This window comes from Cibotium barometz, chromosome 22 (assembly GCF_041138505.1).
Source record: "Cibotium barometz isolate CiBa-2024 chromosome 22, ASM4113850v1, whole genome shotgun sequence".
Classification (NCBI taxonomy): Eukaryota; Viridiplantae; Streptophyta; class Polypodiopsida; order Cyatheales; family Cibotiaceae; genus Cibotium; species Cibotium barometz.
Window position 1 is genome coordinate 40628428 of NC_141067.1, and position 144179 is coordinate 40772606.

At 40.6% G+C, this 144179-nt stretch overlaps 1 protein-coding gene, 1 long non-coding RNA gene and 1 pseudogene across 2 annotated transcripts; 2 read left to right on the forward strand and 1 right to left on the reverse strand.

The window, feature by feature from the left end:
* Positions 1-43243: 43243 nt before the first annotated feature.
* LOC147626609 (uncharacterized) lies at positions 43244-57477 on the forward strand. Its single transcript, XR_015268621.1, has 2 exons — positions 43244-43576; positions 57190-57477. It is a non-coding gene; the product is annotated as an uncharacterized LOC147626609 (long non-coding RNA).
* LOC147626610 (uncharacterized) lies at positions 49018-49625 on the reverse strand (annotated as a pseudogene).
* Positions 57478-84263: 26786 nt separating the features above from the next.
* LOC147626611 (uncharacterized) lies at positions 84264-96641 on the forward strand. Its single transcript, XM_086816835.1, has 6 exons — positions 84264-84504; positions 84606-85240; positions 85325-85404; positions 85508-85737; positions 86783-87030; positions 96441-96641. Exons 1-6 carry the CDS (start codon positions 84279-84281, stop codon positions 96639-96641), a joined length of 1620 nt encoding a protein of 539 aa, XP_086672961.1. The 5' UTR covers positions 84264-84278.
* The last annotated feature ends 47538 nt before the right edge of the window (positions 96642-144179 follow it).

Below are 144179 nucleotides of genomic sequence, written 5' to 3' on the forward strand. Positions count from 1 at the left end.
TATAGATGTGAAGTACCACTTCATTAGGGATGTGCTTGAGGACAAGCTTATGGAGCTTGTGAAAGTGCACATAGATGATAACCATGTAGATCTTCTTACCAAAGGTCTAGCTTCTGAGTGGTTTGCACACTGTCGGGCACTTATGGGTGTGTGTTAGATAGGTTTTCTAACATGATTGTACATACTTGTATATTTTACACCCCATACTTAAAGGCACATTGGCCTTTAAGTGGGAGGTTGTTGGGGTGGTAAAGCCCAATGTGCTAGCCCTAAGTAAGTGGGCGGTCGGACACTAACACTGACCATTTATACTATACAAAACAATAAGGACTCAAACCCTAGCTCACTATTGTGAGTGAGTCCACTACATCTGTGTCTCACCTTCTTCTCCACTTCACCTCCACCGCACCACACGCTTGCATGCTCCTGCATCGCACCTTCAAAAAATGCAAGTTCATGGTTTACCAAGGCAAGATAATAGGCCATATCATTTCTACGAAAGGAATTTCCACAAGTTTAGACAAGATCCAAGTGATGGGGCAATTACCTAGACCTATCACTGACTAAGGAGTTTAGATTTTCATGGGTCATTGTAACTACTACAGACGTTTCATTTACATGTATGCTGAAATTGTGAGGCCAATGTATGCTTTACTCATTGTATTTGAGTGGACTCCCAGATGTGAGGATGCTTTTGAAAAGCTCAAAAAGGCAGTGATAACCACACCTACTTTATGAGCCCCAGATTGGGACAAAGTGTTTCATGTCCACATTGACGCATTGGGGTTTGCCATATTGGATGTATATTAGCCTAGCTAGGGGAGAACCATATGGATTTTCCTATCTCATATGCCTGTAGATAGCTAAATCTAGCTGAGAAGAACTACACAACCATAGAACAAGAAGGCTTATCAATGGTCTATGTAATGAAAAAGTTTCATCACTACTTGTTGGCAAATCAATTTGTTTTCTTTGTAGACCATCAAGCTCTCTTATACCTAGTCAATAAACCATGCCCAATAGGGAGGATAGTGAGGTGGTTCATTATCCTATTAGAGTTTGATTTCATAGTAGCTATTACAAAAGGATCGACCCATCAAAGAGCATACCATTTAAGTTGGATTACCTCATGAGAAGTGCCAATGGGAGTCGAGGATGATCTCCCCGATGCTACTCTTTTTGAACTTGAATGGGCTCCCAAATGGAGTGAAACCATAATCCAGTTTTTGACCACTACCATAATTCCCCCTGAAATACAAGCCAGAAATAATGGAGCACAATTTTTGGATGCTTGTTGTGACTTTATGCTTGTCTCTCAAGAAGGTTATATTACCAAGGCACGTACAATATAATGAGGATCGTAGTGTCCCCTGACAAATACCAGGCTATATTAAAAAGATTGCACACTGATTGGTCTAAACGACACTATAATCGAGTCGAGTTGTGGTTAGAAGAGTCCTCTGGGAAGAACTATGAAGGCCAACCTTGCATGAGACCGCTGCCAAATTTGTCCTTGACTATGCAACATGCAAATCTTTAAGTGAGGGTAAAACACACTTTCTTATAATGCCTTATCCTTGTTGGAGCAAGCAAACAGTTCACTACCTTGCTAAGGGGCGAATAGATGAGAAATTACCAAAACACTAACAGAAAGCTATCATGGTTGAAGTTCAATCGTACACTATCATGGGCAGAAGGCTCTATAAAAGAGGGAAAGAGCAAGCTTTATGGCCGCAAGTCATTTTCCAGCAAGAACTACTAGCAATAACATACTTTGGTGAGGAATCTGGTGGCCCACTCTCTACCATGATGCTGAATAATATGTTGAATGCGTGCCATCGATACAAAGTCCCCATTGCATTCAATGAGATGCCATTAAGACCCATTATGAGCATGGGAGCTTTTGTTCAATGAGGGATCAACTTTGTAAGATCAATTAAACCTCCAGCTAGGGGAACACATTTGGAATACATCCTCGTAGCCAAACAGACTAGCTAACTTAATGGGTAGAAGCCAAGGCAGCTGTTGCTCGTACGATTACAAAATTTCTGCATGAGCTAATTTTCACATGCTACAACTTACCTATTGAGTTAGTAAGTGATCAAGAAAAGCATTTTTTGAATGAGGTTATTGAGAACACTTACCAAGTGAGAATATAGCCATTCACCACCCACAAATCTACACCATACCATCCACAAGCCAATGGGCGAGTAGAAAGCACTAACAAAGTACTATGCACTACTCTAACCAAGGTAGTGCAAGGGTCACGTAGTGATTGGGAGAATAAATTGCATAACGTACTTTGGGTGTACCGTGTAGGATACAAAACATTTGTAGGAAGGATGCCTTTTAACTTAATGTATGGACTCGATGTAATCCTACCTATAGAGTTTCTAATACCTACGCTACGGGTAGATGTTGAATTATTGGTAAGACTAAATGAACTTGAATGTTTATATGAAACCCGATTATTCACACTACAATGAATGTTCGTAGAGAAAAGGAGACAAAAGTGATGGCACGACGCAAACTTTTTGCTCAAAAGAATTTCAAAAAGGAGACTTAGTTCTCGTATACACTTGAAAATGAACAAACAAAAGCTAAAATTGTGAGGACCTAGTCCATTCGTGATTAATGATCTTACTTCAGGCAGAGCCATGTCATTAATGGTAGTTGTTTGAAAAGACTTTATGAACCTCTAACCCAATAAATGCTTGAGCGTATAGATGCAACTAAAAGCAGAAAAACAGCTTGTTTCTCTGCTCCAGCCAGGGCTAGACCTTTGGATTTGAATCTGTCTTTTAGGGTTTCTACCATGTTGAAGTCTCCCATTATCAGCAGTGGTGCTCTAAGACTTAGCAAGGATTTCCAGGTCCTGATTCTCAGCTTCTGAGGGCCGTGGGCATAAACACCGACAATGGAGAAGTTGTTCATGTGGAGTACTACCCACTGATTGTTAATGTCTATTTGAAAGTCTTTAAGATCTTCCATGCTATCATAATGAATGCCTACTGCCAGTCCCCCGGCTCCATGAGTATGAAGTGAGTGGACCCAAAAGTGATCGGAGGAGATGGTGTAAAGCCTTCTTTTCAGTTCCTCCCCTGACGTCTTGATCTCCACAAGGGAGATGAAGTCCAGATGTCCTTTTGATTTGATCCATTGTTTTACTAGCTGTGCCTTCTTAGAGTCAGTAAGCCCTTTGACGTTGAAGCTTGCAGCTTTCATTATCTTTTATTTGGGGGTTTGTGGGTACCTCCTTTCGCGGTTGACTGAGGGGTGGCTCCCAGTTGTGCCCTGCCTCTCTTTAGTTCCTTGCTTATATCCATGTCATTGGGGTTACCAGATGGTGGGATGAGACCCTTTTCAGCGGCTGTTGTGCCTGTTGTGTCCATGTCAACCACATCCAGATTGTCGATTTCTTTGTCTAATCTCAGCTTGTTGATGGGGGTATTTTCAACAGTGTCATTTTCTTCTTCAGCTTCCCCTGGATCCGGAACAGCTGCAAGAACAGAGTATCTATTTGGTTTGACAATAGGGTGAGAGGGCTTGGGCTTGGTGGCTGGTTTCCTTCTAATGGCTTGAGCAAATTCAGGATCTTTTGAGGCTCCGGAAGGCTGGGGGGGGCCGAGAGAAGGGTTGGAATGACTAGGGTTGAGGGGGGGGTCTTTTTCAGCTGCTTGGGGAAGGATGAACTAAGGGTTTTTTAAGGGGCAGTTTCTGATGAGATGACCCTGCTTACCACAGTGAAAGCATGAATTAGGCAAGTGCTTGTAGAGGATAGCCTGCGAATGAGAGAACTCACCACATCCTATTTCTATCTTGTCAGGGAGGGGGAGGGCTAGGTCAAGTTCGACTAGGACTTGGGGGTGCCACGCTGGGTTGTAATCCGAGAAGGCTTTGGTTCCTAAAATTTGACCTAAGGGGGCTAAAATAGCTTTGATCCAGGGGTTTAAGTGGATGGGGAGATTAGGGAGCTCAACCCAAACTGGATATACTGACGACTTGGGACCGTCTGGGTTGAAGTCCTTAGACCACCTCATGAAGCAAAAGGGTATATGTCTAAACATCCATTGGCCCGAGCTGATGACTTTCATAGCCATGCTTGCATCTTTGAATAAAAAGAGGTAGTAACCTTTGGGAAGGGCTTGTGTAAGAGTCACCTCTATTCCAAGAGGGGACCAACTTTCTCTTATCCAGGCTCTCATGGATTCCTTGGATGGTCTGGGTCCAAAGAGGAGGCCCACCAGGCATCTTTCTGTATAATCTTCTACTCTGCTCCTTACCTGGTCTATTGGCAGGTTAACGTGGACAGTGGTGGCTGCGTTGCGTCCTTGGTCAGTGGAGTTGGCTGTCTCTTTCGGCGGGACTGAGTCTGCTCCTGCCGGTTCTTTTGCTGTCGGTCTGGAAACCTCTTTGTACTGGTCCTTGTTCTTCATGTTTAAGAGCTGAGCTTTGGCATCTTTTAGTTCCTGCATCAGTCTTGAGTTTTCGTCCATTACTGCTTCCATGATATTCTCTCCACTCCACGTCTTTTCAGGGATGGGGTTCCACGGGTTGGGTGGGGGGGCTAACTGAGAGGTTGAAGGAGATGCTAAGTTAAAGTGGCTACTGAGCATTGGACTTATTTTTGCAGGTGAAGCTGATACGTTCTGGGGTCTAATCAAGGACGGGCTCCTCCTCTCAGTGCCCATGCACTTGGGAGGGCATCCGCCCGCAGAGAAAGAAAGCCTGCGCTGCAGATTGAAAGGGCGGGAAACAGGGGAAGAAACAGAGGTTCAACAGCTCTTGTCTCCTGGATGGTGTTGCCCTCAATCTGCACAGGAAAGGACTGGCTACTTGGTCAGATATTTTTAACCCCATCACCGGTACTTGGCTCACAAGAGCAGAGCTGGTAGGCAAATACGACTGCAGAACCCCTGAACTAGATCTAGTACAAAGCAGAACTTCCCAATGGGATACCCAGGAAATCTGGAGAATCAGTAGTCCCCCCAGCTTCAACTTCCTGGCCTTTCGCTGGATAAAAAATAAACCCATTCTACCCATTCCCTATCTTGAAAAGTCTCCCCCTATCCAGGTTACTCTGAACCGCAGATGGAACATAGCCTGGGACAGGAAAAGATGGTACAGTTGCCTCAAAGAGCTATGGAGTCAACACATAGAACCTAAGAAATCTTGTCTCGCATGGCTGATTGCTTACAGAGCCATCTGGACCCAGTGTAAGGCAGCCAAGTTCAACATTGCCTCTGAACAATGTTCTAGATGTGGCCAGCCCGAGGACGATCTACACATATTCATTCACTGCAAGCACATCTCAGAATCCTACAAAGAGTTGCAGGCAGTTATTCTAAGCTGGGGGAAAGAAGTAAACTGGAAGAATACAATTCTTGGAGAAAATATAGGGTGTTCTACAGTTCTGTGGAATGTAATAAGGTGCGAATACATATGGCATGCATGGCTGCAGAGGTTAGCTGCCACTTTTGATAATCCTGAAATTAAGGGCCCTCCCCTAGCAGAATGCTTAATCACATCATGCAACAGATACTGGAACATCCAAACACAAGCCCTATTCAAGCTAGAGAAGATGCTGTTGATTAAATTCCAAAAGAGGCAATCAGATTTCACAATGAATCAACTCGAAAAAACCAGAGACAAGATCCTCTTACTCCTCTCAAAAGACAGAGCATTAATAGAAACTATCAGAAGGATGCAGTAAACATTCCTAGCCCTCCCCTCACAGGAGAAGAGGGAAACAACAGACATGCAGTCACTAATCAACCAAGAGAAGTCAAAAAGGCTACTAAGGAAAAGTGACCTATCGACTAGAAGGAGCCACCGCTGGCCTGTCCACCAGGAATTCTGGAGAGGCTACCGCATCTCGGCAAAATCAGGTAAGCCCACAACCTCATGATCCCGATGTGCCAGATGCATCCTTTATGTACCTGCAAAGAAGGAAAGAGGCAGAGCCATCTTATCCTCCATCAAGAGAGGAAGGCGGCCTGGTGTGTCAAGAGTACTTCCAAGGACCCCGGTAGTCCCCCTTCCGCCGCCAGGAGAGCCTACCACCTGGACTCAAGATCAAAAAAGAGAAGCAACTCAGAAGAGCCAGGAGACTTCGCATGAAGGTCTCTTGGTGGTCCCTGATATGCCAGAGTCTTCGACAGCAGATGCCCAAATCAACAAGAGGTCGGATCCATCCGCATCTACCTCTTCTGTCTACCTGCAAAGAAAGGAAATGAGTCAGAATAGATTACTCCCTATATATCAAACCTGCCGTAAATTAAAAATCAAGGGACCCAAAAGAAACCAATCCGCCTTGAAGGGCGAGGAAGCCTCAGGCCCCCAGAGATAGCCCCCTGCTGCTGACAGAAGATCCCGGAATCAAGGTCAAGAAAGAAAGAAGCTGAACAGAAGGGCTTTCGTCCAAAGGCTGTCGAGGGAGCCAGAACCGTTTGTGCTTAAGAGGCATACGAGGAAGAGCAATCAAGCGAGACGAAGATCCCTCGCAAGCCCCATCCGGCGACCAGAGGGAAAGAAGGAGTCGGCGGCTAGCCAGAGCAATAGAGAGCTCGATCCTCAGGAGGACGAAGGAGGAGAGGCGAGAGGAAATCATCATCAGCTCGGTTGGAGCTCGAGCAGGAACCAGTCTGGAAGAAGTGACATGCTCTAATCCGTTCCTCCCAGACCACGTGGAGCACATGCTAACAAGCGTGTGACACTTGGCCGGAGCGACATAGAACCAGACAAGTGGCTTTTGTTGCCTCGGATCCTTTTTTTTTCTTTTTTTTCCTCATGCAAGATCTCGTGCTGTGGCCACGCCAGCCATTAGGTAGCTATGCATGATCGACACGTGGATGTCGTCCTTGTAATTTCGCCCCTTCCTTAATCATAATTCATCAGCCTTTTTTTTGAAAAAAAGTAAAAGCAGAAAAACAGCTTTACAACAACTAAAAGACAATGCCCAAGCCAAAGCACGGCCAAGGGAAACCAAGGCCAAAGCACCATGGATGGGAATTAATGCCATCCAAATCACCAATATCAAAGAAGATAAAGAATACATCACCCTATTAATGATCTCTATTGGGTTGATTGATCCAACATAAACTTAAACAACACGTTTGGATACTGGAGCAAATGTCAATGTGCTTTCTTTTGAAGCCTACTGGTGCCTCCATGATCAAAAGCTATTCCCATTGTCAGCAGTATTCATCACCAGCTTTACCAATAGTGAGACCGACTACTTAGGGATCCTTACCCCACTGACCTATTTTTTTTACAAGGAAACCAAGAAACTTGCACATTTTATGTCTCAGCAATAGTGAGCTACTCACATGAGGCTATATTGGGAAGGAATTGGATGAGCAAACATAGATGTTCTATTGACTGGCAAAAACACATTGTTCATCTATCGTTTGATACAAAGAAGATGGCGGTCATGCTAAAACACGTATTGCCTATGGTGGACACAAAGATCAACCAATAGACGGAGGTTCACAATTGCAGTAGGCATTAGTAAATCTACTCAAAGAGCCTCTCAGGCATTTTCAACAAAGACAAAAGAGCATGGAGGGTAGATATCCAACCAAACCAATTACTCAACACCGTTGGCAGTGAGTACCAAAGAAACTATTAAAAGCCCAAGGATACTACACTAGTCAAATTGGGTACCTAAACAATGTCAAATTCACTCAAAGTTTCTACCCATGCACACACAAGTGGAAAAAGAAAAGCAAGGCATATCAACCATGACAGATGTCTCAACCCACAAAAAAGATAAAGGAGCAACAAGAGTTTCAGCTGCACTAACAATATAAAAAGAGCCACTTCAAACAAGCGTAAAACAAAATTTCATCCATAACAAAGAGAGTTTGGTTATTCCATCTGCAGCCCCTGAAGCTTCCAAAGAAACACAAGCGTTAACCATAGTTCTATGGATGAAACAAGGTGATAAGCTACAAAGAGAGCAAACCAAGAAGCGTCCGCAACATACAAAGCTAAAGCTAGTCCCCAAGAACTATTTTGAAGTAGCTACGGATCATCAAGAGCAAATTATCTCAACAAGGACCACATCATGAAAAACACCATGGTCCACAATAAGCAGCTAGATAGCAAGTGGTTATATTGCCAACTTAATCACTCATTGGCACAAGACTCTAGGGTCGGGCATTACAAGCCAAAACGTGCTTGGATTTTGAGCCCATTTTGCTTTACAATAGCTGTGAATAAGTTTGCATGTGCATAAGACTCAACATGTCTCTGTTTTGCTTTATTTTTGCATGATTACCACTAGTGCTTGAGAGCAAGGCTAAGTAAGTGTGTCGAATATGTTGTGGGGTAAGCAAAAGAGTCTAAGTCTATATATTTAAGGAGATTGATGAGTGCACACCACACACTTTAGAACTAGGAATCCTCATCCAACAAATGCCATTTTACTATATTGATGGCAACCCATAGGTCAATTACATGGTCTGTGTGTTACATGGACACCTCAAGAACCCTCCTTGTTAACTGCTTGCACCCCATTCACATTGCATTAAGCATTTAGGGCATTCAATCAGGATGCATGCATTTGACACATTTGTTTTGAATCACCTAGGCACAAAGCTCAATGCACAAAAATAGGTACATCAACAAATTCAACCCCAACCATGTCATAAAGTCACCTTACCATAATTAGCCAAGGATACAAACACCTCGGCTAGTCACCTGCTCATTCAGGAGTGGTAACATTTTAGACTAGGGGAAACTGGCCAACACTTGACAAATTCATAGCAAAAAGTCCATTGCACTATAAGAAGCATGCAACATCAATTCAAAAGGCAATCAACACCTAAGTTAAAGTGACAGCACAAGTTTCATTGACAGTCAAAAAAGGACAAAAGGCACAAAATCTCTCATTCTAGGAGAAAAACAAGCAAACCAACTTCACCATAGCAGTACACAACCCATCTGACATCATTGTCTACAAGAATCAATTCTATATTTACTCCATCAATGGAGTGAAATAACTTGAGCTCTAGGCAGCATCAAAAAGTTAATGTGAGCATAGGGACATGATCTACAGGCTCAGGACTACCTCTGATACCAATTTCATCAGCCAATTTCAAGCTGTCAATGGAATGTGTTGATGGAGTGATGGATTGCATAATTTAAGCCTATTTTAGGTTTTTGACCCCACATACTTCATTTGTATGCTATTGATGTGAGATGAGCCTTGTTACTTGCCTACCACCACCCCCTCTACCATGCACTTTGAGCATCAACTACGACATCACTCACCCACAACACCAGGTATTTTACATAGCATCAGGTTCTTGGCTGTTGTCAGCTTGTTTTGACCCATCAAGGTCTAGGTTTTGTGAGCACACAAGGTGTGTGTCATGATTGGACTCGGTACGAGGTGCGGTCCTCCCTAGTAGGCTCACTGTCACTTATAACGGTGAAGCCCTGCAAAAATTTCTGCAAAAATCCATCACTTAGGGTTTTTTGGCACATAGTGGTCACAATGCCAAAGCGCAAGGAAAGAGAAGAGCAAGAGCACCTCAGGGCTTTTCCAACAAGTTTGCCAGACCCTGTGAGTGCTTCACATGATGAAGAGTAGGAATCAAAAGTGGAGGATATGCCCGCTAGGCCCGCGAGCGATGGCACCAAGGGTGCGACGGCCTACACATTTGTGCTTGATCATTATTCAACCAATTGTTTTGTAGATGCTAATGTCATGTACGAGCACAATGCTTGTGTGATGTGTGAAATTTTTTGGATACAGATGGCAATGAAATCTGCATAGATGTGACCACAGAAAGTTTCTTCCAGTTTCATCAACTTGATCCCCAAGCTCCATTTATCTAGGAAAGCCTATTGTTGGAAGAGTATTTTGCATTAGAATCCTGGGGTCCTAATCTGTAAAAAAATTATGGGAGATGTACAACACCCTGAATGCCTACCTCCAATTCACAGTAAACAGGTTTTCAAGGGCAACCACAGACCTTTAGGCTAACAAGGCAATTAGTGAGCGAAGTGCTCCATCTGCTAGTAGCCAATGATGTCCACTTCAATGAGAAGCAACAAAAGGTTGAGCACCCCTCAACTTTACATGCAATAATAACCATTAGAGGAAGGTTAAGGTCTATAGGGGCCCTTTAATATGCCATTGCTAATCAAAGTGATTAGAAAACTTGGCCAATAGTGTGATGTCATTTATACAAAAATGTTATGTGTTTAAGAGAGTGTAAAAGATTCTCTAAAAGGTACATTTTGTACTTTTTCTCCCTAAAAAGAAGAGGGGAAGTTTTTCAAAAACTTGGACATCCATGACTTCTACATACAAGCTCTAAATTGTTCAGAGAACCTAGATCTAGAATCTACTCATCAAGATTTTTCCAATGATATGTTACATGATATGATTATCCCAAACCAGTTTTAAATTCATTTTGGTGGGAAAATTCAAAATTTGATTTTATAGCTGTTTGAAGTAAAAGGAGGCATCTAAGTCAAAGGAAGTAAGCAAGCTTACCAAAAGTGATTAAAATTTTAACATGAGAGCTTGAAGGGTCCCTATAGACCTCAATCTTTCCCTAATGAGACTTCTACTTGAAAATTGTACAAAGATGATTCCATATTCCAGAAGAAGAAGAAAGATAAAATACATCAAGCATTAGTGAATTAGAAAGGGTAGATAAGATCATCGAGCAGCTTTGTTATGATGAGTCCAATATGAATAATCATCTTGCCATTGTTAAAAAATATGACCAGTAGTAATAAGAGAGTTGCTACTATCTACATCAATAGGTTGAGGGAGACAAACATCCTATTGAGACTGACAAACATGATTCCCAAAAATAGTTTCAAAAAGATTATTTGGTTCCAATATCAACATTATCTTTGCCTTCCATCCTGGGAAACCTTGTCCTTGAAACAATGGAATTGATCGTTGACCTTATGGAAAACCAACAACAACAATAAAAGAAGCCATTTTTTATTATTCAAAAATATTGATGGCATTTTACAAGACGAGGAATTTTAAAATTTGTGACTAATAGAAGCCATGTATAAAAAAGCACTAGTCAAAAGAAGTCTAACATTTTTGGATCATCATGAAAAGTGTTGCTATACTTGAAAACAAACCATATGATAAAAGTGAGCGGCGACAGAAAAAGCACCATGTATTGATGTAACAAATGATGATGAAATGATGTAACAATGACGATGTGATGATGAAAATGGAACAATGATAATGTAATCATAAGAGAATCTACTCAAGATGATGTAACCATGATGATGGAACCATATAACGACGATGACAATGTGTTGATGACGATAGAACAATGACGATGTAATCATAAGAGAATCTACTCAAGATTATGTAACCATGATAATGGAACCATGTAGCAATGACGATGTGACAATGACAATGGAATGATAAAATCAATGTATGATCATTCAAATCACATATCCCAATGATAGATCATGTCAACAAGTAACATAGTGATAAGTATTTTTAATGACCACAATGTTATTACACATCTTTGACTAATAATTTTAACTATGACAATGTGACCATGATAATAGAACAATGATGATGTAATCATAAGAGAATATGCTCAAGACGATATAACTATGATGATGAGACCATGTAACAATGAAGATGTGATGATGTGTACGTAAATAAATTAAGGTGTGTGTGTGTGTGTGTGTCAAATTTATTCAAATTTAGGTGCTTCAGTGCGATACTTCACATGTTGGTGGTACGTGTCCAAGGGTTAAACATTTTGGGGTGAAACTTTGCATTTTGGGGTGAAACATTTTGGGGTTGAAGTGTTCCATTGTGATGTTGATCGGTGGAGATATTCAAAGCATGGCTGGTTGCAAAAGGCTACACTCAAAACTTTGATGAGGACTACACCAACAAATACTCATCGGTCTTGGGTATGACATCCTTTCATAATATGGTTGCTTTAGTAGCACATTTTAATCTCCCCTTGCATCATATTGATATTAAAATAACATCCTTGCATGGATATTAAGATGAGAATATTTATATTTATGGATCTTAATCTCTAAGTATATAAGCTACATAAACCAATATATGACCTCAAATACTATCCCCGCCAACAGTCTAAAAATTTACACTCCTTTCTCATCAAATGGGGATGGACTCAATGCATTACAATACAAACCTAAACTATCATACTCTCTTTTATGGGTGGGCCATTATAGGCATTTATGGGGATGACATCCTTATTCTAGCAAGTGATGATGTGTACATTATTTAAGTCATTAAGATGTTTGAGGAAGAGTTCCCTTTATATAATAATAGCCCTATCACTTATTTAAACGGAGTTAAAGTCACAATGGACCCCGAGGGTAAGTTCATAAAGCTATTTCAAAAGAAATACATTGAAGAGATATTGGAGTATGGGCTTTGGTCATGCAATTATCATATAGCTACTCCTATTATAATTAAGCATAACTTGCTTCCTAGTAAGCCCTCTTCTAAAGATAATACCTATACTATGGCTAGCTTCCCCTATTGACATATAGTGAGTCAACAAAGGTACCTCATTTCATCCACTCGATTCAAGATCTTAGTCTGATAGGTCATATTTTATCCTGCAATATGAAAGACACACATAGAATGCATGCAATAAAAGTCAATATGTCTCTCAGAATGCATGCAATAGAAGTCAATATGTCTCTCAGATATCCTGCAATAGAAGTCAATATGCCTCTCAGATATCTTAAAACCACCAAAACTCATTCTGCATACTACTATCATGGCAAGCATACTTCCATAATATAGGTACATGTCTATGTGGATGCAGATTGGAGGGGCCAAGATCCCTGTATTCATAGCATTTATGGCCAAACTTCTTGCTGAGTTACCTCTACCCCCTAACATCAAACCCATTATCCTTAACTAGGATAATAAATTTGCAATAGCAATGACACAAAGCCCTACACTGTAAGAATGCACAAACACATCAATAAGAATAGGGTACTAGAGTGCTTATATTAGCATAATGTAGTGTATTTGGAAATTTATAAAAATTTATAAATGCTGAAATACGGATTGAAACAGTTGACTTTAGAAATTTAGCATTTCTTAAAAAGTCGTAATGCTACTAATTCCATCATGAAAAGCACTCAAAGTTTCGATGTTTAAAAACTGCCAAAAAATATATTGTTTCTGGAAATGTTGGAGTTTCTAGCATTCCTCAACAAGGCCATTGTTTTTAGGGGTTCAAAAATCTTAGACTCGCGTTACAATTTAGAGCAGTGACCAAATCTAGCAAGCATTGGTATTTGTAGCATTTGCATTGTTGCTATTTATAGCACTTAGACAACTACAATTTTTAACGCTTCATTAAGGGAAGGTTGAGATCTATAGGGGCACTTTAGGATGCCATGAGCTTAAGGAGGCTATTAAGAAATAGGCCAATAGGGTGATGCCATGTATACAAAAATGTTGGGTTCTTAAAAGAGGTGAAAAGATTCTCTAAAAGATACTTTTGGTACTTTTTCTCCCCCAAAAGGAGGGGGGAAGTTTTCAAATATTCGGATCTCCATAACTTCTTTATACAAGCTCCAATTTTGTCGAAATATATAGATCTAGAATCTACTCATTGAGATATTTTGAATGATATATTACATGATATGGTTTTTCCAACCCAATTTTAAATTCATTTTGGTAGGAAATTTTAAATTCATTTTGGCAAGAAATTTTAAATTTTGGAATTTGAATGGATTCTAGTTGTTTGAAGCAGAAAAGAGTATCTAAAGTCAAAGAACATTAGTGAGCTAACCAAAAGTGATTAAAATTTTAATATGGCAGCTTAAAGGGCCCCTATAGATCTCAACCTTCCTCTAATAACACACCTAAAATTCGTAGCGATTATGCAAAGCTAAAAATACTAGCACTTTGCAAAATTCTAGAGAGTATAAAAAACATGGTATATGGTATGTGTGTACTATAAAACACAACCAATTTAACTTCATAAATGATACATATACTTGTTTTCAATATAGAGGACATTTGAAATGGCTAAATGACAACATTTGATGAAAAAGCAAAGTCATCACAGGATGTTCAATATATTTAAATCATAAAAAAGACTTGGGGGGAGGGGGTCACTTACAGAAAATGTGCCTATCACGAGAGTTCATCAACAGAAGGGAATTTTAAATATTTAAAATTTTTAAAGAGGGGATTTATTTAATTAATTTTGAAAAAAAATTACAGATTTGAATAGAAAAGTATACATGGTATTCATTCAAAAATTCACATATAAGGGATTTTCAAAATAGGCCTTGAATGGAGGCAATATAGTAAGTTTTCATAGAGTGAACCCCCGAGGAAAAAGATAGAGGACTTTGAAATGACAAAAAGATAACTATATTGAAATAAATGTTTTTAATACATTGTTTGCAAAGCAACATGTGGACATGTGCTAGACAAAAGGCCAAAAAGTTTTCCAAAAATGATTTATAAACATTCATATGAGCAGAAACACCATAGTAAAAAAGTTTCAAGACCTAGACCATAAGCATTATAAACTATAAACTATCTATTTCATGCAAGATCGTCGTCTGATACTCAATGGCAGATCCATGTCATGTAGCCATACTTGACCATCATCACCCTGGCTATTTAGTTCCTCCTCCTCTGCCTCAACATCTTATGATAGGGCATGGCTTTCATTGCCATTTCTCTCCATCTCTCCATTTGGGCCGGCTGCATATTTAAGGTTGGTTGATCTCTATGAAATCCATAGGAAGTTTATTGAGTCAATACTCCTATCAAATTTTTAAAAAAAATTATAGCACTTGTAAGTTATAATAAATAGTTTTTTTCTTATGAACTAGAACCTGATAAATGCCCAAATCTCCCACTAGTACCTGATGCTACAACGTACTCTACCTCAATGTGGTGGAAGTAGACGTACAATCTTGGAGACATGATCTCCAAGAAATGGCTCCTCCCGCAAAGATTAAAGCATAGCCAAAAGTTGACTTCCTGTTGTCTGGACAACCGCATAATCCGCATCCATGTAACCCACAATGGGCGCATCACTATTTTTGAAGCGTAAACACTTGCTAGTCATACCTTTAAGGTACTTTGAGGATATGCTTCACTGCTTCCCAATGCTAGAGTTGGCCATATACTGGCTCACCATTCCCACTGCAAATGCAATGTCTGGTCTCGTAGCTACCATAGCATACATGAGACTACCCATAGCTAAAGAATATGGCAACTTGTCCATCTGAGCTTTCTCAGCATCTGACTTGGTAGAATCGTTCTTGCTAAGTTTCAAATATGTCTACATCGGGGTACTCAATGCCTTCCCTTCGGCATATTGAAACGTTGCAAAACTTTTTGGATATATGCTTCTTGAGACAGTTCAAGAATACCATCTTTTCTATCCCTCTTGATATGCATACCAAGAAAATGTTTTGCTTCTCCCAAACCCTTCATGAATGTCTAGTTCATAAGCATCACCAAGCTTCACAGTGCCATGAGTCTGTGTATACGTAGAGAACCATTCTCTATGGCATGTGACATGGAAACTGGCACCAGAATCAATGACCTAATTCTGTGCATAGCTGGCATCCTCATCAACAAGAATCTCTGCACTAAGATTTGCTGTGAAACCTAATACATCAGAGGAGGGTGGTGTCTCAACCTCTATAAGAGTCTCAACCATAGGAGCATTAGGAGACTCAATCACATTGAGTCTCCTAATGCTCCTATGGTTGAGACAAGTGTGATTGAGTCTCCTAATGCTCCTATGGTTGAGACAAGAATCTCTCCATGAAGATTTGCTGTGAAATCTAATACATCAGAGGGGGGGGTGTCTCAACCTCTTTAAGAGTCTCAACCATAGGAGCATTAGGAGACTCAATCACATTGATTTCCTCTAACTTTGCTTTGCCCTTGTTGTCACTGTGAGACTTCTCATTTGACTATTTTTTACTCTTTTGCCATGCATGACAGTCCTTTTTCATATGGCCTTTTTTTGGAAATGATAGCACTCAATGTTACTCATAGATTCCCTGTATTACTACAAGATTTTCCATGATCTTTGCTTTTGGCACGATTTGTGAGTACGCCCTCTTTGTTTATTGGAACTATTATAGCAACATATGCATCACCATCCTTAGTAGTATCAAGAGACTATCTACGTATCTCTCTCATGAGTAGACTACCAACAACAACATTGTACACTAGACCTATACTAGGTGCAGAGTAATGTATCATAGTACAAAAGGTGTACCATGATGAGGGTAAAACTACATAGCAAGAAAATACATCTAACCTCTTTTTCAAAGTTCAAACCTTGTATAGTCAACTGTGTAAAGAGAATATTGAACTCATTGAGATGGTTAGATACAGTGCTACCTTCCTTTATGGGTAGGCTAAATAGTTTCTTCATAAGAAACATCTTGTTTGTAGCACTCTTGTTCTTGAAATTTACACATAACTTCAGCCTTACATCTCTTGCAGATTTCTCATTCATGACTATAAAATAGAGTGACTCTGCCAAATGCAAACGAATAGTGGACCTAGCTTTGTGATCAAGCTTTTTCCACTCTACATCTATATACTCATTTTTTGGCCTTTCCTCTATGGGATCCAGTTGACCTTTCTGAATAAAGTCACTAACCATAGAACTATGTAGGCATTTATTTTCTATGTAAAACTAAAAAATATAACTAAAATTAGTAAAATTAGAGAAAGTTTTATTTCCTTCTCACACAAAAGTGAGAAGGATTCTTCCCAAGTTGAACAAGTTCTAGGTTGAACTGAACCAGTCTTTTCCAAACCCTGGTGGGTCAGCTTATAGGCCTCATGACAAATATTTATGATATGTGTTTGGGGAATAAGCACTAGTTAACTAAAAAGGATATTTTTACAAAATAAGTGCATAAAAACGATTGGAGAAGAGGATTGGCAATGCACGTGCTGAGGAGAGGAAAGGAGGCGTATCAAAGGGGAACGTATCAAAGTGTGATTGATACAGGAGGGAGGAGTTGATGCTTTTTTGCCCTTTGCTAAATTTTGACTCTCATGAGAAAGTGTGTGCGCCCAGCTCTTAGACGCAATAGAGAAGGGATGTGTGCGTCCAGCTCTATGGCACAACAGGGAGATGTTGAGAGGAGAGAAGTGTTGAACCTCTGAATTCTGAAGAATCAGGCCTACATCTTTGTGTAAAGGTGAACCATGTCCAGCCATAATTTAAGAGAGAGAGAATAGCATCTGTAACCAGCTAAAAGAGAGAAAGAATGCCATGGATAGAGTTAATGGAGCTGCCAAAAACAAGGAGAAGAAGTGAGTGAAAGAAGTCGCTGACCTGCCTGCATATACAAAGGACTGATTTGTCATCTTACATACATGAGAAAGTGATAGGCTTTGTGTTGGGAAGAAAGCTTTAAAATCGTCATTTTCTTTTTCTTCAATGCTTTGTGTGAACAACTAAATTTTTCATAAGAGGTGGATTTCAAAGAAAGGGGAATGGCACTCTGTAGATGCTTTTTGGTGAAAGTTCAAATATCAAATGTTAGTGAACGCTAAAGCTTAGTCATTTTCAAGGCTCTTAAAGCCCATTCATACAAGTTAGTGAAAGCATGAATTTCCTTTTTGGGCTTCAATACAGGGTAATGTATTGTAGATAATGAGGAGTTCCTACGAGTCTATTGTTTCTATACTATGCACAGGAAACAGAGATGAAGCTTTGTAGAGTGTTCCATGTGATCATGCGTGCAGAAAGAGATAGTGAGAGTGAGATGAATTGTGAGTATGTGTGTAAAAATTAACTTTTGTGAGTGTGTGTAAGCTTTGTAGTCAATTGAGAGGAAGAGAGATTAGTCGAACCTACTTGTTGGCACATAAGATAAGAAAATAAATGTGTATGAGTTATATCAGTCCAACAAGTGTCTTGGATTATTGTTGACAGTAATTTCACATAGCTATTTAATGGGATGTTCCTGAAGAGAATTGGTAAGCTTCTTTTATGAGATGAACTGTATCAGAGTTTGTTGATTAAGATGATCAATCATAATGCGAGAGAGGCTATTCCTTGCTAGTCTCGGATTAGAGAGATTTGAAAAATAAAATATTGAATTTACATATCAACACAAGCCTTGAGAGCATCCACTGCTAGTTGTATCACACGTTGAAAGCATAACATCAAAGAAGTAAATTATGGGTTGCATTATGGGCATTTCGGACATCATACAAAGTCACCATAGGCATAACACCCTTTAGGTTAACTTAGGGATTTGAGAAGTCACCATAGGCATAACACCCTTTAGGTTAACTTAGGGATCTGAGGTTGTGGTGCCAATGGAGTTCACGATGCTACCAAGCTTGAGAATGACCCATGGAGGAATCCCAGAGAGAAAGGATAAATTAATTATTGACCCTAGAAGAAGACATGCAAAATAGTATACTAGTGGTAGAAACAATACAAAAAAGGAGAAAGGTGTGGGCTGACCGCCATGGGAAGCAAAAGGTGTTCTACAAGGGGGATCATGTGTTAGTATTCAACTCTAGGATGGGGAAGCACCCGGGTAAGCTGAGGGTGGGACCATGCATCATCGAAAAGGAAGTGGCCCCCTGGAGACTTTGCATTGAAACACTTGGACGGAACATTGCATATGTCAAATGTGAATGGCTATAGGCTAAAGCTCTATTTTGGGCTTGACTCCACCATGAGGAGCCCAGACACCCCACAAATTCTAAACATCCAATGCTTACCGAGTCCCGACTCCAGAAGAGTTGCTGGAGTAAAGCCAAAAAAACACGCACTCGGTGGGACCACCCCAAAAAGAATAAATATGAGGGAACATAAAATAAATTCAAAAAATGGAACAAACTAAGATGGAAAACTGTGCCAAACAATGTTCGAAAAAAACTATTTTCCCAAAAAGTAAAAAACCTTCATCTAAAAATTGTGAAATTATTTATAAAGAAAATTTTCAAATTTTGAAGGTTTTTGTTCTACAACCCCTCAAAATCTGCGGGTTTTTATACCCTTAAGTTTCAAATTTGAAGGTAATTTTAAAAATCTGCAGGTGCAAATTACACTATACTCGGGTTTTTTTCGAACACTGGTGCCAAAGTAAAGAGAGGCGGCCACTAAGCAATAATCAGAATCAAGAGATTCTCAATCATGGTCATGACATGTCATTTAACAACCTTGAAGAATGTGAACACGGGAAAGAAGGAAAAAATGGCAAAATAATAGAAAGGAGGCATTTCGATCAAACCACAGAAAGAGTAGAACCCTCCTTGCCCACAAACTCTATTATAGCCTCTCAAACCATGCCAAAAATCTCAAAGACAACCAAAACCAAGACGCTGCTGCCACTATCCATGCCTGTAATCCCAAATTTAGGCAGGGATGACAAACAGCAGTGGGCTGAGGTAGTGGGATTCAAGAAACTACTGGATCAGGATTGGAGGATGTTGGTAGCACCCAAAGGAGCCACAGAGATGCTAAAAAAGTTCATAGATACAGATATAGTGGTCACTCCTTGCATGTTACCTGTGTAAGTAACCACCAAAGTAATAAACCAAGTGTTGGGCTTGCATGATGAAGGATTGATAGAGTCCACAAAAATGTACAGATTGGAATCTGAGATACCCCCATGAGGGGCGACCCATCAAACAAAGGATGTGACAGACCCAGACAGGAGAGTGCAGTTTCAATTCTACTTGCACAATATGGCACATATGGAAAAGAATGAGGACATGCTGGGAGAAATTACAATAGACAAAGGGCAACAAAAGAAGGGAAAGAAATACATTGGGCCGCCATCTACCTCGAATGAATTAGGAAAAGGGTAGCAATTGCTTTATAAAAGGGGGGATCAACTATGATACATGCTCACCTAAGAGCACTGGCATTTGTTCCTGGAGGCCAAGAGGGCCAAAACTACGCAGAAGAAATCACAAGCAGAAGCAACAAGGGCCATTGGTAAAATTGAGAACAATCCACAGCTCGGAAGCCCCCACCATTACATTCCAAGAGATGGGGGACACGGTAAATCCTTTTGATGGTCTCAGTGGATTAATAAATAAAAAGGAGAAAGAAAATGGGCAAAACAAAAGAAGGTAGTTCTGAGTAGCAAACCACCACAACAGAAACACAAGAGAAGAAGCCACCTCTAGAGAATGAGAAAAAGGGGAAGCAAACATTGTGAACCCAAATTGAGACCCAAAAGGCGCAATCTATGAAACCAACTGACCCAGTAGGGTACTAGAGAAGAGGATAATGTTGTCATTGATATGACATTATCCTCGAAAAAACCAATAAAGCCAACACCAACACTGATAAAGCTAGAGAAATGCCTAGAAGAGGCCTTGGTGCAAATGGAGAAAATTGGGCAGTTAAAAAAAGAGGGATATTTTCCATAAAAACATAGATAGATGCAACAAGGAGGCCTGGGACTTGATGGAGTCTACCAGAAGACTAATTATAGATTGCATCACAAGATTGTTGGAGCCTGTATAGGAGAAACTCCAAGATGCAGGGAAAAATGAGATCAATTCATTCAAAAAGTAGCTAACAGAGAAAAAGGAATGGTAGGAAAGCATTACGGTAGAAGTCAAGGATGATGCTAGGTGTAAAGTTGAAAAATTAGTCAATGAGCTAAAACAATAGCTAGTAAAACAAAAAGGAGCAAACAGACATTCATAAAGAAGAAGAGAGACATAGCAAGGAGGAAAACACACAAGTACAAAGAACCTAATGAAGCCAGGGCCAAAGCTGAAGCCTTAAAGGAGGAAGTAAAAAATGCAAAGATGCTCAGAAAAGAGCTGAAAGACAGTAAGGCTGAGTAAAAGAAATGATTTAAGCATTGGAAGCCATAACAAAAACCTACAACAAGGAGATGAAGGACATCAAACCGGGCACCATCTAGATAATAATACAAGAAGAGTTAATGAGGAAAGAAAATGCGTTGCTAAAACAACAAGAGGGGGAGGATGAGGAAGTGCTGATGCTAGCCCCTGATGCCAAGGAGACATTGATGCAGATGCTCATGGGAAGCCTAAGGAAGAATTGAGACAGGGAATTAGGGGAAATGTGGGCTCTTAATGAGAGTGTCACACAAGCCACAACGAATAAAAACTCCCAGGCAATCACAGATAATGAAAGTGAAATGAAAAAATATAAGGAGGAGGCACACAAATGGAAAACATCATATGAGCAATCAGGAGCAAAGGTTCCCCTGAGAGACTTAACAAAGGAATTAAAATACTGAAGGAAGAAGCTCAAGGGAAAATCAAAGGCCTTGGAAGAAACCAACAAGGATAGCATTCCATCTCAACAAGAGGATTGAATTGTGAAACAAATGTATCATTCAAAATCTGTGCTAAGCTTGGTGTGGTGGAGTAAGTCCGAGATGGTGATTATTGCTTTGGTATTGAGGAGGTGTGTGTTGTTGAGCTCAGTGTGAATAGAAAACTTGTACATGGAAGTAAGTCAAGAAGATTAAAATTGTATGATCTTTCTTCCTGCTCTCCCAAACATGAAGCTGTGGGTATACGATTGTGAAAAGAAGAACTACATCATGTACCTATCTCTTGTACTAGAACCTTGGGCACAAGGTATGGCTTTCTGATGGACGTGGTTGGCTCATTCAGGATAGAGTTCAAATGGTTTGTATTGATCATGCTTCTTTCATGGATGGAAAATGTTACCATTCCCTTAGAGATACCTACAAGGATCATAGATGCAAAGTTGTACAATGATGATGAAGTAGATTGAAACATATATCCATCTTGATATATTGTATATAAATAAACACTTGCTAGTTCATGTACTCACAATATCTTTTGCAGTTTTAATATACCTTCTTAAAAACTATTACTTTAGTTATTTTTTCCCTATACATGTCTAAAATCTATTGTCTCCAGAGGGTGGAAGTGATAAAACATTGATTACATATATCTTGTGACTAGGTGTTGTGGTATTGCCACTATCCCATGGTGTTGGTTGTGTTTGCTATAGAGGCCTCTAGTTTTGTTTTGCTCAATGTAACAATGGCTATTCTCCCCGTGTGTTATGTTAGGCCTGTGAGTCCATTTCTGATTGCATTGCCTTTTCCCACTTGCGCTTGTCATCTAACAACATAGCTTCTTTATAGCAAGAGGGCTCTCTGCAATCCGTCAACATAACATAGTCTAGAGATGGAACGTATCTATCTGGACCCCGAGGTATCCTGGTAGATCTTCTCAGAAGGACTGGTTGAGCCTCAATAGCTTGTTGTTCCACTCTATTGCCATTAACTATGGCTTGATCTTGCATTGGAGCAAGAGGTGCTTGTTGTCCATTCAGTGCATGACCTGCCTCATGCACATGTCCATCTTCTTGAAAGATAACTCGTCTGATCTCTGTAATAGGCACAGGCTTTTTATGCAACTTCTCTTCATTGAAGTAGATATCATTGCTACGCATAATTGCTACGCATAATCCGTTTGCCCTCTGGCTCCCATAACCAGTATCCCATCTCACCAGAATCACCATAGCCGAGAAATATACATTTCTTTGACTTGGGAGCTAACTTATCCCTAAACTCCTTGGGAATATGGTAGTATGCTTTGCAACCAAAGACCCTTATATGCTTGTATGAAGGCTACTTTCCTGACCACATCATTTCAGACAGCTTCTCATCTATTGCCTTATTTGGAGATCGATTGATTAAATGGACAGCTGTAGCCACTGCTTCTGCCCAAAATCCATTTGGCAAGCTAGCATTAGACAACATGCTTCATACTCTATCCTCAATAGTATGGTTCATCCTCTTAGCAATGCCATTTTGTGGAGGGTTGTATGTGTTGAAAAAGCGGTAGAGGGAGAGGAGACACACACACAGGAGAAAACCCTAATGTATATTGCAAACCCTAACCATAGAGGGAAGCCATCTCCCTTCTCACACAATGCATAAAGCCATAATCCATAATACACACAACACACTATGAGTTGTGTCCACACACATCTAACCCTAGCTATTGTCCACACACTATGACCAGCTGGACACGGTCATTTATGAGTTGTGTCCACACACATCTAACCCTAGCTATTGTCCACACACTATGACCAGCTGGACGCGATCATTTATGTCTCACACATGTTCCTACCTAACATGCCACAACATAGCATAGCTGGCTCACACTGACATCGAGCTTGAATCTCAACAGCCCCTCTCAAGCTCATGATGTACTGCCATAGATGAAGATGTAGATGAGCTTGGGATATCAAGGCTCTCAACACTCCCCCTCAAGCTCATCCCATGTACTCCCAACATAGTACGAAAGTACTCAAACTTCTCCCTGCTAAGTGGCTTTGTAAAGATGTCTGCCACCTCCTGCTCATCAGTCTTCACATACTGTAGATCAACTGTACCATCCAGCACCTTCTCTCTGACAAAGTGATAATGGACCTCTATGTGTTTGGTCCTCGCATGAAATACTGGATTCTTGGCCAATTGTATACTGCTCATGTTGTCACAATGAATGACAACTTTGCCATCAATAGGCTCACCCAAATCTGCCAAGAGACTTTTTAACCATACTGCCTCACAAGTAGCAATGGCTGCACCTCTGTATTCAGCCTCTGTACTGGATAAAGCAACTGTAGATTGCTTCTTGCTACTCCAACTCACCACGGCACTTCCAAGTGTAAAAGCATAACCACTAGTAGACCTCCTGTCATATGAGCTACCTGTCCAATCAGCATTTGTGTAGCCATGTATATCCAAGCTTTTACCATTCTCATAAAGTAGACCATAATGTGCAGTGGTCTTAACATATCGCATGATGCGTCTCACTGCATCCAAATGAGGTTTCCTGGGGCTCTGCATAAACTAACTTACTAGCCCCACAGCATAACTCAAATCCGAGCGTGTGATAGTCATGTAAATGAGACTAAAAACCATCTTTCTGTACATAGATGGATCATCCAACTCCTCACCATAATCAGCCCGCAATTTCACATTTTGCTCCAAAGGTGTACTCAAAGGCTTACACCCTGTCATGCCATATTTTGCCAACATATCCAATGCATATTGGCGTTGTACTAACCATGTACCTGCATGATCTTTGATCACTTCAATTCCAAGAAAGTATCTCAACTCACCAAGGTCTTTCATGTCAAATTGCCCACTCAATTCTTTCTTGACATGCATCACATCTATACCATGATCACCTGTGATAATCAAGTCATCCACATAGATGACAAGTAAAACAATCCCATGTTCCGTCTTCTTCACATAGAGTGAAGAATCTGCTGTAGAAATCTGAAATCCAAGTGAGATAAGATATCTGCTCATCTTATCACTCCAAGCACGAGGTGCTTGCTTCAAACCATATAATGCCTTTTTCAATCTGCATACATGAGTGGGATATCTTGGGTGTACATAACCTTCTGGCTGTGTCATATACACTTCCTCTTGTAGATCACCATTTAGAAATGCATTTTTGACATCCATTTGATGCATTTCCCAACCATTAGCTGCAGCCATAGCAATGACTGCTCTTACTGTTCCCATCTTAGCCACTGGACTAAACGTTTCATCATAGTCCAAACCTTGGGTTTGCGCGTAACCCTTTGCTACCAATCTTGCTTTATGTCTTTCAATGGAACCATCAGACTTGCACTTCACTTTGTAAACCCATTTACAACCAATGACATTTTTATCCTGTGGTAGTGCAACCAAGTCCCATGTATCATTATGAACCAATGCGTCCATCTCAACATCCATTGCTTTCTCCCATACATGCTTTCCAACAGCTTCTGTATAGCATGTAGGTTCCACATGCTTCACCATAGATGTCATATATGCATAATGCATAGCAAAATCTTGATATGTCAACCTGTCAACGGGATATCTGACCCTCTGGGATCTCCGCAATGCATGCGGATCACTCTATACACCTGCCACTCTAGCATGTGGTGGCACATATCTATCCTGCCTAGCACCAGGTGTGCGTAAAACAGGTATGCCAAGCTCCTCATCCAAACTCTCTGAACTCGATGACTCATAACCTGTAATTCCAATGCCTTCAACCTTCTTCTTTCCATTATCCACAGCACTACTCCCAGTGCTCACACTCTCATGCCTCAAACGTCCTGACCATGGACGTACAATACTACTCTTAGCTTCTGCTGGCCCAGACATAGTAGTAGAACTAGAACTTGCTTGTGGCAAGTTCACAGGCACATCTGCTTCAAGTGACTCAATGACACCCTCATCCTTTGCTTTGTACCAACTAGCAAGCTCATCAAACACCACATCTCATGAGATGACCACTTGTCTAGTTTGTGGATTGTAACATTTGTATGCCTTTCGATCCTGTTCATATCCAACAAATACACATTTTTCTGCCTTAGGATCCAACTTCCTCCTTCTCTCGTCAGGCACATGTACATAAGCTATGCATCCAAATACTTTGAGGTGTCCAATGTCTGGCCTATAACCTGTAAGCCGCATCTCTGGCGTGCTTCCATGAATGGTTGTTGTAGGTGTTTTATTTAGTATATACACTACAGTAGCACATGCTTCTGCCCAATAATAATCTGACATGCTCTTTTCATTGAGCATCGCCCTGGCCACTTCACATACGACTCTATTCTTTCTCTCAACCACACCATTTCGCTGAGGTGTATACCTGCAAGTCAATTGTCTTCTTATACCATGCTTCCTCAAGAAATGCTCAAAAGCTTTTGAGGTGTATTCACCACCTCCATCTGTCCTCAAACATTTAATCCAACAGCCATATTGCTTTTCTGCAAAAGCTTTGAAATCCATGAACTTTTCCAACACTTCACTCTTCTCTCTGAGAAAGTATATCCATGTCATCCTGCTAAAGTCATCAATGAATGTCACATAATATAGACTGCCTTTGATAGAAGGGTTTTGTGCAGGACCCCATACATCACTATGTACTATCTCAAGTGGCCTGCTACTCATGTTTCCTTCTCTAGGAAACCGCAACCTTGCCTGCTTTCCAAACTGACAGGCTTCACAAACATGCATATTCCCATCGTATTTGAATCTAGGCAGCCCACCAACAATGCCTCTTGCCTGCATGTTCTTTAACCTTTGTATATTGACATGTCCAATCCTCTTATGCCACATATCAATGTCCTGTACCACATTTCTTCTTTTAGAGAACATGGCTGATTTTAACTCAGGAATTCCAGCATCCAGCTTAAACAACCTGCCTTCTTTCTTGCCTTTGGCAATGACTCTACATCCATGTTTAAAATCCTCAACGAAGCAACCATGCTTGTTGAAGCGAACCTGTAATCCCTGTTCCACCATTTGACTAACTGCTGAGGCCAAGCTTTTTGTGATCGAAGGCACATACAACAGATCTGACATAGACTTTGTTTGACCATTGTGCATGACCAATGGTACACTTCCAACATGTGTAATGGCATGCTGAGTATCATCTCCTGTTTCCACATAGCCTTTCACATCCATAGGCTTCATATGCTCAAACCATTCACCATGACAGGTCATATGGTTTGATGCTCCAGAGTCCATATACCATGTGTCATCATTTTCAGCATTTGTCATCATCGATCCAACAACATGCTTGATGGCAAACAAGTGATTTGCAGTGCCATCATTGCTGCTTGATGCATAGTTTCCACCATGTTGTGCATAATTTCCACCATAATGACCACCACGTTGTGCTCTACCCCCTCTCAAATCATTCTGTTTGCAGAAACAATCTCTCGCCATATGACCAAACTTCCCACAGTAATGGCATTCCACATCTTGCATAGATGTTTACATAGATGTTTGTTGGCCTTGCCAACGTCCTCTACCACGAGGATTACCTCTACCTCTCTGAGGTGTATATCCATGACCACCTCTAGCACCATATGAAGGCTGAAAATTCTGTTGTGGTGACCTGTCCTGCCATCCACGACCATTACCACCACGTCCACGTGATGCGAATCTCCCCCTGCCTCTAAAACCTCTCTGTGAATAGAAAGCCTGATTTCTGCCATTATCATCATGGCTAGTAGATGCATCCAGAAATGAATCACTGAGTTTGATTTCCTCAACAAGCAAGAGTGAAACCAACTCATCAAAGTCTGGTAAACCTGTACTCCGAACCGAGATAGATATATCAAAAGATTTATATTCCTTTCCAAGACCACGCAAGGTAATATCCACCAAATCATCATCAGGCATGGGGGCATTTATTGTTGCCAATGCATCTGCAAACTTCTTTATTTCTTGCACATAATCATGGATGCTCCTTTTATTCCATTTCACATTATGTATCTGCTGTCGCAACTGAGACTTGCGAGCACTCGTGTCTGTATCAAACATCTTTACCAATGTATCCCATGCATCTTTGGGATTCTCAGCATCCTGTATGTGTATGAGCATAGCATCCGAAATACATATAGACAGATAATGCAACACTTTGAATGCTCTTTCTGACCATTGCTTATGAGTAATAACCTGCTGCTGTGTAGGTTGTCGGGGTAGTTCACAAGCTCTGGCTCAGCACCTGTAATGAGATTCCAAAAACCTTTTCCCTTCAAGAAACTTTTGATCCTGTACTTCCATGCCTGGAAGTTCTTCCTATCCAGCTTTTCACCAACAATCTGTACTGGATTATCCGACATGTTGCTCAATGCAAAAACACCTTGCGTACACTTCCAAATCTGTAACCGAGCCTTCCTCAGCTCAACCACACTCCAATGAGTGTTCCAGATACTCCAAAGTAACCACCAATCTTCAAATTTGATGTAGAAAATCAACCTGTACGCATCCAAAATGAACTGGCTCACGCAATCCGAGATACCCTGTTTTGATGTGCCTTCCAAGGATCCAAATCACAATGTAGTGGTTTAATCAAGTATGGACAACTTGTATTGACACCTAAACAACCTCAATGTTGAGTATCAACACCATCTATCATGTGTACATATCAATTTTTGAAAACCCCTTTCTCTGTTTTGGGAAAAACCAGAAAAACCAGTAGTAATTTTGCTCTAAATTATTCAATATTTGTCCAAATTGAGCAACCAGGCATTCATTAGCTTAGCAATAGTGTCCACTAACTCCATTATCTTAGCAATAGTGTCCACTAACTCCATGTAAGAGGAATTTGTCCAATTGTTTAAGACCAAAGATTAATTGCTCAATTAAAATCACTCTGTTTTTCTGCAACCAGTGGACAAGCTTTTTTAATCAGCTCATTCCCAGATCAATTAAGCATAATTGATCAAACCAACCATGTAGCCCTCTTCTCAAGTATGTGTAGCAACCAATTGCTAAAGCAATTGTGGAAGTAATCAAGCAACCAAGTGATAATCGATCTCCTCGCTTCAAAAATATCAAAAATCTGCTCTGTTTTTCTGTCCAGAATGCGCCGCCTGCATTTGAGGGATTTGGGAGTGATTTAAGTGTTAATTGGTGAGGTATACAAGTGCCCAACACACTTGGGTATGTGTGCAACCAATCAATGGTTTGATTTTAGCCAAAAACATGCTCCAAATGCATCAAATCTTGAGTTGCTTTTCTCTGTTTTGTGAGAGCTCAAAAACCAAAATTTTTCACACATTCAAATGCTTCCAACTTGCTCCAAAATCACAGTAGAGCTTGCATATGAGTTGCCAATACATTCCTCCTTGTCAGATACATATGTCTTTTGCCAGATTTACATGTATTTCCACCATACATCAATGCTTCCAAGCTTTAATGGAAAGCTTTCAAAAACCAGAATTTTTCTTTGCTTTGATTTGCTCTAGTTTGCTTTGTTTTTGCCTGAATCACCTGCAATCCACTCAAGGATGTTTAGAAGACCTTACCCGATAGGCCAAGCTCTCAGATCTAATAGTAATCGGTGTGCTCCAAGCTTCACAGCTTCAATGGCAAGCTTCACAGCTTCTCTTCATAGCTTCTTCTCCCTCTTCTCTCACTCACTCATAAACCCTAATAGACAGCACAAGGCTCTGATACCATGTTGAAAAAGCGGTAGAGGGAGAGGAGACACACACACAGGAGCAAACCCTAATGTATATTGCAAACCCTAACCATAGAGGGAAGCCATCTCCCTTCTCACACAATGCATAAAGCCATAATCCATAATACACACAACACACTATGAGTTGTGTCCACACACATCTAACCCTAGCTATTGTCCACACACTATGACCAACTGGACGCGGTCATTTATGTCTCACACATGTTCCTACCTAACATGCCAGCACATAGCATAGCTGGCTCACACTGACATCGAGCTTGAATCTCAACAGCCCCTCTCAAGCTCATGATGTACTGCCATAGATGAAGATGTAGATGAGCTTGGGATATCAAGGCTCTCAACAAATAGTATGGTTCATCCTCTTAGCAATGCCATTTTGTGGAGGGTTGTATGGAGCAGTCAATTCTTGTTTTATGCCTTTAGAATCACAAAATTCTTGGCAGGCTCTAGAGACATACTCTCCACCATTGTCTGAACGTAAGCACTTGACCTTCTTGCCAGACTGATTCTCCACTAGTGTCACAAACTTTTGAAACACAGAAAGGACGTCATCCTTTCTCCTAAGAGGATACACCCACACTTTTTGTGAGTAGTCATATATGAACGTGACAAAGTAGCTAGCACCACCCAAAGACATTGTAGGCAAAGGCCCACACACACCACTATGTACAAGTGAAAGAGGCTCACTTTTATGAGTACTACCTTGTTTGTGTGGTGATTGTGTTTGTTTACCATATAAACAATGTTCACACACATCAAAATCTGAAAAACTGAAAGCAGGAACATAACCAAGATGAGACAGTTTTTCCATTCCCTTTTTGGACATCTGTCCTAACCGGCGATGCCACAAAGAAACGTTTGGCTACTCGGTTACACAAATTACATTGTCTTTGACATTGGACACATACAACATGTAAAGAGTACTACTCTTCACACTATGGGCTATCACCAAGGAACCTTTGCAGATCTTCCAGGAGCGGTCTCCAAACACGCTAGTATAGCCAGCATCATCCAACTATCCAGTACTGATCAAGCTCTTGGTCAATGTAGGAACATGTCTCACATTCTTGAGAAGAAACGAAGAACCATTCTAGAACCACGGCTGCACATCTCCAATGCCCACAATCTCACAAGACTGATTGTTGCCAAGTAGCACAAAACCCTTGCGAGAATCATCATAGGTAGAAAACCACTCCCGATGGGGAGTCACATGGAAAGATTCAAATGAGTCAATGATCCAATCACTGACATCATTCCCATCTGAAGCAATCAGAAGTGATGGGTCCAGAGCTGAAGTAAAGAGGATATCCCCATCCTCATCAATGCATGCTACATTAATTTCTTCTATCTTCACATTAGAGCCTTTGGAACTTTGGCCCTCTTCCTTGTCCTTGCCTTTTTCAGCTTCACACTTGGGACAATCTTTCTTCATATGTCCCTTCTTATTATGACACCAATAGCACTCAATTTCCTTTTTCCTAGGACCACGTGATTTGCTACAAGACTTGGATCTCTCACTAGATTTCCCTTTAGCATTAGATCTGCCTCTAACAACTAAAGCAGTGCTACCCTTTGTTGGCTCTGAATTCTTTCTGTTCACTTCTTCAGTTAACAAGCTACCCTCCACATTGGCACTTGTGAGACCAGCAGCAGGTGCAGAATTACTAAGAGCTATGCGAAACGTTTCCCAGCTCTCAAGCAATGTAACTAGCAAAAACATGGCCTTGACAGAGTCCTCAAACTTGATACCCTGTGTTGACAATTGCCTGAAAATCGTGTTGAACTCATTGAGATGATTAGACATAGGCACTCTTTCATCTTCAAATCAACTAGCTTCTTCAACCAATAGACTTGAGAAGTTGCACTCTGCTTCTCATAAAGGCTACATAACTTCTGCCACACACCATAGCTTGTGGTCTCCTCAGCAACATTGAAGTAAACACTTTCTGCAAGAGTTAGCATAATGGTCGAACATGCTAACTCATCAAGTTCCACCCACACATCTTGTGGCATATCCTCTGGTTTGACGCCTTTTAACTTGATGGGCTTTGTCTGCTTCTTTTGCACCAAAACGTGCCAGATCTGTTGCTTCCAAAATGGGAAGTTAGAGCCATCCATCTTCTTGATGTTGTACAGGGCTATCTTGGAACTAGACGCCTCATAGGTAGCACACATGATAGCCTCAAGCATTATGCATGTGGTGAATCTTTATACATCGTGACATCTCTATAAGAGATCTATTTTTCCTCTTAGCTACACCATAGGGGTATAAGGCACTATAAATTGGTGTTTTATCCCACATTCATCAAGAAACAAATTAAATTCTTTAGACATATACCCCCCACCCCCCCTTTATCAGAATGGAGGGTGCCCACTTAAAATCTAGATACATTCTTAGCCACCATACAAACAAATTTCTTGAAGCACAAGAACACTTTGGACTTATATTTTAAGGTATATACCCATACATGCCTGCAATAATCATCAATAAAAATTCATGAAGCATCGATTATTTCCAAAAGATGGTTTCTTCATCATACCACATATATCATTGTGCACAAGCTGCAATTTGTGATCAACTCTCAGTGAAACATACTTAGGAAAAGAAGAACATTGCATTTTACTAAGAATACAACCTTCACATACATGTTTTGAGGGAACTTGAGGCAATGAAGACACCATATCAGATTCCTAGAATCATAGCAAGCTAGCAAAATTCAGAGATGAACAAAATGTGCATGCAAAACTTTTGCATCTAAATCTACATACAAATCTCAAATTGCACAGCTTATATACCTCATGATATAATGAACCTGATGCCACAATTATATTACCACAAGAGCGAGATCATGAACTATACAGTTGTCAACCATAAACTTTATAACTGGTCAACAACCCATAGTAAGCATAGAAATTGATAGAAAGTTCTTTTTTATCCCATGAACATACAAGGCATATTTAAGTATGAAAATACTGCCATTTATGGTTGCCAACTCAATTTTACCAACTCCTTCTACTAGGGAAGAGGCGTTGTTGGCACATGTGACAATATCCCATGTAGGAGAATATTCAAGAGAAGTGAACATATCGCACTACAAAGTAATATGCTTCATGGCACCACTATCAAAGTACCTCACACAAGAACTCACAATAGACATACATACTTCATGTAATGATGGGTTATATCTAAATTGTACACTGAAAGCTCATTCTGATGGGTCAAAACTTCATTGTACACTGAAAAAGAATGGTCAAGTGTTAGCAATGCAAGATGACAGAGGCAGAAAATAGTCTCGAGATAAGAACCAAGATCGTGGCAAATCATGCAGCAAGTCAAGGTCCAAGAAAGACATCGAATGTTATTGCTATGGCAAACATGGACATGTAAAGAAAGACTGTTTCAAGTGGAAGTATATGTAGAAAAAGAAAGAAGGAAAGGGGGGAGATAAGAAAGATGATAAAGGGAAAGAGAAGGTTGAAGAGGTGAATGTAGTGACTTACAAAGATGACGGCGGTGAAGTGCTCTTCACTTCAAGTCTTCTTACAAGTGTGTTGGTGGCAGCAGATCAGAATTGTGGTCAGGAGTGGATTCTTGATTCTGGTACCTCGTTTCATGTTACTCCTCATAGGAGTTGGTTCTCTACTTATGACAGCAGGCGTGGATCTATTCACGTTGGTAATGACTATGTTTGTGACATAGTTGGTTCACGAGATGTGCAGTTTACCTTTTAAAATGGTTCCTGTTTCCTGTTGAAGAATGTTTGTCATGTGCCAAAGCTCACTAAGATCTTGATTTCTACTGGCTAGTTGGATGACCTTGGTTACTCTACAACCTTTGGTAGCTAGTCTTAGAGGATTCATAAGGGCTCTCTTATCATAGCTCGAGGAGCGAAGTGTGGCACACTCTACCCTAGTCATGTTTCCTTTGTACGCGACCATGTAATTGCTGTAACCAAGCTGCCAAATGCTTCTTTGTGGCATGGCCGGTTAGCTCATATGTCTTTGAAAAGGAATGGAAACATTGTCTCATTTGGATTATTTGCCCATGTTAAATTTTTCAAATTTTTCTATGTGTGAGCATTGCATTTATGATAAACATGCTGGTTCAGCCCATAAAAGATTGTCAACAAATAAGAAGAAGAGTGAACCTTTAGATTTGGTTCATAGTGACGTTGTTGGACCTGTGCCTATTAGATCGATAGGGTGAGCATCCTATTTTATCATATTCATTGATGATTCGACCAGGAAAGTGTGGGTATATCCTATGGCTAGGAAAGATGATGCCTTTCAATGCTTTGAAAAATTTCTTGCTTTTGCTGAGAACATGTTAGGGAAGAAGCTTAAATGTCTTAGAACTGACAATGGTGGAGAGTACCTATCTCATGAACTTTTGTGAAATGCGTGGCATCAAAAGAGAACTCACTACACCTGGTAATCTTGCACAAAATGGTGTAGTAGAGAGGATGAATAGAACGATAAATGAAAGGGTTCTAAGTATGCTTTCTAATGTGGGCTTTACTCAAGGGTTTTGGGCTGAAGCTATGGTGATGACGACTGTACACTTGATTATTAATAGGTCACCAAATTCAATGTTGGATGGTGGAGTCCTTGCAGAGGCTTGGACAGGAAAAAAACCTTCATATGACCACTTATGTGTGTTTGGTTGTGAAGCTTATGTGCATGTTCCTAGAGAGAAACGCAGTAAGCTAGAGGCCAACTCTAGAAAATGCATTTTCATGGGCTATGGAGAAAGTGGCAAAATGGGATATCGTCTATGGGATCCAGAGGCTAGAAAAATTGTTCACAACAGTGATGTTATTTTCAATGAGAAGAAGATGCATAAACAACTTAAGGAAGTGGAAACTCGAAAGGTATCATTCCAGGATATCATGCCACCAATTGTCTTGCCACCACAAAGGGCAAATGTTGAGTCATCAAGTGTGGAGAGAGAAGGCTCTAGCAATGACCATTCTAGTCAACAAGAGGAAAGGACTGTTGGTTCACTAGTGCAAAGCCAAATGGTGCCAAGTGACAGAGTGGAGGCTGAAATGCCAACTCAAGAAGATCCAGTGATACTGAGAAGGTCTACTCATGTTTCTCATCCCCCTCAGAGATTTGTACCTGGCTTACATGTTTCTCATCCCCCTACTCATGTTTCTCATCCCCCTCAGAGATTTGTACCTGGCTTACATGTTTCTCATCCCCCTCAGAGATTTGTACCTAGCTTAGATTATGTCATGTTAACAGATTGTGGGGAGCCATCTTGTTACAAAGAGGCCATGAGCAGAGATGACAAGCTTAAGTGGGAGCGAGCTATGGAGTCGAAAATGGATTCTATTGAGAAGAATCAGACTTGGGAACTAGTTCCTTTACCACAGGGTAAAAATGCTTTGCCATGTAAGCGGGTCTATAAGTTGAAGGTCACAACTGACAATGCAAAACCAAAGTACAAGGCTCGTTTGGTAGCTAAAGGTCTTAAGCAGGAAAAAGGTGTTGATTTCAATGAAATCTTTTCACCTATTGTGAAGATGACTACTCTTTGCACTATGCTTGCCTTGGTAGCTAAAGAAGACATGGATCTTGTACAATTGGATGTCAAGATAGCTTTCTTGCATGGTGACCTACATGATGAGATCCACATGCAATAGCTAGAGGGCTTCATACAAGCTTAAGAAAAGCTTGTATGGCTTAAAACAAGCCCCACGTGAATGGTATAACAAGTTTGATGCCTTTATACAATCTCACAATTATGCTCGAAGTGAGACAGATCACTTCTTGTACACTAAAAGGGCCAAGGATGGCAGCCTTATTGTGTTGATTCTTTATGTGGATGACATGCTCATCGCAGGGAGAAGTGGTTATGATATTGATGCCCTTAAGAAAAGGTTAATGGATGCATTTGAGATGAAATATATGGGAGATGCAAATCATATCCTTTGTATGCGCATAATCAGAGATAGAACAAAGAGATTACTCTATCTATCTCAGAAAGATTATGTCTACAAAGTCTTGCAACGTTTCAATATGGAGGGGAGGAAGGCAATTAGCACTACGTTGCCTCCATATGTGAAACTTAGTGCGAAGGATAGTCTCAAATCTAATGTGGAAAAGGCTGAAATGGCCAAGGTTCCTTATGCATCATGCATGGGCATTCTCATGTATGCCATGATTGCTACTCATCCAGACATTACATTTGCAGTGGGAGTTGTGAGTAGATATATGTGAGACCATGGAAAGAAGCATTGGGAAGCAGTGAAAGGCATCTTGAGGTGCTTGAGTGGTACAAATGACATGTGCATATGCTTTGGTAAATGCAATAGTGGTGTACTTGGTTACACAGACTCGGATTATGCAGGGAATTCTGATAACAGAAGGTCAACTACAGGATACATTTTCGCATTATATGGGGGTGCAATATCTTGGATGTCTCACTTACCAAAATGTGTGGCATTATCTACCACTGAGGCAGAGTATGTTGCAACTATAGAAGCGTGCAAAGAAGCTATATGGCTGATTCATCTAGTGGCAGATTCGGGCCTTGGAGATGGCATGCCAATTTTGCACAGTGATAGTCAGAGTGCCATTATGTTGGGAAAGAATCTTGTGTTTCATGCAAAGACCAAGCACATTGAGGTGAAGTATCATTTTCTTTGTCAAGTGCTTGAGTACAAGCATCTTGAGCTGGTCAAAGTACATACAGATAATAACCCTATAGACTTTCTCACTAAGAGTCTACCGTCCGACAAGTTTGCACATTGTTGAGAGCTGATGGGCATTGTGAGGATATGGTACCTCACTGTACAAATATATTTTTTCTACTAACATGTATCCATTAAAGCATTGGCCTTTAAGTGGGAGGTTGTTGGGGTAAAGGCCAAAGTGGCCAGTCGCCCATCTAACCCACTAACCCTAATTCATGTGTACACTCTATACTTATTCTTTTAGTGATAGAGCAATAAGGTGTGGCTCATACATTGTAAGCTAGGGCACCACAAAACCTTGTGTCTTCATCTCCTTCTTCACGCACACACCACGCACCGCACAGCTCTCACACATAGCATAGTGGCTCTTTCCAACAACCTTCCTAAGAAGATATGTCTACAGAGAGCTTAACTTGGCTAGCTCATGGAGGAAACCTTGCTTTGTCAATGCAAAGGAGTCTCTAGCCTTGCACTTGGTTTGACCTATGGTCACTCAATCTCTCTAATCAAGGAGATTAGATATGGGTAAGCTAACCCACTCATTCTAACCACTCAATGTCACTCATTATACAATGCTAAGCTACCATTGAATGAATTTATGAATCAAGCATGCTAATCCTACTCTAATCAAAGCAATGAAGGAATGAATTAGCATTCAAAGGCAAGCACTCTTTCACTCACGCATGCCACATACACATGCAAGGTTTCATGTAAGTCCCAACACTAATACACTCAACCCACAATACTCTAATCAAAGAGAAAATGCTAATAAACTAAGCTAACTAGTAAGAAGACAAGGATCAATCACTTAATCATGCATAAGCAAGACACATGCATTGCACACATAAACATTGCAAGAATAAGAGAGAAGGAAAGAGAAGCTGTTGCCCATTTCATTAATTATAAGAGGTTAGATACAATGGGTTGCTTAAGCTATGGAATCTTAAATCAAGCTTAAGCTTAGAGTAGAGGAGAACTAGAGTTAGAGAGGTCTTTAGAGAAATGACCAAAAAGATCTAAATTCCTAAAGAGTGTTCACTTTTATACCTAGGTCAAAAGCTAAGGCATTAATAACTTAGGCTTTTCACACTTGGACATACATTCTTTAGAAATAAGGATAGTTACAGGAAATGGACTAAGATTAATACATCTTGGAACTCTTACAAGCCCAATTTGGCTTGGGCTTCATCCCATTCATCTTTGACAATTTGGCTTGGGCTTCATCCCATTCACATTAAGTATTCCCGCACATGTTGCATTTTGACGATTACAATCTCCATCTTTAGCTCATACATTCGATCGATGAGGTTGAGTACTCGAATCAAAGATAATGATGTTATCTTCACAATGAACAAATCCACATGTTGATCCACCTCCGTTTCTACCAGTTTCAGAGAATAATAATAATTGCCTATTTGGGTAATTTTACCTATTTAGGCTTATGGTAATATTACCTGTTTAGTCTTGCATAAAACAACGATGAAGCTAAATATAGCTCTAGGGTAGCAAATAGGCACCATCCTTTCCTCTCTCTATCACTCTCTCTAGCTTTTAGGTGCACATCATCTCTCTCTCTCTCTCTCTCTCTCTCTCTCTCTCTCTCTCTCTCTCTCTAGTCCCATATATAAAAGCAGGCCCAAGGGTTCACATTTCTTCAATTCTTATAGCAAGAAGAGGGCTATAGACCAAAGTTTCTACAAATTTCAACACTTAATAGCTCTAGCATTCCCCTTTTATGTGATTAATGGTACTTTGAGAGTTGACTTTACGTGGCAGTGGAGGTAGGCGAGACGTAGCTAACACCACGGTTTTCCTAGAAAATTAATAGGCTATGGGTATATAAATTGGAAATCCAAGAGCCCATAAATTGGCTATGTAGTTTATACATTGCACTTAGGTGGGATTTATTATAAAATGGGTGAGGGAATCTTCAAAAACGGTGTCCCGCACTCAGCCTTCGACCTTCCATGGCTTTAGCTTCCTCCATACTTGTACTTGTTAACTTGTTGATAAACCTGATGTTGCCAAACAATCCCACCAGCCTAAGCATGTTTGACCATAGACATGGTCAAAGTTCACCGGTGTGGGGAGTCTTTAGTGTCGCTTGTAGAGCCATTGGGCTCGTTGAGCTTTCGATGCTTCATTGACGGTCTTTGTGGTACTTCTAGAGTTTCTATTTGCTTCTATAGTAACTTACTGTTGTAGTGGAATTCCTTCAGCTACAGTCACTGGTATTCCTAATCCTATCAATGATCATGGTGGTGGGGGTGGCTGTTGCGGTGTCCTTGCTTGTGCTTGTACTTGCAAGTGCTACTGGTTGTAGCTATCAATGGTTCATTCTAGAGAGAAATGGAGGGTTATTAGAGGTAGCCAGGTGTTTGTAGGTAAGCAAAGTGCAAGTAGTATGCTAAAAACCTACTTAGAAAAATAGTTATGCAATTTTTAGCCCTATTTTGTCTATGGTAGTTTTTTTCCCTCACCAAGCTCTTGTTAAGCATCACTAACTTACTTAAGGACCCACTTCCTATGTATAAGCCCCTTGAGGGTTAAAACCTTGGTAGGTTATGTGTCCTTAGTAAATGGCTAGTGATACTTACAAAAACATAGCTAAAAAAGTCCTACCATCATCAAATTAGAAAACCAAACTGCATATGACATTCAATCTCCTAACCTAGATGCTCCCACTCTATTTCTAATCAAACCCTTGATGTCTCACCCTTTGGTATCATCCACAAGCCTTAATGACCAACTTTCCATGTAATAACCCCCTCGAGGGTTAAAACCTTGGTAGGTTAGGTACCTAAGGGTCTTGCTGCCGGTGATAAGCCAAGAACAGGACTTTGAACTAAGAGGCTCTAGAATTAGTGAGTTTTATCTAACTAAATTCCTAGATGCTTGTATATACAGTGCTCTTTTTTCTACCTTTTTCCTAATCACACTTGCGGATGGAAGTCTCTTGGCAATAAGATTAGTTCACACCAAAGGATGGGGATCCCTTGGTAACGAGAACAGATCACACCTTTGTTAATAAAGGATGGGGGTACCTCGGTACTCATTGCAATGATAAACTGATGGCATCAGAGTTTGCAGCTAGTCAAGCATGATAGCTATTTATCAAATTAAGTTGTTTAATAAGTAGCACTGCTTTTCCATAGGATTGCCTTAAATTGTATTCCATTGTTTGAAGGGTTATTTTAACAAAAAACATTCTTGGAATAATTAAAAAACTTGTTTTTTTGTATCCAATTGTGTGGTAGTAATTAAATAATAGAAAAAGGTGCATGCAAGTTGGAAAGTTGGTGAATGGATACCTCCTTTTTAAAGGATGGATAGGCCTAGCGTCACAATGGAACTTTTCAACCTCAAAACATTTCACCTCAAAAAATTTCAGCCTTGAACAATTACCAACTAAAATGCTAGACCAAACATTGAATTTTGAATAAATTTGATTGAATTTGTAAGAAATTTTTTATTTAAAAAAATAATCATTTTGCCAGTGTTTCAATACGATGTTTTATGTAGCCTTGATGAAATGTTTCACGAGTTTCAAGCTTTCAAGCTTTCACTCCTATCGAAATGTGTTTCATTATGACCGTGGATGGACCCAATAAGTCAAGTAGCTTTCCACAAGAACATAAAGACGATTAGTTAGGCTAGAAGGTCTTCTAGACTAAAAGTCTAACTTGATTGGGCGGCTATGCTTCTGAAAGCATCAGATCAAAGGGGGCGAACTGAATCAGCCTTGACTTTGAAAGATGGGGAAAAATATGTTGGATTCAAGATTAGTTATATCATGCTCTGCATTCCAGTGGCCTCTTTTCATCAGTGGTCGAGCAATGGGAAATATAAACCTTAGTTATCTGTTGGATTTGATATTAGTTATGTCATGCCTTGTGTTCCTATACCAACTTTTTATTAGTTTGGTCAAGCAATGGGAAACATGAGCCTTAGTCTTGTTTGATTGCAAGGTAGAGTTAGGCTACTAGGCATCGATGGCTCGTATTCTCATGATTTTGAAAGGGGAGTTATGATGTCATCCACCATCGGATTTCTAGAGCAGTTAGCAGACTACTAGGACGTAACCCATGCCCCATGGATAGATTGCTCACACATGGTATCAGAGTTGAAGGTTTAGTTAGCCCTAGAGTGTTAGGATAGGATTTCCATTCTTGGACTAGTATCCTAGATTGTTGTTTTAATTCACTCTGAGGAGAACCTTATTGTTTTGATCGATAAATGGAATTGCCAACCTCTTATTAAGTGTTAATAGTCCATGTTCCTAGAGTCTCTAAGCCATGTTGTGGGAATACCAGAGACACTGAGCCAAGTAGGACATGCTCATTGATAATTTTCGGTTATTGAATAATAAATCCTCTAAGCCATGCTTGGATGTGACCTCTAAGTCTATTTCACAACCATGTTGTGGGATTGTTGGGCATTTTTTATTATGTATTTGTACATCAGTGATTTGATAAAAAAACAACATGTGTAATGAAAAATGTACTAATGGAAAGGGTTGGCTATGTTTTTGGGTCCAAGAATCCTAGTTTGACCCACACACACACACACACACACACACACACACACACATGTGCCTAGATGAATCCAGGAATGTACCCAAATTCACCTTTTAGGAACATGCATGTTATATACTTATGGTAGTCAACCACAAGACTATATAACTATCAACTTCATTATGCATAATATGGACTACATACTATGACATGCCCACTAACATCATTAGTGCTAGTGGATGTAGAACTTTGTATCAAGATATGGTCTCCCACACACACTCCCCATACGCATGCGTGCATGTGCACGCGCACACACACACACACACGAGCATATATTCACACAAAGGCCTTCGTATCAAGTTTCTATCAAATCTCCAGAGATGCAGGGCAGACTCAATCATAATGAAGCCTAGCGCACACGCACGCACACACACACACACACACAAACACACATTAGCATATATTCACACAAAGGCCTTCGTATTGAGTTTCTATCAAATCTCCAGAGATGTAGGGTAGACTCAACCATAATGAAGCCTAGCACTAAGGGAAGTAGGAAATAGGAAGAATTAGTACAACAAATAACTAGTTGATAGGGAAAATTCACTGCTAAAGATAGACAAAATTATCACAATATGAACTTTTATATTGTTTTCGATATAGCTTGCATTCAACCAAAGAAGGGCACGAGTTCGATCTTGGATTGCTATGCCTAAATGGGAGTCTGAGGGGTATCCAATCCTCTAGGGGGCCCGGAGTAGACAAAAGCGGTTGTTTCAACAACCCTTTTGTCGAAATGGGTTTGACTTCTCGGCTTAGCCCAAACGGATGAATATCTTCAACCAAAAAAATTGGATTTCAAGCCGACACAATGACAACTACTAAAAAATTGTTTAACCTCATTCACAATCAGCTACCCAGAGGTAGGGGAGGATTTTTGATGTTGTTGACTCCAGGATGTTATATTATTTGTGCCAATAATTTAGAACACACGAAGGTAAATGTAAAAAGGATTAAACTTCTAGCAAGGATATGGAAGATAAGACTCTTTCTGTTTGATGGAACAAGTCCCTATCACTTATAAGAGTGGCCAATACCCTTCACAATTGTCCAATAAAGGTGTTTATATCATTAGTTCATGCACAACCCAACTAGATGGATGAACAATGGTACTACTTCTTGGACAAAGAAGTTGGCACATCTCATGCACACATACACACATATAGAAACATACATAACACATGCATGTAAATGTACATGTTCACAAACAAAACATAGATACATGCACACATATATATGGATGCATACTCACATACATATAGATACAAATATATACACATATTATATATATGTATACTTACATACTCACATCTACATGTTTATACATAGAAGTATACCTTGAATATGTGTGTGTGTGGCATGCACATTGATGTGTAGTGGATTACCAAAAAGTGAGCTATAAAAAATAATCAAGCCCAAAATGTGAGCAACTATTTTCTTTGAAATTTGTTGATATATTTAATAGTGTATTCTTTGAATAATAAGCAAAATTTCAATGTAAAGGAAACATTTATCTAGCAACATGTAAAATTCTATATTTATCTTGGGACTTCGATGATTTAAAATGTGCCCAAAAAAACATGAAACCAAGGATCCTTTTTGGTTATTCCTTGTAGTGTTCTATTAGTTTAAATTTTAAAAACTATAAAATAAATTTAATCTCCAAGGTTGGAATAATCAAAACATTGCAATGTATTTTTCCAATTTCTAAGTTATTTTATTAACTTTTATTTTAAAAAAAACTTTGGATTCATCTAGTTCAAGTGATAGCTGTTTTTTTTTTCAACAGTCATTTTTAGAGGTTTTTCAAACACATTCATGAACTTTAACTCTACTAATTGATAATACAACTAGAAATAAAAATATTGATAACCTAGTTTAGAAGGAAAAAAAAAAGAAAAAGTCAAAAATTTCTTCTTATAATAGTTTGATAATTTTTTTTAATTTATTTCTTGGGTGATCGACTTATATTATTTGTTTGGGGGGGGGGGGCAAAAAGGAGACATGCAGCTTCTTTCTTTTACTTGTTTGATGTATAAAAGCATAATTTGATAATTTATTTGAACATATTTATTTATTTCTTGGGTGATCAACTTATATTTGGGGGGGGGGGGGCTAAAACTACAAAAAGGAGACATGTAACTCCTTTCTTTTACTTGTTTGATGTTTAGAATGCGTTGGCTTAGCAACACATCTTGTTCTAACTCTTTGAGCCTTAATTTTTGGGTCCTTGATAAGCTCGCTTCCATTGAAATCTACTTGGAGCTTTTGTTCAAGGTTTTTCTCAACTTTCTGCTATTTGCCACTAGAGTTGGTTTTGCAGCAAGTATTCTTGGAAATTGCCTATGCATGGCTTTCTTCTTTGAAATGAACCTATTTCTACTCCCTTGATCTAGGCTTTGCCCCCATAGGTTGAGTTCATGATGAGGAGGAGTTTCATCTAGTGTGTTGTGTCTCTTACTTGTGTTCTATTAGAAAAGATATCTAAAAATACACACACACACACACACACACACACACACGTACACACACAAACATACATACATAGTGTGTAATGCATTTATGTATGTATGTTTGTGTGCATGTGCGTGTGTGTGAGACACTCACACACACACACACACACACATTCTTTTTGCTTCTAATTTGTGTCTTAAAAAACACCATCTAATAACATGAGTACAAATTATTTTTTTAATAAAGGTGGGAAGAAAGAGTTGAAAATTGTGTCATCATGGTGATCTAGGGTTTCATTTCTCTCTTCGCGTGGCAGCTACCTCCCCCTCTAAATCTGGTCCCCAAGGGCACTCCTTTTGAAGCAAACAGGATGTGAACGCTCGCCTTGAACGTTCAAGTCAAGGGGAAAATGGATTCTTCCCATGCCCCAACGACTATTGATAATGCCGACTCCTCTATTTGTCAAGAGGTGCTACACGAGCTGGAACTCATGAGAGCTAACACTTTCCCCATTCATGATGGCAAGAATCCAGACTCCCAACTATCTCCTCACCCCCAAAATGCTTGGCAACATGCCCCCCCCAAAAGTATTTACTCACCCTTGCCCTTCATGTCGCTCTTCGTCCCAGTAACTACCAGAGACCAAGCACCCTCCTTTTTCGCAAAGGGTACGAGATGGTGCCACCCTTTCTTACCCAGGATGAGACCGTCGAATTCATGGAGGTGTTCGGCCAACCGAGTCACTTGATATCGCCCCAAAATCTGGGGAAGTGGGTCAATAGGTTCAAGGCTAGGAACTCCTCCAGGAAATGGAACTGGCATTGCAAGAGGTAACTACCCTTACTCAGAAAGAAAATCTGTTTTAGCAAATATCTCTGAAGAGCTTGTGAGAGGATATGAGTTTGATTTTGCTAGAAGGACTGTGGGCCATGCCTCTCAGCAGAAATCATGAAAAAGTGGATCAAAAGGGAATGGGGAGCTCGAGGTCTAGAGGTTTCCATTACCCAAAACCTCCGAACAACTACTACATCTTCTTGTTCAAAACGGAAGACCATAAATGCTCTCAGGTCAAGATAATAGTGCATTAGAAACTCACCCCTTTGCCTCTTCTGTTGGTCTCCAAAATTCTCCCCTATGGGACCCAAGTCTTCTTTGTGCCCAATCTGGGTTGAACTCCCAAATCTTCCCTTTCAGCTTTACCTGCCCATGAAAAAGATTGTGGAATCCCTAGGTAAAGTGTTAGGCACTAGACCTCTCCTGGAATATAACCCTTAGTGGCACCCGTAGATCCTAGTAGAAATCGACATAGAAGCAGATCTCCTAGAAGTAATAGATATTCATGTTGGAGAGGCAATATTCTTCACTAGCCACCATTAGAATTCAAACACCTCCCTAATGCATGCTTCAATTGTGGGACCAAAGGCCACTTGCCTTATCCTTGACTCTCAAAAGAGGTCCGCTGAGGAGCATGTTATCCATTCCTTTGATTTCAGGCCATAGCTTCCTTGCAAGGTGCCTTATTGTTTCTTCATAACGATAAAGCTCTTTGGCATTTACCGTCAATTCTTGAAAGAATTCTTACAATTCCCATTTTGGGTCAATCTGATCTTGCTCTTTAGGGTTTTCAGGGTCAAAATGCATTGGGCTCAAAGGTGGAGGTGGACCCGTCACTTGTTGGCTGGGGCCAGCAGATGTGCCTTCTTCAGTGAGAGGTGGTACTGCAGGCGCCTTGAGAATCTTTTCTTGTAACCCCTCATTCTCTGCTTTTGAGAACTCAAGCTCTTGGCGAGCTTCAATCAGCTCCCTCTCTTGTGTTTGCACTTGCTCCACTAGATCTGCATTTTCTTCTCAGTTATTCGAAAGAAGCTTTCTTATCTTTTTCAGCTCATCTGATGTAGGCATTTGAGAGCTGGGAGCAAGCAAGGGTGTTGCTTGTGTTGGAACCGCCTTCTTTTCCATTAGAACTTTGTACGCTTTTTCAGAGTTTGCATACCGTTCTTCTGCCAATGTTAGCAGCTCTTCTATTCTTGACGCTTCTTCCAAGGCTTCTTTCAAAGTAGTTTCAGCTGTGTTTCTGGCCTCTTGTAGCAGAGTGATTTCTTATTGCAGGGTCTCGAGGCTGGATTGTATAGTTTTCAAATCTGCTTGCAGCTTCTCTTTTTCTTTTTTTAGAGCACCTAGTTGTGCTTCTAACTCCATCAAATCTTTGGCTCTTGCCTCGTTTTCAGCCTGTAAGGTTTGAGACAGCTGCTCATAGTGTCTATACTCCTTGTTTGTTACATAGAACAAGGAAATGGAGGCATCCAAATCTGCCACCAGGACTTGATTCTTTTTCCTGAGTTCTTCTCCCTTGTTTGCAAATCAACAAAGTCTAAGTCCATTTGGGCGCGGGCTTGCTGGCTTTCAGCATTGACCCATAACGCCTCTCCAAGTTGTGTCTCTACCTCATGTACTCTTTGTCCTTCTTCCTCTTGTATGGATTTAACCCTTTGCAGTTGTGCTTCTTGCGTCATTCTTTGTGCTTCCATTTTCTGAGCCCGCTTGTAAAAAGTAATAAAGCTTTCCAAAATCCCTTCTAAAGGAGCTTGAGTGGTTGTGGGAGTGGCAGCAGTTTCTTCCCGCACAAGTGCGTCCCTAAGCTGCGTCATGATAGCTTGACGGCTCTTATCTATAGGTGGAGGCAGATCTGATGTGCCCTCCCCTTCTTGTAACTTTCCCTTGCCTTTATCCTTCATTTCCTCCTCTTTCTTTTTGCGTGCGGCTTCTCTTGCCTCTTGGTGGGCCTTTTCTTCTTGCTCCTCTTGAGCTGCTTGGCTTTGCATCCTTCAGCTTGCATCTCATTTGTAGCCCTTGCCAGCTTCTGAACAAACTCTGTGTCTTGACTCATAGAGATAGTGATTTCTCTTATGAGTCCTGCCTCTGTTTGTGTCAAAAAAGACCCAACCTTAACAGGCACTTGTTGCTTTGTAAGCTTTTGTATTAGCTCCACACTCTCCTTTAGAGCTGTTTCCATGTCATAATCTCTATCAGATGGCACAAAGTCCTGATCAAAGTCATCTTCTCCACCCACATCTTCTCTGTCATCATCAGATACTTGTTCCACTGTGGGTTGTTTGCTTCTTGACTTTCTTGGAGAGATGGGTTTATTTGTAGACTCTACTGCTTCTCGCTTTCTCTTTCTTTCTTCTCATCGCTTCCTTAAGCGCTCTTTATCCGTTACTTTCTCTGGTGATGCAAGCATTTTGCTTTCAATTGGCGCATTGTCTAGTACATCCCATGGAGGCGGTAGTAAATCCATCTTGTCTAGGGCACAATAGACAATCCTTGTTAGAGCGAGCACTGCACCAAGATAGGGCATGGGAGGTTGCTTTGCCTTGCTCTTAGCCTGTGTTATGCTGCTCTTGGCTGCCTTTAATAGCTTTCCCAGCCATGTGCCAATGTAATCCACATTCAAAGGGGTATTGAGTACTTGTCTGTTTGTGTACTCTATCGCCACTCCCTTCTCTCCCATACTCTAGCGGTGAGGGTTTGTCACTTGTAGATGTTGTGTATGGAGCTAAAATGCAAGGTGGATCTGTTGATGATTTAGGTCATCCCATGTAGGATGTTCCACCGCTGAGCACCTTTGGCAATCTTCATCTGTGTGTGTTCTATCATGATATGTCAACTCCCCTTCTGTTACATTCCAAGCCCTTCTTACCAGCTCTCTGGTGAGGTGGATCTCTCTTTTTCTACCTTCAAATCTATTACCTGGCACTTGAACCTGTTAGTTAGCGTGGTCACTGCCTCCCAGGCTCTTCTAAAGTCTGGCCCCCATGCTTCTAATTCAAAGTAGCCCCTCAAGCTTAGGCTTCCCCACAGCCTTGGTGCATTTGCATCTATCGTATGCAGGGGGAAAAATGTTGTTGTTGGCACATGCACCAACAACCATCTCCTTCTTGTGTCTCTGAAATGGCCTCTAGCCACGCATGCATCGTGTGCAAGCATCACATCCGTATCCACATAGCAATCAGCTGAATACTATTCTAACTGGAACTGCAGTGGTTGGGGAGCTATAGCCTGGGGATGAGCTTCTTCCTCTTCTACAGGGTAGGGTAATGCTGTCCTACGTGCTCCTTGTTGGCTACTCCTCCTTGGTTCTTCTCCATTAGCCATAGCTATGCACTAAGGTTTCTTATGGATTTTTTTTCTAAGTGTTGGAATCCTGGGAAAATTTTGCCAGGGCTTCACCGCATAAGGTGAAATGGGGATTTTTTGGGAGTGCCAATCCCAACGTATCCCACACGATAAGTGAAGGGTAAAACCCTAGGCACCGTACCTGTCCCAAAAGCCTCGGGCGTCGCCCAACAATGGAAACAATGAACTAGAGCAAAAATAGCTTACCGTACGTGATGAACGAGGGCGCAAAAGTGCAGGAGATGGCTAGGGTGGTAGTAGGGTCACTCTCAAGGGCTCCAGTACATGCACAAATGGATATTTTTTGTAATAACTCAGTATACATTCAATTCGTCTGCAAATCGACACTGAAGATCGACATCTCCAAATTGGCTCAGATTGCTATCATAGCTTGTCCTCAGTTCTATATGCTAAAAAATTCAATATGAATTTTGCTCTTCCTGCTAGAGCAGCAAATTGACAGTGCAGTGTCAATTTCCAAACCCGAGATGAGATGAACACTTGTCTGAGGACTGGCTGAGGTGTACATCATATCTATCAGCTTCATTTCATAGTTGGATACTTGGTTTGCCCAAAAACTCACAATTTATCCTTTGGTTTGTGCTGAAATGGTTTCCGGAAGTGCATATTCACTCGATTTTGGTTTCTAGCTGGTTCCCAACTTCATTTTGTGGTAGGCCAATGTTTGGATGCTCAAAAAAGTATGAAAAATTCACCTCAACACCTGGTAGCCTTGTTTTGTTGTTTTGAGACCTGTAATTGCCGCTCCCAACTGTCCTGTTTGACTTTCTTTTGCTGTACCAAAGCTTGGCTTTCTCCCCCCTTCCTGGACTTTTGGTGATGGTCTTGAAGCACTTGTGTTGATGGATATGTGCATGTGCATTGGGTTTCTAATGAATTGTGCCTAATGCATCATCCAAGTTGTGGATGCTATTTGCTACACAGTCAATGCATGGGTAACTATTATGCGGTGCATGAATCCTAAGGGTACTTAAGAGACGGCTGAAGCGGTCGATTAAGTGACATTTGTTGTCGAGGATTCCACCTAAGTCAAGATGATGGTGTACGTCCCTTGACAGACTAGCTCTCTGAGCGACCCTAGGTTAAAAGTATTAAGGGAATGGGAAATGGTATGTACATACACTTCACAAAGTGCGGATACTTAGCCAAGTAGACATATTCAAACACTTAAAGCACAACATTATTATGAAGCTTGGGACTGAGCTCTGGGCACATTTTGGCTGCAGAGTGCCCCCAACTCTGGTTCTTATACTTGTAAACCTATTACTGGCGACTTGACTTGAGTGATGAACCTGTTGAAAGGTTGTGTTCTTGGGTAGGGCAGACTGTTTACCAGTAATGGCGCTTGAGGATATGTGGCCCTCTCTCTAATCATCAAAGTATTGAAGTTTGATGCTGCTTTTGGACTTGTAGGTTGCACCTCTTTGTTTGATGCGAAAGCAATCCATTTAGGTCATCCTTGAATCGCTGCTGGTGGCGTAAACAAAGGTTGAGTGAGCTCGCCCATGGCGACATACTTCTTCTTATTATAGCCGGCTTGAATCACCCATCTTTGTCTAATTGGTGGAGTTTGACCCATTGGTAATTGAGTGGTCTAGATGCTCGACTTTGGTGGTTCTAAGGTCTGTTTTGGCAATGTAGATGGGGATCTTTTTATAGATCTATGAGCTGTAGGTTGAGCTATATGTAGCATAGACTCCGTCTTCTTGGGAAGCCATAGCTTGCAATTGCCTTCATAATAGCCTTGTGCTTCATAATTGCCTTCTTGGGAAGCCATAGCTTGCAATTGCCTTCATAATAGCCTTGTGCTTGAAGAAATGCCTTTGACACCCAAGGGAATGTTGTATGTGAATGTGACTGTTTTGGCTTTGATGGGAAAGAATGAGCCTTAACGCTTTTAGCATTTGTCTATAAGCACTCCTGTGTGGTCGTCATTAGTGAATGCTTTGGCACCCACTGTTTGGTTCCCCCCCTTCCTTGGTTTTGGCTCCATGGAGGAATTCTTTTGTGTGAGCTAGAAGCCTCATGGTATGGCTGCTGTTTTGGATGCCTTCAGTTGTGAATTTCATTGGTCTTACCAATGTCCGCAGTAGATGCGTGTTGACTGACTTCCGCCATTTATTTCTTTAGTGAGCTGGGTCCTGTAATGGATATAGAGTTTACCTTCAAGGTGTATTGATGTAGCTCCCAATCCAAAATGCATTTGGTTGACCACATCCAATACTTGCCCAAAACAACCTTCTCCACCGCTTCCTGTTTGTTAGCTACATAGAACAATTCATACATAGGTGCATCTTGAATGCGTATTTTGACATAGCATGTTCCTATGCTTGTGCTCTCTGTATTGTTGAAGCTTTTGAGAAAGAAGCTTGTAGATTAGAGTTCAGGTCTGCCAATTGTTTCCCAGGTTTTATATGACATAATACTAGTGTCAGATCCTGTATCTATGAATACTGGAACTACAATTGAAGCCCGTGTTGTTTCAATGGTTGTGTCGATCTTGAATGGCTCAATGAATTGATATTTTTCTTTGTTATTGGCTACAGATAAGGCAAGTATGCGGTGTTGTTTTCGTTTGAGTTTAGCTCTTTCCACACACAAGTGTGCTTCTTTTTGAGCTTCCTTTTTTAGCCTTTCTAGACCTTCTCACCTTTGTTTAGCTATGTGGAGTTTTTCCAGCATCTCCTTGGTGAGCGGCTCTTCATATTTCTTAAGTCGGCTTCCATTGATGAAGTTGGTCACCCTCAAGTGTTTCTAGTCGCACGGCGCCACTAGGACTTAAGGTATTGATCACAAAGGGACCGAGTCCTCTCATTTTCAGCTTCTGCTTATGTTTCTTTAACGTGTACAACAGCACTAAATCAGCCTCTTGAAAGCAACCAGTCTTGACATAAGTGTCGTGCCATTTCTTTTGTCTATGCTTTTCAGCATAGATACCAACAAGAGCAGTTAATCTCGCTTTGTCAAGCATCTCGAGCTCCTCTATGCGGCTTGAAAATTCATGGCCCGTCCACTCTAGTTGCTTAGCAACCCTCAAAGTAGGTAATAGAATCTCGATTGGTAGAATTGCATTCAGCCCAAATACAAGATCAAATGGAGTGGTTCCAATTGACGTCTTATACGCGGTTTGATAAGCCCATAGTACAGAATGGAGCTTCTGTTCCCAATCTGTGCGATTTCCTTCAACCACTTTAGTGAGCACAATGCAGAGTGTCTTATTCATACTTTTTGCTTGGCCATTCGTTTGTGGATGGTAGGGTGCGGATCTTCTATGAATCACCATGAATTCTTCCAAGAGAAATTCAATTACTTCATTTATAAAGTGCACTCCTTGGTCTCACTGACGATCTCAATGGGTAAGCCGTAGCGTGTAAAAACATACTCATACAAGAATTTTGTCATGGTTCTGGCATCATTCTTTATGGTTGCCTTAGCTTCTACCCATTTGGTAAGGTATTCTGTTGCTACAATTATGTACTCAGCATGCATGTGGCGTGCTGGTGGCTTTATTGGTCCAACAAAATCAATGCCCCACTTAGCAAATGATCTAGCAGCCATAATTGGTCGTAACGGCATGTTATCGCTCGTGATCGGTGGTTTTACCCTTTGACATTCATCACATCTTTTCACATACTCGTTCGCATCATGAAAGATCGTCGGCCACCATAGTCCTAACCATAAGATGAGTTTGGCGGTGGTGTCTCCATTGAAATGTCCACCTCAAACACCCGCATGTGCATTTGTCAGAACACTTAAGTAATCTGATTCACAAACACAGGTTCTCAAGTTACCATCCATTTGTAAAGTTGGCCTTGTATTAGTTAATAGTCAGAAGCTTCAACTTTAATCGCTTTCTTTCTTTGTGCTGGAAGCTTCTCATCTATGTGACCATAGGTCAAATAGCTCTCAATGTAAGAACTCCATTTTGGCATTGGGGATATGCAAAAAAGTGTAGCGTATGCAATTGGCATGCTTAGAGAGCAAACTCTACATTTACGTACATACTCTTCCGCATCCTCTCTCAAGGTAGGCCACCAATATCCATCTAGAAGCACTCTTCTAACTGTTTCCTTGCTCAAAACATGAAATCCTCCAACACTAATGTGCATATATTCCAATATATCCTCGTACTGATCCTGGTTAGGACATATGCGTAGGACTCTCTCAGGGTGTAACTTGTACAAACGTCCTGAGAACAGCACATATTGAGCACAATGTGCTAACTCTTCAATACCCTCCGTGGTTAACCCTCCTTGGCTTGTACAGCCTGTGGTAAGCACTGCAATGATTTTTTCAGCCCATCTAGGTGCTGTCTCAATCTGAAATAGGGTTGCATCTGGAATATCATCGTCTATGCCAATAGGAGCTTCTCCAGAAGTGATTCTAGAAAGACGATCAGCTCTCTGATGGGTATGTCCTTTCTTAACAACAACCTCAAAATCAAACTCAAGTAGAATCACAAACCACCTAACAATTCATCCTGTTGTGCATGGTTTGTTAACCAGATAAAGTAAAGCATAATTATCTACATAGAAAACAAATTTGTTAGCCAAAAGGTAATGCCTGAACTTCTTGACCGCATAGATCATAGCTAAACTTTCCCTCTCTATGGTAGTGTAATTCTTTTCAGCACTATTCAATTGGCGACTTAAAACACTGGAAAGTCCATATTCTTCTCCATTTGTCCTTCACCAGGCTACCCAAGAACACAACCTATGGAAAAAGCAGACACATCCATATGCACATGGAAAATAGTGCTCCAATCTGGTGCCCTAAGAATAGGTGCTGACACTAATGCATGCTTAAGCTTTTCAAAAGCATTCTCACAGTCATCTGTCCACTCGAATACAATAAGGAGAGCATACATGGGTTTGGCTATTTTAGCATACATATAGATGAATCTATGATAGTAGCCGTAATGGCCCATAAATATTTGAACTCCCTCTGCATTGTAAGGTCTTGGAAATTCAACAATGACTGTAATCTTTTTAGCATCCGTGGATATGCCATCTCTAGACAGTATATGGTCCAAGATTTTGCCTTGCCTAACCATAAATTTGCATTTATCAGGGTTAAGGCAAATGTGATACACTCGAAACTTCTGAAATACCAGTCTTAAGTGCTTAATGTGCTCTTCTCTGTCAATTGAATGCACACAGAGATGATCCATGAAGATTTCAAGAAATAATCTAAGGTACTCTTTGAACTCGTGACTCATCAGCTGGAACGTGGCTGGAGCATTTGTCAATCCAAAAGGCATTACTCTATAAGCAAACACTCTCCACTCAGTGGCAAATGCTGTCTTATGTTGATCCTTAGGATCAATTGACACTTGATTATATCCTGAAAATCCGTCGAGAAAGATATAAGCCTTCTTTCCTGCTACCCTTTCTAACACATGGTCCGTAATTGGAAGAGGATAATGATCACACACTATCGCAGCATTAACCTTCTTTAAATTGACACATACTCAGAGTTTCCCATTCTTCTTCGGCACTACCACAATAGGTGAAACCCATTCAGTGTGCTCAATTTCATAGATAAACTCGGCTGCTAGCAGCTTGTCAATTTCTTCCTTGATCTTGTTACCAAAATTTTCATTGTAGGTATATGGACGCTGCTTTGACGGTTTGGCATCCTCACGCATTAGGATCATGTGATGGCAGATTTTTGGATCTACCCCTTTGAGATCTTTATAGCTCCAAGCAAATACGTCTCGATACTCCTTGTGAGAGTGGCAACCAACAATTTTTCCTCTTCTGGGGATAAGTCTGTGGCTATCCACACATTCCTTGGTTTTGCTCCTGGTTCTGCTATGTTTACTTGTTTTGCATCCTCAAGACCATCATAGAACACTCCTCGCTCATCCAATTTTTGTCTCCTAGGTTGTTGCAACATAATCGTTCGGTCTTGTATAGTGAATTTTTTGAAGTTAGTGGGAACACTAGTAGTGTCCTCTTCACTTCACCCTCAGAGTCATCACTCATTGGCGACCAAGCAGCTTTAAGCACTCGTTTCTTTTCTTGCAATAGGGCCTTTCGCTCCATCTTCATCATAGCGCTTCTTTTCGTCTTTGCGTAGAAGATAAGGAAGCCTTTGACTTGGGTTTAGCTTTCCTTTTTATTTTTTTGGGGTTTCCATTTTTGTTTTGGTTTGCCTTTTGTGCCAGTTGGAGGTTGTATCTCCCTTTCACTTCATCCTTGATACAATCATTGGCTCCAACATAGTACATGTATTTGTTTTTACTTGAGAAATTAGGTGGTGGCACAAAATGCTCATTGTCCACATCATCTAATTCTTGTTTTTCCTTCTGCTTTTTCTCTTGGATAGCTTGCTTGCGAAATTTCCTATGACTCTTACAAAACTTACGTTTTGGTTTGTTGTCATGTGGAACTTCCAGCAAAACTTCTCTCTCTTTTAGAAGCAACCTCACTTTCTCTAATTTAGATTCGGGAACTATATCACCATCTTCCTCTGAATCCTCCTGTTCGTCTGAAGTTTCTAAGCACCCATCCTTGTCTCCTTCATCCGCAGAGATATAATCAGGGATAGATAACTCCCTCACTAACACTACGTCACCTTGCAACGTATAATCTTCGTTCCCTAGATGCTTATCCTCTTCTTCTTTCGGCTCAAAAATTGGCATGATCATCCTAATGGGAATGATATCGTATCCGTCTTGATCACAAAATTGTGTTGGCTTAGGCAGTGCACATATAGATAGCGTAGCTAAAGCATGGATCCATTCTTGAGGATCTAGTTGATGTTCTAGAAAGGGCAATGGAACGTATACATCATCTGCCACACTCTTGTCAATAATCACATCTTCATGCTTAAGATCCTTGCACGAGGCTCCACAAATCCATAGGCCAGTTTTTTCCACTGACATGGTTTCATCAGATTCTATTGAAGAACCGGAATCAAATTCCTCTACACCGGAGATTTGGAAACATCTCTGTAGCTATGATTCTTGAGGTTTACTCGTGTGAGCTATGATTCTTGAGGTTTACTCGTGTGAGAGCACTCTCTTGGCGGAGGTACAAGTAATTGTATCCCCAATCTTGAATCATTCTAAATTGACACATGAACGGTCTACCCAGGATTATCTCATAATTGGTGTTTTTGCCAAAGTCTACAATAGCAAATGTAGGTTCATACTCGATGCCGCACGACTTAACAATTACATGCTCAAGCAATCCAATAGGATTTTCCAAGCTTCCATCTGCCAGTTGCAGATTCATTCTTGTTCACTGGTTTTCCCCATTTTTCCCGTATGGACTTTGTAGCTATACTTACGCCTACCCCACTATCCAAGATAGCTATAGATATGACCTTGTCTACTTCCACAGGGAGCATAGTATTACATTCATCGTCCTCACAGTATTTACCCACTTTATTGAGTGGTACTGGAATGGGTTGCTTTGTGTCAAGCTTTGAACTCTCCTCTTTACATTTCTTAAGGTGAATACTATTTCTCCGACCTCCACTCTTAGTCAAGCATGCAGCTACTTCTTTCCACAATTCAGGTTTTATCTTTAAAAGATCTGCTAACAGGACACGTGACTAGAGTTGACATCAGTGATTGCAGATTCAAAACGTTCTTGTTTTCTAAGAGATTATTTCTCATGGATGGTACTTTCATAATCTGTGTATCGTTCATACTCGCCTAGATATGAGGGCACTGTCTTAAGGGTATGCTTGTTGTGTGCAGATGCCACAGTTCACATCTCCTCTGGCAGAGATAGATTGTCTTCATCCATAGCCTTTTGACTAGTGAAATCTACAATGGAAAAGGGTGGTGATTTAGGAGAGACGTCTCGCTCTTCAACTTGTTTTTGCACCGCATTCCACATCTCATTAGCCAATGCTTCCTCAAACTTGGGTATCTCATCTTTTCAGAAGGTGGGTCTCGGGGTGCCTTTGGCTCCTTAACTGGTTCCTTGCTTTTGATTGAAATTCCTGCCTCCAAGTCGATTATAGTTTCAGGCTTCTTCTCTTTATGGATCCGCCAGAAAGTGACTACCTTCGGCACTGGCAAGTTCAACGGCTCTTCTTCATTTCTTGTAGTTGGAAAGTTAGTTATGATTTTGGTGCTGTTATGGAGCCCTTCAACTTCCAGCATAGAAGCTTGCTCCTCTTGGGTCCTTTCTTGTGGAGGCACTTGTGAGATTTGGGCTGTGCCAGCCTACTTTGTGAGGTGGGATTTTCCTTGCCTCTTGTGCTTTCTCCTGCTCAGCTTCTTATTTTTTAGCTTTCTCCTTTCCCTTGGATGACTCAAATCTTGAAGATGTTGGACTGTTGATCTACATCCATTCTTCATTTTGTACCATTTGCTCATAAGACATTAGATTGAAGATATCGTGCCTTTCTTGTATGACTTCTCTCCTTGGAGTCAATAGAGGACCTGTAGGGAGCTTAGCTTCCATAGGAATCTCTATTCCTTCTCTCTCTGGCTCTTCCTCCACTAGCCCTTTGACTTGTTTGATCTATCTTTCAAATTGTTTCAACTCTGTGGCAAAAGCTTCAGCTTTCCTTTTGGTCCCTGTTGTCTTGGCTGACTCTTCAGCTTGATCCTTGTCTTTAGAGAGAATCTCTTGCACCAACCCTCGTTCTTGAGTCTCGAGGCATGCTTGCTCTCTTGTTGTTTCCATCCTTTCTTCAAATGCTTCCAAGTGAGGTCGGTCCTCCATTTTCTTGGTCCTTCTTTCCGAGTCTATAAGTTTTTTAGCTCCTTTTTCTTTTAAGGCTGTCGAAGAGGGCTTTTTTAGTGCTTGTCTGCATGAATCTCTTGTGAGCTTCGAAAAGAGGGGGCTAGCTTTGTTCCTTTTCCCTTTTCCCTCTCCTTGAGAGCCTTCTTCTTCCTTATCAGCTTTTCTTTTAGGGAAAGTTCAGTCTTTCATGCTTCTTCCTCTTTAAACTGAACTGGCTTCCTACCTTTGTATAAAACATGGCTTTTTAGTTTGGCCACCCATGGTGGTATGATAATGCTTGGCCTAAATGGCCCTTCCTTAGTTGCTCTTGAGACTTAGGGAATTTGATGCCCTAGCCATGTTCCCCATGCTTTGTAGATGTCAATGGTGCATTTTCCTCACATGTTGGATGCCTTGGTGATGAGGCTATGCCAATTCTATGAATTTTAGAGTTTGATCTGCCAATTTCTTGGAGTTCTTGACAATTGAGAGTCTTGTATATGATGTAAATTCATAGAATCAATGTATATGATGTGCTGGATGCATGGGTGAGGTCACTTTTGCATTTTGACAGATATTGAAGGGACACGCGTGTCCCATTCCTCTTCATGATTTTGAGAAATGATGACATGGTTAGGTTGCCCTTGATGTGTACATGCTTCCTATATGCTTGGATGTCAACTTGAATGCATAGGTGATGAGGCTATATCAATTTTGTGTTTGCACTCTGAAATACCCTTTTTGGCTTGAATTGATGCAATTATGATTTGCATGTTGGATGTTTGTGCATATTTGGCATGTATGAGTGATGTGGAATGCAGCCATGATGTGAATTATCAGTTTGGATGCATAATGATGGGACATGCGTGTCCCATCATGCGTGTCCCATGATGTGAATTATCAGTTTGGATGCATAATGATGGTACATGCGTGTCCCATGAAAAGAGGGGTTTTTTGACATGCAAGCATATTTTCTTGTTCCCCTTGCTCTCCTGATGTTAGTCATGTGCTTGGTTTCCAAATTGGATGCCTGGTTTGCAAATAGATGCAAATTTTCTGTTGCATCTCTCCGAAGTGTACGTGCTGGGTTTTTGGCATGTTTTCACATTGCATGTTGGGTTTTTTGCATATCTTGGCTGTACTTGATGTATCCAACCTTGTTGTATGTGTGCATGTTGCAAAAATGTGCTCCTATTGCTCTTTTGGATGGGACACGCGTGCCCATCCAGGTTGGTCAGATGAGGTCAGTGATTGCTTCATTGTGTTCCCCATGCCTTGTTTATACCCCGCGTGTCCCATCCAGGTTGGTCAGATGAGGTCAGTGATTGCTTCATTGTGTTCCCCATGCCTTGTTTATACCCTGGCTAAATTTTGGTTTTGTTTGGATTTCATTTGCTATGTCATTCAATCAATTTTGTGCTTAGATGTGCACAGAACTGTTTTCTACTGCTACGCACACATGTGGTGATGGTTTTGTGCAAGACATGCATACAAACAATATTTGATATGTACATAAGGCATACCTCTCATGGCTTGGTGCGGGTGTGTGCGTGTAGGTCGTACGGGGCCTCGGAAATCCCTCGCAGAAATAAGCTCTAGCTCTCTCGTGCTCATACAAAATGCAAATGAGTAGTGCAAATGTCTCTAAGTGCTTATACCCCATTTCATGCCCAATGAACCCATAGTATTTTATTGCACCATTGTGCTTAGTAGACCTTATACTTATGTTACGGGTCGAATTGTGCTTGATTTTAAATTCCCGAGCTCCTGTTAGCTCTACTTTACCGTTTTGGCTACGTGGCGGATAAGTGAAATTTTCAACTTTCACTGTTTGATGTGCTGACTTCCAGGATGCTTCATGGCATGTTGTAGATGACCTGTTTGCAGTTGGAATAATTTTATGGTCATCTTGCTACCTGTTATAGATTTTTGAGCAAAAAATGGCAAAAAATAGCAAAAATTACTAAAAATTAGCAATTACCCCCAACAGAAAAATCTTAGAAATTGACCTTAATCATCATACATCAAAATATAAGCAAAATGTGTCGATGGTCTTGAGGTTTGGCACCCTATTTTCATATTTCTAGCCAAGAACCTTAAGTTATGATTACGAACTAACATTTGACGGCTAATTTTGATCATGACATGCTTACTCACACCTAGGGGTTCATGTATCGTGGTCCCCTTTGTTCTTGAAGTGCTGTGTGTTACCTATTATGGCTTGTTTATTACAAAATTTTGACGAGAAGCGCTCTTTTCTTTTGCCTTCTTGGCCTTCTTTTTGTAATGGTAGTCCCTCGTTGGATGTCGTGACAGGCATGTCTCCCCCCCACCTATTCTAAGTCATCTTGACTTTGTTGTGGTCAAGGCGTGCTTGTGCATGGGTGGTGGTAATAGTGTCTAATGCATGGCCCTGTAATGTGGCCCTAGGATGCGTTCACAGTCAATGGATGCTTAAGCATTCTAATGCTGTGTGTGAAAGAAAGGTAATGGAGCAAATGTGGTCCACTGGCTTTTGTTGCTACCGAACATGCATCATATGTATTGGATTGTTATGCATTAGCTATTTTGAGTATGTGTGATGAAGAATATCCTTTTTCAATACAAACTAGGCACAAAATTGAGAAAATTGGATGGCTACTATACAAGTTGTATATGATGCTATTGTCAAGAATGGCACATGGTACCTATACGATTTTCCTCCTTGGAAAAAGGGCACTTGGAAAAAATGGATTTATAAGCCAAAACGTAATCCAGATAGTGGCATTGATTGGTACAAGGCTAGATTAGTTAAAAAAGGTTATGCTCAAGAAAAGGGCATTGAATTTGATGAAGCTTTAATTCCACTCATTGTATGACAAAATGATTTATATCATTTATACATTGGCAGCACATCACAATTGGAATGTACATCAGTTGGACATTAAAATTACATTTTTGAATGGTAACTTGCATGAGGAAGTGTATGTAATGCAACCTCATGTTTTTGTTCAAAAAGTGCAAGAAAACAAGCTGTGCAAGTTGAAGAAAGCATTATATGGCTTAAAGCAAGTGCACCATGATTGGTATGAGAAAATATACGCATACCTGGATACACATGGTTTTTGTAATAGTCGAACTAAAAGGACCTTGTATGTTAAACGTGAGGGTGGGGTACTTCTTATATGTGGATGACATGTTGGTCACTCGATCAAATAAGATGCATATTGCTGATTTTAAGGTTGAATTGAATTCTGATTTTGAGATGTCATATTTGGGCCTCTTGCATCATTATCTGGGAATTCACTTTAAACAATGTGATGGAGGTATTGGTTTGTTTTAGACAAAGTACATTGAGACATTGTTGCATAGATTTGGTATTGAGGATTGTAAACCATCTTGAGGATTATAAACCTATTGCTACACCTATGAAAATAGGTTTAAATCTTAATTTTCATGATATCGGAGACTACTTTGATGTTTCCCTCTATTAGCAAGCTATGAGATGTCTTATCTATGTATGCATTACGAGGCCAAATATTCAGTTTGTAATCTCACATATGAGAAGATTTATGCATAGTCCAGGAACTAAGAAGTGGTAGGTAGTTAAGTATATCTTTTGCTACTTGAATGACACTAAGCACCTTGGCTTGTTTTATCCCAAGGGGGGATCATTGCCACCAGATTTGCATGATTTTTAGATTTTGACTGGGCTAGTTGTTATGACACACACACGTCCACAAATGGTTTTGGCTTCATGCTTGGTAACTCATGCATATCTCGGTTAAGAAAGAAGTATCCTATTGTGGCCACTTCTAGTTATGCGGTTGAGTATAGGGTAACTTTCATAACTATGGTAAGGTGTTTTTGGCTCAGAAAACTTTCAACTAATTTGGGTGTTGGACAATAGTTTGCCACCACTACTTACATGCATAGTCAAAGCACATTGACATTTGTGAGAAATCCATTATTTCATTCTTACACAAAGCACATTGAGGTGCATGATAGGGAGAAACTCTCTACAAGAGAGATCAACATGGCTTATGTGCCAACATATGACAACCTTACTAATCTATTCACAAAGGCTTTGCCTTGTGAGAAGTTCAAAGCTTTTCACAAAGCTTTGGTCTTACTTCACTTTGTGGATTGATCACATTTCATATGACTTGGGACTTCCCTATACATTGAGTGCTAGCTCTTGTTCATTGCATCACTCTCAGGGGGATTTGGTAATATGATACAATAGTGATGATACAATAATAATGTGTATAAACACACTTAGGATTGCAGGGGTACCTTTTTCATCATTAGGGATATTTTTTCCCATGCATTTTATACATGTTCATTCTCATTCTAGGGGTATTTTTTTCTTTTTACTTGCACACTATGTAGTATAATTTTTTATTATGTGCTCTTAAGCTTCCCCATCTTCAACCTTTTGTGTGCATTTTTGCAACCCTAACTCCACCAAGACTTTAACAAAAATGATTTTTTGTCTAGAAATGACTCCATTCATATATAGAATATGTGTAAAGTTTTACATAGATTCACCATTTTTTGTAGAGAAATACTCTAAACATTCATGCACCACTTTAATTGTTGAAGCTAGTTTAGTGGCTCATTACAAAGCTTGCGTAAATGACACCGACTATCAAATATGAAAGCTTATAATGGAACTTTGTATCAAGCAGAAGAAACTTTGGGACATCATCCTTGGTGATGAACCCTAATGAGCCACTTCTAGGGAAAGTTCACCCCAAGGTAACTATGCTAAGGTACTCAATCATCAAAATTACTGGTCATTTGTGATAAGCAACAAGTTCCTTGGGAAGAGTAGTAAATATAGTCACCTTAACTAGTAGGTTTCTGTGGTCAAGACAGTGATAAATCCAAGAGAGAAGAGATCTTCACTTGCCTTATGGCCTCCAAGACACTAAAGCTACAACCATCAAGCCACCAATACTCTTGCATATAAAATTAAGAGAAGAGAAAAATCAAATCTCACACAAATAAGAAGATAAAAATATAATTGCAAAAACAAATTGTTTTCACATGTGTGCGTGCACTCGCACATGCACGCGCGTGCACACACACACATACATATCAACAAAGAAGTTGAAAGAATTGAATAAGATAAGAATTGTTCTGATCTCCGAGTTGTAATGTCTTAACAAAATATTCCTCATTAAAATCCAAGCTAGAATTCTCAAATTTAACATTCAAGCTATGAAGGAGAAATTTCTTTGATGGGATTTTGATAACAATATCGCATTTGGTATTTTGTACTTTCAAGCCCTTAAAGCATCTCTTCAAAAACTCCAATCCAAAATCTGACGAGAGAGAACCTCCATTTTTCATTCTCTCTCTCTCTCTCTCTCTCTCTCTCTCACACACACACACACACACACACACACACACACACACACACACACACAGATGTGATTAAAAAAGATTCCATATTCCTATATATGACAAAATTTGCATCATAAAATATCTTAATCATTCTAAAAGTTTAGTCCAATTTGACAAATATACCTAATTTTTTGGGATTTAAAACAATTTAATTAATCGATAAAACATACACAATGCCTAACAGAAATGACTTTGAGGTCACCTCAAAAAACCTTAATACATCTTAATCATTCTAAGATGTTGGGGAGGCCAGTTGTTCTAATGAAAAGCGTAAGAAGAGAACCTGCTAGACTGAGTATAGTTGGTTTAGAGGATGGCTTCTGCATCACCTAGATACATTCAAGACGCACTCCTTTTTCATATTAAGGTCTAGCAGCTTTATGGGGGCAACCTCTAAGCCTTTCAAGTCCTTTAGAATCAATTATAGAAGCTAATAATGGGTGCCTACCTCATAAGGTGCTTGAGTGTTGACTCAAAGGTCGTGGACTCAAGTTTGGGCATTAGTGACCTCTCGTGTGCATAATAAAAAGACCAACTTCGGGCACTCATTTTAAAAGAAAGAGTGTAAACTATGGTGGCGTGACTCTTGCCCGTGCGATCAAAACACATTTTCTTTAAAATAACATAGTTGGAACTTGGAACTTGGAATGGACTAATACACCTTATTCTCCTACTGGGCACCAAGTACACTACTTGTGGTGTAGTAGCATATGTTTGTCCTTGTGGTGTAGCTACTTGTTATTGAGTAATCCCTTGTTCTCATAGGTGGTGTATCCTATGGTTATAGTTGTGGGTCTCATGATTGGTCTATTTATGTTTAAAGTTACACCATTTGTTGGTTCTTGGAGGGTTAGATGTCTGATAGTTTTGTTTCAGGTGACAGTGGGGTGTGGGGTGGTCCCCTCCACAAACCTCGCATCTTACCTGCCTTTGTGCTGGTTTAAAATCCTGGTTCATCCTCTTCATAATATTTTCTACCATGGCCTCACTCTCATTATTACGGTCCCTTCCTGATTCATTTTGGGACTGCTCGTATAAGATGAATTTGTTCCTAAAATAGGCTTGTCCTTGCCTACCTTTGTGCTGGTTTAAAATCCTGGTTCATCCTCTTCATAATATTTTCTACCATGGCCTCACTCTCATTATTACGGTCCCTTCCCGATTCATTGGTACTGCTTGTACAAGATGAATCTGTTCCTAAAATAGGCTTGTCCTTGCCATGTAGAGATTTATCTCTCAATCCTTCAAAGAAAATTGAGACTTGTTTCTCTTGCAATGGAAGCCCTTTTTTTGGACACCTAGTGATGTATTGACGTAATCGATTTGTGCAATCTTACCGATTCCTCCTCTTCTTGTTTGAAGCTGGTGATTAAGTTTCTTACACTGTGCTTAATCCCCATTTTGGTGAAGGCTCCAATGAAGTCCTTTTCCAAGGTTTCAAAGTTTTTATAGATGCTCGTGTTGAGAGTTTGGAACCATGATAGAGATTTCCCTTCCAAGGTCAATCCAAACCCCTCTTTGAGTACATGAATATCCAAGACTTCCTCAGCCCTAACCACTTGTCTAAATGATGCCACATGATCATAAGTATAACCCAACCCATTGAATTTCTTGACTCCCTTTTGGAAATGTGAAGGTATTGTCTTGTTTTTGGATGCCCCACCCATATTTCCTCCATGCCTAAAACTAGAAGTTACTATAGGTGTGTGTAGCGATGTTGTGGGTAGTGGTCCTATTTCTAGTTGCCAGATGACCACTCGATGCATGCATGGTTCCCAATCCCACTGGTTGGGGGGTTCAATTGTCCATGTTGGTAGAATTATTTCGTCATCAAAGGAGACTCTATGATCACTCACAGGTGGTCTAGGCATAAGAAAAGGAGGAGCACTTGGGATAGGCATAGTGATCTCACTTGGTGGTCTAAAAGCAAAGATGGATGTGCTAGCCTCTCCATCTTCCATCTTGGATATAGGTATTCCTTAAAAGGTCAACTCCTTTACATCACTACCAAGCATCAAGCTCCACTCTAGCAGCCCATAGTTTTCTAAGAAGACCACCATCCTATAGGCCTCTGCAGATGTGTTTACGAAGACATATAGTACCTTGTCCTCCGTGACTATATGCTTAGGTGGATAATCCCTCAAGTAGAAGAATTTGATGCCTACATCTCCATATAGAGTTTATTAGACTTAGCCGTGGTTGTTCACATTCTTTAATGAGTTTCAACTCCTTGGGCACAGTGTTGCCTAAGTTATCCCTTAGCCCAACCGAATGAATATCGTTTGCACAAGGTCCCTCGATGCCACATTTCTTCAAACCTCCATCATCACTAGAAAGTTAGAATCCTTGAGCTCTCTCTCTCTCTCTCTCTCTCTCTCTCTCTCTCTCTCTCTCGTTCCTTCTACAATTGGTGAGTTTCTATACCCTTATTTCTCTCTTTCTTAATGGTTGTGCCAAGTGCACAAAAACCTCAAAGAGCTATTGAGGCTATAAGTAACACCAATGTGTTCAACAATGCAGGGGATTGGATTACATTAGAGTACAAGTTCTTCATGTGGGTTACTATGCATCCAAGCATGAAGGGAGCATAGAAGGTCCCTCGATGCCACATTTCTTCAGACCTCCATCGCTAGAAAGTCACAATCCTTTAGCTCAAGCAAGGAAAGGACAGAAAGCAAATGGCAAAGATACAACATGTTTATGCACCAACACAACTCAAGTTGGAGGAAAATAATGCAAGGAAATTTCCTACAAATTGTAAGCTCTAATTTTACTGAAATAATTAATTTGGTATGTGATAGCTTTCCTCTTGAATATTTACCAATTTATTTCTTTGTTTATATATATATGTCCATCCAATTACATTCAATGGAAGCCTTTGGATTCCTTTTAAGGGTCTACATAGAGATTTCAATGAGCTTTTATACGCTGGGTATATTGGCTCTGAGCTAACTACTAGACAAATCTTCTTTTTTGATGCAATGTGTGTTTTTGAAGCGAGATGGTTGTCAAATTGGTGCCTATACAACCTCTAATGTTGGCTAGCATTGAGTGGCACCTCACTAATAACTCTATTTTGGGGGCCTTCAAACAAAGGATTGAGGTGGATGTGTAGGTTGCCATGAATTCCACATACGGCTGCCACAAGGCCACAATTGGGTGGTTTGTCCTTTTACACATTTTCATGTATGTTTTTCACTCTACATAAGTTAATCAAACTCTAACTATGTGGATTTTAAAAGGATATGGAGATCTCAATAGCTTCTTAGAAGAAGGGTGGAAAACCAAAGAAGTCCAACATGAAGGCAACACCATCAAATGCTCTGTGTCATTGGTGATAAGGCTATTTCAAGGTAGTACATTTCCAAGTAAGCCTTGTCTATGTTGTTTTCATATAGAAGATGGAAGATTACGAGGAGCATTTGGGAGGCATTGGACTTGGATATGGTATGTAGGGAGTAGGTAGAGCTCCAAGTTTGTATTTAGGATGGGGACATACATGACATTGTTATCAAAATGGTTGTTGTGGGGCAACCAAACCTTTTGTAAGATAGGGAATTTTAAGTCACCTATGAGCAAATGTAATGGGTTACGGTATTATTTTTTGAAGCCTATGGGATATCCCATCACACATAATTTGTAAAATTCCATTTTTATTGATAAGGATGGGTCCATGGGCTTCCAATTTGTATGTGAATTGAACCCACAACCTATTTTGACAAAGCCTTTAGTATAAATTGTTGCCATATATAGGCAGTGGTGTGTGAACACACTTAGGACCGCTGGGACACTTTTTCTCTCACTAGGAGGGTTTTTCCCCCGTGCATTGTATATAAGCCAGTGTTATCTTATCTTTGTACTTGCACACTAAGTAATACTACTTCCTGTGTTGTGTGCTCTTGAGCTTCTTCTTCTTCTTCAAGCTTTGTGTTTGCATTTCTGCAACCCTAAATCCAACAATTGGTATCAGAGCAAGCATCAACTCCCTGGGCAGCATCGCCAGCACTCTCTGACTCGCGTTCTCTGATTGAGGTGAGCTTTCACAAGCATGCACATGTTGCTATACTTTGTAAAATCCCATTTGAGGTCGTTTCGGGCTCCGTTTTTGCTTCAAAAGGTCTGCACAACACTTTTTGTCATCTTGTGTGTGCAGAAATTCTAACAGAGCAACTCTCTGCAAAACAGGCATACGTAGTCTATTATGGTCTGTGCTACATAGCACATGTTATTTTCTATTCAGTATTAGCTTCATTATAGGCGGCTTCTACATCAGTTTCAGTCACCGACCATGGCTGATAATAACAATGATGTATTTCGCATGTTGTCTGCTGAAGACAAATTGGATGGGGACAACAACTACCCACTATGGCCTTACATGATGCAACATGTTTTGGCTGCAAAAGGAGTGTGGAACATTGTGTAGGGTTTGGATGTACGTCTAGGTTCTGTGGATGCAGGATCCATAAAGGATGTTGCAGGTTCTAGCAGCTTTGCTACTGCTGTTGTTTTATCGACTGCTGAACAGGCACGTTGGGATGGTAAAGATGTGCAGGCTCATGCATTGATTGCACTTTCTGTCAAACATAATATTACCCCACACATTTGTTCAGCTAAAGTAGCAAAACAAGCTTGGGATACTCTAGCTGGTTTGTATGTAGGTCAAAATGAGGCAAAAATCTCTTACCTGCGTAAAGAGCTAGAATCAAAGATTATGCAGGAGGAAGATGACATGAATGTTTTTCTTGTTGAGATTAAAGATCTCAAAGAGCAGTTGATTTCTATAGGTGAGATTATTCCAGATCATTCTCTTGTCCAGACTGTTCTTGATGCATTACCTGAGTCGTATGAGACTTTTGCTTCTACTTGGAGACTTGTTACTAAGGACAGACCTGATGCTGTCAAGTATGATACTTTAGTAAACAAGCTCTTACAAGAGGCGCAGTTTAGGCAAAACAGGGCTAGATAACATGTAGTCAATCAGGAATTTATGGCTTCACAATAGAGAAGAAGTGGCAAGGCAGCCAACTCTAATGTTTCTTCTTCTACTAGCAGGCCTACTACTGCATCTCCTTCCACAAGTAGTAGCAATAAGTCTAAGAAAACAGTTGACAAAGGCAAGAAAAAGATCAGATGCAACTATTATAAGACAAATGATCATGTCATTAAGAATTGCCCTAAGCTAAAGGCTAAAGAGGCAAAGAAGAAAGAGTCAAATATAGTCACCATAACGGATGCATCTATGACTTCAGATTCTGCAAATGTCGTGCACAATGTAGAATGGGCATTTACTGTTCATTGCCAGTGTTCATTGCCAGTATGACCCATCTGTACATGATGCATATATGGTAGTTTCTGTTGACTCTGATGTATGGTATTTTGACAGTGGTGCTACAAAGCACATTACCTCACATCGTGATATGTTTACTTGTCTTGAGGCTGTCCCTAATGGGAATACTGTCACATGTGCCAACAATGCTTCTTACCTAGTGAAGGGCGTTGGTAAAATTATGCTTATTGTTGCGAATGGCAGCTCTTTCACACTTTTAGATGCTTTGTATATGCTAGGGATAAAGAAGAATCTTTGGTCTGTCTCTGCACTTGCTCGACTTAGACTTGTAGTCAAATTTGTGGATGATAGATGTACTATTCATGATTTGACTTCTGGTGATACGATTATTGCATCTGGCACCTTGTTTCGTGGGCTGTACAGGCTCAACATGTATGACAAGTGTGTGGAAGATTCAACAAATGCAGTTTCTGATTCCAAGGCAGTTTCAGATGCAAAACTATGGCATGCTCGTTTTGGTCATCTGAATTTTGCTAGTTTGCTGCGTTTGCAAAAATGTGATATGGTTGCTTCATTGCTCCTTCTTGAGGCACCATTGAAACATGTTTGTGAAGGCTGTATTTTGGGCAAAATGCAGTGTTCTTTGTTTTCAAAAGATGGTTTAATACGGGCCACTCGCAAATTGCAGCTTATACATAGTGAATTAGTCGTAGAGTGCTGAGAGCAAGGGGTACAGGTTATATCATCCGCAATCAAAGCGTATCTTGATTAGTCGGGATGTTGTTTTTGTGGAAGATGATGTACAGCCCTTGTTATCATGTACCAAAGAGATAGATATTAGTTCACGGGATGTATTTGATACATTGTTGCCTCTATTTATAGGTGAAACATCTAATGTAAGTTCTTATGAGGCACATGTACAGCCTACGTAGGTTTCAAATGACATTACACATCAACCTATTTCTGATGCAGATTTACAACATGTAGTTGATGAGGACATGGCTAAAAATGAGCAGGCTAGAAATATGCCAAGATGGCTGGTGCAGACTTTGCATGATAGTAAGTTAGATACACCTTTGCATGATAGTAAGTTAGATACACCTTTGTCTAATCGTACTCGTTCAGGTTTTTAGCATGGTTCTTATGCATCAGATTGTTATGCTTTGGCTGTATCTAGTTTGTGTGATAAAGAAGAGCCGTTGTCATTTGATGAAGCACAAAATTCAGAAAATTGGTTGGCTGCGATGCATAGTAAATATGATGCTATCATGAAGAATGGTACATGGTCTTTATGTGATTTGCCTATTGGTAAAAAGGCCATTGGATGTAAGTGGGTTTTCAAGTTGAAACGAAAGCCAGATGGCAGTGTTGATCGTTATAAGGCGAGACTTGTTGCAAAAGATTATGCTCAGGAAAAGGGCACTGATTTTGATGAGACTTTTGCACCTACTTATTGTATGACTACCATTCATAGCATTTGTGCATTGGCTCAAACAAAGTATATTGAGACATTGTTATGTAGTTCCTATGGAGACAGGTTTAATGCTTAGTTCTCATGATGTTGGAGAACATATTGATATCACACTCTATCAGCAGACAGATGTTGGCTGCCTCATTTATGTATGCATTACGAGGCCTGATATTCAGTTTTTGGTCTCACAGGTGAGCAGGTTTATGCATAGCCCAGGGTCTCAGCATTGGAAGGCAATTAAGTGGATCTTTCACTACTTGAGTGACACCATACATCTTGGGTTGTTTTATCCCAAGGGGGGATCATTGCCACTAGATTTACATGCATTTTTAGACTTTGATTGGGCTGGTTGCTATGACACAAGAGTGTCCACAAGTGGTTTTTGTTTCATGTTCGATAGCTCATGCATATCTTGGTTGAGTAAGAAGCAGCCTACTATGGCCACTTCTAGTTGTGAAGCTGAGTATAGGGCAGCTTTCATAGCTACGGTTGAGTGTGTATGGCTAAGACGTCTTATGGCTGATTTGAGTATTGGACAGGATTCTGCCACCACTATCTACACTAACAATCAGAGCGCATTGGCAGTTGCGAGAAACCCAGTTTTTCATGCTCACACAAAGCACATTGAGGTGCATTATCACTATGTTAGGGAGACTCTCAGCGCGAGAGATCAGCTTGGCCTATGTGCCAACACAGGACAACCTCACAGATCTTTTCACAAAGGCGCTTCCTTGTGAGAAGTTCGAAGCTTTTTGCAAAGCTTTGGGCTTGCTCCCCTTTGTGGAGTGATCTACATAGGGCATGGTACTTCCCTATACATGAGTGCTAGCTCTCGTTCACACCATCACTCACAGGGGGGATTTGTTGCCATATATAGGCAGTGATGTGTGTGAACACACTTAGGACCCCTGGGGCACTTTTTCCCTCACTAGGAGGTTTTTTTCCCCGTGCATTGTATATACGCCCATCATTCTAGGACTATCTTATCTTTGTACTTGCACACTAAGTAATACTACTTCCTATGCTGTGTGCTCTTGAGCTTCTTCTTCTTCAAGCTTTGTGTTTACATTTCTGCAACCCTAAATCCAACATAAATTCCAATTTTTAAGCTTTGTAAAGATATAATGTGTATTATCAACAAGCAAGAAATAGAAGAAACGTGTGAAGCTATTTCCCTCTTCCTAGTCTTGTTTGTGGAGCTCATGGTGTAATTCTCTTGCAAGGCATTGGGTATGTGATTAATTGTAGTGATTATCTATCAATCAATGTCTAATTTTCATTGATTTATGCACACTTGATCTTCTGATTAGCAAGATTAATCATGTGATTTGGGGTTGCATAAGTAGCTCTTTTGCACATGTAAGTGATTAGAAAGTGTTTTTGCATGTTACTAGTGTTTCCTCATCAAAAATTTGATTTTTGTCACCCTAGTGGAGATCAATCATGACTTTTTGCATGACCAGATTGACTTTTGTCTTCACATATGTGTTCCCTAGCATCATACGAGTATGCTCATTGAGTTTCGTGTCATTTGAACATCATTCACTCAACCAAAAATCATGTGTATGCTTGTAGGCAAGACTTTTTGTGTTTTGGTTTGAGTGCCATAATCACTTGAAGTGTCAGTGTGTATAGCTTCATAGACTCCATGGTGCCTGACAAGCATTATGCTTGCCTACATGCACTAGTCGGGTCCCTCCCCTACATATTGACATTTGTGTGTTAGTTACAAGCTATGATGCAGTCGTCTGTCATGGCGAGCCGCTAACATTGGCACCACTTCTGAGGACGACGTTCCTAGATTATAGATTCTATGTTAGTAAACTCATCACTTGTGTAATCACATTACATCGATTCATTTAGTTAGGGAAAGGTAAAGGTAGGGCTTCTAGGCTTTCATGGTAGCTAGGGGATTGGGGATCACCAAGAGCCTTATGTTAGGATTTGAGAGTCAATCGAGGTGAGGGTGGATTGGGACATCCATTTCTTATTAACATCAAGCTGCATATAATTTAGGATTTAGGATAGTGAGCTCTTTGGAGAATTTTTTTTGCATTTTTATGTTTCAATTAGTGATTTGATCTTTGTTTTAGTTAATCTTAGCCTACATACGTGTTTGTTAGGATTAGGTTAAGGTAGGTAGAAAATAAAGGGTCCACCGGTTGTTGGTATTTAAAACCTTATTTTGGCTTACTTGACCATAAAGCAAAAAAGATGCTAAGAGAGCAAATCTGTCAGTTTTGGATGCTTGTGTATTCTCATTTGATGTTTTTATGAGCCACTTGAATCTAACTACCTTTATTTATCATTTTTGGAATCAAGTGCACATGCTAGTGAGTTAATAAATTGCATGTTAGGCAAAGTCAGAGTCAAAAATAGCATCAAAGCACTTAAATACTTGATTCAATCAATTTTTTGACTCCACCTTCAAAGGGAAACTTACTCACACTACTCAGAGATAGGCTAGAAACTTCACTTTTGCCATTATTAAGACCCTTAGGTGCCTGAAATGTATGCTAAAGTGGATTACTGATAGGGTTGTGCCTAGCTGTACTTGCAAATTACTGTATTTAAGATTTCTTTTATTTTCATAATAATATCAGTTCATTAGAGCTCATAAGTTAGCAATTAGGACATATATGGTTGCATGCAATAGGTTGCATTCCATATACAAGAAGGTAGTCGTGCTTATATTTGAAGTTGATTGCAAGCTTCAGTAGTTAGAGCATTGCGAGACAATACATGAGACTTCATCCACAACCAAGAAATAAGGAAGAATGCAAGCGTGAAGTAAACGAGACCATTGGCATCAACAACCTTAGCCAGGTATTCATTCAAGTAAAGTCTTTTTCTTATTTGATGCTAGTGAAGAGATCTATGCACCTAAGATCATAAGCGTACTATAGGTCGGGAAACCAAAATATGTCATATAGACTAAGTGGCATATCCACCCAAGAGAGCACTGCTAGGACCCCAAGCCAAGTCACACACCCTGAGGAAGATACGATCCATGAGACTTTATCTAACTCAAGCATGGATACTACCTCATCCTACCACTCTAGATCAATCAAATTTTATCTTAAATATGACGATGAGTTACGTTACCACATGGTACACACTCATGGTGCTAAGATCTATAAAGATTTTGTCAACCGTTATGCGGTCAAGTTCGAGGATCACCCCTCCGACTTTGATCTAGCACCATGGGTCAATTTTCGAGGAGATTGCTACATGGGTAGGGATGGAAGCATGTAAAAGGGTTGTTGAAACAACCACTTTTATCTACTCCGAGCCCTGGAGGATTGGATACCCCTCGGACTACCATTTCAGGCTTAACAATCCAAGCATCGAATTCATGCCCGTCCTTGTGCAAACGATATTCATTCGGTTGGGCTAAGCCGAGCAGTCAAACTCGTTTCGATAAAAGGGTTGTTGAAATAACCGCTTTTATCTACTCCGAGCCCTGGAGGATTGGATACCCCTCGGACTACCATTTCAGACTTAACAATCCAAGCATCGAAGTCATGCCCGTCCTTGTGCAAACAATATTCATTCGGTTGGGCTAAGCTGAGCAGTCAAACTTGTTTCGATAAAAGGGTTGTTAAAACAACCGCTTTTATCTACTCCGAGCCCTGGAGGATTGGATACCCCTCGGACTACCATTTCAAACTTAACAATCCAAGCATCGAACTCATGCCCGTCCTTGTGCAAACAATATTCATTCGGTTGGGCTAAGCTGAGCAGTCAAACTCGTTTTGATAAAAGGATTGTTGAAACAACCGCTTTTATCTACTCTGAGCCCTGGAGGATTGGATACCACTCGGACTACCATTTCAGGCTTAACAATCCAAGCATCGAACTCATGCCCGTCCTTGTGCAAACGATATTCATTTGGTTGGGCTAAGCCGAGCAGTCAAACTCGTTTCGATAAAAGGGTTGTTGAAACAACCGCTTTTATCTACTCCGAGCCCTGGAGGATTGGATACCCCTCGGACTACCATTTCAGGCTTAACAATCCAAGCATCGAACTCATGCCCGTCCTTGTGCAAACGATATTCATTCGGTTGGGCTAAGCCGAGCAGTCAAACTCATTTCGAAAAAAGGGTTGTTGAAACAACTGCTTTTATCTACTCCGAGCCCTGGAGGATTGGATACCCCTCGGACTACCATTTCAGGCTTAACAATCCAAGCATCGAACTCATGCCCGTCCTTGTGCAAACGATATTCATTCGGTTGGGCTAAGCCGAGCAGTCAAACTCGTTTCGATAAAAGGGTTGTTGAAACAACCGCTTTTATCTACTCCGAGCCCTGGAGGATTGGATACCCCTCGGACTACCATTTCAGGCTTAACAATCCAAGCATCGAACTCATGCCCGTCCTTGTGCAAACGATATTCATTCGGTTGGGCTAAGCCGAGCAGTCAAACTCGTTTCGATAAAAGGGTTGTTGAAACAACCGCTTTTATCTACTTCGAGCCCTGGAGGATTGGATACCCCTCGGACTACCATTTCAGGCTTAACAATCCAAGCATCGAGGGACCTTGTGTGCTCCCTTTGTGCTTGAATGCATAGTAACCCACATGAAGAACTTGTACTCTAATGTAATTGAATCCCATTCATTCTTGAGCACATTAATGTTCCTCATAGTCTCAATAACTCTTTGAGATCTTTGTGTACTTGGCACAACCATTAAGAAAGAGATAAGCAGGGGTATAGAACCTCCAAAGTTGTAGAAGGTAGGAGAGATAGAGATGTAGAGCACGCACGGAAGCACATAGAGAGAGTGTGAGAGAAAAAATGTACAAGACACACACAAGAGATATGGGGTGGGGAGGATGAAGCACACTATGTGAGCCCTCCCCTTATTCACTATAAAACTCAAATTTAGGAAATTTGGCACTTATTCAAGTGCCATTTTAAAAAATTCATTATTTTAAAAGCTCTTTATGTAAAAAATTGCATGTTCTGGCTAGATTCCAATCATCATTGATAATAATTTCATTTAAGTCGTCATCCTAAATACAAACTTGGATCTCTACTTGCTCCCTACATACTATAACTGAGTCCAACACCCCCAAATGTTCCTCATCATCTTCTATCTTCTATATGAAAAGACCATTGACAAGGTTTGCTTGGTAATGTAGTACCTTGAAATAAACTTCTCACCAATGAGAGAGCATTTGATGGTGCCACCTTCATGTTGGACTACTTTGGTTTCCCATCTTTCTGCTAAGAAGCTATTGAGAGTTCCACATCCTTTCAAAATCGAAATAGTTGGAGTTTGATGAACTTTTGTAGAGTGAAAAATGTACATGAAAATGTGTAAAGGAACAAACCACCCAATTGTGGTCTTGTGGGAGCCATATGTGGACTTGATGGTAACTTGCACATCAACCTCAATCCTTTGTTTTTGAAGGCCACCAAAGTAGAGTTATTAGTGAGGGGCCACTCAATACTAGCCAATGTTGGAGGTTATAGGTGTCAATTTCCCACAACCATCTCCCTCGTGCAACACACAAGCTGAATTAAAAAAGAAGATTTATCTAGTAGTAGCTAGCTCGGAGCCAATATATCCAATATATAAAACCTCACTAAAATTTATATGTATACCCTTAAATGTGCCTATGAAGAACTCCAAAGGCTCCCATTCAATGTAATCCGATGGAAAGATATATGCTTAAATAGAAATAAATTGGTAAATATTCAAGGAAAGCTAACATATACCAAATTAATTATTTCAGTATTAGAGCTTACAATTTGTAGGAAGTCTCCTTGCATTGTTCTCCTCCAACTTGAGTTATGTTGGTGCATAAACATGTTGTATCTTTGCCATTTTCTTTTTATCTTTTTATTGCTTTAGCTCAAAGATTCTAACTTTCTAATGATGGAGGTCTAAAGAAATGTGGTGTCGAGGGACCTTGTGTGCTTCCTTTATGCTTACATGAAGTACTTATACTCTAATGTAATCTAATCCCCTTCATTGTTGAGCACATTGTTGCTCCTCATAGCCTCACAAAGTCTTTGAGGTCTTTGTGCACTTGGCACAACCAGTAAGAAAGAGAGAAGTAGGGGTATAGAACCTCCCAAGTTGTAGAAAGAAGAAGAAGAGAGAGAGAGAGAGAGAGAGAGAGAGAGAGAGAGAGAGAGAGTGTGTGTGTGTGTGTAGGGATGCATATGGAGTAGGGAGGAAGTTGGAGTAGGTGATGATCCTAATGCCAAGCTCTGTTGAGCTTACCACATGTAGGGGCTATAGATATTGACAAATTTTGAGAGAGAGAGAGAGAGAGAGAGAGAGAGCAGGGATGAAGGAGAAAGCAAGGGGAAGTTGGAGTAAGTGATGGAAAGTTATTGCTTCAAGAAAAAGAGATATTAATATTGGATTTGAGCCGAGAGAGAGAGAGAGAGAGAGAGAGAGAGAGAGAGAGAGATTAGCTAGGTCTGAGTGGTATTATGTTGTTATAGGGAGGAAAGATTCATGTAGAGAGAGATTAGCTAGGTCTGAGGGGTATTATGTTGTTATAGGGAGGAAAGAGGCATGTAGAGAGTAGAGAGAGAAGAAATCACATTTTTCTCTTAGGGGGTAGGTGAGAGAGAGTGGGGGAGACTTTGCAACCTCCTAAGATAAATTTTTGAAATAATAGGGGCAAAGTTTGAAAAATATAATGATTTATTCTCATGATATTGCTTTTAAAAAGCGAAATAGTTAAGTTCACACTTAGGACTAGAGATTTGACCCTACTTTTTGAGCTCTTATAAACCCAAAATTTTTGTACACATGGCAACACCTATTTGCTAAGTTCTTAAACACCTTCACTAGTCCATGGAAAATAAAAGTTTCCCTATAGACTCCACCTTTCCCTAATGCTAATTCTAAATATGTAAATATAGTATAGGATGCAGAATGCCCTTATCCATTGATTTTCTGCGTATCTCCTCTGCAAGTAGGTTTCCAACAACATCATTAAATGTCAGCATCCCATCTAGCACATAATTACTGATCGTTATACGAAAGGTGTCCCATGATGTAGGGAATGAACACAACAAGAAGATTGCCTTGACTTCATCTTGGAAATCCAATTTCTGCGCCTGCATCTGACTAAATATGATGTTGAATTCGTTCAGGTGCGAGGCCACAGAATACCCTCCTTCATCTGAAGCTCAAACAACCTCTTCATTAGGTACACTTTATTCGAGGTAGTCTCTTTCTCGTAGGTACACAACTTCTTCCACAAATTAAATGACGTGGTCTCGTTCACCACTGTGAAGTAAACTGATTCTGTGAGGTGTAACCTGATTGTTGACTTTGCCAACACATCCAATTCTGCCCAATCTACCTCTAACATGTCAGCAGGTTTAGCAGTAAGCCCTGAAACAGGCTTCAGTTGCTTCTTTTGAACCAACACATCTTGAATCTGCTCTTTCCACAAACTGAAGTTTGTACCATTAAACTTCTTGATGTTGAAGAGCTCACGTTCACCTGAAGAAGACATGGTCACAACAACGCAAAAAATCTGACAGAATTTTGGCAGCAAAACTTGGCTGTAAAATAACACCCAAAATCAAAAAACTGTCATAAAATCTGACGAAAAAATTTGGGTATAAAACTGTGTAATGCTGATAGATTGTACAGGGCAAAGTAGGCTGTCTCTAACACATTAACTGTCACTAACGGAAAACTGACAGGCATATCATAATGGCTGCATCTCTAACACAATGCCACAAGGCAGAAAGAAAATGCACACCAAAACTTTCCTGACCACAAATATCATACACCTGTCATCTCGCAGCATAAAGCATGTGAGGTCTTTGGCGAGGCTAGTCGAGAGATTGCTCCAGTACCTAATCCACCAAACTAGTCCGCTTCTACTTCGGGTATCAGCGAGCTTCACAAAATCTCACCACGACCCTTACAAAAGGTTGCATATATTTGCCAAAATACATCATAAACCACAATGTTCATACATCTCCACAATAAATTTGACTATGAACCACAGCAGTGGTTTGTCCAACAAGTGGACCCACAATGTCAAATACATCAACTATTCATCCATATACTAAACATAAGTGTAGATATCAAGAAATCTACAAATGTGCACACCCTGCAGAAATCTGCAGCACCACTAAATCTGCAATGTCAAAAGGGAAACCTGCAACCTATGTAGACAAGAATGCTAATATAGCATTCGGTCACCAAACACTGGTTGAATCGATAAAAAAAACCCAAATCTACAGAAATTGCAAAAAATCGACCTATAGCAGAGACCGCCAAAATGACCTGTTTTGAGCTTTACAACTCCGAACGGAGGTCAAAACAAGCTTAAACTGCAAAAATAACACGGGGGCGGCCCTTTGTGCTCAATTGCACACTTTACAATGCTCTTTGTGCTCACCAAATCTGAGGACAAACGGAGGAGGTTGTGCAGCCCTGCGACGCTATGCTGAGGCTCCCACTTGCTCTGATACCAATTCTGAGAGCTATACAGTGCGTGGTGTGTTCGTGAAGAAGGAGATGAAGGCACAAGGTTTTGTGGTGCCCTAGCTCACAATGTATGAGCCACACCTTATTGCTCTATCACTAAAAGAATGAGTATAGAGTGTACACATGTATTAGGGTTAGTGAGTTAGACGGACGGCCGACCACTTTGGCCTTTACCCTAACACTATGGCTATCCAAACAATGGTGCCGCTGTCGAGGAGCAAATAGCCTAAGCTAGTGAGTCACTTGCATTGCATAAGGTTACTCCATTAGCTCTTTTGGTTACAAAACTATTGGATTAGCATTACCATTAGGGAATGATTTATCATTAGAGTAGCTAGTTTTTACAGTTTATGTTAGAGTGAGTCACTTGCATTACATAAGGTTACTCCATTAGCTCCTTTGGTTATAAAACCATTCGATTAGCATTAGCATTAGGGAATGGTTTAATATTAGAGTAGTTAGTTTCTACATTTTGCATTGGTGAGTTGTGAGAACTAAAAATCTCTTAGGAACCCCCATATGCAATTGAATATCTCCCGCATTATGTTTGTTAGTTTTTATTTTCAAGGTTTTGTCATTTTTGCAGGTTGTTAAGCTAGATTTCATTTCGTTTCATTTGGTTTCCTTGTTTTTGTCAAAAACATAAAAATACATAAAAAGAGTGCAGGTTCAAAAGTAGGAGAGGTAAGTTTTAAAGCTTTATGTACATGGTCTGACATTGCCGAGACCTACAAATGGCTCTAATTGCGTTGGGTTATGAACAAAGGCCAAAAATCCCTCCTGGACTACTCTCTTGGCAACCCATCAACATGTTGAAAAACTGGCTTTTTCAGGCTCAAAACTGATTCAGAGACTGCATGGTGTATACCTAGCCTCTTAAAATTCAGATTTTACTGTCTGGAGCATTTTTTCAAGCTATCAACGGGGTGAAATCGTGACCATCCATGAGTGAGTGAGTGAAAACTGAGCATACAAGGCTCTAAAGCACCTATTAAACTAGCTCTAAGTGAAATCTGGGCCTATTTTGAAATGTTAATGGATTGACTGTCGATGGGTTGGACAAAGTGCCGAAAAATCCTTTCCCATATTATCTGATATTTAACCCACCCAATGGATTTTACACATTTCGAAAACTTTTTTTAAAAATGTGACTATAATGTGAACTACCTGCACATCGAAAATCATGTTGTTTGGAGATGTCGATGGGCTGATTGTCGATGGGTTGAACAAAGTGAAGCATCATGAGTTACCTTGAAACTGCACACTACACCAAAAATTAAAAATTAATACTTCAAAACAAAAAAAATCAAAAGAGGGAAAGGGGAAGAAAAGAAAGGGAAGGGAAAAGAGGCCAGGGAGCAAAAATAAATAAATAAAGAGTCAAGAAAAATTTTCAAAAATTGACATCAAACTTTGGGATCATAAGTTTTGCATATCTACGAGACCCATCGTCAAAATTTCTGACTCCGAACTCATTTTTGCATAGTGAGATCACTAGAGGAAACTACAAAAAATCTAGCAAAAAAAAGTGCGCTATTTTTTCATGGGATCTTGCTTAGATACCTTTAAAATTAGTTTTGACAAAGTTTGAAAGCAGGCAAAAAAAACCCCCAAAAATTTGAAAATTATTGCATCTACCCAAGGAAGTAGTAACGAAACCTCAAAGCGTGTTGACTAAGCATAGCAGCATACTTTTCTATGTCAAGCGGAAGCAATTCATTGTGTGTCGCAGGAATGAAAACATTCGACCTCATGGGTGATTTCACATTTTCTTCTGGACACATATCCGGGAATGCAATCCTAACATTTGACATGACTAGGCAATTAGAATTTAGCATTATGTTGTTCTTTGAAGGTACTAACAAGCATGGTACCAACCCCCTGAACAAGACATATGTGAAGATCGAAGATATCGCCTCACCAATAGAGTCTATGGTGTGGGTGAACTACCAATATATGGGGCCCAATAGAGCGTGATACATCCCAACGGACTATTGGATGGATTTAACAAAGCGGGAGCAGCAAGAATGTCCTCCCAACGGCAGCACCAAAGCAAGATGCCAGGTATGACGCCGATGTAAGCTCCAAACATATTGACGTTTCAATTTATCATATGCCGGTCCAACGTGTGTACATAGACAATGAATTTATTGTTTTATGCCAAAACACAGGTGGGGTTATCTACAAAACCATAGCTTCTATAATGGGCATGATCATCCACTCAAATCTATCTTGCATGTGTGTGAAAATGGGAGTAGAAACTTTAATTTCTATGATGATTGAGGAAGCTCTTACTCCATAGCTTATGCGGACCGGTTGGGTCACTACACATGGCAAGGGAAAATAGTTTAGAAACCATGTAGCTCCTATGGCTACAGTGAGACCAAGGGACCTGCCGTTCACGCATCCATGCTTAGACATAGGGAAATCCTTTATCCCTCATTGACTGATTTGCATCTGCATCCAGAAAATGCACGTAGAGACTATAGAGCAGAGATGGGGAAACCAACACATTTTCATGGGGATGCTGGTAGAACATACATGCACAAAAGAGAAGGCTATATGGCCAATGGAGGTCCACACATGCCTTATGAAACAAAATGGGGATCAAGAGGAGAACCAAAATGAACATGGGGTGAGAGCAAAGAAAGCAACAAGGAAATCCACCCTATGACTCTCAAAAAGTTGTCAAAATGCCTTGACAAAACAGGGGATCCCTACGAGTACATAGCACAATATCACTAGCTCATTTACACTGAGGGGGTCTCCGATGTGCATACCAAGGTGCACAGTTTTGGATTAGCCTTGGAAGGTAGGGCCCTATCATGGTTCCAAACACTAAAGCTATCAGCGTTTTATGACTTTGAGGTGTTCATAAAACACTAAAGCTATCAGCGTTTTATGACTTTGAGGTGTTCATAAAACACTTCATAGATGTGCATTCAAAGATTGGAATCAAGCATAGCACGCTAACCAAGATCCTAAACTTTAAACAAAAAGAGGGTGATACCATGAAAAGTTACATAGAAAGGCTCAAGCAATACGTTGTACGATGCCCAATTTCAGAAATGCCTAATAAAGAGAGGCTTATCTATTGTTTCTTAGAAAGACTGAGGGACGAAAATATCTATATGACCCTATTCTCTCAAAAGCATACAGACTTTTGTGAGTATTGTTTTGAAGCTCAAAGGCTCGATGGCAACTGTAAACGTTTGTACTATGGTGCTGGATGAGAACCAAAGTTTTAGGCAACACTCAACCAAATGTCAAAGCCCTCTCTCAAAGCATTGTTGATATGGTAATCACAAGATTCATGCAAGGTTCAAAGATGAATCAGCCATACCAAGCCAATCAATAAGCAACTCACCTTAATGTTAGTCCTCCTAAGTGGTGTGACTTTTTAGAGCATGGACATATCATATGGTGCTAGACTACCAAGATAGGATTAGATACCTAAGGGAATAAAGTTTACACGTATCTCAAGCTAAGCCAATCTTACCTTTAAGAGTAGAAGAGCCCAACCTAGGCCAATCACGGGAATGCGACCTCTTGCACTCATGAAAATGCATGCGCAAGCTACAGAAAAAGAAACCAAATGAGAACGAAAGGGCGTTAGTGTCTTTTCATTCTTATCAAAAGGAGAAAGAGAGGCGAGCTCAAGTAAAGTTGTCACATATCAACCTAAGGCTTCTCTCAAACAAGTTGTGCATTGCTACCAATGCCACAAACCACATTGGACTAGAGATTGTCCTCTAGAACCTAAACCAATCAAGAAAGACAAGGCGAGTAGTTCTTCTTGGCCTGAAGTTCCAAAGGTTTTGTTCAGGTTGTATAGTAGATCACCTAGGCAAAAATTGCACGTATAGGTTGAGAACGAGTGTAGAAAATGAGAGACGAATATTCAATTTCATTGACGTTGTTAGAATGGCAGTGGAAACGGAAATGCCTCTATAAAGCCACTCCCAGCTTGGAAAACCAACACCACTAAGAAGAAAATGAGGGCACCACCAGCTATCTGTGAGCTGGACACAATACTGACCTGGCATTACATTTGCCATTACATATTTTGGTGTTGACCAAAACCCAATACCAAAACCAAAACCAAAACCAAAACCAAATGAAAGCTAGCTAATCTTGATCATCCTGGCTGTCCTCGTCTTGATGTTGTTCACCTTGCTCATCGTCATCGCCTACTTCCTCCTGCACGCATGCATAGATTTCATAGATTTTATTTCACAAGTCAGCATAGTGAAAAAACTTAAAATATCTAAAAAGCATTCGTTGAAAACTATACTCGAATGCCTAGCAAGGCTCTTGCATGTTGCTCGGACGTAATCCACCCCTCGTCATAAAATCGATTCCAAGCAATCAAATTACTATTCTTTGATCTAATCTTGACCTCTTTTTTTGTTGGGCGTCGTCCACATATTTCCTCTCCTTAAAACACATTAAATATAATATCATAAATCATAACTTAGCCATTCAATTAATTTACATATAGAGATGTTTGACACTTACAAAATGGTCTTTCCAAGCGGTCTTGCTTGTCGACCCCCAATGCGGTTGTAATCCTTGGTCAAGTTGAGATTGATGTGCTGCTGCTTGTTGAGGGAACTCAATCCCTTCTCTCACCTCACGTAAGGCGTGTTGCCATTCCCCCATGTGCACGCCTCGCGGTGGTGCACGTTCTCTTCCATTGTTTGCTCTTGCTTGGCGTCGAATGCGTGCTCTTTTATTGTTGAGATAGGTCGTGGCATAGCTCCGCAACCAATCTCTACCTATGCGATGATTTTCAGGATTAGGGAAGCGCTCATGAAGGGTTTGCAAGACATAATCTAGTTCCCTAATCCTTTGAGGGTCTTCCATATCCTGAAAACTATTCATGACTGCACTCGTTAGGAGTTGTTGTACTTGTCGCATGAATAATGTACCCCTTCTATCATTGAATGGACCACCCGTGTAAGTAGAAAGCCGATAGTAGAGGCCATCGTCATCTTGCTCAAGATCCACCTCCTCTGCACACCCAAAACAACTCGAGAAGCATGATCCTCGTCATCTATCTCCAGCCGATCCTCCACTACCACTACCACCGCTGGGTTGGCCTCCCCCACCTGAAGTACTAGAACCCCCGGTACTCATGCGCGTGCGTCGATGAGGTCCTCCTGATCGAGGCATCTGTGGTGAAGCCATGCGAGAGGGTGGTTGACTTGGTTGACGACTTTGAGGTTGACTTGGATTTGGGGAATTAAATTGTGTCCATGGAGCCGATGGACCAACGCTCTGCATAATGGGGGATGGGTGAAATGAAGATCCTAGTGGGGTACCATACATCCCCAACCCCATGCCACCTTGTTGTTGTGGTGACAAATTTTGTGTAGCACGTGCCAGTTCCTCTTGTAAACGGTAAATGTGTATGCGTGTGCGTGTGCGTGTACGTGTACGTGTGTATGTGTGTATGCATCAAGCGTATGCGTGTGTATGTGTGTGCATGCGTATGCGTGTATGTGTGCGTGTGTATGTGTATGCGTGTATATGTGTATGTGTATGCATGTGCATGTGTGCGTGGTAGTGTGCGTGTGCATGTATGCGTGTGTGTGTGTATGTGTATGCGTGGGCGTGTGCGTGTGCGTGTGTATGTATGTACATTTGGATGCATGTATGCGTGTATGTATGTATGTACATTTGGATGCATGTATGCGTGTGCGTGGATGTATGTATGTACATTTGGATGTGTGTATGCGTGTTCGTGTGCATGTATGTGTGCGTGTGCGTGTGCATGTGTGTGTGTATGTATGTACATTTGGATGCATGTATGCGTGTATATATGTATGTATGCGTGTGCATGTATGTGTGTGTGTGTGCGTGTGTATGTATGTACATTTGGATGCATGTATGCGTGTATGTATATATGTATGCGTGTACGTGTGCGTGTGCATGTATGTGTGTGCGTGTGCGTGTGTATGTACATTTGGATGCATGTATGCGTGTATGTATGTATGCATGCGTGTGCATGTGCATGTGCGTGTGTATGTATGTACATTTGGATGCATGTATGCGTGTATGTATGTATGCGTGTGCGTGTGCGTGTGTATGTATGTACATTTGGATGCATGTATGCGTGTATGTATGTATGTACATTCATGTGCATGTATACATGTGCGTGTGCGTGTGCGTGTGTGTGTGTATGCATGTATATGTATGTGTATGTGTGTGTGTATGTGTATGTTTGCGTGTATGTGTGTGTGTATGCATGTGTATGTATGTGTATGTGCGTGTGTATGTGTATGTTTGTGTGTATGTGTGTGTGTGTGTGTGTATGTGTATATGTGTGTGTATGTGTGTGTGTGTGTGTGTGTGTATGTGTGTACTTATAAAAAAAAGTCAAGCATTTTGTGCTATCTACATTCAAGACATTGAGAGCATTTTGTGCTATCTACATTCAACACATAGAGAGCTACATTCAACACATAGAGAGCTTGCTAAACATGGAGGTAAGACTCACATACTCATGCCATTTCGTGAAATTAGCATAGCATGTATGATTGATTTTTACTAATGTGTGATTAGGGTTAGTGTGTATGTAATTTTGTGCATGTGTTAGTGTTAAGCATGACTAATTTTGTGCATGTGTTAGTGTTAAGCATGACAAAAATTTGAAAGAAAAATCAAGTAGGAAGGGGGCTTACCTTTGTGTAATACTTGAAGGATGTACGGTTTGTCCAAATGCTTTTCACAATTCTACACATGCCAAAAAACAAAAACAACATGTGTGAGAGAGAGAGCAAGACAAAACATGAGAGCTTGCATGATGTGTTGGAGCCAAAAGAAGAAAGAAACCATGCAAAAAGTTTAGAAAATCATGCAAAACATACCTTTTACCTTGTGTAGGGGGAAGGAAATGTACCTTGGTGTGTATGTGTGGGTACCAAAGGCCTTGACGGTAGAGAATGTAGAAGCTTGTGGTGGGGAAGAAGAAGGAGCTGCAGGCGGTGACAGAGAGCAATGGAGTGTGTGTGTGTGTATTCTTTTGCTGCCGCCTACCTTGCCCTGCTGCTGGAGAATTTGGGGGAATTTTGCCGCGCTGCTGGCCGCGCTACTGCCCGTGACTCTGCCCGCGCTTCTGGCCGCGCTAGTAGCCGCTTCTGTCGCCGCGTCTGTAGCCGCGCAAAAATCCAGAGAGCTAAAAAACAGAGCACCTCCCTTCCTTCCCCAATTGCTTGATTATGATGAAATTGCCATGCATTGCCCTCTCTCTTGCTTCTAATTGCTTATAGTACTTTTTTTTTTGTTTTTATATCCGGGCGTTAGCATATCGCAATGGTTAAGCGAGGCCATTTTTTGCCCATGTAATAGATGTAAGCATCAAGCTACACACACTTGTAGAGGATTACGACATGTGCGAGGGGGGGGAGACTGCAACGAACAGTGCGGGGGGCATTGCCTCAATGCCACATCATAGAATGACAGAGGGCGGAATAGGAAGGCTGCACGTCTCCATGAAGAAAGCTTGCGACTAGATGAGAACACGACGAATGAAGATGAGGATAGCTACATGGATGATGATATACATGAAGATCATCACATGGAAGAAATGATAGCCGATTTTTATGAGAACCGCATTCCATCCACACGGCATGCTGGCCAAGCGTCTCGACAAGACTTGGAGGAGGAAGAGGATTTTCTAAGAGAGAATGCAACGACACCATTATATGAAGGAATCCTCCGAGCATCTCTGGAATTACTCAACCTACAAACCATTTATGGTTGGAGCAATGCAAGCGTAGATGGCCTTTTGCGGTACGTGCTTAACCACACATCGTTCAACTGATGGCATCATGAGGGTACCGGCAGATTCATTGGCATGGCAACATGTAGAGCAAACATGGCTAGAATTCAAGGAAGAACCTCGATGTTTGAGGTTGGGACTTGGTATCGATGGGGTTAACCCATTTGGGTTCAAGTCAACGACATGGAGCACATGGCCGGTGGTAGTAGTAAATTACAATATTCCTCCATGGATGGCCACTAAAAAAGGATATGTTATGATTGCTTTACTCATCCCAGGAAAGCACAAGGTTAAGAACATAGACGTGTACCTGGAGCCATTGATTGATGAGCTAGAGATTCTATGGCATGGTATATATGTCCATGATGGGTCTCGTCCCATTGATCAACGTGATGCAGAGGTGAAAGCTCTTTTATTGTGGACAATGCATGACTTTCCAGGGTATGGAGAAGTTTCAGGTAAGATGACACAATCTTATGTCATTGGAGTTTTTTCATGCATGGCTTGGATCTTTTAACATTGTCTATATATCGTTTTATGTGGTGGGATATTGACATAGGTTTGAGCACATCGGGATACTTGGCATGTCCACTATGTGTGCCTTCTTTGGTGTCTTCAAGACCAGCTTTGCTTAACAAGGTCATATATGAAAATCATCACCGGTTTCTTCCTTGTGATCATCCCCGATTCAAGCCTTCTTCACGTGGGATTCCACCACACCCAATGTCTATTGGGGATTGGGAAGTATATTGGAATGGAGTCATGGAGCACAAAGGAGAGCCACCAAAAGGGATTTCAAGATATTCTATCTTTTTTCGATTACCATATTGGAAAAATCTAAAGGTTAATCATCTATTGGATCCAATGCATATCTTTAAGAATGTGGCCTCCAATATATGGGATCACTTGATTGGTGCACGAGACTCTCTTCGTGCACGTGAAGACTTGAAGTCAATCAATCGACTCCCTTCGACATGGCCACGAGAGAGTGGGAATGAAGGAAAGGTCATTCTTCCTAAAGCTCCATGGATACTCAGTAAGGAGGAAGAGCGTAAAGTGAAGCATTCAATTGGCTCTATTCGTACCCCCACTGGCTTCATGCATTCATTGAAAGGTGCATTCACCACGACTAAAACGAAGGGTTCCACAAAACTCTATGGCCTAAAGTCACACGATTGGCATAAAATGTTACAGGTATTTATTTTTAGTACATTTATATTGAAGGCATGCAATATTAATTTGTTTTGCTCTATCTAATGTTTATTGATATGCATGTAGTTTATACTTCCAATTAGTATAAGTGGATGTGTGGATCAATGTACACGTGAGGCCATCTACAAGTTGGGAGAGGTAGTGAGGTATAGCTTGTCTCTTTATAATATATTACAAATGTAATAAGAACTTTATATTATTGGTGTTCTTTACCTCGAATAATGGTCTCTTTTGTTCTAATAATTGTAGATTCATAAGTATGAAGGAGATTCCTACATCCTCACTACCTAGTGCAAGGATTCAAGCTATAGAAGCCGTATGTGGTATTGAGGAGGCTTTTCCACCCACTATTCTTACAACTCAATTGCATCTTATAGTGCATTTGGTAGATGAGGTGGCTATTGCAGGGGTTGTTCATGCGAGGTGGATGTTTTATCTTGAGAGATTTCTCAAGACATTGAAGGACTTTGTAAGGCAACGTGCAAGACATTGAAGGACTTCTTGAGAGATTTCTCAAGACATTGAAGGACTTTGTAAGGCAACGCGCAAGACCCGAAGGAAGTATGGCAGAGGGTTGGTTGGTGCAAGAGTCTTTTGTATATATTTCAGAGTACTTATCCCGTGTGGATCCTAGTATGCCTTGCCTATGGTCAAATGAGAAGGATGCTTGCATGGAGTCTAATGTGCCACAGGGAAAAGGACGTTTGAGTATCATGAAACAAAGTATGATGAACAAGGTAAATGCTTTTTGTATCATTAATCTTGCCATTATGAAAAAATGGGTGGATAGATATACTTTGGCAAAGCAAAGAAGAGTGGAGGAAAGAGAAAGTTTCATAAGAGAGCATCGTAGGGGAAGAGCAAGAAAAGTGCCTTTACCTTCACATCTATCTCTTCTACCCAAGAATCCTACAAATGAATGGCCTTATAGTGAAATGGTCAAGGCATCAAATGAAGGAGAAGAGATCACCTCAGAGGAGTGGGAATATGCAAGAGGATGTCTCCCTAAGGTATTCCTCTAAATCTTCATATTTACAAACGATGTTTCATGTTTATTACTTTATATGTAGATTTGATAATAACTTGTCTTTTTTTACTTATAGTACACTTCTTATAATGCCATTTGGTGCAACGGGAGACATTTTCGTACACATGTGGATTCAAGGAGAATCACTCAAGATAGTGGAGTCATGGGGACATTCATCGAGGATGAATACTATTGTGGAGTCATCACCGATATCTTCAAGTTTGATTTTCGCACATTTAATGTTTATGCATTTGATGTCAAATGGTTTATGCGACCCATTGGTAGAGGACCGGGCTCAACAATACGACGACATCCTAGCGGGCTTCCTCAAATAGACTCCACAAGATTTTGGAGCTCTCACGATGATACATTGGTCTTGCCAGAGCATTGCGAGCAGGTACTTTAGTATTTCTATACATATAAATTTAAGATTATGCACATAATGGTATGTATTGCTTTTTCTTTCTAATAATTTATTTTATATTATATTCAAAAAGGTTGTGTTTCATCCGGCAAGAATGTGGTGGAGAGGATTCCTCAAATGGATGAGGATGTGGAGGTCTCTTTAGATATAGAGCATGTGGCCAACATTGTTGATGACAATGAACATGTGGATAATTTTGAGGATGATCATGAAGAGGATGACCCCATTAGCATTGAGGATGAGGAGGATGTTGATTCACAAAATCTAGAAATTAGCCTTTTTATTAGTCTAAGAGAAATGGGCCTAGAAGTAGACGAGGAAGTTTGTAATGACTTGATTCAAGATACATTAGTTTGAAGATTACGTACTTGATGCGATAAATATTTGTTTACCCTGTCATTTGTTGGGTGGGTAATTCAAGAAGTGGAATGCTAATTACATTTATGGTTACCATACTTGTATTGCTAATGTATGCATGTATATGTATGTGTATGTATATGTATATATATGTGTATATGTATGTATGTAAGTATGTATGTATGTGTATGCATATATGTATGTGTGTATTCATGTATGTACCCATGTATATTTATGGATGTACATGTGTGTTTGTATGCATGTATGTATGTGTATGTATGTTTGGATGCATGTATGTGTGTGTATGCATGTATGTGTGTCTCTATCAAAGAGAGAGAGAGAGAGAGCGAGAGAGAGAGAGATGTCACATGTATGCATAGAGTAAAATGATGTAGCTACCATACTTTGAGTTTCAAAGAGAGAGAGAGAGAAGGAGAGAGAGAGATAGAGAAAGAGAGATAGAGATTTGTCATTACAATTTGACAAATACTTGTCATTTTTAACATTTACCATTTGTGAGAGAAAGAGAGAGAGGGAAAGGGAGACAAAAAAATCAAACAATATATAAGATAAATAGATTTTTCATTCGATTCATTTTTTTACAAGAGCCATGAAGGAAGGGATGTGGGCTCATGTAGGGTGGAAGAGGGCAAAAAAGTAATGGGAGCTAGGGTAGAAGAGCACAAAAAAGGAATGGGAGCTAGGGTAGAAGAGCACAAAAAAGGATTGGGAGCTAAAAGCGAAGGAGAGACTTTTATTAACATAATTGCCGAGTTGGTTTAGGGAGCTTCATGGACGCTTCATGCTCCATGGGAAGAGGTATGAGAGCGCGTGAGAGGAAGAGGAGTAAGTTCAATGTTGGTGGGGAGGGTGGGTTGTGGTTTTCCGCAAAAGCGGACAACGCATACATGAAATACACAAATTGCAATAGTGATTGCAACTATTAAGCCCACCACAAGAATGACGAGAGGCATGCTTCCATTCGCCAACAAAAAGTTAGCCATTCTTCTTTATCTACACACATTGAAAAAGAGGATTAGTAACAAATAAGAGAGAGAGAGAGAGAGAGAGAGAGAGAGAAAATTGTGTTTAGAGATTGATTGGTGAGCTCAATTTAGCTAAAAATAGAGCTCAATTTACTATGTATTGAGCCTAAATTAACTAAAGTGGACTCTATATTGAGCTTAATTAACTCAATTGGACTCTATATTGAGTCCAAATTAACTCAATTGGACTCTATATTGCGCTTAATTACAATACAATAAATGAGCCTAAATTACATACAATAAATGAGCCTAAATTAGCTCAATTGGACTCTATATTGAGCTTAATTTAGCTCAATATAACCATTGATTGAGCTATATTGCTCAACTAACTAAAAGAGAGAGAAAGAGGGAGAATGTATATATAAGAATGTTAGCTCTATTTGCTTAACTAAACTATAGATTGAGGTCTATTAGCATTGTAATTAAGTTGATTAAGTAAGATGATTAGGAGAGGAAGAGATTTACCTCTTTAACTCTATTGAATACACAAAACTCATAATATTGTTTTCCCTTTATATAGGCAATGGAGAGGTTTAGATCAACTTTGTATGCTTCCCCAAATTTTGCTTACATGCATGTGTGTGTGCAAGATTCATCATTCTCATTTTCTTTATTTTTCTCTAAAAAGTACTAACTCACCTTATTTTTTACAAAATAGGTACAAAATATGCATGGTTTCAAACCTTGGTGTCATTACAATCATTCTTATGTCATGCTATCATTTTAGGGAGCTAATTGCATATTTTTTGTCTAAAATTACATGTTACTAGGCTTGTGAACCTATTTTATATGTAAATAGAGATGGTGGTAGCTTGGAGATTGTGTCACTACCTTCTCATTGATCCTCATTAATCCCTATTTTTAGCTTCCAATGTTTCTTAGATGCTTGTATATTTTGGATAACTAGCTTCTCATTGCGCTTGTACATTGTGTCACTAGCATTGTGAATCACTAGCTTCTTCTCATTGTGCACCAGCATTGTGGATCACTAGCTTCCAACGTTTATATGGTCACTGTCATGAGCACAGCCAGTTGCGCGGCTAAAATCGCGGGTAAAAATGTGGCAAAAAGCGCGGCAACAATCGCAGGTAGAAACGCGGCCAATAGCACGGCTAGTATATTTTTTTTATTTGAGGCTGAATTTCCTCTCTCATCTCTCTTTTTTTTCTCTCATCTCTCTTCTAGCGCGGCAAAATAGCGCGGCCACTTTGCTCAAATGTTGTAGTGACCTCCAACCTGGCGAACCAATACCCACAGACTGACACCTTTCCAGTGGTATATATTAGGGCTCGACGGATCTTTTACAGAGTGAGATCACTCTTATTCACTATATGAAACACTTGGGACTCACCACCCAGTTCTCGCGGTCATTTATCAGTGCTAAACTTAAGCCCTTGGACTTCTTTTGTACCAAATACTTGCCCTCAACTGAGAATCGATTTTACTTGGCTGGAATTCGTTGATGGGGTCAACATTTTATTAGTATCCCCTTTCCCTTATGCTTTTAAAGTTATCCTCATAATCTTTAAAAAAAAAAACCTCTCACATGTACAACCATCTACTTGGCAAGTGTTGCCATATATATAGACAGTGATGTGTGTGAACACACTTAGGACCGCTGGGGTACTTTTTCCCTCTTTAGGAGGTTTTTTCCCCTGGCTTGTATATACGCCCAATAGTCTAGGGCTAACTTATCTTTATACATTGACACAATCTAATACATTGTGTGTTGTGTGCATTCTTGCTTCTTCTTCTCCAAGCTTGGTGTGCTTTCCTGCAACCCTAATTCCAACAATTGGTATCAGAGTAGGCATCGGCTCCCAGGGCTACGCTGTTAGCATCCTCCGACTCACGTTCTCCGATTGAGGTAAGCTTTCACGAGCGCTTGCAGGTCCCTATACTCTGCAGATAAGCCTGGTGGGCTTAGCATTCTCAGAAATTGCATCTGAGGTCGTTTCGGGCTCTGTTTTTGCATTTCAAGTTCTGCACAGGTGTTTTCGTCATTTTGTGCAGAAATTTTGACAGTGCAGTTTTCTGTAAAACAGGCATACGTATTCTATTGTGGACCGTGCTACATAGCACGAGTTGTTTTCTGTTCAGTCTTTGCTTCATTACAAGTTTGCATCAGTTTCAGTCAGTGGCCATGGCTGATAACAGCAATGATGTATTTCGCATGTTGTTTGCTGCCTAATGACAAATTGGATGGAGACAGCAACTACCCACTTTGGGCATACATGATGCAGCATGTTTTGGTTGCAAAAGGAGTGTGGAACATTGTGCAGGGTATGGATGTACGTCCAGGTTCTGTGGATGTAGGATCTGTTGAGGATGTTGCAGGTTCTAGCAGCTCTACTGTTGCTGCTGTTTTACCCACTGCTGAACAAGCTCGTTGGGATGGTAAAGATGCGCAGGCTCATGCCTTAATTGCACTTTCTATCAAACGTAACATCACCCACATATTCGTTCAGCTAAAACAACAAAACAGGCTTGGGATATTCTAGCTAGTTTGTATGCAAGTCGTAACAAGGTAAAAATCTCTTACTTGCGTAAAGAGCTAGAATCGAAGATTATGCAAGAAGATGATGACATGAATGTTTTTCTTGCTGAGATTAAAGATCTCAAGGAACAGTTGATTTCAATAGGTGAGATTATTCCAGATCATTCTCTTATGCAGACTGTTCTTGATGCTTTACCTGAGTCATATCAGACTTTTGCTTCCACGTAGAGATTTGTTACTGAGGATAGACCTGATGTTGTCAAATATGATACTTTAGTCAACAAGCTCTTGCAAGAAGCGCAGTCCAGGCAAAACAGGGCTAGGCAGCGTGCAGTTGATCAAGCATTTGTTGCTGCTCAGCCGAGAAGAAGTGGTAAGGCAGCCCCTTCCACTGTTTCTTCTCCTATTAGTAGGTCTGCAACTTCTTCTCCTTCCACAGCTAGCAACAATAGGTCTGAGAAGGCTCTTGGATAAAGGCAAGAAAAAAATGAGGTGCAACTATTGTAAGGCAACTGATCATGTCATTAAGAATTACCCTAAGCTAAAGGCTAAAGAGGCAAAGAAGAAAGAGTCAAATGCAGCCACAATAGCGGATGCTTCTATAAATGCAGATTCTGCAAATGTTGTGCAGGATACAGAATGGGCGTTTAGCGTGTATTGCCAGTATGATCCATCTGTACATGATGCATGTTTGGCACTTTCTGTTGACTCTCATGTATGGTATTTTGACAGTGGTGCTACAAAGCACATTACCTCGCATCGTGATATGTTCACTTGTCTTGAGGCTGTCCCTAATGGGAATACTGTCACATGTGCCAATAATGCTTCTTACCCAGTGAAGGGCATTGGTTAAATGGCAGCGCTTTCACACTTTCAGATGCTTTGTATGTGCCAGGGATAAAAAAGAATCTATTGTCTGTCTCTGCGCTTGCTAGACTTGGACTTGTAGTCAAATTTGTGGATGACAGATGTACTGTTCATGATTTGACTTCTGGTGATACGATTATTGTATCTGGCACCTTGTTTCGTGGGCTGTATAGGCTCAATTCTTATGACAAGTGTGTGGAAGATTCAGCAAATGCAGTTTCTGATGAAAAGGCAGTTTCAGATGCAAAACTATGGCATGCTTGTTTTGGTCATCTGAACTTTGCTAGTTTGTTGCGTTTGCAGAAATTTGATATGGTTGCTTCATTGCCCCCTCTTGAGGCACCATTGAAACATGTTTGTGAAGGCTGTATTTTGGGCAAAATGCAGCATTTTGCGTTTCCAAAGGATGGTTCTGTGCGGGCCACTCGCAAATTGCAAGTTGTACATATAGTGATGTATGTGGGCCTATGCAAACTCCGTCATTTGGTAAACACTTATACTCCGTGACTTTCATTGATGATTACTCAAGGAATGCATGGGTATATCCACTGAAGGCAAAGTCCGAAGTGTTTTTGTGCTTCAAACAGTTTTTGCTTATGGTTGAAAATGTATCCAATTGTACTGTGGGCACCCTCCGTTCTGATCGAGGGGAGGAGGACATGTCTAAAGAGTTTGATGCATTTCTGGCTAGTCGTGGGATAAAACACCAATGTACAGTGCCGTATACCCCTCAGCAAAATGGTGTTGCTGAGAGGAAAAATAGGTCACTTATGGAGATGGCACGATGTATGGTCAAGAGCCAAGCTTTGCCACATGCGTTTTGGCTTGAGGCTGTCATGTGTACTGCATATGTACTCAACAGGTGTCCCACTACGGCCTTGCAGTCTATTACTCCATATGAAGCTTGGCATGGCAGGAAGCCTTCTATTGGTCACTTGCGTGTCGTTGGTTGCTTGGCCTATGCTTTAGTGCCTGTGCAACAACGTAGAAAATTGGATGATAAGGCTCTCAAATGCATTTTTGTTGGTTACAGTGCTGAGAGCAAAGGTTACAGATTGTATCATCCGTAGTCAAAGCGTATCTTGATTAGTCAAGATGTTGTTTTTGTGGAAGTTACTGTGCAGCCTTTGTTATCATGTACCAAAGAGACGGGTGTGAGCTCACGGGATGTATTTGATACGTTGTTGCCTCTGTTTATTACAGGTGGGAATTCAAATGTAAGTCCTAATGAGGCAAATATTCAGCCTATGTAGATTTCAAACGACATCATAGATCAGCCTATTTCTGATGCAGATTTACAGGATGTAATTTATGAGGATAGGGCTGAAAATGAGCAGTCTAGAGGTATGCCTAAATGGCTGGTGCAAACCTTACGTGATAGTAAAATTGATGCACCTATTTCTAGTCGTACTCGTTCAGGTTTTCAGCATGCCTCTTATGCATCAGATTGTTATGCTTTGGCTGTGTCTAGTATGTGTGAAAAGGAAGAACCTCTTTCATTTGATGAGGCACAAAAATCAGAAAATTGGTTGGCTGCAATGCAAAGTGAATATGATGCTATAATGAAGAATGGTACATGGTCTTTGTGTGATTTGCCTATTGGTAAAAAGGCCATTGGATGTAAGTGGGTAGAAGCATGTTAACGTGCACAAAAAATGTTATCCTGGACAATGCTAGTTAGTAGTGCTTGTTAGCATACATTCGAGAGCCAAGAATATGTCCATTTTGAAATAAACTGTCCATAATTAATGTTAAATTTACTCGGCGCCAAATTCAAATGTAGCATCTTTTCAGTTATTACTGAAATCATGGTGTAGTGGATGAGCGCTCTCTCTCTCTCTCTCTCTCTCTATCTTTCTGTCTCTGTGTCTCTCTCTCTCTCTCTCTCACTCTCTCGAGGTTCTCCATGATCTGTGTAAGCCAAGCTTACTCTCTCTCTCTCTGTGATGCTGCTCAAACAGTCTCACCCTCTCCCTTTGCCTCGCATTCTCTCCGTGTAGCCCACTTCCTCCCCATCTCATAGAGTTATGGCGAACCATACCTTGCAATCTGATCTGGTAGGTTTACTTGCGCGTTCAAGGGCAGCAGATGAACGTAGCAAAAGGGATCCTTTACAGACAATGAATCCGAACTTGGAGGACCCAACTTGTACTGCCATTAGGGATTATGAGAGACAAAGAAAGAGGAAACAACGAGAGAAGAAAAAACTTAAGCAGGTTCAGGTTCGAGAGCTTGCCTTTGAGGAGGAAAAGAAGAAGAAAATCTCGTCTGAGATTGTGGCACTGTTCAAGAGGAGGACTGAAGGAATTAGTACAGAAGACAAGCAAGAAATTTGGAATCTAGTATCTCATCATCCTGTCGTGCAAGCAGTGTGTCCAGAGGAGTCTACTATTCAAAGTGCAATCATGTGCAATGTTCATAACACCTTGGCGCTTGTAAAGCAACCAAGCTGTAATGAGGAGTTGTATTTGAAGCATACATCATTGTCCATGATGTTGAATTCAAAGGAGAACATGCAAATGTCAAAAGTCTCGAGACTCCTTAAAGTTCCGCGTCGATCCTTGTACAAGGCTAAATTGCGGGTGACATCGAATGTTGACGGTGGAATGTTTTCATTGGCTGCATGTCAAAAACATGCCCGTCGTAGCACAATCACAGATGAAATGAAAGAGCTGTTTACACATTTTGGAGGGATGAGACACGTGTATCCCCTAACAAAAAAGATGTTTGTCGAAAGAGGATGGGGAGAAAAAATTACATAAAGCACCCTGTACACCTCCTTGATGAACCTCAGGTAATTGATCTAACCAAAGCACCATTATTCAAGTACACTAAAAAGCATGTGAAACTTTACACTTAGCATACTGGTTGTTATTTACACTGTGGTTGTTTATGGTTTATTCTAGCTAGAACATGCTATACTGTATATGCTAGTTCAAATCTTCAATATGTTGATCACCTTACAGAGTGTGTTATTTATCATATTAGTAATGCTAATTAGTATACAAGCCATACCTGGAGGCACACTGTAAGTTAGCAGACTGTGTATGCTAGTTAGCATACTCTATGTGCTAATTAGCACACTCTACATGCTAGAACATGCTATACTGTATATGCTAGTTCAAATCTTCAATATGTTGATCACCTTACAGAGTGCGTTATTTATCATATTAGTAATGCTAATTAGTATACAAGCCATACCTGGAGGCACACTGTAAATGCTAGTTAGCAGACCGTGTATGCTAGTTAGCATACTCTATGTGCTAATTAGCACACTCTACATGCTAGTTAGTATACAAGCCCTACCTGGAGGCACACTGTAAATGCTAGTTAGCAGACTGTGTATGCTAGTTAGCAGACTGTGTATGCTAGTTAGCATACTCTATGTGCTGATTAGCACACTCTACATGCTAGTTAGCATGTAAATGCTAGTAAGCATGTTGTGAGTGCTAGTTCGCATATGGTAGGTGCTGATTAGCATACTGTAAGTGCTAGTTAGTATACTCTAAGTGCTAGTTAGCATATTCTACGTGCTAGTTAGCATACTCAAGGTGCTAGTTAGCATAATGTAGGTGTATCTTAGCATACTGTAAGTGCTAGTAGTTAGCATATGATTAGTGATAGTTAGCACTCTGTATGTGCTTATTAGCATATTGTGAGTGCTAATTAGCATACTTTAAGTGCTGGTTAGCATACTGTAAGTGCTACTTAGCATACTGAATGTGCTAGTTAGCATAATGAATGTGCTTGTTAGCACACTGTTTGTGCTAGTTAGCACTGTTTGTGCTAGTTAGCACTGTTTGTGCTAGTTAGCACACTGAATGTACCAATTAGCTAACTGAATGTGCTACTTAGCATACTGAATGTACCAATTAGCCTATTGAATGTGTTAGTTAGCATACTGTCAGTGCTAGTTAGCATTCTGCAAGTGCTAGTTAGCATACTCTGAGTGCTAGTTAACATACTGCACATGCATGGAAGCATACTGTAAGTGCTAGTTAGCATACTGGTTACATACAGTATGCTTCCGTGCATGGCATGTATACTAATTAGCATAACTAGCATAATAACCGCCTTCTAACTCTCATAATTGCAGGTTGAGCTCTTCTACAGATTCAAAGAAAAGCATCTAGATTATAAAATAGGTATGAGAATGTTTGAGATGATGAAGCCATTTTTTGTACGGTGGCTGAAAGATAGATACACATGCTACTGCGAATATCATGTGCAGATGTCCTTTTTAAAGGACACACTTAACCATATGCGGTCTCAGTCATTCGGGCTGCATGGAGCCCAATGCAGATGTACATGCAGCGTTTGCGTCAGAGGTGATGAAACTAGCAGGGGTTGCATGGCTTTATGTCAAACTTTCAAAGGTGTCACACATCTATGGGAGTCAGTTCTCTGCTCGAAGCAGATAGATGCTGGTTACCACAATAGTGAGTGTTTGATGGGCGAATGTAAGAAATGTGGTGTGAAAAAGCTAGAAACATGCTGCTTAGAGACACAAAGCCCAGGTAAGAATATCTTTGTAAAATTGTTTGCATATGTGGAGGCAATAGATAAGCACGGAGACAAAAAAAGAGAAAAGATCTTGTGACTAAAGAAATGCAGTGCTGGGAGTTTCTTCAACTCTTACAGACCAAGCTGAAGGTTTTTATCAGACATAACTATATCGCTCGTCGATGGCAAGCACAACAGTTCAAGGATTGTATTCTTAGATTTTCTAAAACGATATGGTTGTGTCGGTTGTAGACTTTGCAGAAAACTATGCATTCAAGGAGCAAAATGAGATTCAATCCATGCATTGGCACTCAAGTCAAGTAACTATTTTTGTGCACATAACATACTACCGCAGGGAAGGGGAAGTAGTCAAGAAAATCCACTTCTTCATATCAGATGACAAAGTGCATGACACATTGTTTGTCCAACATTGTTTTGTGCTGCATTGTGGCTGGTTACAGAGAGAAGGTGTCACTCCAAAACGTCATTGGGTCTGGTCAGATGGTGCTGCCTCACAGTTGTTTAAGGCTGCTAGGCCTTTATATTTTATTGCAAGGTATGCTGGACTGACAGGAATGGAGATGAGCTGGTTCTTCTTTGGATCAGGACATGGCAAGGGAGAGCATGACGGTGCAGGGGCGCAGTTGTTAAAAGATCGTTGACACATGAACAGCTGAAGCCTAATGGGGCCACTTTAAAGTGTGCTGCAGATGTGGTTGCCTATTGCCAAGCCAACCTATCAAAGGGAGCAGCTGCATCATATCCTCTAAAAGAAAGGGAATGTGCCCGTGTGTTTTGGGAGATCAAAGTAGGTGATGTAAACAGGGAGGTTAAATGGAATTGTGCCACGGTTGAGAAGTCTCGCACCTTGCATGCTTTTCGCAGTCACAACCGGCAGGATGCAACTGCCATTGCCACAAGACCATTGGCATGCTTTTGTGATGCATGCATGAACCATAGTTGGAATCGCTGCACTAACAAATCTCATGTGCAGCCTTGGGATTATCACATTCTGATGCCATTGTCTGATGAAGTTGAGGATGAAGAAGACACTCCGACTTATGATGCCCTTGAAGGACAGATCATTGGATATGAAAAATTCGTGTATGAAGGCCACCATGATGCATTAAGTAGTGCTTTGTGTGTTGGTGACACTTTTGCAGTGAATCCGGATGCTACAACCAATGATGAGAATGTAGACTTTTACTTGGTAAAGTGCATTGCAGTAAAAAAAAAGGCAAAACAGGGTTACATTGATGAGTAGAACAATGTAATTGACAAAGGCTCTTATGTCGTGCAAGGACTGTATTACAAGCAAGTGGATGCATACACCTTCAAACGAGACTACAATCAACCTGTTGTTCACATACTGTCAAATCTTGTACGTTGTATCAAGATACCCATGAAACACATGCAAAAGAGAAGGCAAATGTACACAATCACCCCCGAAGATTATGAAGCAATCTATAACAGCATGCCATTCGGTTTTTGACATGAGCGTCATGGTCTTTTATTCTATTTTGTATCTTGTGTATGCTTACTACTACCACAGTATATGCTAGTTGTGTACTAACAAGCTTCTACAAAGTGGTACTAGCTAGCATAAAGCATATGCTAACTAGCATACAGTGTATCCTAACTAGCATATAAAGTATGCTAACTAGTATATAGTATAGGAGGCTAACTAGCATATACTGTATGCTAACTCGCACAGTATATGTTAACTGTATACTAACTACCTAATTTATATTGTGTGCTTACTAGCATATAGCGTATGCTAACTAGCATACAGTATATGCCAACTAGCATATAGTGTATGCTAACTAGCATATAGTGTATGCTAACTAGCACAGTATATGCTAACTGTATGCACACTAGCTACTATATAGCGTGTGCTTACTAGCATACAGTATATGCTAACTAGCATATAGTGTATGCTAACTACCGCAGTATATGATAATTGTTTACTAACAAGCTTCTACATAGTGTGTGCTAACTAGCATACAGTATATGCTAGTTAGCATATACTATATGCTAACTAGCAAACAGTATATGCTGACTAGCATATACAGTATATGCTGACTAACAAGCTTCTACAAAGTGTGTGCTAGCTAGCATAAAGCATATGCTAACTAGCATACATTGCATGCTAACTAGCATATATAGTATGCTAACTAGTATAAAATACTAACTACCTAATTTATATTGTGTGCTTACTAGCATATAGCGTATGCTAACTAGCATACAGTATATGCCAACTAGCATATAGGGTATGCTAACTAGCACAGTATATGCTAACTGTATACTCACTAGCTACTATATAGCGTGTGCTTACTAGCATACATTATATGCTAACTAGCATATAGTGTATGCTAACTACCACATTATATGATAATTGTTTACTAACAAGCTTCTACATAGTGTGTGCTAACTAGCATAAAGCGTATGCTAACTAGCATACAGTATATGCTAGTTAGCATATACTGTATGCTAACTAGCAAACAGTATATGCTGACTAACATCATATACAGTATATGCTAACTAGCATATAGTGTATGCTAACAAGCACAGTATATGCTACTGTATACTAACTAGCTGCTATATAGTGTGCTAACTAGCATACAGGTGTGCTAACTAGCATACAGGATTATGCTAACTAGCATATAGTGTATGCTAACTACCACAGTATATGCTAACTGTATACTTGCTACTTTATAGTGTGTGCTACCTAACAAAAAACCCAATACATAATTCTGTAACACATAAAAATGGAATAGTAGGAGACAACGGTTGAAAAGATTATCTCATCATTAACTTCCAGCATCAAATAACATTACATAGGGTTTAATTTTACAGTGAGTCACACCCGCCAAAAATCTTTACGCCTCCTCAGAGGGCGTTTGTAGTGACCGGGCTTTTTTGCTCCCTCCTTTTTCTCTGCTTTCTCCTTTTCCTCTGCTTTTTCCTTTCTCTCTGCTTCTAGGTCGCCTCTCTGCTATTCCTTTTCTTTTCTTTCCCTCTCCAGCCTAGCTTTCTCCTCTCTCTCTGCTTGTAGGTCATCTTCCTTTTCTGCTTGTCTCTCAGCCTCTAGCAACTGTTTGATGACTGCATCAGAGAAGTTATCAGAGCCTGTATCAAAGAAATTGTCAGCCACATACGCTGCCCGATCATCCGACTGCAGCCAAAGAAAAAGCCAGCCTTTCAAAGTTTCTATAAGAAACTGTTGTCTCTCCTCAGTACTCTGGTCCTCTAGCTTCGGAGTAACGAGCCAAGCTTGTGCTGGGTTCTGAAACACTTTGTAGAGGCTATCATCAATCAGAAGCGTGTTTTGGGCGTTGTACGCCGGATTGTATTTCCAAAACAAGGCTAAATCTTTCATAAACACAGGTTTATTCAAGATCTGCCAGGGTTGCGGACTGCAGTGCTCTTGCGCAAAAAAACCGGCAATCCTTGGCACCTGCAATTTAAAAACAGCCTTGCAAATATTCATGACTTTACGATGCATGCTTGTGCTCCAAATATACACACTAAAGAACTGAAGACACCAGTCCAAAAACATGTGGCTGTCCTTGCGACAGAACACCTGCTTATCCTCTACATTGTATTTTAACATTTCATCTGCATATGCAAGGGGCTTTTCGCCGAAGCGAGTCTCTACCACCCTCAGCAAAAGACCGTTTGAGATCTAGTAAAAGAGCCAGCGTATCTTGTATGCTAGTTAGCGTATCGAGTATCCTAACTAGCATATCCGTTGTGTTTATTAGCATTCTGGATATGCTTTTTAGCATATCCGGTATGCTAGTTAGCATGTTAGTTAACATATCCCATATGCTAGTTAGCATACTGGATATGCTAGTAGGCCTACTTGATATGCTAATTAGCATATCCGGTATGCTTGTTAGCGTATTGGGTATGCTAACTAGCATATATGCTATGCTAGTTAGTATAGAGGGTATGCTTACTAGGATGCTAGTTAGCATACAGAGTATGCTAACGAGGATGCTAGTTAGCATGCAGGGTATGCTAACTAGCATATACGGTATATGCTAGTTAGCATCCTACTAGCATATCTAGTATGCTAACTAGTATACTGGATATGTTAATTAGCATATGCAATATGTTAACTATCATACTATATATGCTAACTAGCATATCTAGTATGATAACTAGCATACCTGGCATGCTAATTAGCATATTCATTATGCTAACTAGCACACCTTTTATTCCCAATATGATCAAGCTTACAGACTGTATGTCCTGTATGCTAGCTAGCAAGCATACATTCAAGTATGGTTTCTTACCAATCTCTGGTGTGGTTGGATGTCGTTGTGTTGCAAGGTTGCACAACCATGCGGTAGGTATGCTTTTTTTTGCAGAAGGGAGCCCTACATACGGTCCCAAGGGAGCATGTAGCAGCAAAGCACAGAAGGTGATAATTATGCTCACAAGGGAGCTTGACCATTGCAAGGAATGGTTGGACCTCAAGGGGCAAACCACAGCCAGTACACAGGTTTGTTCCGATGCTGTCTTGCACCTCTCTATCCTTCATAAAACTAGCAAGGGCTAGATTAGTTAGGGCAGTTTGGAGAAACGAGCCCGGCAGCTTGGACTGCATGTGCATCAGAAGTTCAAGTTGGCTTTCAGAGTTCTGCACCTTGGATTTTGCAATTTCCACCTCAACCTACAAAACCAAGACAAAAAGAGCATGGTAAGTACATGAGTTACCTGAGCACATGTACCAAACATAAAGTGCAGAGATGAAACTTACGGACACTTACCAGTTTACAGGTTATGTCTATGTCACTATCTATGGGGTCATCTTCACGAAGAGGAAACCCCATAGCCTCTATGGTGTCTTTGGTTGTCTCTATTCTGACTTCAAGCTCCATCTTTCGCCGGGCATCCACATCATTGCTTTGCAATAGAGCCTGCAACTCCATCTCAGCTGCTTGCAACCTCTGTCTCATGGCCGTGACAATAGGAGTGACCTTCGCATTTTTTGCATTCAAAGCCCTAGCAAGTTCCAGGCCCTCTTGCACTTTGTTTAGATTCTGTTTCTCATAATGTAGCTATGTTTTCATTTGAAGGACAGCTGCCTTCATGCACTGCCATTCCTCCAACCCATAAAATGAAGAAGCTTCCATCTCCTGTCGACTATCTTGATGAGGTTGAAGTGTGGCCTTGGTAGATTTGGCAGTACTCTTTCCTGCCAATGCCATGTTTTCCTCGCAGATGTCAGCAGACTCATCCTCAATTTTTGAAGCTGGAAGCTGAAGATTGCGTAGTCTCCACTTGTTAACATGGCCCTCATAATAGCCCTTCTCTTGAATATCCTGCAAGTACTACACTGCAAACTCGGCCCAATTGAACCTAATGGCTGTCCCGCTTGCAATCACGGCAGGACTGAATTCTTTCACGAAACCCTTTGCAAATGCAGAGGAAATTTCTATGTTGGTTGGGGCCTTCTGGTATACATTGTAGTGCAGTTTCATCATCGACTCATACATTTCGGTGTGGATGGTGCTGCATTTGATGCAGTACTGGCTGGGATCCTTTGTTTGTTTGAACACACTGAACCATTCAGTATCAGTGACCTGCTCCCACCTAACCATTTTGGGATCTAAACCCTCCATGGAAAGGCCATAAGCAGCATTGAACTCTACCAAAGTTGTACAGAATTTTTCCTACATGGGGATCATGACCTTCGGAGCTTTCCATCGGCCTGCACACATCAAAGGGAAATGTGCTCAACTGTAAAGGGATATGTGCTCAACTATATTGCATGGAAATGTGCTCAACTGTATTGCATGGAGCTTCTTGTGGTACAGAAGCCGAAAGTAGAAGAGAAAACATACAGAACCCGCACAAGAGAGAGAGAGAGAGAGAGAGAGAGAGAGAGAGTACCCGAGAGGGACATTGGGGAACCTTGAGATCGCTTTGCGCTTTTTGCAGGGAGATGGAGAAGCAGAAGGGGCTCTGCGTTTTATGTGTATAGGAGAAGGCGACGCGGCTCTGCGTTTTCTGTGTATAGGAGAACGCGAATGCACCGCCTTGCTTGCGGGCTCCATGGTGCTCTGGTCTTTGCACTTCATCACCCCACCACTCCGCTGTAACGCCCGTGCTAACTAGCTTCAAAGACTAGCTCGTAATTCAATATACCACAACTTTCATTGATTACTCTTTTTTTTTTGAAGTGCTCATTTGAGCTTTTTGTATCAGCCAGAAGTTAAATATGATTACTAATATAGTGACTTACATGCCTAAACTTATGCTAACTAGGAATGCTTGTTCACACATGTGAACTAGCATAAAAAGCGTAGCACGTTAACATGCTTCTACCCAAGTGGGTTTTTTAAGTTGAAACGAAAGCCAGATGGCAGTGTTGATTGCTATAAGGCTAGACTTGTTGCAAAGGGTTATGCTCAAGAAAAGGGCATTGATTTTGATGAGACCTTTGCTCCCACTTGTCGTATGACTACCATTCGTAGCATTTGTACATTGGCAGCTCATAATGGTTGGAATGTACATCAGTTGGACATAAAGACTGTGTTCTTGAATGGAGATTTACATGAGGAGGTGTATGTATCGCAGCCTCATGGTTTTGTTCAAAGAGGGTAGGAAAACAAAGTGCGCAGGTTGAAAAAGGCTTTGTATGGTTTAAAGCAAGCTCCACGAGCTTGGTATGAAAAGATACATGCATATTTGACTGCACATGGTTTTCAGAATAGTCCAACAGAAAGCACTTTGACTGCACATGGTTTTCAGAATAGTCCAACAGAAAGCACTTTGTATGTTAAATGTGTGGATGATGTACATCTAATCATTGCTCTCTATGTCGATGATATGCTGCTCACACAGGACCAAATGAGAGTCATATTGCTGATTTTAAGGCTGATTTGAATGCTTCTTTTGAGATGTCAGATTTGGGGCATTTGCATCATTATTTGGGGATACAATTTAAGCAGTGTGATGGAGGTATTGCTTTGTGTCAGACAAAGTATATTGAGACATTGTTGCGGAGATTTGGCCTTGAAGACTGCAAGCCTATTGCTACTCCAATGGAGACAGGTTTGAAGTTGAGTCTTCATGATGCTGGAGATCACTTTGATGTCACACTCTATCAGACAGATGTTGGTTGCCTCATTTATGTATGCATTACGAGGCCGAACATTCAGTTTGCAGTCTCACAGGTGAGCAGGTTTATGCATAGCCCAGGGTCTCAGCATTGGAAGGCAGTTAAATGCATCTTTCGCTACTTGAGTGGCACCATACATCTTGGGTTGTTTTATCCCAAGGGGGGATCGTTGCCGCCAGACATGCTTTTTCGGACTCAGATTGGGCTGGTTGCTATGACACAAGAGTGTCCACAAGTGGTTTTTGTTTCATGCTCGGTAGCTCATGCATATCTTGGTTGAGCAACAAGCAACCTATTGTGGCCACTTCTAGTTGTGAAGCTGAGTACAGGGCAGCTTTCATAGCTACGGTTGAGTGTGCGTGGCTCAGACGGCTTATGGCTGACTTGGGTGTTAGACAGGAGTCTGCCACCTCTATCTACACTGACAGTCAGAGCGCATTGGCAGTTGCGAGAAACCCAGTTTTTCATGCTCGCACAAAGCACATTGAGGTGCATTATCACTATGTCAGGGAGAGACTCTCAGCAGGAGAGATCAGCTTGGCCTATGTGCCAACACAGGACAACCTCGCCGATCTTTTCACAAAGGCGCTTCCTTGTGAGAAGGTTGAAGCTTTCCGCAAAGCTTTGGGCTTGCTCCCCTTTGTGGACTGATCTATTGCGGGCATGGCACTTCCCTATACATGAGTGCCAGCTCTCGTTCACACCATCACTCCCAGGGGAGATTTGTTGCCATATATATAGGCAGTGATGTGTGTGAACACACTTAGGACCGTCGGGACACTTTTTCCCTCTTTAGGAGATTTTTTTCCCCGGCTTGTATATACGCCCAATAGTCTAGGGCTAACTTATCTTTGTACATTGACACAATCTAATACATTGTGTGTTGTGTACATTTTTGCTTCTTCTTCTCCAAGCTTGGTGTGCTTTCCTGCAACCCTAATTCCAACAGCAAGGCCACTTAGGTGTTACGACAATCTATATAAGCATACACATGAAATTCATCTCCACCGGCTTCTTTAAAAAAAACTTTTCATACTCAGGTCTCTTTTCCAAGTATACCTTGAAGATTGGTGACTTCTTTATGATTTTGTTTGCAAATAAAACTAAAGTGTTTCTCTCTCTCAAATCCGCACAATATTGAAGAGGGGAGAAAAAACCTCTCTATCTTTCACTATTGCATCATAAAACAATAAAATAACCTCTCTTTCTCTCATGCACCAACATAAGGTCATTTTATGTGAGCTTATCCTTATTTAAAATGAACTTTTTATGGGCTCACACAGATCACTTCAGTACTGCAGATAAAAGAAAAATCAAACCTCTCTCTTCCTTAACCCTCTCTGTTGCGCCATCCTGGAGTGGAGAAAATAGAAAGCCTCCTCTCTTTGATTGCATTGGAGAGTGCAAAGTACTTCCTCTCCCTTCCTCTAGCATCAAAAAACTGAATAGCTGTGAATTCCCATGCTCTACTTCAATTGAGTTGCTTTCCACTATGAGCAGCAAAGAAAAAAAACGACTGCTTTTGTGTGTGTGCAGGACTAAAAAAGATGCGCATCACTTCTATTACACATGAGCTATGGCTGTTTTTTGTGTATTGCAGGTAGAATGAAAAATATGCGCACTTCTCCTCCCCTCTTCTTGCTACTGAGTATGAGCTGCCATTAAGGAAAGCAGGGCTGAAAACTAGCTTGTGCAACTTCTCCTCCTGCTCTCTCTTGCTTAATGAGCTAACAGAGCATGAATGTGCAGGAACAATAAAGCTACGCAAAACTTCTCTCTCTGCCCATTTTGCTTTGTGTGTAGCAAAACAACAAAAGAAACATCTTCTTCAATGTGTGTGTGCTGGGAAAAAAATAGCATGCGCAGCTTTCTTTTCCCTCTCTCCATAGTCATACGATTTTTTTGCCCTCTTGTAGTGATCGGAGCGTAATACGCCTCCTTCCAGAAGCTCCCTCCACGTGCATTGCCATAGCTCTCATCCAATCGCATTTTCCATAGCAGCCGTCATTTTCTTTCTTCATTTTCATTATAATTTTTTTTAATGCTTTGAAGTGCTTGTTCCCACGGTCTCCATATAGCAGCATGGCAATCATCACATATCGCATGCCTCTTAATAAAATCAGGCTCTCCTTAAAGTTGTGTTGCTGAGGGCACACAAGGGCCAACTTTTCTCAATGCTCAACAGAGCATTTGTGCTTGCAGTATAGGAAAAACTCTATGAGACCCAAATGCAAAAACTGGAGAGAACATTCACCGTAACAATACCTTGAAGCTTTGCATCAATACCTTTGCCTCATGCATGCATTGTGTCCCCAAACAGTAAACTCATGGATAATGCTGCTTAAATTGATCCACAGAACACACACAAGCTTATTCCATGCTCTGTTCCCAAGTCTCATAGCTTCAATATTTTATTTCCTTGTGTCCAATGCCGGTTGTTGCATGAACATTAGCTATGAGAATATAAGCTGCTCCAGATAATGTGTGTCACTCTACTGCCAATTCAATGGCAACAATTTCCACTGTGACATCCAAGCACCCAGCAGGTAAAACATAGCAAGTGGGAACTCAAGCTTCTGTTCCACACCGCATCTGAGCTCACATATCACAAGAAAGCTTAGTCCACTCCTGCCAGACCTCAGTGATGACTACCATCATCAGGCACAGAAGTACATGTACTACACATGAGAGGACTTAAATGCCAACTTACTGAGCATGTCCAGCAATCATAGCATTCCAGATGATCATACCCAAAGCACCTGAGAGAGTCTTCTTTGCATTCACTATTCTCTTCCACCAGCAAGTAAAACCACCAACCTTTGTAAGCTCCAAAGCAAAAGCAAACATAAACAAACAAGTGCATCACATAGAGGTATGTACAGAGGCGGGTTGGGCTTATTCCAATAGCTTTGTACATCATGTACACTATGTACAGAGCAAAAAACAAGGCTCAAACCAACAAGCAACTGCAGTACTCATCACTGGAAAAAAAACACAACAACGTCATTCTCTCACCACCCTCATCAAAGAACGAGAGTGAAGTAGCTTCCTTTTGAATAGCGACTGTGGTCCAAGACAATAGAGCTATTGAAAAACCCTTGATACCATGTAAGGAAGAGCCAGTGCTTTAACAATGTTCCCTGGGGGGAAAACCAAAGCCAAAGTGGCAAAAGCGCTGTTGTTGAAGTCATAATTCCAAAAAGATAAAAGAGCAAGGAACTTCTAGTGGAACTAACACTTTGGATGAAGGTAAAGTAGCTATTGTTACTGGTGCAAATAATAAAAATTGAAGATTCGATGTATCTTTATTTTTAGTTGTTTCATGGTAAGTTGTTGGTCCATGCAAAGCTTCCATGTTCACTTTGGAGTCTCCTACAAAAGAAGGTAGGGTGACTAAAGAGTTAGCCCTATCCCTGTTTTCACTTCGCATCTCTTCAATAGGTAAGTCTAGGTTTTCCTCAACTTCCCTAGTGTCTGAGAATTGAATCACGGAAAGGGAAGCCGAGGAATTAGACATTCCATCTTGCTCTTTGTGATCTCTGACTTCTTGCCACAACTCTGTTCCTCAAGAATTGGCTCTAATCCAGGTTGGAGGGTTTCTTCTTGTAATTCTGGGACTTCAGCAATCGTCTCCGAATTCGGTTCCTAGAAGCTAGGTCTCTTGGAATGATATGGTGATTGTCCTTCTAGTAGCATCTGAGTTTGTGTGTCTTGAATTAGCAAACGATTCTTGACCGAGTCAACTTTTTCTTGAATGAAATTTGGGTACTCCTAGAGCTTAGGGAGTATCAATGTTTTCTTGGTAAGTCTGGCCTTGAATGCCTGCATGAGTGAATCAAGAGTTTCATTTACCTTGTCTACAATAATGGACCCTCCTAAGTTAGTTTCTCCCTCATTGTTTTGTCCTTTCTTCTTGGTTTGAGTAGTGTGAAGTAAACTGATTCTGCGAGGTGTAACCTGATTGTTGACTTTATTCGAGGCAGTCTCTTTCTCGTAGGTACTTCTCGTAGGTACTTCACAGCTTCTTCCACAGATTAAATGACGCAGTCTCATTCACCACTGTGAAGTAAACTGATTCTGCGAGGTGTAACCTGATTGTTGACTTTGCCAACACATCCAATTCTGCCCAATCTGCCTTTGACATGTCAGTAGGTTTAGCGATAGGCCCTGAAATAGGCTTCAACTGCTTCTTTTGAACCAACACATCCTGAATCTGCTCTTTCCACAAACTGAAGTTTGTACCATCAAACTTCTTGATGTTGAAGAGTTCACGTTCACCTAAAGAAGACATGGCCACAACTCCACAAAATATCTGACAGAATTTTGGTAGCAACCTGGCAGTAAAATAACACCCAAATTCAAAAAACTGTCATAAAATCTAACCCAAAAATTTAGGCATAAAAGTGTGTAATGTTGATAGACTGTATACGGCGATATAGGCTATCTCTGACACATTAACTGTCATTGAGGGAAAGCTGGCAGGCATATCATAATGGCTGCATCTCTGACACAATGCCACACGGCAGAAAGCAAATGCAAAACAAAACTATCCTGACCACAAATATGATACATCTGTCATCCCGCACCATAAAGCATGCGAGGTCTTTGGCGAGGCTAGTCGGGGATGACTCCAATACCTAATCCACCAAACTGGTCCGCTTCTACTTCGGGTACCAACCAGCTTCACAAAACCTCACCACGACCCTCACAAAAGGCTGCATATATTTGCCATAATACATCATAACCACAATGTTCATACATCTCCACAATAAATCTGACTATGAACCACGACAGTGGTTTGTCCACAACAACTGGATCCACGATGTTAAATACATCAATTATTCATGCATATACTGAACATATGTACAGATATCAAGAAATCTGCAAATGTGCACACCCTGCAGAAATCTGCAACACCACTGAATCTGCAATGTTGAAAGGAAAACCTGCAACCTCTGTGGATGAGAATGCTAATATAGCATTCGGTCACCGAAATTGATGAAAAAATCCCAAATTTGCCAAAATTACAAAAAAACGACTTGTAGCAGAAACTGTCGAAATGACCTATTTTGAGCTTTACAGCTCTAAACGAAGGCCGAAACAAGCTCAAACTACAAAAATAACAGCAGATAAGCCCTATGGGCGTTCCTACACACCCCACAATGCTCTTTGCGCTCACCAAATCTGAGGGCAAACAGAGGAGGTTACTTGTGCAGCCTGCGGTGCTGTGATGAGGCTTCCACTTACTTTGATACCAGTTGTAAGAGCTGTGCGGTGCCTGGTGTGTACGTGAAGAAGGAGATGAAGACACAAGGTTTTGTGGTGTCCTAGCTCACAATGTATGAGCCACGCCTTATTGCTCTATCACTAAAAGAATGAGTATAGAGTGTACACATGTATTAGTGTTAGTGAGTTAGATGGGCGGCCGGCCACTTTGGCCTTTACCCCAACATATTCGAAGTTAGATCAACATGTGGGTTTGTTCGTTGTGAAGATAATATCATTATCTTTGATTCGAGCACTCAACCTTATCGATCGAATGTACAAGCTAAAGATTGAGAATTTAATCGTCAAACGCAACATGTGCATGAGTATTTAATGTGAATAGGATGAAGCCTAAACCAAAGTGCAATTTAAAGTCAAGAAGGAATATGGGACTTGAGTACTTCTTTGTGAGATGCATCACCCACACTATGTAATGGCTGAATGGCTGTGAGATGCATCATAGGTGCTGAACCACTCCCTATTTAGAGTAACATGAATTGATGCCCCTAAATCCAAAATCATGTCCTGCAAGGCATAACCATCCGTGGAAACTAAATTTTCATAATGCATAATTGACATCATGAAAAGAACATCGTTGTCCTTTTCTTCCATACACATAGTGTTGGCCTCATCTAACTTTCCATGGGAATCACTTTTGCCTCCTTCTAGCTTCTTTTTTTTGCCCTTGTCATGCTTCCACTTGTGATAGTACTTCTTCATGTGCCCCTTTTTATGGCAATAGTAGTGCTCAACTTCCTTCTTAGGAGTATGTGACCACTCCTAGACTGTGACCTTTCAGCATTCGTCTCCTTGTTCTTTGACCTACCTCTCACAATAAGAGCATTATTGAACTTTGAGCCCTCTATGTTCTTCCTATCAACCTCCTCTATTTACAAGTGACCTTAAACATTAGCATTGGTTAGATGAGTCATAGGCACAGAATATTAGCACTCGTTAGATGAGTCATCGGCACATAAGTGCTTATGGCTATGAAAAATGTCTCCCAACTCTCTGGAAGAGTCACCTATAGAAAAATAGCCTTGACAAAATCATTGAATGTGATTCCTTGTAGAGACAGCTGGCTAAATATTGTGTTGAAGTCATTAAGATGATTGGACATAGGTGTCCCCTCCTTCATCTTATGCTCCACCAACCTCTTTAGCCAATAAACCTATGAAGTTGCACTCTGCTTATCATACAAACTGCACAACTTCTTCCATAACCCATATGATGTCACTTGGTCCTTGGCATTGAAGTAAACACTCTTGGACAACATGAGCATGATTGTAGACCTGGCAAGTTCATCCATCTCACTCTATTCAAGATCATTCATAGCATCTGGATTAACACCTTGTAGCTTGATAGGTTTAATGTGCTTTTTCTGCACCAAGAAACAATGATACAATATCTAGATAGCAAGATGCAATCCAATAATTGATCTAGCCACATAACCATACATCCTACTATTGATGTAGACAATGGTGGCGATATCAAGGGATCGCTCCAGTGCCTAATCCAGCACACTAGTGCACTTCTACTTTGACAACCATGAAGCTTCCCAAAACCTCACCATGACTCTCACAAAAGGCTATGCAACTACCAAGTACGTCCACCACATTCAACTTTACATCCACAATAAAAAATGTCTCTGTTAACTGTAGTAGTAGTTTGTCCGAACTAAGTAGACCCACACTATCATATACATACAATGTGAATATGATAGTGCCTACACACCAAAATCTATCTTTGAATGTAAATTTTTGAAATATGTAGAACAACTATGAGCGCTAGAGGAAGCTCATAGTAATTGATACCTTCAAGCCATAACCTGCAAACACACCTAGATGTCAAAATCTACACCAACTTTGCAATCTACAATGATGTCAATCTAAAGCAGTAGATCTATCACCTATAGATCTTGGACCTTTAGATCTACCCTTAGAACACTTGGTATAGACCACCAAATGCCAAATATGCAAAAAATTTAGAACTTAGCTTGTTGCAGAAAATGACACAAATGGTTGTGTAAGACTTACAGAGCCCAAACGAGGGCCAAAATGGTCCCTAGTGGCAAAAATAATAGCAAGAAAGCCTTACTGACATATATGTAAAACTTGAACTCCGCTAGTACATGCAAAACAAACCTTAGATCAATATGAGATTTTAGCCCTGGGTGCATTCGACGCTGCCTGCTCGGGGGGGTCACTATATGTAAATCCTCTATATCACGTGCGTTCAAGGCCTATTTAAAAAGTTCCTTATCTGTGAATTTTTTAGTGAATATAATGTATCCTTTCCTATTCAAATCTGTAATTTTTTTTAAAAATACAATAAATAAATCCCCTCTGTAAATATATTTCTGTAAGTTTTAAATATTTAAAATGTCCTTTTGTTGAACCCACGTGATACTTACATATTTATATGAGTGACCCCCCCGAGGCTGCCTGTAAGCTCCCACATGCTTTGATACTAGTTGAAGTGCGCGTGCGGAGCATGTGTGTGTGTACGAAGATATAGATGAAGAAGGAGAAGAAAGGCACAAGATGAATGGAGATCTTAGCCACAATGTTGGCTAGGGTAGTCTTGATTATGATATAATACAAGAATAGGTCAATGTTAGTGTCCGGCTGCCTAGTATGGATGGACTAGCACATTGGGCTTTACACCCCAATAGACTTCTTGGCTCATCTACTTCTCAGTCGTTTTCTCTTTTGTATACTCAAGGATGGAGTATCCTCTTGCGATTTTTCCTTTGTAGGGCTTTTTATCCCCTCATCAATCTCTATTTATGTGTTCTTCTTCGCTTGAGTGCATGTGACTAGTCACAAAGGAATTCTCTCCTTCTTAGGCTCAGATGTATTGGTGGAAATTATACTACCAACATACTCTAATGGCATTTTCCCTTTCCCTTTGTCATCTCTTAGTCATGCTTTGGAAGGTATTCTACATAACACTCTTCACAATACCTCTCAATATACAGATATGGTACATTGGTATCCTTGGGCTGGAGTACTGGGTCTTTATATGGACAATCTTTTCTCCAATGGGCTTTTCCACATTCCATGCAAGGAACCATTTGCATGTTTGTATCCCCAAGTTGTGTTGCTATGGTAGTTGTTGCTAGAGGACAGTCCTTCATCCAATGGTCTCCTCTACATTCCATGTAAGGACCCATTTGTGAGAGCTGTGCGGTGCGTGGTGTGTGCATGAAGAAGGAGATGAAGACACAAGGTTTTGTGGTGCCCTAGCTCACAATTTATGAGCCACACCTTATTGCTCTATCACTAAAAGAATGAGTATAGAGTGTACACATGTATTAGGGTTAGTGAGTTAGATGGGCGGCCAGCCACTTTGGCCTCCTTTACCCCAACAACCTCCCACTTAAAGGCCAATGTGCCTTTAATGGAGACATGTTAGTAGAAAAGTATATATGTACAGTGAGGTACCATATCCTCACCCAATGCCCATCAACTCATTTTTCCCATTGAAAAATTAAGGTCTTCTGTTCACTTTTTGGAAATTAAATGAAAACAAGAAATTTTAGAGGACCTTTTGCTCTCAAAATGATTAAAAACTTTTGAAACCTGACACTTGAACAAAAAGTTATGCCCATTTTAGTGAAACTCAAATTCTTTGGATTGGAAATCGATAGCCTCAAATCGACATGTCAAAATGGAGTGATATTAATGTCAGAGCTAATCACAACCCTATGCTGAGATTTGAAAAATGAAGTTTTCTACTCTTGCTATTGGCATCAACATGGGATTATCGATTTCCAAACTCGAGAGCAGAATTTATCAATTTACAAGTCCTAGCACATATGTGATTCTCCTAAGATACCTGAATTTAGAGTTTGTATGATTAAATATCCCATCCACAACCTAGTTTCCCAAAGACATTTGATTTTGACAAGTGTGCTATATCAAGAAAGCACGCACTTTAGAGGCTAGGATTTTGCTTGACAATCCTTGAAGTGAGAATCTCATCAAGTATCGCTTTGGCAAACCAAAGTGGTCAAGTACGCTAGTTTTGCGAGCGGTGTAAAGTCTCATAGCAACTCTATCTAACCACTAGCGGTTTAGAGCTATCTGCAGGCTCGACGATGATGGACATATACATTTGTTTGCAATAAATGAAACATTGTTCCTTTTTGGGACACTTACCACTCTTGTACTTGTGTACCTAAGCCTACAAAATACCATCCAATAAGTCAACAAGCACCACAAGCATATGGCATGCAATCACACATAGATTTTCTACCTAATACTACTCCTAAATGCCAAAAGACAATGGATATAGGAGTAACTCTACCGCCAAAGAGGGTGTTGGAACGGCCTTCTCCAACTACTCTAATCTTATACTAATCTACTACTAAAGCTACTCTATTCCAATGGTTTCGTATCCAATTAGAGCAGATTTCATGACATAGATTAAACACAGCAAGCACTCAACTAGCTTAAGTTATCACTCCTGATAGCAGCAACACCAATGGAGAACCGATATTCCCTATCTTTGTAAGAATGGGTAGCAAGACCACTAATCAGCTATGCCCATAGTGATATTGCTATCATGGTTATCCCAAAGAGCTCTAACCCGCGGCTACTACTTGAAGGCTTTCCCTTTTGCAGGAAAATGCTCTAGCATTGCCTAATCTATATACCCTCAACTCTACACTCAATAGCTTTGATATCTCAAAAGCGCACACATAACCCAATCTATTTACACAGATGCATTCCTTAATCCTTTTGCAATCAATCACTCAATCAAATAGCTATGGATTTGCATCTATAAGCTTAACTCATTTATATGCACACACACTACCTATGCAATAGGTAAGAGAAGCAAGCAATGGGTTCAATAAAACATGCCCACACACTACTCAAACTCACTCATTACACAAAACATATGCGATGTCATTTCTTAAGCAAACCCACAAGCATAATCAAGAAAGAAATGGTGCATTAAACCAACTAATTAGATACTTTAACAAGCACTAGTTATTACAAGCAAGCACACGCTTCTCAAACCCACACACATTCAAGCAAGCTCAAGCAAAGAGAAGAGGAGCTCAAGGGCTCAACGATTCACACATACACATACAACAAGCATGCATAGAATCAATGGAAAACTTAATCTAATCATATAAATATAAAGAGATTAACTAAGAGAAATAGAGAGGAATAGATTAACTAAGAGAAATAGAGAGGAATAGATTGCATTGATTAATCAAAGGTTACATGGGCACACAAGCTAGAAAGCTTATTTTTGCTCTCAAGAGAGTATAAGAATCTAGAGCTCTCAAGGAGAGTGTAGCTCACAAGAATGAACAAGTGAACCCCATCTCTTTAGCAAAAGTGACATTTATAGTGAAACCCTTAAACCAATTCACACCTATTGTTCTCCCAAATGTTAAAGTATAACAACACGTGAAACTACACTTCCCAAATACAACTTGGAACTCAATCGAGCCCACTTTACTAACCCACTATAATTACAAAGCATTCCATAGTTTATTTACACATTCTCACAGAGCAGTAAGACACGTTGTAATTACAATTAAATTTGTTGTTTCTAGCTCAAGTATTCATTTGATAAAGTTGAGTAAATAAATTGAAGATATTGATGTTATCTTCACAACGAATGAACCCACATGTCCATCCGACTATGTAAGCTCTAGTTTTAGCTAAAAATAGCTTAATTTTATTAATTCTCTGATTTTTTCGTCACGCATATCCACTAGATGAAGTTAAGTGCTTGAATTGATGTTGGCACCATAGGCTCCACATAGAGTACAAGATCACTCCATTTCGAATTTGTTAGAGGCTCTAAATAGACAACTTTCCATTTTGGATGCTTTCCTGTTTTGGCATTACCACCATCCCTGTTTTGGCATTATTGACTCCTATGCTCAAATTGGTAAGTTTGAAGCAAATCTTATCATGATCCCACTCCAGATGTCATTTGACACCCATATTAGCTAAAAATAGTAACTGGCTAAAAATAGTAAGTTCTCATGAAAAGCTCATTTACTGCTTTACTGCTCTTGTTTTAGCTATCCTTTGCTCTTTCACCATGCTCCATGCTTCTATTTCGACATTCTTGAGGTTTATTCTAGAAATATTTTGGCACTCCCAAAATAGTGTGATTGATGGTTGTTCAGTGTGACAGATTGAACATGTGATATTGCCACAGGTCTAAATGGGTAAAACTAGCAAAACAGGCAATTATTACTATTGTCCAAAAATGGTACAAATGGAGTCAGATCGACATGTGGGATTATTCATTGTGAAGGTAACACCAATATCTTCAATTCAAGCACTCAAATTCATCAATCAGATGCATGCGCTAAGGATGGAGAATTAATTATTATCAACGGAGTGTCCTACGAGAATATATTATTTGAATGGTGGGAAGGAAGTCCAAGCCAAATTGAAATGTAAATATGTTTCAATAAGGAATATGAGCTCATAAGAGTTCCAAGTTGTATTACTCTTAGCCCATGTCCGATCATTTATCCTTATTTCTAAAGAATGTTTACCCAAGTGAACACTCTTTAGAAATTTGGGGTTTTTTTGGCTATTTTCAAAAGAGAGCCCTCTAATTTTGGCTCCTCTCCTCTTTACACAAACTCCAAGCTTCCATATCTTGGGCTCCTTTGTATATCTCCCTCAGTTTTGTTGGTGGCTACCGCTTGTTCTTTGCTTTATTCCCACATTTATTCTTGACCTTGGGTTTTGACAAAGTTTCATTGACACTACCCTTCTTTTGCCAAATCAGCATTTGTGGCCGTTTTGGAGTGGAAATGGCAAATGCTCATGTTTCCATAGTTGGTTTTTCTTGTGTTATTGGAGCCTTCTTTTGCCATATTCATTTTTGTGTTGTGCCAACTGGTGTAGCCATTTTTGCTTTCTGGGCCAAAGCTTTTGGTAACCAAATTTGTAATTCCCCTTCATAGTAGCCCTGCTGTGTGCAGTGATGAGTTCTTATAGAATAACCCATTCTTTGTAGTCATGCGACTTCATGTCTTGGGCACTGATCCAAACGAGGTTCTTCCTTCGATGAGTAGATACTTGAGCTACTTGGTCCTTGGGAATCCATGTCCTCTTTAAGTAACCCTCAACTTTGCCTTCGCCCTTTGTTATTGCGTTGTTTCTTCTTTTGTCTTGTGTTTGCTTGTGTTTGCAGTGGATGCTGGTTGTCTTTTGAGTTTTCTTATTGTATTTGCTACTTTGGATGACATCTTGTAAGCTTCGAACTTAGGTTTAAGAACCCAAAGTTTTCTATTCCCATGATGATATCCTTGTGCTTCCAAAGACCTATGATTGGTTAGCCATCCATTTGATTTTATGCATGTGGTTGCCTTGCATTCTACCCATTGATGTCTATCTCCATCACTTAGTTTGCATACTTCCACCATTGGTTTGGGCACTAGAACTTGTCGTGGTTGTCATTTGCTTGCTCTTGGTGATGGATACTTTGGTTGGTAGACTTTTGCACCTTGACCACGTCTTAATTGTGTCCTTGTTCTATGTTTTGCTGGTGAATTGGAGGCTTTCTCAATTGTGAGTGTTCCTTATAGTTGGGTTAAGGTTGTCGCTTGTGGCGTTGCTACTATTGTGGCAATATTTTCCTCCATTTTGGATTTTCCATTGGCAAGGTAAGTGCTAGTGGTGCACAACGGCCTACTTACTTCAGATGCAAGAGTGTTAGAAGCATCCCACTTTGCTGTGTGCTCATCAAGTAAGAGTGCTACACTCATGCTTAGCTCCTTGCGTCACTTGGGGTGGACATTAGAGTCTTGGTAGGTCCTCTATAGCATTCATATTGAGACATCCATTAATGACTAAGGACCACTTCTTCATGTAGAATTCCTAGAGCCATGACATAAAATCTTCCATCTTTGGAGTGAGAGTTTATGCTCAAGGAAATAGTAAAAATTCCAAGACATTGTTCAAAAGTCTTAGCCCTTGTCTTTACATAATTGGTAGTGAAATTAAAAGCAGGCTTACCAAGAAGAGTCGAAGTGTGACATGACATCAGGTTCTCCTTTGCACTCCTATCAAGAAGAGCTATATATGAAACCTTAGAACTATCCTTATCTTGGAGGTGGATAGCAGTTTTTGTAGGCAGAATGTTGATGTTAACTTCCTCAGCAAAACAACAACCTTTGGAATTTGCTACAGGACTAGTTGTGCTTGTTTTTTATTAATTGTTGGTCCTACACTGATTTTGAGCGAGCCTTTGAGTCTTTTGGTGGGTTTAACTTGATTTCTTGACTAGATTTTACAACTTTTTGTTTGGTAGGAGATCTAAACGCACTTCTAATGTGCTCATCTCGTGATTGTGGGTGCTACCCACTATACATAGTTCTGCACTGACACAAGATAGTGCATTCTTTTTCACAGATATAGTTGTTATCCCCATAGTCTCCCTTTTGGATGCGTGTGTGGGCTCCATAAATTTCATGACTTGGGATCGAATTAGATTTTGAGTCTTTTGGGGTAAACTTGATCTATGGGGTATCATCCTTGGAAGTGAGGGTTCCTCAGGCCATATCATCACAACATGAAATTCTTTCAAGGTGATCTTTGGTTTTTGTGGTTTCTTTGCATTTTTCTTTGATGTTGGGAAATCTTTAAAGAGATGGGTTATTGCATATTCCACATAGCTTCTGATGAGGGGGATTGCCCTTTCCTCTATGGTGCTCATACCTACAAGATGTGGTGCTCTATTCTTAGTTGGCTAGAGATGATGAGTCTCCGTGGTCCCCACCTCTGGTGAGTTCTCATGCTTCACACACTCCTTCCTGAGTGGCATCGGTTGTGGGACAACCTTCGGACTAAATTTGAGAGTCAGCTTTCTTGAAAGCTTGTTAATCATTTCTACTTAGGGAAAATTAGATTTTGTCTTGGGATTCACTTTGCCTTAGATGTGAGAAGTTCTTTATAGGAAGAGAATTAGAACTCATTTTTTAAGGTAAAGAGCTTGTGTTGGTTCTAGCACCTATGGTCTGTTGATTGTTAACAATCAAACTAGGGCTCTGGTTTATAGTGCTAGATTCACTCTCATGTATTGGGTTCCAATGTTGCTTGGGGCCACTATGGCCTCTAGTCCACTACTCCTAGGATTCCTATAGAGAACAAAATCTTGACCATTCCTAGGGTCCTTGATGGATAAGAATGGATATGAATTTTTGGCTTCTTCTTCTTCAGATAGGATTGTTGGAAGGATGGGCCTATAGAAGTTGGAATTTTCATCCAGGTACAAAATGGTCTTACTTATAGGCTCCTCAAGCATCCATAAAAAAGGTTGTTAACTCACATAATTTGGAGGATTTGGATAGAATAATTCAAAGACTACCCCTAAAACAATCTCAAAGAATGTTGTGAAACTATATGAGCTTGGCAAGTTAATTCTAGCATCCATTAGTTTTAGACCACTTATCAAGTTGTCTTCTAGAGAGTTTAATGTCATGTTTCGTGGACTCTAAACACTAGAACTCTTCTAAATCTGAGGTTACATGAATAGTACGAATGGGTACTATATTGCAATCATCATCGTTGTGAAGGATTGTTTCAATACTATTTTGTTCCTTGTCCCAACTCTCATCATCTGTCGTTTCACTCCCCTATCTATGAATCCTTGAGTTGACCCATGATGGAATTGCGGACTCATCTCCTATTGAGATTGCCTCAAAGTCTTTTATGGGTGTCCTTGCTACATCCCGATAGGAGTGATCTATCATATTAATGTGTGTAATGGAATCTTGTTGCCTTAAGTAGATGTAGTTTGAGCCCTAATCCTGAATCATCTTTAGCTGTCTCATAAAAGGATGACCAAAAATGATGTCATAATTTGGGCTTTTCCCTAAATCTACTACTGCAAATGTATGCTTGTACTACATGAAGTAGCTATGACTTTTTCTAGTAGTCCAATGGGCTCCTTTATGTATCCATCAGCCAATCGTAATTTCATGTGTGTTTGCTTTATGGTGGCTGGCTTGTCCCAAATTTCCCAAACATTTTTTGTGGCAAGAGCTACACCTACTCTGCAATCTAGGATAGCCATGATGCTAGGTCTTGCATATTCTATTGGTAGCATTGTGTTTTTGGCCTCTCCCTTGTAATAGTTCCCTTCTTTGTTCAATGGTACTGACTCAAGCATTTGTTCCCGTTTTTCTAGTTCTTTTGAATCTTTTCCGTTTTGTTTCTTTTTGCTTGCATCCCTTCTAGCTCTTCTATCCTTCCAACTTTCTTTGTTGCTCTTTTTGTTTTTACTAGGGACATCTCTCTGTTCCCCTATTGCATGATCCTTGACTCAGATTTGAGTTCTAGTCATGTCCCGAATAGGCATAACTAGCTCTGTTTTAGGCTATCCCAATGGTGTGTGAAGTGATGGTGAATGTAGTGGTCCTATTGGCCGTGTATTGGTTGAATAACCACTCGTGTCATGCATGTTTACTATCCCAATTCATTTTATTCATTTAGAGGTCTTGTTGTTTCTAGCCTTATCTTATAACAAATCCTGGGGCTACCCAATGATGCAATTTTTGATAGTGGTACACAAATAGTTTCTTTTGAAGTGTTAGCCTACCCTCCTCAGTTAAAAGACCTTCCTAGGTTTTTGAAGTCTCCAAGTTCATTGTCTAATAAGAGATCCCACTCTTGGCCAAATGTATCCTTGAAGATTATGGATCAGTGAGAGCTCCCAATCTTATTAAAGAAGACGCAAAGCACTTTTCCATTGGTCAGGCTGTTCTCCAATGGGTTCTTTCTTTAATAGAAGAACTCACTCCCCGAGTCATTCCTCTTGTATAGCACTCTTGTGGTATCATCTATGAGGAGTCAGGACTCTTCTAGTCACTATGGAATTGATCATCCAAAGTTCAAGATGGACTAGAATGGATGGTATCTTGTCTATGTTTCCCTATTTGTTTGGCATTGTATATCCCACCGCATTTGCTGGATTAGGGTTTTCAATAAATAGGTATATAGTCCCATCTCTACCCATGTAGCATCTTTCTTGGTAGTATACCCATGGTGATGGATCAAAAGTAGTTTAGTGATCCTCAATCTTGATTACATAGTGATTGCTAGAATACTTAAAAAATTTAGCACCATAAGCATTGACCTTGTACATGTTTAGTTTGGCATTGTGGTTCAACCAATCTCCAAGATTTCTCATGGGATGGATAAACGTATCCATGCTTATGTTTGGCTTGACTCTGTAGACTAAAATCTCTATAGCCTGAGCTTCTTCATGTAGATGTGCTCCCTCTACTTTAACACTCCACTCTTAGAATCAGGCACTATCGAATTTCCTGATCTATAATATGCTCCTGATCTAAGGTGCTTAGAGCTTCAAGTCAGAAATTGAAACTTCGTCAAATAATTAGTCACCTAGCCAAGTGTATTGAAGCCGTAGACTTCAATTCCCCCCAATGCTAGTGTCAAATCCCAATTACTACCACAGGAACCCTGGAATTTTTTTCTCAACTTGTTCAAATGAAGTGATTTTGACAATCTGACTTGAAAGGGGTTAATAGAAGACCTACTCTATGAATTTTAAATGTGACTACACCTTCAAAAGACCTCTCTAGATGCCAAAACATGGGACATTCATGTCCCAAGAGACCTCTAAAATTTGGAGATATGACTTGACACCATTTAGTCCTATGTGAGTACACTCTTTGTGCAAAGTTTCACTTGAAATGGATTTTACTTGCCCGGTGTTTTGACCCAAATTTGTCAGATTTTTGAGTGAGTTTGAAATGTAGCTACAAGTTTCAAATGTTGAATAGATGTGAATTTTGGGTTTTGCAATGCCCTTAAACACTTTGGTCAGGTCAAAGTTCTCAAATAGTACTTAATTTTTTAGGGCATGTTTCTTAATGGGACATGCATTTCTCAATGGGACATGCGTTTCTCAATGAGACATACATTTCTCATGGGACATGCATTTCTCAATGAGACATGCATTTCTCAATGGGACACGTGTTTCTCACGAGACATGCGTTTCTTAATGAGACATGCATTTCTCAATGGGACATGCGTTTCTCAATGGGGCATGTGTTTCTCATTGATGCGTTTCTCAATGGGACATGCATTTCTCAATGGGACATGTGCCTCTCATTGATGCATTTCTCAATGAGACATGTGTTTCTCATGGGATGCACGTTTCTCATGGGACATGCATTTCTCAATAGGACATGCATTTCTCATGGGACATGCAATTCTCAATGGGACATGCGATTCTCATGGGACATGTGATTCTCAATGGGACGTGCGTTTCTCATGAGACATGCATTTCTCAATGAGACATGTGTTTCTCAATGGGACATGCATTTCTCAAAATGAGACATACGTTTCTCAATGGGACATGAATTTCTCATGAGACATGCATTTCTCAATTAGACATGCGTTTCTCAATGGGACATGTGTTTCTCATGGGACATGAGTTTCTCAATGGGACATGCATCTCATTGAGATGTGTTTCTCAATGGGACATGCATTTCTCAATGAGATATGCATTTCTCAATGGGACATGCATTTCCCATGCATCTCCTTGTGCAAAAAATGGCTTTTTTTTTTTTGGACAAGTACAGGTCCTAGAACATGCTTCCCTAAGTCTATATGTCCAAAGAAAATCAATTTTGCACTAATTAGGTCCTTCAAATATATGCATTTATAATATGGTCACTAACACACTAAATGCGATGTGAGTACCTATGGGTGTATACTGCTTTGGATGGGTGCAAGCCTACCCACCCTACTCATAACACACATGTATACATATCTAATCTTAGCTAAAATCTATTCTAATTATTTATCAAAGCATCAAATTACACTATTCTACTAACAAAAATCAAATGCTCCAAAGAGCTCACAAGGTCCTAAGTCCTAATTGATATGCAATAGTGTCAATTGAGATGGCAATAGGTGTCCAACACTCACTCCACACTCAATATTAACTCCATAATCCTAAATAGGCCCTAGTTGATCCCCGATCCTTGGCTACCTAAGAGAGCCTTAGAATCCCTGACTCCAATCCCTCACTAATCTAAATGGATGATAATGACGAGTGATAATCACCTAACATGCTAGCACAAGAGTAACCAAATGATTAACCTAACCTAAGTCTCAGCTCCCCGGCAGAAGCAGCGGCGCCAATGTTAGCAGGTCATCACACAACAGACGTCCTAAGTATAGCTTTTAAGCATTAACATACAAATCAATGCCAGGGAGTGACTTGATTGGCTATGTGAATTTTTCAAATCCACAACAATCACTTGCACTCAAGAAGAGGACTCACCCATACACACACTCAAGCAAAGAGGCATAAACCTATTGATAAAGCAATCGATTTAGGCACTGAAAAAGAGAGCAAAGCATTGTATAATGGCATGTGGGCACATACAAATTTGCATAAATTAATGATAAATGGCAAATCTAGAAGCTTCACACGCACTTTAACATAGAAGAAATAAGGGTGTGTCCCATCAATCCTCTACTCAAAAGTGAAAATTAACACTTGAATACTCTTTAGCATGCTAATGCTACACCATTCAACTACTTAAACACAATGAAAACACTCTTAATCAAGGATTAATAAACAAAATACACACACTTTTACCTAATGCACACACAAGTGTTCCTCATCATTCCTTAGCCAAAATCAATGAAAGAACATTTATTCAATAGACAATCAATAGAGTACAAGCCTTGCCTTGCATTAGAATGGATAGTGGTTACATTGAATGGGTGCGATTGGTGCTGCAAGAATCACCTTCTTCTCTTGTGTAGAGCTCCTAAAACTAGCATAAGTGAGTTATCAAAACATACTCTAAAAACCCTAGCTATTGACTATATCAATAAGTTAGTCTAAGTGGTTTGTTTTAAATGGGTAGGACGGAGCACATATTTACAATATTGGGACCAAAATGTGCAATATGTGATGAACCAATGATCACTTTAGCAAATAGCTTCATTGGGGTGCTGTCTAAGTTATATGGGTCAGGTAGATAAGGTCAAACAGGTGCAGTGTCTGTAGGAGATAGGTGCAACGATATCTTTTCTTCATAGCTGATGTTTTGAAGCTTGTAGCCTCCTCCCCCAACTCCTCTACGCTTTGTGAGTAGGTTGCTAGGTAAAGGTAAGGTCCAATTCTTGACTAAATTGAGTTTGTTGTGATCCAACGCTATTTTCTGACTCTGACTTTGTCTAGAATGCAAACTTTTGGCTCATGACTTGTGCACTTGATGCCAAAATGATAAATATGAGTAGTTGGATGCAAGTGGGTCATGAACACATCAAAAAAACATGCACAAACTGACAGATTTGCTCCCGTTATTAGCATCTTTGTCGCTTTATGGTCAGGTGCACTAAAATAAGGTTTTACGCACCGTCTAGTGGGTCCTTTATTGCCTACCTAACTTTACCTAATTCTAACTAATGCATATGTATACTTACACTAACACTAACTACAATTAAACAACTAATAAAGCATAAAAGACACATAAAAATTGCTCCAAAGAGCTCACAAGATCCTATGTCCTAAATGATGTGCATAGGGTGAGCAATCAAGCACACAATGAAACACTCACTCCTTACTCAATCTACTCTCTAATCCTAAGCAAAGGCCCTAGGTGATCCCCGATACCCGACTACATTTGAGAGCCTTGTAATCCCCATTCCAACCTCTCAACTAATCTAAATGAGTGGGTGGTGTAATGTGATTACGCAAGTGATGAATAAGCGAACCTCTTTGTGCTCTCAGACCTCCTTTCCCTTTCCTTTTTCTTCCTCTTTTCTCCTTTCCCTCTTTTTTTTCTTTCCCTTTTCTTTTCCCTCCTCTTTCTCAAAATAGATTCAATAATTTTAAACAAGCTTGGCTATTCAATTTTGGAGAGGATTTTAAAGCTCAATTCTCAAAATGGCTTAGTTTGTGAGCTGATTCGCATGTGTAGAGCAGGCGTGTCACATCAGATGCATACATTATGAAGCATAGATAAGGTCGTGACCCTATCTCCTCTCAATAGATGATGAAGTGAGTATTCCAGGATGAAGCTTAGCACCTTGTTATGCTATGTTTGAAGTGATTTTGCAAGGTGATGTTTCAAGGTAGGTCCATAGGCAAGTTCATCGTAGATTTCAGGCTACCGCTCAACTTGTTCGGGCTTTTTGAGGAGATTTTGGGCATAACTTTAAGTGGTGCACTATTGGTAGGTCAATTATAATGTGGTTAATAGGCTGATGAGGTCAAATTGGGGCACTGTGAAGGAAAGATAGGGTTGTGACCCTATATCCCTTCTCTAACTAGTGATATGGGTGGTATGCACTGATCCTGCGCCTCAGTATACGCTAGGGATGATGCACTTTTGCAAAGTTTTACTCGCTACCGAGCCAATTTTGTGCTATTTCTAGACGAGCTGTGATGAACCAATGATCACCTTAGCAAATGGCTCCACTGGGGTGTTGTCCAAGTTGTGTGATAGGATCGTGATCTTATCGCCCCTCTATAGGTGACATTTTGAGCATTGCAATCTGTTCCCCTAGGTCCTCTATGCCTATGAGTAGGTTAATAGTTGAATGTATGGTCCAAATCTTGACTGAATTGAGTTTTTTATAGCCTTGATGCTATTTTATGACTCTGACTTTGTCTAGCATGTAAATTTCTCACTCTTGACATGTGCGCTTGATGCCAAAATGATATATTTTAACTCTAGTTGATGTCAATCAAAATAATAAACCTTTACAACCATGAGAGAACCCCACGATACAAAGAAATATCCTAGAAGGAAGGTGCAAAGTTGCATGGTAAGAAGTCAAAGGAAAAATCTAGACGAAGAGAATCCCATTCCTAAGGAGTTAGAAGGAGTCCTCAAACCCAAGAGAGACCTTAAGCTGCAAACAGAACCAAAAAGGAGTGAACCTATACAAAAAGAACAAGTCTTGGATTTTGAAAAGGATTTAGTGGATTTGTTCTAGTAGAAAAGTTCAATGAGTCCCTAGATGTCGCACTTAAAGCTTATGAAAGTAGGATAACAACTTTCATAGAGCTACCTAAAAAACTGTAAGAATATCAAAATCCTTGTGAGGAGAAGATCAATCTAGCTATCCATCAGCAGCAGTAGCAGCAGCAGCAGCAGGAGGAGGCTGATTAGGGATACCCAAACACTTTTAGAGGGACCACCACCTACACACAAAAGAGAGCCAATCTCTGTGAAACCAACCTTAGAAATGATCATTGAAGCCACTTCAAGTGTTGAGAAAGGGAGTGAAGCAGTATCTTTATCTCTATTCGATGATCCAGGAGTTGAGGATACACCTAAGGTAATTGAGCCAACAAAGCCTTTCATAACTGTGGACCTTAGAGAGGAGATCTCTAAATTCGAGGAAGAATTGGCAATTGAGATGTGGAAAGTGGTGCAAAAACAAGTAGAAGAGTGAGATTTCTCTCCCAAATAACCACCCTTCTCCATTATAGATTTCGCTAGTCGAAAGGCTATGGATGACGACAATCTATCTCTACTCGAGGAGATGCAAACTGTAATGTCTACATGCAACAAGCATACCCTCAAGACAATTCCCTCATACTTAGGCGAGTATGAACGATACACTCAAATCATGAGAGTGCCATCCATGAGAAAGAATCCTTTGGAAAACAAAAATGTTTCAAACCTGTAGTCATTGATGTCAACTCCAATCACATGTATGATTCCTTTAGCAGATCTTTTTAGCAGATCTTTTGAAGGTCAAACCTGAGTTGTGGGAAGAGGTAGTTGCATGCTTGATTAAGGGGTGATGTTTGAGAAAGAGCTCTCACCTCACGAAGGGTTGTAAAGCGGAAATTTCAAACCTTGATACCAAGCAACCCATGTCAGTAGGTCAGAGCTGGCTTATGCATTTGTGGAGCTTCGTGCAAGGATCTTATGCCTATGGAATATGATGAAACCATGTCAGTAGGACAGAGCTGGCTTATGCATTTGTGGAGCTTCGTGCAAGGATCTTATGCCTACAGACGTGATCATTGATGACAGATGTGTGACGGATGATGCATATGTTCCATTGCCTTTTCTAGAGCATCAAATAGATCCTCAAGAATGGATCCATGCACTTGCTACACTTTCCGTATGTGCACTGCCTAGCCAACACAGTTTTGTGATCCTGACAGTTACGATATTATTCCCATATGGATGATTAGGCCTATTTTAGGACCAAAAGAGGAAGAAGTTAAGCACCGTGAGAAGGAAGCTTACAACTTGCAATAAGACATGGTGCATGAAAAAGACGTATTACACTCTGGTTGTGATATGGCAGATTTAGATGGCTACCTAGGTAGTTTGGAGGCGATAGTCTCTGATGATGCTATAGTCCTTGAAAAGAGATTAAGAAAGCTAAGAATGTTGCTACAAGAGCGGGAAGAAATATTGCATGATGTCCTACAAGACAAACCTCAAAACAAGCTTTGTAAGATTCATAGGAAAGTCTATAAGTGTAATAAATACCATTTTGCAAAGCAGAGGAGAGTAAAGAGGAATTGATAAAGAAAGAAGCTCAGGAAGAAGCACGCCTACGAGTGGAAAAGGCCAAGCTAAAATGGGAACAACACCAAATGCTTACTTTATCAATTGCTAACAAAACATAAACAGATCGATTCATTGAGCCATTCAGGATTGACACGACCATTGAAACAAAACACACATCAATCATAGTCCCTATCTTCATAGATTCAGGGTCAAACATTAGTATCATGTCATATAAAATATGGGAAGCAATCGGTAAACCTGAACTCCTACCTACAAGCTTCATCTTTAAGAGCTTCAATAACACGAAAAGTACAAGCATTAGAACATGTTATGTCAAAATCCGCATTCAAGATGCACCAATGTATGAATTGTTTTATGTCGCTAACAAACAGGAAGTGGTGAAACAAGTTATTTTAGACAGGTATTGGACATAGTCAACCAAGTGCATTTTGGAATGGGGGCTTTGCCAATACACATTGAAGGTAAACTCTATATATCTCAAACAGGAAGTGGTGAAACAAGTTATTTTAGACAAGTATTGGACATAGTCAACCAAGTGCATTTTGGAATGGGAGCTTTGCCAATACACATTGAAGGTAAACTCTATATATCTCATACAGCCTAGCTCACAAATGACAAAAAAAGTGGAAATCATTCAACACTCAGGAAGTGCATCCACTTAGAATTCTAGCAACATAAATGCAAATTAGCATAAAGCGTCCACAAAGGAAGCCACTGATCCTACCCAAACTTCTAGTTCAGGCAAAATCATCCCTCTGTGGAACCAAGACCAAGGAAGGGGGGAAGCACAATGGTGGGTGCCAAAGCATTTAGTCTTACCGCCCACAAGGCAACGCTTACAAACAAATGCCAATAATGCTAAGACTCATTCTTTCCAATCGAAGCCAAAACAGTCACACTCTAACATAACTTTATGTTGGGTGTCCAAAGCACTACTTCAAGCCCAAGGCTACTATATGAAGACGATACCAAGCTATGGCTTCCAAAGCAGAAGGAATCTTAGCTGCCTACAGCTCACGGATCTACAACAAGCTCTCCATCTACACTGCCACAACAACAGACTTCAACATGAGCTATGTCAAGCAAGGTGACCACTTAATCACCATCAATTAGGGCTCTGATTATCAAACAAAGATGGGTGATTCGAGCCGACTACAACAAAAAGAAATATGTTGCCCCCACGGACGAGCTCCCTCAACCTTTGCCATCTGCTATTCAAGGATGACCCAAATGGACTACCTTCACTTGAGCACAACAGCGGTGCAACCCAAAGTGGCATCAACCTTCAATACTCTAACGAGCGGGCTACATATCTTCAAGTGCTCATTTCACACAAAGTGTTGCCTCTGCTAGCAACCAGTCTACCATACCCAAGGACACAACATTCCAACCACTTTTTCACACAAGTCAAGTCACCGGTAATAGGTTTACGGCATAAGAGTCAGAGTCCGGCACTCTGCAACCAAAACGTGCTCAAAGGTCAATTCCAAGCTTCTTAATAATGCTATGATCTAAACTTAGAATATGTCTACTTGGCTAAGTATCCATACCTGGCTAAATGTATGAACATACCATTTCCAATTCCCTAAATACACTTCACATATGGTTGCTTAGAGAGCTAGTCTATTAAGGGACTTATGATTTCATGCGAATTAAGGCGGTATCCTCGACATCAAAAGCCACTTAATTGACTCCATTGGCTGTCACTTAAGTACCTATAGGAATCACACACCACATTATTCTTATCCATGCATTGCCTGTGTAACATATAGCATCTGCAACCTTGGATGATGCATTAGGCACTCCTCATTAGACGCCCAATGCATATGCACACATCAACAAACTCAAGCGCTTCAAGACCATGATAGAAAGCATGAAGGGGGGAGTTTGTTAGACCTTTCTCCCCATCCTTAATCACACAAAGGTCTAGGAAGGGAAGAGAAATCCAAACTTTGGTACCTTAAAGTGCTAGACAAGGCAATTTGGAGCTATATTTGCATAACTCAAGTCAACAAAACATGATTATCAAGCTTAGGCTATAAATTTTTCTTCTTCTAAAGCATCCAAAGATTGAACCACCACAAGATGAAGTTAGAAATCAAGCAGGAACAAAAAATGGAGCAAAGATACACATTTGGGAATAGTTTCAGCTCAAAACAAAGTACAAAAAGTAAGATTTTGAGCAAACCAAAAGTACAAACACAGATCTAACTTAAGGGACATCATATATATGCCAGTTAGTATCCAGATAATTGTTCATCTGATCTCGGGTTTGAAAATTGACATGCAACTATCGATTTATAGCTATAGTAGGCAAAGTAAATTTGATATGACAAAACTACGCATAGGATGCTTAAATATTCAATTAATCCATAAATAATATAAGAAAATCTTATATTATTTGGGGTTTCTTATTAGAAATGCTTGTATCAATTATTTATCATCATGATAATTAGGAATGTATGCCATATTATACTTAGGTAATGGAAAATTTAAGAAAATATTTTATATTTCATGAAAAAGTAACAAAATAATGACAAAATTTTCCTAGGAAGACAGCTATAATTACATAATCTTTGCACATAATGATTTTTTTATTATAAATGGATGCATTTAAGGCTAATAAACATGTAGTAATTTTCTCATTAAAAAATGAACTTATTTAAGCATGAAAAATGCAGTAAAATTAACATTTTAATCATTTTTTGATTGACATGCAAGGAAGGCCCACCAGACTACCACCAGTTTTTATTTGCTCTGAAGAAGGTGGATATGTGATGACCTCTGAGGAGGCTCAGCTTTTGAGAGAACGGTTGGTTGCCTTCAGCTTGCCTTCAGCCAAGACACAGGAGCAGTACTCCACTTTCACGAAGTAATGACCATTTTAAGGCAAGAACGACTCAAAGAAGAGGACGCCAAGAGAGTTGAAGAAGTAGTGGCGGAAGTTGAAAAAGAGCGCAAGCAAAAGGAGAGAGAAGCAAAGATAAAGAAAAAGGGCAAAGAAAAAGTGGGTGAAGCCCGTCAGCCATGGTCCCTGGCCCAAGAAAATCTGCAATAATCCGAGAGCCACACACCACCTTCTCCTGGCCACTTAGCTACTACTCTCCAGCAAATGAAGGACAGCACCACGGAGAATATCTGAGAGCAGATTCAGACACAAATAGAGGTGGAAAGAGCCCATCAATTTTGGCAAGAGGCCAATGCCACACAAGAGAGTGTCATGACTATGCACACAGCCATTGAAAATCTTGCAGCCGCTGTGCAACATGCCACTTCCCTTGGTGAGATTGAGCAACTCCAGCTCAATGCACTTTTTGAGTATATCCAGTCACTCCGCACGAAACAAGAAGAAGAGCAATCCGCCAAGGTACATTGGCAAAAATGTGTGCTGAAGCCCACCAAGAGACAGCAAAAGTAAAAGAGACCAACCACAAGCTTGTGGAATTATTACACCAAGCAAACCAACATGCACAAGTAGTTGAAAAGCAAGTCAAAATCCAGGCACGATCTCTCCACTCATGCAGTGCAAGCATGGGCCTTGGCTCAACAACACAAGCCATGGCATCCACCCCAGAACTCTAAGCAGTGCATGAGAGCCAAAAGCAAGATTTCGAGGCTCAGGTTAGTGAAAATGTGGCACCGCGGATGGGGTTCCAATGCTTGGAGGCAGAGCTTAAGCAAGCACATGAGGCCTTGGCCCATTCTTGGGTACCAACTTCACAAGAAGCTTCCTCCCCTCCCCATAGCCCAAAGCGAACACCTACTCCTATTGCAAAAGAGCTTCCCACATGCACTTACACACCAAGGGACACCTACCAGTGGGAGCTCAGCAAGGAGTACTACATGGACCTGAAATTTTGACAAAAGAAGCTTTAATGGTATGAAAGGGAAATCTACAAGCTAATTAAGCTCATCCCTCAAGAAGCATTCCCCCACGACATCAATCAATTAGATATGCAAAGGCTTCCTGTGAAGACAGAGAAAGACTACGCACAGTGGGAGCTTGCTCACCTAGAGGAGGTTTGAGGAGGTTTGAGGAGGCTAAAAAGAGTCAGCCAAGTTTAAAAGCAAAGAGATGATGGAGGTGTAGCCCACGTGGCAAAAGCAATGGTTCCAGTGCAAAGATAAGGCTTTAAATATCTATCACAAAAAAGTCCTTGGGAGTTGCACGTGGACCCTACGTACTACCCCACACCTCGCAAGTATACATGGGATGATTTCAAGAGTGCAACCCCCATCTCCTTAACTTTTCGAAGCTCCCAAGCCCTGCAAATTACACTATCATCAATGATCAATGGATGGCGGAGCTCTATGAACCAACAATTGCCTATTTCAAAGGAGTTCCAAACTTTGTCGTCCAAATGTTCTGCAAGTTTCTTGGGCTCATTCACACACTGCTTACTTTCTTTGAGAAGGAGAAAAGGGAGGACCTAGCATACTATCGCCACAACCTTGGCACGCAACAACTGGCAGGGGATCCCAATGTGGAACCCTTGCCACAATAAGTACATGACCTCTACCAACGAGCAAGGTGGCTCTGAAGCACCTACATTGTCACCTTCAAGGAAATGATGCAGAGTGGCTTCATAGAGGACTACACTTCAAGCTGTTTTGGACCCAAGGTAGAGATAAATAAAATTTTTGTACAAAGACGCCTGATGGATGCCCAAATGCCCTTCTTGTTGCCGTCGGATCTAACTGATCCCAAAGAGATTAGAAGATAATAGGAGATGTACAGGAATTTGAGCTGGACTCACATTACACCACAGGGCCCAAAGATCACTAATCAAGTGTTGGGGTAAGGGCCAAAGTGGCCGGTTGCCCATCTAATTCACTAACCTTAATACATGTGTACACTCTATACTCATTCATTTAGTGATAGAGGAATAAGGTGTGGCTCATACATTGTGAGCTAGGGCACCACAAAACCTTGTGTCTTCATCTCCTTCTTCACGCACACCCCACAGCTCTCACAACTGGTATCAAAGCAGGTGGGAGCCTGAGCACAGTGCCGCAGGGCTGCACAGGCAACCTCCTCCATTTGCCCTCAAATTTGGTGAGTGCAAAGGGTGTGCAAAACAACCCAAAGGGCTGACCGACTGTTATTTTTACAGTTTGAGCTCGTTTCGGCCTCCGTTCGGAGCTGTCAAGCTCAAAACAGGTCATTTTGGCGGTTTCTGCTTCTACAAGTCGATTTTCTGCAATTTCTGTAGATTTGGGATTTTTTCATCGATTCGACCAGTGTTCAGTGACCGAATGCTATATTAGCATTCTCATCTACACAGGTTGCAGGTTTCCCTTTCGACATTGTAGATTTAGTGGTGCTGCAGATTTCTGCGGGTGTGCATATTTACAGATTTCTTGATATCTGCACTTATGTTCACTATATGCATGAACAGTTGATGTATTTGACATTGTGGGTCCACTTGTTGGACAAACCACTACTGTGGTTCATGGTCAAATTTATTGTGGAGATGTATAAACATTGTGGTTATGATGTACTATGGCAAATATATGCAGCCTTTTGTGAGGGTCGTGGTGAGGTTTTGTGAAGCTGGCTGGCACCCAAAGTAGAAGCGGACCAGCTCGGTGGATTAGGTATTGGAGCATTCCCCCGACTAGCCTCTCCAAAGACCTTGCATGCTTTATGCTGCGGGATGACGGATGTATGATATTTGTGGACAGGACAGTTTTGGTGTGCATTTGCTTTCTGCCATGTGGCATTGTGTCAAAGATGCAGCCATTATGATATGCCTTTCAGTTTTCCGTCAGTGACAGTTAATGTGTCAGAGATAGCCTATCTAGCCCTATAGAGTCTATCAGTATTACACAGTTTTATGCCTAAGTTTTTGGGTCAGATTTTATGATAGTTTTTGATTTTGGGTGTTATTTTACTGCTAGGTTGCCGCCAAAATTCTGCCAGATTTTTTGCGCAATTGTGGCCATGTCTTCTTCAGGTGAACACGAGCTCTTCAACATCAGGAAGTTTGATGGTACAAACTTCATCTTGTAGAAAGAGCAGATTCAGGATATGTTGGTTCAGAAGAAGTAGCTGAAGCCTATTTCAGGGCCTTCCACTAAACTTGCTGACATGTCAAAGGCAGATTAGGCAGAATTGGATGCGTTGGCAAAGTCAATGATGAGGTTACACCCTGCAGAATCAGTCTACTTCAGAGTGGTGAATGAGATCATGTCATTTAATCTGTGGAAGAAGCTGTGTAGTACCTATACGAGAAAGAGACTACCTTGAATAAAGTGCACCTAATGAAAAGGCCATTTGAGCTTCAGATGAAGGAGGGTACTTCCTTGGCCTCGCATGCACCTGAACGAATTCAACATCATATTTAGTCAGATGCAGGCACAGAAATTGGATTTCCAGGATGAAGTCAAGGCAATCTTCTTGTTGTGTTCATTGCCTGCATCATGGGACACCTTTCATACAGCGATCGATAATTTTATGCCAGATGGGACGCTGACCTTTAATGATGTTGTTGGAAGCTTGCTTGTAGAGGAGATACGCAGGAAATCAATCGATCAGGGCAAGAATGGTCAAGCGTTAGCAATGCAAGATGACAGAGGTAGAAAACAGTCTCGAGACAAGAACCAGGATCGTGGCAAATCACGCAGCAAGTCAAGGTCCAAGAAAGACATTGAGTGTTATTGTTGTGGCAAACAGGGACATGTAAAGAAAGACTGTTTCAAGTGGAAGCGTATGCAAAAAAAGAAAGAAGGAAAGGGGGGAGATAAGAAAGACGATAAAGGGAAAGAGAAGGTTGAAGAGGTGAATGCAGTGACTTACAAAGATGACGATGAAGTGCTCTTCACTTCAAGTCTTCCTGCAAGTGTGTTGGTGGCAGCAGATCAAAATTATGGTTAGGAGTGGATTCTTGATTCTGGGGCCTCGTTTCATGTTACTCCTCATAGGAGTTGGTTCTCTACTTATGATGACAGCAGGCAGGCGTGGATCTGTTCACCTTGGAAACGACTATGTTTGTGACATAGTCGGTGCAAGAGATGTGCAGTTTACCTTTCCAAATGGTTCCAATTTCCTATTGAAGAATGTTCGAAGCTCACTAAGAGCTTGATTTCTACTGGCTAGCTGGATGACCTTGGTTACACTACAACCTTTGGTAGCCAGTCTTGGAGGATTCAGAAGGGCTCTCTCATCATAGCTCGAGGAGCCAAGTGTGGCACACTCTACCCTATTCATGTTTCCTTTGTACGCAACCATGTAATTGCTATAACCGAGCTGCCAAATGCTTCTTTGTGGCATAGCCGATTAGCTTATATGTCTTTGAAAGGAATGGAAACATTGTCTCGTTTGGGTTATTTGCTTGTGTTAAATTTTTCAAATTTTTCTGTGTGTGAGCATTGTATTTATGGTAAACATGCTCGTTCAGCCCATAAAAGATTGTCAAATAAGAAGAAGAGCAAACCTTTAGATTTGGGTCATAGTGACGTTTGTGGACCTATGCCTGTTAGATCGTTAGGGGGAGCATCCTATTTTATCACATTCATTGATGATTCGACCAGGAAAGTGTGGGTATATCCTATGGCTAGGAAAGATGATGCCTTTCAATGCTTTCAAAAATTTCTTGCTTTTGCTGGAAACATGTCAGGGAAGAAACTTAAATGTCTTAGAACTGAAAATGGTGGAGAGTATGTCTCATGAATTCAAGAATTTTTGTGAAATGTGTGGCATCAAATGAGAACTCACTGCACTTGGTAATCCTGCACAAAACGGTGTAGCAGAGAGGATGAATAGAATGATAAATGAAAGGGTGCTAAGTATGCTTTCTAATGCAGGTCTTACTCAAGGGTTTTGGACTGAAGCTATGGTGACGGCTGTACACTTGATTAATAGGTCACCAAATTCAACATTGGATGGTGGAGTTCCTGAAGAGACTTGAACAGGAAAAAAGCCTTCATATGACCACTTACATGTGTTTGGTTGTGAAGCTTATGTGCATGTTCCTAGAGAGAAATGCAGTAAGCTGGAGCCAAAGTTTAGAAAATGCATTTTCATGGGCTATGGAGAAAGTAGTGAAATGGGATATCGTCTATGGGATCCAGAGGCCAGGAAAATTGTTCGCAGTAGCGATGTTATTTTCAATGAGAAGAAGATGCATAAACAACTTAAGGAAGTGTAAACTCGGAAGGTATCATTCCAGGATATCATGCCACTGATTGTCTTGCCACAAAGGGCAAATGTTGAGTCACCAAGTGTGCAGAGAGAAGGCTCTAGCAATGACCATTCTAGTCAACAAGAGGAAAGGACTGTTGGTTCACCAGTGTAGAGCCAAATGGTGCCAAGTGACAGAGTGGAGGCTAAAATGCCAACTCAAGAAGAGCCAATGGTATTGAGAAGGTCTACTCGTGTTTCTCATCCCCCTGAAAGATTTGTACCTAGCTTAGATTATGTCATGCTAACGGATTGTGGGGAGCCGTCTTGTTACAAAGAGGCCATGAGCAGAGATGACAAGCTTAAGTGGGAGCGAGCTATGGAGTCAGAAATGGATTCTATTGAGAAAAATCAGACTTGGGAGCTAGTTCCTTTACCACAGGGTAAAAATGCTTTGCCATGTAAGTGGGTCTACAAGTTGAAGGTCACAAGTGACAATGCAAAACCAAAGTACAAGGCTCATTTGGCAGCTAAAGGTTTTAAGCAAGAAAAAGGTGTTGATTTCGATGAAATCTTTTCACGTGTTGTGAAGATGACTACTCTACACACTGTGCTTGCCTTGGTAGCTAAAGAAGACATGGATCTTGTACAATTGGATGTCAAGACAGCTTTCTTGCATGGTGACCTACATGATGAGATCTACATGCAACAACCAGAGGGCTTCATACAGAAGGGCAAAGAAAAGCTTGTTTGTAAGCTTAAGAAAAGCTTGTATGGCTTAAAACAAGCCCCACGTGAATGGTATAACAAGTTTGATTCCTTTATGCAATCTCACAATTATGCACGAAGTGAGACAGATCGCTGCTTGTACACTAAAAGGGCCAAGGATGGCAGCCTTATTGTGTTGATTCTTTATGTGGATGACATGCTAATCGCATTGAGAAGTGGTTATGAGATTGATGCCCTTAAGAAAAGGTTAATGGATGCATTTGAGATGAAAGATTTGGGAGATGCAAATCATGTCCTTGGTGTGCGAATAATCCGTGATAGAACAAAGAGATTACTCTATCTATCTAACAAAGATTATGTCTGCAAAGTCTTGCAACGTTTCAATATGGAGGGGGGGAAGGCAATTAGCACTCCGTTGCCTCCATATGTGAAACTTAGTGCAAAGAATAGTCTCAAATATGATGTGGAAAAGGCTTAAATGGCCAAGGTTCCTTATGCATCATGCGTGGGTAGTCTCATGTATGCCACATCTCGAGGTACTTGAGTGGTACAAAGGACATGTGCATATGCTTTGGTAAAAGCAATAGTGGTGTACTTGGTTACACAGACTCGGATTATGCAGGAAATTCTGATAATAACAGAAGGTCAAATACACGATACATTTTCACATTATATGGCGGTGCAATATCTTGGATGTCACGTCTACAAAAATGTGTGGCATTATCTACCACTAATGCAGAGTATGTTGTAGCTACAGAAGCATGCAAAGAAGCTATATGGCTAATTTGTCTAGTGGGAGATTTGGGCCTTGGAGATGACATGCCAATTTTGCACAGTGACAGTCACAGTGCCATTATGTTGGCAAAGAATCTTGTGTTTCATGCAAAGACCAGCACATTGAGGTGAAGTATCATTTTCTTCGTCAAGTGCTTGAGGACAAGCGTCTTGAGCTGGTCAAAGTACATATAGATAATAACCCTGCAGACTTTCTCATGAAGAGTCTATCGTCCGACAAGTTTGCACATTGTCGAGAGTTGATGGGCATTGGGTGAGGATATGGTACCTCACTGTACATATATACTTTTCTACTAACATGTCTCCATTAAAGGCACATTGGCCTTTAAGTGGGAGGTTGTTGGGGTAAAGGCCAAAGTGGCCGCCCGCCCATCTAACTCACTAACCCTAATACATGTGTACACTCTATACTCATTCTTTTAGTGATAGAGCAATAAGGTGTGGCTCATACATTGTGAGCTAGGGCACCACAAAACCTTGTGTCTTGATCTCCTTCTCTTCACGCACACACCACACACCGCATAGCTCTCACATCAAGCTCTTATGGATATGCTCAATTAAATTGGGGCTGCAATGACTAGACTTGAAAGAGGAGGTCTACTACCATGAGCAAGAGGTGGCCAAGCAACGGCTCAAAGAGCACCCAAAGAGCTAGGGGAATGTGACAGGACTATAGTGGGAAAAAAATTTGTCCCACTAGTCTCCAAAATTTTTGCAAAAAGTTGGCATGGGTGACTCCTATGAGTATGTAGCCTCATATCATCGACTTGTGTACACTGAGGGTGTCACAAATGTGCACACAAAAGTACAAGGCTTTGGAATGACCTTGGGGGCATAGCCTGTCCTAGTTTCAAACTTTAAAGCCCTATGTACTCTATGATTTTGATGTGCTTATCAAGAAGTATTTAGAATCTCATTCTAAGATAGGGATTAAGCACAACACAGTCACAAAAATCCTGAATTTTAAACAGGAGGAGAGGGAAACAATGAATTGAGACTTTCATCAATCAACTCAAGCAATACATAGCTAGATGCCCAAAATCATAGGTTCCTTTTTTTTATAGCGATCGAATGATAGCTAGCTCTATATGACTTGTTCTCTCAAAATTACAAGGATTTTGATGCCTATTACTTTGAGGCTCAACGACTTGACGACCAACAAGAGAAGGTCATCCTCAGACATGGACATGAGAGTGACAAAATCAGGGGGAGATAGGTCAACACCAGACTCTTAAAACATTGCAGAGATGGCCATCCATAGGCTAAGGTAACAACAAGAGAAGGTCATCCTCAGACATTGACACGAGAGTGACAAAATCAGGGGGAGATAGGTCAACACCAGACTCTTAAAACATTGCAGAGATGGTCATCCATGCCCAAAATCATAGGTTCCTTTTTTTTTATAGCGATCGAATGATAGCTAGCTCTATATGAATTGTTCTCTCAAAATTACAAGGATTTTGATGCCTATTACTTTGAGGCTCAACGACTTGACGACCAACAAGAGAAGGTCATCCTCAGACATGGACATGAGAGTGACAAAATCAGGGGGAGATAGGTCAACACCAGACTCTTAAAACATTGCAGAGATGGTCATCCATAGGCTAAGGTAAGATTTACTCTTGAATCAACCCCCTAGACCTTCCTAACCAATATTCCCTCCCCAAGAGCATAACGGTAACCCTTTGAACTGGTGTGAGTCATGTAGGCAATGCAGAACTCACAACACTAATGATTGCTATAACCACCAAAGATATCTAAGAGAGGTAGGGGGAGCACCTACAACAAACTCTTACGAACAAATAATCCCAACCACTTTGGGAGTGATGGAGAGAGCCAAAGGCCTGCCCTAGGCACTCAACACCACTGAAAACCACCGCTCTTAGGTACTTTGGCATTAGATGACAAAGGCACGTATCAAGAGCTAATGCTAGTCTCAACCTATTAAGAGGAGGAAGCCCCATCCTTGTTGCAACTAGCACTCAACCTCATGGTAGAATATGGATTGGAAGCTTCTAGCTCTAATGTTGATCATATGGTGCCTATGAACGTGAAAACTCTAATGCTTTTGACCAATGGGGGATATAGGCAGTAGGGAGGCCAAGCTTTTCAGAGAGGAGCACCAAACCTAAACCCTTCTATTATCTCGCAGGATCTTGTTTTGAGTGTGTATTAGATGGGTGAGGGACTCGACAAGAAAAAAATGTAGCTTCGAGAACACCGAGTCGGCCTTGAGTACCTAGGTATTGTGAGAATTGTGGGATAGAACATTTGGCTAAGGACTGGCCAAACAAGCCTATAGAACTAGCAGTAGCCCCATGTAACTCATTAGGATTTATGGATGTAATAATCTCCCCTTTGATATATGAGAATGAAGGAGATGTAGTTCTAGTCAGGGTGGTTACAAGGGCCTAAGCCAAGGAAGACAACAAAAAGGAAAAGAGTGAGGAATGTAGAGAGGAAGAAACAAACAAGTATGAAACAAGAATCTAGAAGAGATAGAAAAAGAAACGGGTAGCAAAACAAAAAGGGAAAACCATCCTAGAAAGAACCACAAATGGACATTCAGAACAACCTGAATAAATTAGGGAATTTGAAGGAAGATCTAACAAGAGATGACTCGACAAAGAGAGGGAAACATCTTCAGGAGGATCAATGATTGTGGATAAGGTCAATGAAACATTTGATTCACTTCTCAGAGCTTTCAATGATAGGTTGACCGAAATCAAATCCCTACCTCAAACTATTGGAATACCCCAATCCTATCCTCAACATAGTTGATAATCACCTCTTAATATAGGACACTCAAATGGACCTAGAAGGGCCTCCACCATACCATGTCAAAAAGGCCAAGTTTCGAAAGACTTGATTTGGAAACTATTCCAGAGGTACCACAATTACACAAATAGAACCCCCAACCCATCTTAGAGCCATTCCATGAGGAATCCCATGTCGTTCTAGCTTTGGGACAGGAAACTATAGAGGAATTATGGCACAAGGTAAGGAACTAAAAAGAGCAAGATGGTATGTCAGACACATCGGCTCCTTTCTTAGTAATCCAACTCTTGGATACCAAGGAAGTAGTTGAAGGCACAACGGTGCCAGTTGAGGAAATGCCCAAGGAAAGAAGTGCAAAAGCAAACTCTTTGGCCACTTCTCCATCATATATAGGGGATTAAAAGCTAAATTTGAAACTCAACTTGGGCCTAGAATCTACGTAAAGGTGCCTGAAAAGAGGGATGTCCCATTGCTTCAAGAGATACTCTCTTGAAGCTAAATTTGAAACTCAACTTGAGCCTAGAATCTACGCAAAGATGCCTGACCCATTGCTTCAAGAGATACTCTCTCTCTTCGTCCCACTGGGGCATACATACTCTCTGTCCCAATGGCAACCACTTTGCTGTTGGAAGAACTTTTGAAAATCAAACCAGAATTGTGGGAACAAATCCATAAATTTATCTAAAACACTACAACTTGAGTGAGAAAAAGGAGAAGGAAAAAACCAACTCAGATCCAAAAAACCGAGTCAAGAGGCATATCAAGAGTTTAGCAATCCTAGACATAGGGGTTGGGATTAGTATAGCAACTAAGGCTATGTGGAAGAAATAGGAAAGTTCTCCTTTCTAAAAAATAGGTAGGGATTTGCAACTTGCAGATGGGAGCTTGGAGAGACCAATGGGCCTCTAGGAAGATGTAGTAATTGAATCGTGTGGCATAGAGTATTAACATTCCTTTGCGATAGTTGATTTTGGCCAATACCCCAATTATAAAGTCATCCTAGAAAAACCATTTATGAGGCAAATGAAAGTCATCCAAGACCAAGGATATGATGACATTTATCTAAGGCATGAGGATGTTATCGCTAGAGTGAACCTTCAGGAATTCACTTACAGTGACATGGCCAAAACCCCCATGGATGAGTTTGATTCTTATTCTTTGGGTATTTCTCTCCAATCCAAGGAAAAGTATTCAAGTGAGGATATGAGCAAGGCCAATGCCTAGATTTTATAATCCCTAGTATAGATTTTCTTAAGGAAGATCTAAGACAGATAGATGAGATCCTAAACCATGAGGTCTACGTCCCTAAGCCATTTTTGGAACATCTAATGAACTCTCATGAGTTGATGCATGTGCTTTCCATTGTAGATGTGTGTGCTTTGCCTCCTAGGATCCAATTATGCAATAAGAATGGATAAAATGTAATCCCAATTAGGATGGTAAACTTGATGCATTATTCTCTAGAAGAGGGAAATTTCAACACCTTTGAAGAGGTTGTGTTTATCAAGGACTTAGAACCTACCTCTGAAGAGGACAACTACATGTACAACATGGATAGCTCCGCCTATTTGTGAAACGAAAGGAGAAATGAATGTAAGAAAGCCTTGACCAAGTCTTGGAAATCTCTGAGTGAGAAAAGTGGAGAAGAAGAGGAAAGCTTTTAGGTACCCTCTAATTTCAAACGCTACAACATTTAGAACTATATGATAATTCAGCAGCACCCCATAAGGACAAAGCAAGATATTCAAGATGAATCTTATGGTGGACCGGAATACTCTAAAAGCATGGACGTGGAAAATCCACAAGAGGAACCTAGATTAGTGCATATAGCCACACTGATTTGAAACCTCAAGAGGAGTCTCTACTAATTTCCACCCTTGAAGAGTATAGAGATGTCGTTGCTTGGAGTTACAAGGATTTGAAAGGAATTGATCCCTCTATTTGCCAGCATACTATCCCCATGATGATGATGCAAAGCCATGAAAACAAAAACCATACACTTATAATGATGCTTTTGGCAAAAATTCAAGGAGGAGATTGACAAATTGTTTGAAGCTAAATTCATCTATGAAATAGAGCACACTTAGTGGGTGTCCCCTACAGTCATTATTCTAAAAAACAATGGTGAGCTAAGGTTTGTGTCAACCTCAAACAGGTAAATGCAGCCATAGTACAAGACCACTATCCTTTGCCTACTACCAATCATGTACTTTAATGGGTAGCAGGTAAACAATCTTATTGTTTTTTGGATGGATTCTCAGGTGTTAACTCTACGAGCTCAAGAGGCCCAAAAGCGGGATCGAAGCGGGATCGAAGAAGCAGAAGGGAAAGTAGGAGTCAAGGATGGAAAGCTGGAAGCAAGCAGAATCCTAAAAAGACTTATTTTGTACTTTAAAAATATCCGGTCCCCAATTTTTGCCGGATCTTTGTAATTTCATTATCTCCTGTCAAACCTTGCAATTTTTTAAAATCCCAAAGTAGGGGTTAGAAAATAGGTGTTTTGAGTGCCTCGGGAGCGCCAAAACATGTCTGAAATGGCCTAGGGTCATAGTAAGGATGCTCAGACACCTTTTAAGGGTATTTAAAAGCCCAAATTGTAATTTTTTACTTCCATAATTTGGGATTTGAAGCAAAAAATAGGATTGCTTCTCTGTGTTATCCTGCATATGCTTCTGTGTGTGTGTGTGTGTGTGTGTGTGTGTGAGGGAGGTGTTGTGGGCTCGCAAAGAGGCTTCTTCTTCATGCTTTGGCTTACCACGGTCTTTGACTACGTGCGTGGAGTCTCCCATCTTACCCGGCAACAAGCGTAGGTGAGGAGGTGAGTGACACATCTTCTTCTTCCTCCTCCTCTTTGTTCAAGAGCAACCCTCTTATCGTGTGTGTGCGTATGGTGTTTATGCTCACCCATGGTCATAGCACAAGTCCCGAGGATACTCCTCTTGCCTTGTGTAGCCTTCCTGCATAAGGGGGTGAAGCGAGGAAGAGGGAATGTTAGCATATCTCCCACATCTGCTCCGCTTGCATAAGGGGAGAGGGGTTAACATTTGGCACCGCTGATGGGGAGCCAAGTGCTTGATAATTGAGAGGAGGATATCATCTACGCATAGTGGCCGTATCCTTCTTGCTATGCGCATGCGTATCTATCTGTGAAGAAGTCTCTTCGTAGACGGATACACATACACATATGTGAAGTCAAAAAGCGCATGTACATAGCTTGAATAGATGAGGAATGGATTGGGTATGTTGATTTGATGTTATGGTTATGTTTGAGGAATATTGGAATGCTGAAATTTATGGTTTTGATGTATGCATAACGCGCATTTGCTCGCTTGAAGGAAAAAACACAGGTTTTTTCCTCTTCTCGACCTCTTTTTCGGTGGCTCATATCTCCCAAAGGGTTGCAAAACCATTTGAGGTGATTAGATAGCAATGTAGAGTGGTTTTTGTAGATAGATGTAAAGTATCTACTTATGCAAAATGGAGGAGCGTATGCAGAGTTACGAGTAGATAAAGGAAGGTCCTCAAATCTGAAATTTCTTACAATTTCGGATGTTATGACCACTGAACGAGCCGTAGTTTACAATCGGAGAGTCCAAATACTCGCCCAATTGTTGGTACAGCTTGGTGGCTTTGTGTAGACCAACTTTGACTACTCATATGCTCTGATATGTCACCATATGAGCATCCTTACCTCCGTCTCGCTCGTAGGTAGACCGTAGGACTGTTTTTTGAAGACAAAAGAGAGCGTAATCGCACTCTTGCACCCAATCTAGGGTCATCATTCATATAGCGATGATTGGGGTGCATAGCCCTAGTCCTAAGCTACACGAGACAATGATCGGGGGTTGATTTGACATCGAGAACATGCGACAGCGTCCCGTTTACGCTCGTAGACGGCCAATTTTGATGCTTTTTTCAAAAAAAGCAAGTCAAGACTCATATCAACTCCAATCAAGGTGAAACTTCATAGGTGCATGCAATAAGGTATGTAGAGTGAGGTTGGACTGTCTCATCCAATTCCGGTGCGGTTCGGGTCCGATTGGAGTCCGGGGCGGCAATTTTGGCTCCCGGGACGCCTTTGTCGACGCCCGAGTAGACGGCGTGGAAACGAGTGATTCGGCGATTCAATGCGGACAAGGATTAGTAGGAGTGAGTTAGGGTATGAGGGAAACATGCCTACAAAAGATCTCGGCTATCTAACTCTGCATGCTCCAGTTATGTGCTCTCCCGAAACTAGGATCCCGTTGCTTTACGCCTACGCGCGTGAACGACTGAAAATTGCATTTTGCACGCACATAGTTTGAATTTTTTTATTTTTTGTTGATAGATTAGTAGTCTCCTTGTCGAAACGGACGAGTTAGAACCCAACTTGCCCGTTTCACATTGGTGGCCGCCCGCTCGTGTGTCCGATCGCCCGTTTGGGCATCCGTCGGGCCGCCGGTGCCTGAAAATTTTCAAAAATAAAAAACGTCCGTGTTGTTTTTATCTTTATTTTCCTCTTTTCATTTTTTATTTTTGGCACCGTTCAGCGTCGAAAAACTCTCTCTGAGCACCCGTCCTCCGTAGCACCGGGAATGCGCCTCGAACGCTCCGCTGGCCGCTTGCAGTGATTTTTCTTACGCTAACGCTTGTCCCATGCCCTCCCCCCAAGCGAGAATGTGCGTGTTATTTTTTCCAATTTTTCCCATGCATTTTGCTATTTTCTATTAATTTTAAAGGCTAATTTTCTTTTATTTTTATTTTTATTTTATTTGTTATTTTCTATTTTTAAATATTTACCTTTCTACACTTGCGCCGTCGCGAACGCACCACACATACCCTTCTTTTTTTTCTTTTTTTCTTTTTTTTAATCTTTAATCTTCCCTAATTTTCTATTTTTTATTATTTATTTATTTTCTAAATTATTTTTATTTTTTCTCTCTTTATCTACACACGCGCGATGCATACTCCTTCTCCTTCTCTCTCTCTCTCTCTCTCTCTCTCTCTCTCTCTCTCTCTCTCTCTCCCATTCTCCCTTGTATTTAAACACACCTTTTACCTTTTCCCCTTAGGAGGTGTGAACTAACTCTTAGCAAAGGTAGAGTACTTAGGCACCCACACACACACACACTCTCCGACGTCCGCGCCCAAAAAATAATAATAATAATAAAATTTTATTTAAAAAAAAGTCCACGCCTATACACACTTGCGCCCGCGCCCATATAAATAAACAAAGTCCGCATCCATACACACCCGCACCTCATGCCCCGCACACCTGCTTCCATATTAAAAGAAATAAATAAAAAAAACCGTGCCTATACACACCCACGCTCGGCATCCACACCTCACGTCCCGCGCTTGCGCCCATATTAAAAAAATTATTAAAAAAAATCCGCGTCCATACACACCCGTGCTCGTGCACGGCGCCCATACCCATTCCTCCTACATACTTACCCCTACATTTTCAACGAAACTACTCATCCTTTCCCTTCCATCCACCAAACCAAACTGTGAGTGTCCTATCAGCAGTTGAACAAAGGCAAATCCACGCCCGTTGGGGTTGGGATTCCTACTTGTACTGCTCCGATACTCCTTTTGGGGAATACTGTGGTAAACTGCTATTAATCTCACAGCCCACAAGAGTCACCGAGAGAGACCAATCACTGACTAGGACCTCAACTTAGATACTTTGCTGCCTCCTGGCCATCAAGATCAGGATCCTAGCACTTGGAACATAACAGAGGCCATAGAAAACTTAAACATCTAAGCCCGTGATGCTTCCACCCGCAACTTTGGAAAAACATGCAAGAGAGAGAACACATTAGAGATCATGTGCAAGGTCCATTGTG

What these genes read in the sequence shown, in the direction of transcription:
- LOC147626611 (XM_086816835.1), top strand. Translation starts at nt 84,279, where the DNA reads ATGGCCACTAAAAAAGGATATGTTATGATTGCTTTACTCATCCCAGGA. An exon ending in AAGTTGGGAGAGGTAGTGAG is followed by an intron (nt 85,405 to 85,507) that starts GTATAGCTTGTC and finishes TAATAATTGTAG; the next exon opens with ATTCATAAGTATGAAGGAGA. An exon ending in GAAGGACTTTGTAAGGCAAC is followed by an intron (nt 85,738 to 86,782) that starts GTGCAAGACATT and finishes ATATTCAAAAAG; the next exon opens with GTTGTGTTTCATCCGGCAAG.